Source organism: Pistacia vera, unplaced genomic scaffold (genome assembly GCF_008641045.1).
Source record: "Pistacia vera cultivar Batoury unplaced genomic scaffold, PisVer_v2 Contig106, whole genome shotgun sequence".
In the NCBI taxonomy this organism is placed as follows: Eukaryota; Viridiplantae; Streptophyta; class Magnoliopsida; order Sapindales; family Anacardiaceae; genus Pistacia; species Pistacia vera.
In genome coordinates, this window is record NW_022195093.1 from 699,721 (window position 1) to 843,899 (window position 144,179).

Here is a 144,179-nt window from a genome sequence, read left to right on the forward strand (position 1 = left end):
GGGTGAGCTTGGTGCAAGTGGTTCCGAAGAAAGGAGGTATCACAGTGATAAAGAATGAAAGCAATGAATTGATACCAACTAAGACGGCCACGGGCTGGAGAGTATGCATTGACTACTGGAAATTAAATGAAGCGACAAGGAAGGATCATTTTCCACTTCTTTTCATCGATCAGATGTTGGAGAGATTGGCAGGGCATGCTTATTACTGTTTCCTGGATGGTTATTCAGGATATAATCAGATTGCCATCGCTCCTAAGGATCAAGAGAAGATGACCTTCACATGTCCCTATGGAACCTTTGCTTACCGTAGGATGCCCTTTGGGTTATGCAATGCACTAGTCACATTTCAGAGATGCATGATGTCTATCTTTGGTGATTTGGTGGAGCGGTTTATAGAAGTCTTCATGGATGACTTCTCTGTGTTTGGTTCATTTTTTGACAATTGCTTATCTAATCTTTCACTTGTTTTGCAGTGATGTAAAGAGACGAACTTGGTGCTCAACTAGGAGAAGTGCCACTTCATGGTCCAGGAAGGAATAGTGCTTGGTCATAGAATTTCAAGGGATGGCATAGAAGTGGATCGAGCAAAAACAGAAGTGATTGAGAAGCTACCATCACCCTCAAATGTTAAAGCAGTTTGGAGTTTCTTGGGGCATACGGGATTTTATAGACGGTTTATCAAGGATTTTTCTAAGATCTCTAAACCTTTTTGCAATTTATTGATTAAAGATGTTGCTTTTGATTTTAATGATGAATGCATGCATGCCTTTCAAACTCTAAAAAAATTATTAGTGTCTGAACCTATTATTGCAGTTCCCGATTGGGGACTGCCATTTGAATTGATGTGTGATGCTAGTGATTTTGCACTAGGAGCAGTGTTAGGACAGAGGAAAAACAAAGTGTTGCATGTAATTCAGTATGCTAGCAAAACACTCATTGATGCACAATTGAATTATACCACCACTGAAAAATAATTGTTGGCTGTGGTTTTTGCTTTTGACAAATTTCTTTCATATTTGCTAGGTGCTAAGGTGATAGTCTACACGGACCATTTAGCACTCAAGCACCTATTGGCAAAGCAAGAAGCGAAACCTCGGCTGATAAGATGGATCCTATTGCTACAAGAGTTTGAGTTGGAGATACGAGATAAGAAGGGGTCAGAAAATGTGGTGGCAGATCATTTACCAAGGATTGAACGACCAATTCAGGGAAATGAAGAGGAAACCCAAATTAGAGAAACTTTCCCGGATGAGAAATTGATGAGAGTGGAGGAAGCACCGTGGTATGCAGATTTTGCAAACTACTTGTCATCGAGAGTGCTCCCAATTGGCATGACTTTCCAACAAAAGAGGAAGTTTTTCTCAGATTTGAAGTATTACTTCTAGGAAGAGCCATTTTTGTATAGACACTGTGCTGATCAGATGATACGTAGATGTGTCCCGGAAGAGGAAATGGAGAGTATTCTACGGCATTGTCACGAGAGGGAAGTGGGTGGCCATTTTGGAGGAGCTAGGATAGCAGCTAAGGTTCTTCAATCTGGGTTTTATTGGCCAACCCTTTCGTACGGTTCAGGAATGCGACCAATGTTAACGGAGTGGAAATATTTCAAAGAGAGATGAGATGCCATTGAACAATATCCTAGTAGTTGAGCTGTTTGATGTGTGGGGAATTGACTTCATGGGTCTTTTCCCAAATTCTTTTAGGAACACATACATTTTGGTAGCGGTGGGTTACGTATCGAAATGGGTAGAAGCAGTCGCATTGTCGTCCAATGATGCCAGGGTGGTGGTTAATTTTGTGAGAAATAACATTTTCTCAAGATTCGAAGTACCACGGGCAATCATCAGTGATGGAGGATCGCATTTTTGCAACAGGCAATTAGATGCACTGTTGGGAAAATATGGAGTGAAATATAGAGTTGCAACACCATACCATCCACAGACTAGCGGGCAAGTGGAGCTGTTGAACAGAGAACTTAAGGGAATTCTAGAGAAGACAGTTAATGCATCTAGGAAGGATTGGTCACGAAAATTAGATGATGCATTATGGGCCTACCGCACTGTATTTAAGACTCTGATTAGTATGTCTCCATTTAGGATGGTCTATGGGAAGGCATGTCACTTGCCGGTAGAACTCGAGCATAAGACGTAGCAGTCAAGTAGCTCAACATGGATTTACGAGCTGCTGGGGAAGAAAGGATGCTGACTTTGAATGAACTCGATGAGTTCTATCACGAAGCATATGAGAATGCTCGGATTTACAAAGAAAATACTAAAAGGTGGCATGACAAGAATATTCGGAAGAAGAACTTTGAAGTGGGTCAGAAAGTGTTGTTGTCTAATTCTAGACTTAGGCTATTTCTTGGAAAACTTAAGTCTAGATGGTCTGGACCCCTTCATAGTTACAAGAGTCTACCCATTCGAGGCGGTGGAGGTGTCACATGAAGAAAAGGGAACATTTAAGGTCAATGGACAAAGGTTGTAGCCATACATTGATGGGGTGATGAGTTGGAAGTCAATTCCCATCCAACTTGACATGCCGAAATGAGGACTCGAGAAAGTCGAGCTTCCAACTATAAACAAGCGCTTCTTGGGAGGCAACCCAAGTGTTTTCAATTGTTTTTCATTTGTTTGTTGTTTGAATTTGTTTAGTTTTCTTATTATTTAGAATGAATTTGATTTTGTGTGTTTTTGGGTGTTTCAGGTGAAATTTCGAACTAAGGCAAAAAAAGGGAAAATTTTCCAGTTTTCGCCGCAACAAAGACTTTTCTTCTCCGCGGCGAAGCACATTTTGCAAACAACAAAAGTTGAAAAGTTATTTTTTCGCCGCAGCGAAAGATGTTTCTTCGCCGTGGCATCGACCTGGGTGAAATTTCAAAGAAATGAAGAACTTCGCCGAGTCGAAAATTGTTCTTCACCACAGCGAAACTTGCTTTTTATAAATAGAAACCGCGACTCTTCATTTTTCGCAAAACACTTCAAACACATCTGAGAGCAAACTTTTTCCATCTTCGATCCAGAGCCTTTCCGGTGATTTCCCAGCACATTACCTCACTCCTTGACCTTCTCAAACACCAAAACAACTCATTTTAGCAAAGATCTCTGCGAAAAATTGAAGAATATTGTGGGTTCAAGAATTTGGGGATTTTGCGATCTAGGCTGATTTTGGCTAAATTGGTGGTGAATACTTCCTAGTTTTGGTAAGATTTAAAGTTCCCTAAGCTTTTAATTGCACAATTTCGAGTTTAGAGTTGTAGATCTGAAAATTTTTATTGTTGATTGAGTTGTGGATTTTTAGTATTATTGTGCTTTGATTTTGTTTGAGGAAGTGTAGATTGTGAATTGTGTGGTGTTGAGGAGTTTGGGTTTGAATTTTGGGAGTGTTTTGTGAAGTTTGGAAGAATCAAAGTTTGGGGGTCTAGGTGCGATTTTTGGAAGTGTGGTGTTTTTGCAAGATTAATTTTGGTTGATAGTGAGGTGCTTAGCGTTGAATTATCGATTTAGATTTACAGTTTGGGGAAAATGCCGCTCAAAGTACTGTCAAAGGGTAAAGGAAAAGGGAAAAATGTGGACAACCGATTTGTAAATTATAAGGCTCGGCAACTATATGAAGGAGCAATCAAAAGGAAGGATAAAAGGTTTATTGCCGAGCGGGGTTTGACCACTGTTTATGCTGAAGAGTGGAGTGAAGGGCGAAAGTGGAATGCATTTATGAATAAACTCGGACATGCGGCTGTAGAGCCGATAATAAGAGAGTTTTACGCCAACCTCCCTGAGTGTGATCTTGGTCATGTGTTTGTGAGGGGTACTGATGTGCCATTTGATGCGAAAGTCATCAATGATTTTTTTCACTTGCCTGCAATTGACCCTAATGAGTATCTAGAGTTTAAGAAGAAACAATTTCAGGAGGATGAGATACTTAAGGTTATAGTAAAACCGTATACCCCTTGGGAGGTTTCAAAGAAGGTAAAGAAGAGCATCAAGGGAACTAATCTGACTCCGACAACTAGGTTGTGGCAGTATTTTGTGTGTGCGCGGATGATGCCGGAAACACATTATAGTTTAGTACCTTTTGACAAGGCATTGCTGCTTTACTCCATTGCCATCAGAAAGAAGATGGATGTGGGGAAGATTATCTTCAATAGTATACAGAATGCAGCCCAACCAGGGCGAGGGAGTTTCCCTTTCCCACATCTCATCACCGAGCTGTGCATTAAACTAGGAGTACAGAAGGAGGAGGATGAACCACTTATCCATGCTGCCCCAGTTCTCGACATAGCCTACTATCAGAAGCTACTTAGGCATACTCCAAGTGAAGCACCTAGCTCCAGAACAAAAAGACAAAGAACCACAGAAGCTGCCACATCATCCAGTTCCACATCCACATTAAAGGAGATGATGCAGCATATGCTGGGTCAGATGAAACGGATGACAAAACGTCAAGATTGGCTAGCAGAGCTGATGCGTGCAAATGCAACACCGAATTTTACCTCACTAAATTCTAATGCAAAGTCGTGTAGTAGCAAAGGGCAAGTAAGGGTCTTTCCCGCAGAGGATTTGTGAACTTAATTAATTATCTACTTCTAACGGGGTTTGTCACGAATTATAAAAACTCAACAAAAACTAAAAAAAAAAACTCAAAGCAAACAATGTAAATCAAGCAACTAATAACGAAAGAGAAATCAATGAGATAAATGAGATTGAAGGTTTATTCGCCACCACTAGACACGGATTGCATATAATAAAAGCATTCTTTAACTTTCTACCCTCTTGATCACATCAGCTCAGAAAATACCAAACGTTGATAAGTCCCATCTCTCCTTACTGAGTCATTGGACTAGACACAATCATAACTCAATTCCCTATCTATTAAATAACCTAGGATACGATCTCTAGATTCAAAGTAATAAAAGCGTTAAGTTACGAGAGACCTACTGAATCAACGCTAAACTCATATGATCGGTTTAGTTATCTTGAGTGATTACCCCCCATGTATGCAGGCATACACTTTACCACTAGTTATTTAGGTTAATAAATTGGCATTAATAGATTAATCATAACGATTTAATTGGCCACTTAAACAATTAGAAAAATCTAGTTAGAACCTATTTTTAGAGAAATAATCACATAACCAAGAGGGATCAAAAGATAAAAAGATGCGGATTTTATTAAACACAAGACATGTCTAGGGTTTTGAAATCACCCTCAATCACAAAAGAATTAGTTCTTCATGAATAAATATGAGAACATCATTGTATTATTCATAACAAATAATAATAACAAAGAAGAAGAAAAACTTAGTGAAACTTGGTTGGATTATTGAAGTTGATGATGATCTCCTCCAATTCTTCTTCTCCAAGCCTTCTTTAATCTCCCTTTTGCTAGTTGGAATATCTTTTGTTCTCTTTTTTATCTAAAAGAATTCCCTAAAATAATGTTAAAAGACTTCATTTATATCCAACAGGGTTAGGGTTTGTTGTTTCCCTAATTCTAGTTAGTTTAGGACTCTTAAAACCCTATTTTCCTGTCAAAAATGGAGGAAAAGTTCCCAGCTGTCGTGACTGTGCTGTGGCACTGTGCTGCAGACAGTAGCTCTGGAAAAAGTGTGTCGCGGCACAGAGCTACTGGTCTTCTTCCCGCATCATTCCACTGTTCTTCAGAGATGGTGATTTTTGAAACCGATAACAATGAAATTTGGAAAAGTGGTAAACATATGAATATAGCCCTTGAATCCTCTTCCAACAGTCCAAGAATCGTATTAAACCAGTTCTACAACTAAGATATTCTTAAAATACCGAGGCATACCAAGCTAGAACGTAATCTAGAATCTTCTCTTTACTCAACTTCCATAACTTCTTCAATTCAACTCCGATTCTCAATCCATTTGTTTCCAGTCGTCATAAATTCTCTCGCCAACATCATCTCTCATCCAGAAATTATTTTTGAGCCTTATTTCATGAAAACACAACAAAAATACCCGCGATCCCAAAAAAGTGCGTTTATGAACAATTAAGTTAATTCATGCGAATTAATCCTAATTTCCCACAAATGATACCTTAAACCCCAAGTAAAGTATATTTTAAGCACTTATACACAGCTCCAACCGCATTCTTGCTGTCCTAGCAAGCTAAGTGATTAAATTATGTCTTCTAGCTTGAAAATTAAAATAAAATAAACAATAAATCAATCTACCCACCAACCACCTGCCTAGTTGTCACGTTGCATTAGTATGCAACAAGCCATTAAACCCACTGGTGGCCCTAGTTGGACAAGTTGTAGTCTCGTGAGGGTTTGCGCGATGATACCCACAAACATCCATACTAAACCTAACCTAGACTCGAAAATAAAAAAACAAAACAAAAAACATTAGTCTCCGGATATACATTCGTCTCAAAAATTGCATACAACACATAACATAAAGAATCCACCCAAGCCCAAAGGTAACTCAAAAATCAATTCATTTTCATTATCAACTTACACCATCAATCATTCCACAAACCCGATATCTCAAAATCCGAATGATCACATGCACAAACTTCACAAACAAAGAATTGACCTCAAAATTTTAAAAAATAATATAATGATAGAATCAAATTCCAAGGCTCACTTTTCAAACTACTCTCCCACTAATGTAGAATAATCACACTACCTCGGATCAATAGGTCTTTATAAGCTTGTTACGTTAGGCTAGGTTATGAGGTTATGAAAGAATGGAAAGGATACACAAAAATAAGAGACTCAATCCTTTTCTTTCAAAACTTTCATTCAGCACCACCATTCTTCTTTACACCCCACTTTTCACCCTTTATCAAAAATAATTTAATTGCATCATTTATACTTTGCAATGTTCTCAATAAAAATTCCTTTTTTCTTCTTTCTTTCTTCTCTATTTTTTCTTTCTTTTTTTCTTTTTTTTTTTTTTTCAAATTTTTTTTTTTTCATCAAAAAGAAAGAAAAGAAAGCTTAAAAATGCTACCCAACTCTTGATTAGAAAGCACTCCACAACCCCAACCTATTTTTTGAGCACATTTGGAATAAATTGACAATTTTTACAAGCCTCACCCTCACTCTTTAATTGCTCCACCAATTGTACTTAGATTAAGTCTCTAAAAATTAAAGGGTAGGAATGTGTTTTGGCTCAAAATAATGGTGGGTTAATGTAGGTACATGAAAGAAAATCAAGGCTAAATGTGTTTAATAATGGCTCAAAGGGGTAAACTAGTGATAATTTAAATAAAGGGTTGGCTTGAAAGGATCAAACGATCCAAAGATAACATAAATCATATCCTAAGTAATGTGCACTCTAGGATTTTGCTCAAGTAGTATTCAAAGTGAGTCTAGATTTGTTGAGATCGCAAAAATGTCATGAAAATTCATAACTAACAAACATCACTAAGCCTTAAGACTAACCACCAAATCATACCACATAGCAGGAGAGTCTCAAACTAGATGAAACTAATTATTCAAAATTACCTTAAACCTAAGCACATTTAAATCCCTAAAAATCACAATGTTATCACAATTATAATCATATCATTAACATACAAGTTAATCCGAAAAACAACAAAACAATTAATCCTAAAATGCAGCAAAACTAAAAAAAACAATAAAAAATTCACCCAAACTAAATTTAACAAAAATAAATAGGAATAGGAACTTCCCTCACCCCTAACCTAATATCTACATTGTCCCCAATGTAGCAAAAGGAAAAGAGAAGGAAAAAGAAAAGTTACTTCCCTTTTTAATATTGAAGTGTGAGGACACGTGCAAGATACGATCACCACTCTTGTTTTGTTCCATCAACTGTATCAAATTCTATCAAAACAAAGAAACTCATGGGTGCACATCATTGGCCACACACATCACTAGTCAAATATAGGAATTAGATGTAACAAAAAACAAACTAAACAACATCTAAAAAAAAAAAAAAAAAAAAAAAATGAAAAGGGAAAAGAAAATGAAAATAAGATAAAAAAAAATCAATGGGTTGCCTCCCATATAGCACTTGGTTTAACGTCCTTAGCCCGACGTCGTCACTTTCTCAACCATATTCTCCCTTGTATTTAAAGTGTTCCGGAGGAGGTCTAAGCTTCAAAGTAGGCTCCTGTACAATGAAAGGTAGAAGCTTCTCATTAGATAAGGGAAGAGAAATATAAGAAACAGCATACCTTGGACTTTTTCTTTGGAAGAAAATTAAGCAATGCGACAATCGTTTCTATTTCCTTTCCTATGTCGATGTCTTCTTTAGACTTTCCAGGTTCCTCGGCCACCCAACCATCCCATATTGCAACATCGAACGGATCTTCACTGTTAAGATCGAACATTTGCCTAAGTGATTGTTTTGCTTCTTTGGAGTCAATAGCCCTATCTCCCTCATTGTTGGGTTTTTTCGCTCCATCTTGAATCAACTCATCTTTAGTTTCGTCAGTGTTGATTGGTTTCATATGAGCTTCTTCAAGTTGCTTCCCACTTTTCACTATTACAGCATTAACATTCTCCCTAGAGTTGATCACGGGTTCTTGCGCCTCTAGTCTTCCAACGGTAGTAGCCAATTGACTAACTTGGCTCTCCAAATTCTTGATTGACATTTTTGTATCTTGTTGGAACTTGCAATTCTCTTGCTGAAATTGAAGATTGCTAGTGGCTAAGGAATTTACCAAGTCCTCCAATTTTGATGCCTTTGTGTCTTGTTGGAATTAGAGAGTGCTAATAGCTACGGAATTTACTAAGTCCTCCAAAGACGTGCATTGAGATTGTGGAGCATTTTCTGGCCTTGCTTAATATGGTTGTGAGACTCTTGGGTACGCAAAACCAAGTGGATAGGTAGGGGCAACATCTTGGTGGTTTCCCAAATAGCTAAGGTCGGGGCGATCCTGCCATCCTGGCTGATTGTAGGTGTTAGCGAATGGGTCATACCTCTGCCCTTGTTAACCTTGAAATCCTCCCACAGCAAAATCTTGAAAGGTAGGGCACATGTTGGTAGGATGACCAACGTTAGAGCAAATGTCGCATGTTTTAACTTGCCAAAATGCCAATTGTTGCACAAGTGCAGTCAAGGTGCTCAATTGCTGCTCAACATTAGTAGCCATCTCCTCGTGATCAGAATGAAAAAAATTAAAACTGAAAAAAAAAAAATAACAAAAAGTAGATAAATAATTAAGTTAATCTAATCCCCGGCAACAGCGCCAAAAATTGATGCATGCAAATACAACACCTAATTTTACCTCACTAAATTCTAATGCAAAGTCGTGTAGTAGCAAAGGGAAAGTAAGGGTCTTTTCCGCANTGATTGTTTTTCTTTCTTTGTGTTTTGTACCTGATGCTCGAGGACGAGCATGTCTTTAGTTTGGGGGTATTTGAAAATCTGAGAATTATACTATTTTATCTAGGCTTTTTGGCTGGATTTTAGATACTTCTTAGTTCATTTATGCCTAAATTGCTACTTAATTCTATACATTTTGTGTTGCAAGCCAAAATGGACATTTTGAGTAAATAATGAGCGAATTGGAGTTTCTGGACCCAGAAGTAAGCGGATCTCAGAATTTAGGAGAGTTCTGAAGCAGAGTGAAGCACTATGAAGCTTGTTCCCATGGAAGAGCATCGAAGATCAAAGATTCAAGCAAAGAAGCAAGCGGAGGGCAATTCTGTAATTTCAGAATTCTTCATGAAGGTTCACCGCGGCAAAGTCTATTCTTCGCCGCGGCGAAAGAAGTTAAGCACGAGAGTCCATTTTACCTCGTCGCCGCGACAAAGTCTGCCAATTTTAGTTTTCTCCAAAATGCACAGTTTTATTTTAGGAAAGTTTTAGGTCTTTTGGGCGAGCTATATTAAAAAAACCTTGCCATTTTGATGAAGGTTCGTCTAGTTTTCGTCTGGTTTTCATTGAGTTTTGAATAGATTTGCATTTTTGTTGAGAAAATGAGAAGATTTGAGATTCAACCTTGTGGATTCTTCAACTAAGGGAGATTTCTTTTCTTTTCTCTTTATTTCAATATCTTGAATGCTATGTTTACTGTTTTTCTTGCTATTTGTGTTGACTTAGTTATGAACTAACCCATTTTGGGTTAGGGTTTTGATGTAACTTGGATTTCTATGGGTTAATTAATTGATTAACGTTATTTTTATATTCTATTGCACAGATTGTGTGGTTATTTTGTTGTTATTGATTTTATTTGATGAATATGATGAGATTGAGAAATGAATCATGTTAGGCTTCTTGGGTAATCACCATTGTAGTAGTGAATGCTAGAGATAGATTTGATAATCAATGAAATCAATCTAGGATTCCATTAGCTTAATGAACTTGGATCTATTATTCTTCAAATTGTTGGGTGCGGAAGTTTAATAGGGAAAAGTATGAATTCATAGCCTCAGAAGGTATGTTTGACAACTTAGAGAATTCAATTTACAATCCGTGCATGTGAGTGTGAAAATAGCATAATACGTAAAATTCATCCATAGAGTCCGAATGAAGTCAAAACCCTAACCTTTTGTTAAATTGATATCACTCTTGCTTTAAATTCTTGCTCTCATTAATTAGTTTTTAATACTTAGTAAGTTTTGTTATTAGTTATTTTCTAATCTCCCATTAATCAAAACAATTTCGGTTTCTCCAACTTGAAAAACACTTAGGAAAATTAGTGCTTAACAATCAATCCTCGTGGGAAAGATACTCACTCATCACTTTATTACTTTGTGCGACTAGTGCACTTGTTATCATTGCATGTTGTAGTTACAACGCATCATGACCCACCGGAGGATTCCATACAATATGGTAATGTCAATGTCTGTGGAATATATCCTCCAACAGATGGCGGTGCATGTGATCCCTTGACTTGAGATCATTAGAGCGTCATGTGTAATTATTGATGTAATTTGACACTAGCTTAAAGTAATCCTATCTAGAGTTATCAGTACGATAGTTGTTGGTTACATCAAGAAGTACACTATGACTATAGTGGATCAACAAAGGATTCATCACTTTTGGTCATAGGAGAAATTATCTCACTGAGATATTCGGTTAGGAACCATGACTGAAAAAGCTATGGCAACAATGGAATCGAGTCGATACTCGAATCCAATTTATATGGTCGTTGACTCGACAACTGAATAGAAACATATCAAGGTACATTCATTGAAGTTGACACTACTTCTGTACTTGAAACCTTGATGAGATAAATGATGACGAAAGGATTTGAATTGCATGGTAACTATATTGTTGAAATGTAGCTACTTCATTGAATCTTTATTTGTTGGGTAATCATGATGCATTGCTAAAGGCTAATCTTGATTGGTGTACAGAGCACTAATTAGTTGATGCTTAATTATAAATCCTATCACTGCCAACATAATAAAGAGTCTACAGGTCACACACATTAAAGACAGTTTTATTGAAAATAAAAATGAAGGATAATTTCGTCTTTTAGACAAAAAGGGTATTTTGGTAATTTTGTTGTATGATTAAATTCGATGAAGGCCGTTGCCAACATTCAATATTTATATTGAAGTTAATTTAGCAAAGTTGTAATTATATTAATATTAATATAAAACATTCATATTAATATGAATTAAATATATGGAATAAATATATCTAATATAATTAAATATCCCATTATTAAATATATGGATAAATAAATATTCATAATTATTTATTAGGAATATATATTTAATTGGGAAATATCCTATTGCAAAATAGGAAGGTATATTTAACTGAAAAATATCTTATTACAAAATAGGAAGATATGTTTAACTGAGAAATGTCCTATCGCAAAGTAAGAAGGTATATTTAATTGGAAATATCCCATTTCAAAACAAGCAATAGAAATATTCCTATTCTTAATGGGAAATATTTTATTCCCCACTATATAAGAAAATGAATGGGAGAATTAAATGATAATAAGTTCATTATTTTCTCCCAAGCAAAAACCCTAGCCGCCTATTAGCTTTTGAGAGAGAATTTCTTTCTCTCAATTGTGTGTTCTCTCTTCTTGCACCCAAGGATTCTAGCAAACTTCCTTGCATGTGGATTAGCCTCCCTGCCTTAGTGTGGACTTCTCAAAGCGATTCCATGTTGAACTGACTAGCGAAAAGTAAATCAAATAAACCTGAAAGAGCCTCCAAACGCAGGTAATAACAACAAACCTTGTATCGGTTGTTTTATTTTATAAACGGATTGCATATATCAATCTTGATCATGGGATTAATGGGTTAAATTGAATAATTTTTTTGTATTATATTCCGCATATTATTCAACAATAACCCTAACAATTTAACAATTGTTGTTATGTGAAGAACTATATATCGACAGAAATCAATATAATTTAACCTTGACCTTGAAGTACATGCAAGTCACTGAAGAGTATCCTATACAAATTGAGGATAACAATGATCTTGCATTCTTCATTGACACACAATTGGAAGAGCCGACGAGATACCTTTCATTGCATGTGTCATTGATTGATGCACCACTATTCTCTGTTTTTGCTAGCAACCACATGAACACTAGGCCATCAAATAAACAAAATGATCCAATACTAAATCAAGCAAGGGTTAATCCAAGGAATGATGTGGTTGGGGTTGTAGAGCATGTGGTACCCAGTTATACACAACATCTTCATTCAGAAGTAAACAAGAGTGCATAAAAGTTTGAAAACGTCCCAGAAATGGATGATTTGAATACAAGGATAAAACATATGGAGAATGATCAATGTGTTAGAACGATGAAGTTGATACAAACTATCCCTATCATAGAGGAAGAGCCAACATACATTCATGTTTTGACTTCCGATCCACCGACACATCGACCATAAAATATTGACACGAGAGTTAAGACTAGACCTGGGCATTTGGGACGAGTCCCAAAAAACCGGCCTAAAAAACCGGTCCTACGAGGCCTAGTCCCAAACCGGGACCAGGCCCATGGAGGAGGGACCAGTCCCTAGATCGAGCCCTCCTCCAAGAGGCCCGGGCCCAAACCCCTTTGCATTTTTCAAAAAAATCCTCTAAAAAATATCCAAAAACCTCCTATAATTTTGAAATTGACAAAAATATTGAGGGTTAAATTGATATTTTACAAAATTGACTAATCTCCGAGGGTGCAAATAAATTTTCCAAGCCCCTAAAAATTAGATAAACCCCCCTACATAATTTTATTTAACGCCTAAATATAAAAAAAAAAAAAAAAAGTTGGGGGGTGAAACAAAATTTTCCAGGCCCATGGGACCGGTCCTATGGGCCTAGGGACATGTCCAAGCCCTGAAATTTCTCATGGGCCTGAGACCGACTAGTCCCAAACGGGCCTAGACCCAGACCCAGTTGGGACCGGTCCTTGTCCAGGTCTAGTTAAGACCATTCGTCATGGGCCTATATAATGGTAACATACTAGTGGTGTCTATTTTAGGATCATCTGAAGTTGCTTTAGATGTGTCTAACAATGAAGATTGTGATATTTGGGTAGGGCTTGTTTTCAATATAAAGCCAGAGACAAAAGATAGATTGGGCCGGCTAGGATTATGACAAAACTTTGAGTATCAAGTGTCTCAGTCCACCAAGGACCGATTTGAGGCCATATGAAAGGATGTTGTCAACTGCAAGTGACAAACTCAAGCAATGAGGATGATACCAACTCCATAAGAACTAATTAAGTAATTCATGCGAATTAATCTAATTTCCCACAAATGCTACCTATAAATACTAAGTATAAGTGTATTTTCAAGCACTTATCAAGAGCATACCTAGATGATGTTTGACATGCAGCACAGTGCTTCACCAAGTCAACGTTGATACTTCGAGCGTCCAATAGGCAGATGGGATTCAGAGAATGAAGATGGATGGGCTCCGACTCAGAAGAGGACGATACCAAGGCAAAGGAGGAGGCTGAAGAATGAACCTGACACCTGTTTTGTTATTTATTTTCTTTGTTTAGTTGTTTTGTATTTCATTTCAAACATTGAACTAAAAATGCTTTTTGTTTGGATGTTTCAAAATTTGTTTTAAATCCTAGTAGTTTGTAGGCGAGATTAGGATTGTAATATTTCCATATTAGTCGTAGTAAACTTTTCTAACACAGTGGACACCACAGTATTTCAATTGTTTTTATAGATTATGGTGATGAGAAAGCCAAGGACCGGGTGTGCATGCTGTTGAGCGAAACTTCAACTTCACGGATTATCAGGAAACTATCTCGTACCTTGTAGATTTTGTTTTTCTATTTCTAATTCGTGCATAATGTGACATTGGGGACAATGTCATCTTTTAGTTTGGGGTAGGAGAAATTTGAGAAATTTTTTATTTTTGTTTATTTAATTTCGGTTTGTTGTTGTTTGCCAATGATGAATTTTATAAGTCTATGATGAGAATAAAATTGTTGGGATTTATTTGTTAAAAAATGTTAGGCATTGCTTCAGTTTATGTTGGTTGACTAAATTTAGTTAAGGTTTGCTGAGTGGTTCAGCCACCATTTCATTATTTCGGCATGCTTAGATTCATTTTATGTGATAGGTAAAGTCTTGATAATGCTGGTGGACTCTAGAACCTAGTTGAGAAATGCTTGAGGCAAAATTTTAGGAATAGGCTTTATTAAGGAAGTGATTTAGGCAGTTTTTCAAAACGTTTGAGCCTTTCCAGGCCGACCATAGATTTTATCCCTAGTACCCATTTGAGCCTTATGAAATCATTTTGTCTTGATTCTTTTGTGCAACCAATAATGCCCAAACCTTTCTCCTAAACCATCTGCAACTTTTAGGAGAACTCTAAACCTAATGCAAACACAAAGAGCTTGGAGAGTTGTGAGAATAAACTAAAAGATTAGTTTGGGGGTTGTGAGAAGGGCAAGAAGAATAGAGGGGTAATTAACCTCAAATTGGTGATTATTGTTATTTAAAAAAAAAAAAAAAAAGAAGAAGAAGAAGAAAATTTCTTTAGTTCAATTCAAAATAAAAAATAAGAAATGCATAAGTTTGAGGGTTGTAAAATGGATGACATCTTGAGTGAGGTGGAGAAGAAAGTGGAAGTTGATTAAGTCTTAGTGTTTGCTTTAAGGAGGAAACCGAGTTCTCTTGTTGTTTTATCCTTCCTTTCCTTTGAAGCCCACTAACTGAGCCTAACGTTACAAGCCTATAAAAAACCTTTGATCTTTAGTGATGTCTAATCCTCATTAGTGGAGAGTAGTTCGATATAGGCTTATGGAGTCTGCCGCCATTGATATAAACTTTATATTCTACATAAAATAATCGAGGAAGTCGGAATGTGGACTGAAGTGGGGATCACCTACTCGGGGAACCAATAGAGAAAGATAGTCGATGTAACTTATAACTTCTTGGAGTGTTGAACATTTTCTAGTAATAATTTTTCAATAATTATTGAGATTTGTATAAATTCTAGGCAATTATTGTGTTGTGTTTGAGTCAAATTTGTCTTATCATTTTCAGTTTGTTGTTTTGTGTGTTTTGGTTGTTTGATTGTTTTTCTTTCTTTGTGTTTTGTACCTGATGCCGAGGACGAGCATGTCTTTAGTTGGGGGTATTTGAAAATCTGAGAATTACATTTTTATCTAGGCTTTTTGGCGGATTTAGATACTTCTAGTTCATTTATGCCTAAATTGCTACTTAATTCTATACATTTTGTGTTGCAAGCCAAAATGGACATTTGAGTAAATAATGAGCGAATTGGAGTTTCGGACCCAGAAGTAAGCGGATCTCAGAATTAGGAGATGTCTGAAGCAGAGTGAAGCACTATGAAGCTTGTTCCATGGAAGGCATCGAAGATCAAAGATTCAAGCAAAGAAGCAAGCGGAGGGCAATTCTGTAATTTCAGAATTCTCATGAAGGTTCACCGCGGCAAAGTCTATTCTTCGCCGCGGCGAAAGAAGTTAAGCACGAGAGTCCATTTACCTCGGCCGCGACAAAGTCTGCCAATTTTAGTTTCTCCCAAAGCAAGTTTATTTTAGGAAAGTTTAGGTCTTTGGGCGGCAGCTATATTAAAAAAACCTTGCCATTTTGATGAAGGTTCGTCTAGTTTTCGTCTGGTTTTCATGAGGTTTGAATAGATTTGCATTTTGTTGAGAAAATGAGAAGATTTGAGATTCAACCTTGTGGATTCTTCAACTAAGGGAGATTTCTTTTCTTTTCTCTTTATTTCAATATCTGAATGCTATGTTTACTGTTTTCTTGCTATTTGTGTGACTTAGTTATGAACTAACCCTTTTGGGTTAGGGTTTTTGATGTAACTTGGATTTCTATGGGTTAATTAATTGATTAACGTATTTTATATTCTATTGCACAGATGTGTGGTTATTTTGTTGTTATTGATTTATTTGATGAATATGATGAGATTGAGAAATGAATCATGTTAGGCTTCTTGGGAATCACCATTGTAGTAGTGAATGCTAGAGATAGATTTGATAATCAATGAAATCAATCTAGGATTCCATTAGCTTAATGAACTTGATCTATTATTCTTCAAATTGTTGGGTGCGGAAGTTTAATAGGGAAAAGTATGAATTCATAGCCTCAGAAGGTATGTTTGACAACTTAGAGAATTCAATTTACAATCCGTGCATGTGAGGTGAAAATAGCATAATCCGTAAAATTCATCCATAGAGTCCGAATGAAGTCAAAACCCTAACCTTTTGTTAAATTGATATCACTCTTGCTTTAAATCTTGCTCTCATTAATTAGTTTTTAATATTAGTAAGTTTTGTTATAGTTATTTTCTAATCTCCATTAATCAAAACAATTTCGGTTTCTCCAACTTGAAAAACACTTAGGAAAATTAGTGCTTAACAACAATCCCGTGGGAAAGATACTCACTCATCACTTTATACTTTGTGCGACTAGTGCACTTGTTATCATTGCATGTTGTAGTTACAACGCATCATGACCCACCGGAGGATTCCATACAATATGGTAATGTCAATGTCTGTGGAATATATCTCCAACAGATGGCGGTGCTGTGATCCCTTGACTTGAGATCAGTAGAGCGTCATGTGTAATTATTGATGTAATTTGACACTAGCTTAAAGTAATCCTATCTAGAGTATCAGTACGATAGTTGTTGGTTACATCAAGAAGTACACTATGACTATAGTGGATCAACAAAGGATTCATCACTTTTGGTCATAGGAGAAATTATCTCACTGAGATATTCGGTTAGGAACCATGACTGAAAAAGCTATGGCAACAATGGAATCGAGTCGATACTCGAATCAATTTATATGGTCGTTGAATCGACAACTGAATAGAAACATATCAAGGTACACCCTCAATCACAAAAGAATTAGTTCTTCATGAATAAATATGAGAACATCATTGTATTATTCATAACAAATAATAATAACAAAGAAGAAGAAAAACTTAGTGAAACTTGGTTGGATTATTGAAGTTGATGATGATCTCCTCCAATTCTTCTTCTCCAAGCCTTCTTTAATCTCCCTTTTTCCTTAGTTCTTGAATATCTTTGTTCTCTCTTTTTTATCTCTAAAAGAATTCCCCTAAAATAATGCTAAAAGACTTCTATTTATATCCCACAAGAGTTAGGGTTTTGTTTTCCCTAATTTTAATTAGTTTATGACTTTTAAAACCCTATTTTCCTAGTCAAAAACAAAGGAAAAGTTCCCAACTGTCGTGACTGTGCTGCGACACTATGCTGTGGCACAGTAGCTATTGGAAAAAGTGTGCCGCGGCACAGTAGCTATTGGTCTTCTTCCCGCATCATTCCACTATTCTTCAGAGATTGTGATTTTTGAACTCGATAACGATTAAATTTGGAAAAGTGGTAAACATATGAAATGTAGCCCTCTAAATTCTATTTCCAAAAGTCAAAGAATCGTATTAATCTGAGTTCTACAACTCAAGATATTCTTAAAATACCAAGGCATACTCAAGCTGGAATATAATCTAGAATCTTCTCTTTACTTCAACTTTCATAACTTCTTCAATTCAACTCCGATTCTCGATCCGTTTGTTTCCAGTCATCAAAAATTCTCTCACCAACATCATCTCTCATCCGAATATTATTTTTGAGCCTTATTTCCTGAAAAAGCAACAAAAATACCCGTGATCCTGAAAAGTGCGTTTATGAAACAATTAAGTTAATTCATGCGAATTAATCCTAATTTCCCACAAATGCTACCTATAAACTACTAAGTATAAGTGTATTTTCAAGCACTTATCAAGAGCATACCTAGATGATGTTTGACATGCAGCACAGTTGCTTCACCAAGCTCAACGTTGATACTTCGAGCGTCCAATAGGCAGACTGGGATTCAGAAGAATGGATGGGCTCCGACTCAGAAGAGGACGATACCAAGGCAAAGGAGGAGGCTGAAGAATGAACCTGAACACCTGTTTTTGTATTTTATTTTCTTTGTTTTAGTTGTTTTTGTATTTCATTTCAAACATTGAACTAAATTGCTTTTTGTTTTGGATGTTTCAAAATTTGTTTTAATTTCCTAGTAGTTGTATAGGCGAGATTAGGATTGTAATATTTCCATATTAGTCAGTAAACTTTTCTAACACAGTGGACACCACAGTATTTCAATTGTTTTTATAGATTATGGTGATGAGAAAGCCAAGGACCGGGTGTGCATGCTGTTGAGCGAAACTTCAACTTCACGGATTAATCAGGGAACTATCTCGTACCTTTGTAGATTTTGTTTTTCTATTCCTAATTCGTGCATAATGTGACATTGGGGACAATGTCATCTTTAGTTTGGGGGTAGGAGAAATTTGAGAAATTTTTTATTTTTGTTTATTTAATTTCGTGTTTTGTTGTGTTTGCCAATGATGAATTTTATAAGTCTATGATGAGAATAAAATTGTTGGGATTTTATTGTTAAAAAATGTTAGGCATTGCTTCAAGTTTATGTTGGTTGACTAAATTTAGCTTAAGGTTTGCTGAGTGGTTCAGCCACCATTTTCATTATTTCGGCATGCTTAGATTCATTTTATGTGATTAGGTAAAGTCTTGATAATGCTGGTGGACTCTAGAACCTAGTTGAGAAATGCTTGAGGCAAAATTTTAGGAATAGGCTTTATTAAGGAAGTGATTTAGGCAGTTTTTCAAAACGTTTGAGCCTTTCCAGNTGCAAGCCAAAATGGACATTTTGAGTAAATAATGAGCGAATTGGAGTTTCTGGACCCAGAAGTAAGCGGATCTCAGAATTTAGGAGAGTTCTGAAGCAGAGTGAAGCACTATGAAGCTTGTTCCCATGGAAGAGCATCGAAGATCAAAGATTCAAGCAAAGAAGCAAGCGGAGGGCAATTCTGTAATTTCAGAATTCTTCATGAAGGTTCACCGCGGCAAAGTCTATTCTTCGCCGCGGCGAAAGAAGTTAAGCACGAGAGTCCATTTTACCTCGTCGCCGCGACAAAGTCTGCCAATTTTAGTTTTCTCCAAAATGCACAGTTTTATTTTAGGAAAGTTTTAGGTCTTTTGGGCGAGCTATATTAAAAAAACCTTGCCATTTTGATGAAGGTTCGTCTAGTTTTCGTCTGGTTTTCATTGAGTTTTGAATAGATTTGCATTTTTGTTGAGAAAATGAGAAGATTTGAGATTCAACCTTGTGGATTCTTCAACTAAGGGAGATTTCTTTTCTTTTCTCTTTATTTCAATATCTTGAATGCTATGTTTACTGTTTTTCTTGCTATTTGTGTTGACTTAGTTATGAACTAACCCATTTTGGGTTAGGGTTTTGATGTAACTTGGATTTCTATGGGTTAATTAATTGATTAACGTTATTTTTATATTCTATTGCACAGATTGTGTGGTTATTTTGTTGTTATTGATTTTATTTGATGAATATGATGAGATTGAGAAATGAATCATGTTAGGCTTCTTGGGTAATCACCATTGTAGTAGTGAATGCTAGAGATAGATTTGATAATCAATGAAATCAATCTAGGATTCCATTAGCTTAATGAACTTGGATCTATTATTCTTCAAATTGTTGGGTGCGGAAGTTTAATAGGGAAAAGTATGAATTCATAGCCTCAGAAGGTATGTTTGACAACTTAGAGAATTCAATTTACAATCCGTGCATGTGAGTGTGAAAATAGCATAATACGTAAAATTCATCCATAGAGTCCGAATGAAGTCAAAACCCTAACCTTTTGTTAAATTGATATCACTCTTGCTTTAAATTCTTGCTCTCATTAATTAGTTTTTAATACTTAGTAAGTTTTGTTATTAGTTATTTTCTAATCTCCCATTAATCAAAACAATTTCGGTTTCTCCAACTTGAAAAACACTTAGGAAAATTAGTGCTTAACAATCAATCCTCGTGGGAAAGATACTCACTCATCACTTTATTACTTTGTGCGACTAGTGCACTTGTTATCATTGCATGTTGTAGTTACAACGCATCATGACCCACCGGAGGATTCCATACAATATGGTAATGTCAATGTCTGTGGAATATATCCTCCAACAGATGGCGGTGCATGTGATCCCTTGACTTGAGATCATTAGAGCGTCATGTGTAATTATTGATGTAATTTGACACTAGCTTAAAGTAATCCTATCTAGAGTTATCAGTACGATAGTTGTTGGTTACATCAAGAAGTACACTATGACTATAGTGGATCAACAAAGGATTCATCACTTTTGGTCATAGGAGAAATTATCTCACTGAGATATTCGGTTAGGAACCATGACTGAAAAAGCTATGGCAACAATGGAATCGAGTCGATACTCGAATCCAATTTATATGGTCGTTGACTCGACAACTGAATAGAAACATATCAAGGTACATTCATTGAAGTTGACACTACTTCTGTACTTGAAACCTTGATGAGATAAATGATGACGAAAGGATTTGAATTGCATGGTAACTATATTGTTGAAATGTAGCTACTTCATTGAATCTTTATTTGTTGGGTAATCATGATGCATTGCTAAAGGCTAATCTTGATTGGTGTACAGAGCACTAATTAGTTGATGCTTAATTATAAATCCTATCACTGCCAACATAATAAAGAGTCTACAGGTCACACACATTAAAGACAGTTTTATTGAAAATAAAAATGAAGGATAATTTCGTCTTTTAGACAAAAAGGGTATTTTGGTAATTTTGTTGTATGATTAAATTCGATGAAGGCCGTTGCCAACATTCAATATTTATATTGAAGTTAATTTAGCAAAGTTGTAATTATATTAATATTAATATAAAACATTCATATTAATATGAATTAAATATATGGAATAAATATATCTAATATAATTAAATATCCCATTATTAAATATATGGATAAATAAATATTCATAATTATTTATTAGGAATATATATTTAATTGGGAAATATCCTATTGCAAAATAGGAAGGTATATTTAACTGAAAAATATCTTATTACAAAATAGGAAGATATGTTTAACTGAGAAATGTCCTATCGCAAAGTAAGAAGGTATATTTAATTGGAAATATCCCATTTCAAAACAAGCAATAGAAATATTCCTATTCTTAATGGGAAATATTTTATTCCCCACTATATAAGAAAATGAATGGGAGAATTAAATGATAATAAGTTCATTATTTTCTCCCAAGCAAAAACCCTAGCCGCCTATTAGCTTTTGAGAGAGAATTTCTTTCTCTCAATTGTGTGTTCTCTCTTCTTGCACCCAAGGATTCTAGCAAACTTCCTTGCATGTGGATTAGCCTCCCTGCCTTAGTGTGGACTTCTCAAAGCGATTCCATGTTGAACTGACTAGCGAAAAGTAAATCAAATAAACCTGAAAGAGCCTCCAAACGCAGGTAATAACAACAAACCTTGTATCGGTTGTTTTATTTTATAAACGGATTGCATATATCAATCTTGATCATGGGATTAATGGGTTAAATTGAATAATTTTTTTGTATTATATTCCGCATATTATTCAACAATAACCCTAACAATTTAACAATTGTTGTTATGTGAAGAACTATATATCGACAGAAATCAATATAATTTAACCTTGACCTTGAAGTACATGCAAGTCACTGAAGAGTATCCTATACAAATTGAGGATAACAATGATCTTGCATTCTTCATTGACACACAATTGGAAGAGCCGACGAGATACCTTTCATTGCATGTGTCATTGATTGATGCACCACTATTCTCTGTTTTTGCTAGCAACCACATGAACACTAGGCCATCAAATAAACAAAATGATCCAATACTAAATCAAGCAAGGGTTAATCCAAGGAATGATGTGGTTGGGGTTGTAGAGCATGTGGTACCTAGTTATACACAACATCTTCATTCAGAAGTAAACAAGAGTGCATAAAAGTTTGAAAACGTCCCAGAAATGGATGATTTGAATACAAGGATAAAACATATGGAGAATGATCAATGTGTTAGAACGATGAAGTTGATACAAACTATCCCTATCATAGAGGAAGAGCCAACATACATTCATGTTTTGACTTCCGATCCACCGACACATCGACCATAAAATATTGACACGAGAGTTAAGACTAGACCTGGGCATTTGGGACGAGTCCCAAAAAACCGGCCTAAAAAACCGGTCCTACGAGGCCTAGTCCCAAACCGGGACCAGGCCCATGGAGGAGGGACCAGTCCCTAGATCGAGCCCTCCTCCAAGAGGCCCGGGCCCAAACCCCTTTGCATTTTTCAAAAAAATCCTCTAAAAAATATCCAAAAACCTCCTATAATTTTGAAATTGACAAAAATATTGAGGGTTAAATTGATATTTTACAAAATTGACTAATCTCCGAGGGTGCAAATAAATTTTCCAAGCCCCTAAAAATTAGATAAACCCCCCTACATAATTTTATTTAACGCCTAAATATAAAAAAAAAAAAAAAAAGTTGGGGGGTGAAACAAAATTTTCCAGGCCCATGGGACCGGTCCTATGGGCCTAGGGACATGTCCAAGCCCTGAAATTTCTCATGGGCCTGAGACCGACTAGTCCCAAACGGGCCTAGACCCAGACCCAGTTGGGACCGGTCCTTGTCCAGGTCTAGTTAAGACCATTCGTCATGGGCCTCTATAATGGTAACATACTAGTGGTGTCTATTTTAGGATCATCTGAAGTTGCTTTAGATGTGTCTAACAATGAAGATTGTGATATTTGGGTAGGGCTTGTTTTCAATATAAAGCCAGAGACAAAAGATAGATTGGGCCGGCTAGGATTATGACAAAACTTTGAGTATCAAGTGTCTCAGTCCACCAAGGACCGATTTGAGGCCATATGAAAGGATGTTGTCAACTGCAAGTGACAAACTCAAGCAATGAGGATGATACCAACTCCATATTTTTAAGTAAAAAATTTGTCTCTATTCATACTTTTGCTAGCGACCAACTACTCCCTAGTAAAAAATTTGTCTCTATTCATACTTTTGCTAGCGACCAACTACTCCCTAACAATAGTAATGCTTCTATTAGAGTTGGAGCACTACATTCACTACGTAAGTTCTAACGGGTTGATCGGAACTCTGGTTCAAGGCCTCTTCAAGATGATGTTTGTGAGGAATTGAAGATAAGTATATCGTATAATAAAGCATAGAGAGCTAAAGAGTATGCCCTCAATCTTTTAGAGGAACAAATGAATTCTCTTTCGCCAAGCTACCATCATATTGTCCCATGCTCGAGTACAATAAACCTACGATGGTAAAAAATGTGGTGGTTGTAAGGTTTTAAATAGATTAAAGTGTGGAATATAACAAAAACAAAAAAAAATTCTAAAACCCAAAAACCTGGATCATAGATTGATGTATACAGTCAATAAACTCAGAGATTAATTTAAAGTTGATTAAACCTATACCTGATTTTGGAGGCTCCTTCGGATTCGTTTTGAAGACTTTTCGCAATTCAATTCAAGGAAGAATCGCTCCAGTTAAGTCCACAAAAAAGCAAGATTAAAATAATCACAATTAAAAAGTTACTAGACTTGTTTAATTGCAATGGGGATAGAAAAAACTTTGAGAGGAAAAAATTTCTCTCTCAAAAAGCTTATGGGCAGCTAGGGTTTGTATGAGTGAACTAATTTTTAGTTCTAAGCTCTCCTTTATATAGTAAAGGAGAATCCTATTCGTAACTTGGAATAGGATTAATCTTATTCCTATTTGGAATAACGGATAAATATAATTAATTTTATTTATTTCCTTTTCGTGTATATATAAATATATATTCCACATTAAATCTTAATGTCTTAAATTAATATTAACATTCTTTATAATTTTGCTAAAACTATTTCAATATAAATATTCAATGTAGGCAACAACCTCAATGAATTCAATCGCTTAGCAAAATTACCAAAATACCAATTTCATCTAAAAGACAAAATTACTCTTCTTTTATTATTCTCCTTCATCTGCCTTTAGTGTGTGTGACCTGTAGGTTCTTTATTATGTTGGCAGTGATCGAAATTGTAACTTAGTATCAACTAATTAGCTCTCCGTACACCAACCAAAATTGGCCTCTAGCAAAGCATCATGGTTACCCAACAAATAAAGATTCTGCAAAATCACTATCTGTCAATAGTATGATTACTATGCAATTCAAATCCCTTTATCATCATTCATCTCATCAAGGCTTGAAGTGCAGAAGTAGTGTAAACTTCAATCAAATTTCCTTGATACGATTGCATTCGGTTATTGAATCAATGACAAAATAAAATTGGATTTGAGTAACTCATTTCCAATGTAGTCACAGATTTGCAATCGTTGCTATTAACCAAATAGCTCAATGAGATAATTTATCTTGTACCAAGGAGTGATGAATTTTTTATTGATCCACCATAGCTAAGTGTACTTCTCAATGCAACCACTACCGTACTGATAGCCCTAAATAGGACTATGTTAGGCTAGTGTCAAATTACACCAATATTTACATACGACGCTTTGGTGATCTCAAGTCTAAGGATGACATGCACCATTATCCGTTAGAGGATATATTTTATAAACACTGGGCTTACCATCGATATAGAATCCTCTAGTGGATTAGTCTAGTGGACTTATAAACAACAGACACTCATACATTGCACCAGGTTGTCACCTAACAACCTTAACATGTGAGAACTGTCACTACCTTTCGGTAGGGTCGTTTAACACTATAATAGTCTTACCGTATTATCTATGTCTTTGGTCATATTAATACTGAGGCTACAGACATTTCTAGAATAGCCACCATATGTGATCATAGGTTCCTCACAATCAAAATTTGAAATACTTGATTCCTTTGTCATGGTTCAACTATTCTAATGATATATATCATTGCATAAAAAAATAAGATGGTATATAAATTGATGCCTTTATTGATATTCAATATAATATTACAAGAGTCTACTATTATTAGCTCTAGTGCACTTACCCTAACAATCTCCCACTTGTACTATAGTCAATCATTCATGTATTTAATATTAAATGATTCTAAGTGCTTATTATGCTTTTGTTGTGACAAAGCTTTCATCAGTAGTTCTACTACATTGTCATTAGTAGGTATTTTGCAAATTTGCACATTACCTCTGAATAATTTCTCTGATTAGATGGTATCTTTTGAGTATATGTTTGCATCGCTGGTGAGATCGTGGTTTCTTAGCCTGAGCTATGGCACCATTGTTGTCACAATAAAGTTCTACTGTATCAACAATGCTTAGAACCACTTAAAGTTTTAAAATGAACTTCTTGATCCAAATCACCTCTTTAGCTGCATCTGATAATGCTATATACTCAACTTCTGTTTTAGAATCAGCCACAATGTTTTAATATCTTATCAAATAATTTATATGATTCAAAAATAATAATATAATATTAAAATGTTTTAGTTAATATTTTGAATATGTAATTTTATTTGATTAGGTTATTCTTAATTTGATTTTATTATCTAAAATTAGAAACGTTTATATGGAGTAATAACACATTTCTTTATTTTTTTTATAAAAATAATTATTTAAAATTTTAAAACACCCATAAAAAATTTATAGGTTAATGATTAAAGTATTTCTCATTCAAATTTATTATAATTAATAAAATTATATAAATATTTCAAGATAATTACTATTAAATTAAGATACCATTACAAAATAAAATTTTAATTTTAACTTATAATGTAGATATTTAATAATTTAAAAATAAATGTCAAATTATATTTATATTTGTAATTAAATTTTTTGATATAAATGTTCTTATCTAGTCTCATACTTCTCCAAACATAATACAACACTATTATAATCCAATCAAATCCTATCCTAAAAGTCCAATCCAGTCGCATCTTACCTCCCAAAGACCAAAATAAAGAAATGAGACAAAACCTACAGATCATGTAGAAAACAAATACTATCAAGAAAGTTGAACCTTAAATAAGTAAATTATACATTACAGCTCCATTCTGCTACAGATCAAAGCGAATTGTGTTATTACAGATTTACATCTAAATATCAGGAGACAATAAATCCAAATTAGGCTCTCGGCTTGACTATATGACACCATATCTGCTATAAAAGAAATTACTACTTGTCTAATACTAGAAAAAGGTGTAAAAAGTTCTATATTTAAAGTATAGATCTCTGACTCAGGTAATGAATCATAGAGACAGAGCATGACATCTGCCGTAGGATGTAAATTAAGAAAATGAAATGGAAGAAAATTAGCTAGAGATTTCCGACAATCTTCAAATTTCCAGCGACTGGATGTCAAACTTCACACGGACTCAAACAAATGGCAGAACAAACTTCCATCCTTGTAAAACTCAATGTTCTTTAAGTCTCTTCCGAGCAATCACAACAAAGAAACACGACTTCATGTAGATATTGGCGTGGCACTCACTTTACAAACCTCGACATTGAACCCACAATCCATTAACAGAAGTAGCCACGCTCTCTGCTGTTCGGAGAGTCGATCCCTGGGGCCTTTAACTTCAACAAGCTTGGCTTCACCTCTGTATTCCCCATGGAAACGCCATAGCAACAAATCAGGCATTCCACTTGACCAACTCCGGTAATCTTCAGCGAGATGTCGGCACAATGAGGCCAAACAAGAGCCACCAATGCAGGTAACTGCTGCCCGAAGCTCGGAGAGGGAATGTCGGTCCCAGTTAACTCCTCTGCAAGCTGTTCCCACATGTGATTCCCATGATGTGATGAGGATCTCCTCAGCCATACCATCGTGAACTTTTTGTAGCTGAGATTCTATAAGGTTCTTTCTTACCAGATAAAAGCTATCAGTATCCAAATCCAAGGGAGCAGTCTGCAACAATGGAATTTTTCCTTTTCTCAATCTCAATTGGCAGTTATTTGAAAAATGACAAAGGTGTTTAGAATCTGAGAAAACTCAATACTGAAACTGAGAGGAATTTAACCGTAATAACCAATATTCATAAGCAAGTTTGAAATTTGAATCTTCATAAAAAGACATGTAAGGCAGTAAAAACAGCCAGCAGTCTCACGGCAGGTGTTAGTAAGGGAGGCAGCAATGAGTGTGGAGTTGGCAAAAGTGAATGCGATGATTTTAGGGTTTCTTCTATTAGGTAAGAGAGAAGTTTCATGAAGGCAAGCACATGAAACTTCAAATAATCTCCCAATGATGACGCTGACATGCAACTCCCATGTATATAGAACTAATTGGCAGGTCCAGGGTAAGTTTTCTAACTTGTAAAAGGCAAATCATGGGATAAGGATTACAAATCAAACAAATTATCCTTTCCCATGTTTTCTCCCATGCACCAAACACAAAAAAAAGAAAAGTAAAGTTATCTTCCTTGTTCACTTAATCGCTTGATACCTCTTATTAATACATCTTTAATAGTTTCTTACCCAAAAACAGAAAGAATTAAAAACTATGGTAACTTCGCGCTGAAACATCACTGTGTAAGCAAGTAACATAACATGTATCTTTGTTTTTGTGTTTTTATGTCTGTGTGTTGAGATATGAGAACTGAAAAGCTTATGTAGATACCTGAAACTTGGTGCGAAAAACATCAGGTACATCAAAAAACAAAATATCCCACATGAGAAGCCCAAATATAGTCAACCAAATTCCACTCTCTGTATGAACACCCTGCCATCCACCGCCTTCCCCAGCATAATGTTGCAAAGCAAGCTGCTCCACTCCACATTGTTCCCCATCTTCTCCATAAAACCTGCTTTTCGTACCCAATTCACAATTTAGCGGTCTCCCTTGAATATGGACCTAATTAAATTTCCAAAAAAGAAGACAAAATTATAAAACAGTATTAACTCAGCTACAACTTAATTGCAAATTATTTATCAATAACAATATTTTGCATCAAAGTTTAAGAAGCACCTCACTGTCAAAATCTCTAAGAAACATATTAATCACTTACCTCCGGGATCTTCCTTTCAATGGATTCTGAAAAGCTAGGGGTTTTCCACCGCCTTGGTGGTTTTCCCAAGCGAAGAACCCTCCTTTGTAGGGCCATTCTTGAACCAGCACGGACCCATGGATCCAGTAACCCATCTTCAGCAACTGACAGACTCTCATTGGGACAGCCCAGATGCTCCAAATCAACTGACAACCTCAGTGTCCAATATCCTCTTCTCCCATCACAAGTGAAATGATGAAGCGAACGTTTCAGTAAATTTACAGCATCATGATACCTGAAACAGAGAAATGGGATACTTTTGGTAGTCACAGATGTCAGCTAATTGTATAAAATACAACAAACAACTTTTCCCTAACATACTAAGCATGTGACTTATCCTCCAACAGCTAATTCATGTAAATACAGGGTTCTTTTCTGAGAAGTAGCAGAGGTGTCAAGCATGTTGAAGAGGACTGTAAAATTTACAAATTGATTGCACGCAATCTAAAGGATCCAACTATCATGAAATTACCACTATGTTCAATTATTTCCATACAAATCAATCAGGTCATTGATGGCAAAGCACATCATCTTTAATAACACCAATACATTACATAAAAATTACATAAAAATAAATAAAAAAACATAATTGAGGAAAAAAAATAATACAAGGTTTATTCCTGATTAATGTTAGAAAGTACTTTTAGGAAGTTCATGCAAAACCGAAACATCATCAAGTGAAAATGAGAGAGAGAGGAAGAAAATCCTTTCCAACAGGGTGGAAATGAGACGAAACTTGGAAGTAGAATTTGGAGAATGGATGTTTTAACAAGAAAACTTAAAAGAACAGTAAAGAACAGTGATCTATCACAGGAAAGCAAGGCAAAAAGATCTTCTGAATGATCTAAGGGGGATATTCATAGTGTTTAGCTGGTGACATCTCCATCAACAGGAGGCATAAGACAAGCTAACCAATTTGAGAGGAAGTAGTCAATCAAAGGAATCCATTCCAAGTGTGTAGACTTCAGCTATGAATTGAAAAAGGCAATGAAGAACACTGTGCATGGGCACCCTATGACAGCTAGAATTTCCTAAGAATGACCAAGGATTGAGAGTCCAGCTAAGAATGACCAAGGATTGAGAGTCCAGCTCACATACATTAATGATATTCCCAGTTAGAGGCAAATAAACCAAAAACTTTTTCAACTGTCCTAACTACAATATGAACACAGGTCCCCTACCATGAATCCAGTGACTAAGAACAGAGATTATTATCATCTAAAATACCATCTCATGTGATATCCATTAAGTTTAACCAACATAAAGAAAAATGATTATACTCATGTAGAATCTATATCTACATTCAGGTGCTAAATATAAAGTAAAGAATATTAGGAAAAATATTCATACTAGTTAATATGAAAACATGAGCAATTAATCATGATGATCATGAGCCAGCTTCTTGATTAATTAGGCCAAGACCATGTACAAAGTAGACAACCAAAGGAGCATGTAGGAAGTGAGTGATGGAGGACACATAGGAGTAAATGCAATGAATATTTACCCTATATTTTCATATTTTATGGTAATCATGTCCAAGTTATTTTAGAATTTATTTCCTTATTCTACTAGATTAGCATTATCTTTTCATTATTCTATTAGGATTAGAGTATATTTTGATTAGGATTTGATTTCTTAAGCCTATAAAATAAAGACTTATTTCATTATTGTTGACGTACTTGGTTTATGAATAAAATTGATTATTAGTTCTATCCCTATTGATTATCTCTCTCTCTCAATTCTTTTAGTTTTCTCCCCTTTCTTGTTGTTCTCCGTAATCTGTCCTCTATACTCTCTAATCCCTATTTCTCCTTCTAGTTCTCTATCAGTGAGTTTATCCAAGAGAACAGAAAATGACTTAGAAGAAGTAAACAAACATTACTATATTGTCCTTAACTTTAAAGAGATTCCTATATGTGGGTAACTACATACACCCAATATAAGGAGTGTGCAATTACATAAGTAGTACAAATTAGTCTTTCAATACATAAAAATTGTGTATATGCTGAAATACCAGAGCCAGCATTACTTGAGGACAATAGTTTACTAGGAAAAGATTCATGAAGGCTATGAAGCAGACCAATAAAAATGGGGAAGTACAGCAATAAGCAATGATTATGATAAGAGAAGATACAAAGACAAAGGGGTAGATATATGCTATAATCAGTACTTGTAAAGTACCATACCGACGCTCACGTTCAAGAAAGGAAATTCCTAACAAGATCACTTTCGAGTACACCCATGATGCTGAAAAGCAAGAATGAAATGTACTTGCTAATTCAGAAGTTGGAGATTGAATTGCTTCTGAATAAGTGCCAGACATACAGGAGTCAGCTATCATAAGGCATCTTAACACCAATTCAACATTGTTTTTGTCAAGAGATTGATCCATTATTTGCGCTAGTTCAATGGCCTGCAATGCATAATCAATTATCTCGTCAAAAGAAACACAGTGTCAACAATATCTCAATATTTCCCACTTACAAATAAATTATAACCTCTTCATAAGCAAGAAGATCACTTAGACTTGAGAAAATCTGTTCAGAGATTATGCAGTTGTAAGTTGGATATTTGACTATCCCCAAATCAACTAGCAGAAAAGCTGACAGATCCTGCTCTCCATTGAGGAAAAAAAGCCTCTGCACAAGCAACAGAGTTCATGGAGAACATTTAGATGTAAATCATACCAACAAATTTGCATAAATACTCTAGTGTACAGAAAATGTGGAAGCCATAAAAGCACCTCGGCACGCCAGATAAGGGATTCAGCTTTTGAAGATATTCTAATGCAGATGCCTGTTCTATCAAGAATCATGTTTGGTAGGAGTGGGCTGCAATATTAGAAACAAAGGAAAAGATAATTTACAAAATACTCAATCTCTGTATACCTTCATCATCTTTTTTTTTTTTTTTTATTATTATTATTATTTTTTTGAAAGGAAATATAAATTGATGTATTAGATATAAAACGACGTACAAGAGTGGACTAGATGTCCATTATACAGACAGAAGCTCAATGAAAAGGGGACAAAAATCAATAAAAAACCTTACAAAACGACAGATCAATCTGCTATGGTAAATCATTCATACCATAAACCATCTTCATAGGAACGAAGAAGAAATGCAATAAGATCCTGCTTTCTTGAACCACGAATGCAATTCTGAAGCCTCAATACAAGCAAATTGCATAGACTCATCAGCAGACTAATGAAGAAATACAGAACAACACAACTATCATATAGCCATTACACCAAGAAGTTTACTACTAAAAAGTATTTTAGTTATGTTGAGAATCACTCTTGAAACCTATCAAAAAAGGTGATGGAACATTAGGTACATGGGATGCTTTTATTCCTTATCTATTCAACGAGGTGGGAGGTCAGGGAAAAAAAATGGAGGTTGTAAATGACATGTACTAACTCTACCAAAATACTCACTTTGGCAGCACCTGGACTATTGAGGTCTTCAATGGAAATTACCAACTGAAAAACAGAGTTTAAAATTTCATTTGCCTCTTCCCCTCAAGTTGGCATAATAATTGCCGAACGCCTTGGTTCGGAAAAGAAGCAAAAACCTCCAGTATTGTTTCACAACAAAACCTTCCTTGTCAGAGTGGGCAAGAAAACTACCAAACCGATAGAGACTGGTCACTTTATTTTGCTTTTTAATCTAGATGAACTATATGCTTTTTTAGTTATAACTATTCATTAGTTATGGGCTTTAGCTGAAAGACAGGATAGAACCCATGCATGGCAATTCACAGCCTTGATCTACCTCACTACATCCACCCCCTGCATTATTTAAAATATTACATAATATACAAAAACTCAGTTTCTCCCATTGATCATCATAGTTTATCATTATATACATATTTCTACCCTTGATCATTATGTTTTATCATTTCTGTTTTTATCTTCCCTTATGAATACAGATGTGAAGATTACAAAAAGTAAAAGAATTAACATTTCTGGAAATAAAATCACTTACTAATAACAGCAAAACCAAACCTTTTTAAGCACAGACAAAATTTCACGCAGCTCAGAGATAGTGAGCAAATTGCAAATCTCCTTCATGTCATCATGTAGTTCATTTTTGTCTTCAAAGCAGCATATATAGCCATTAGCTGCAATTTGACAACAAATACAAGTTTTCTTTAGAGAACCCATTACCTTTGAATTTGAAAATATAACTAATAGTACTCAATTACCACAGAGCTCCTTAACTGCTTCTTGAGAATCCAACACTTCACGATAAGAAATACTTGCCAATCGGAACCATGGCCCTAAAAGAGAAGTCACCCAAGAAAAGCCTAAGATTACACTCAGCTTATCTTGGCAAATACATATCCGTACACTGTATTACTATAGCATCAGAATGTAAAACAAAACAATAAACTATCCAAGTATCAATGAAATGCCATGTGCACTATCCCAAATTTTAATAAAGTTACCGGTAAGTCCTCAATTTGCAATCTGCAAAGATTATTACAGATCTGAAACGAAAAATATGACAAGTATCACTTTAGCATACATTTGTTTGAAAATCTTAGCAGCAAATTTGCTGTCATCTAAGATGTAAATGACACAAAATAGTATTTGTTAAATAAGCTAATTAGCAAAATTCTAAATGGAAGGTCATGAATAATGGCAGGCTACACTAGGAAGCAATCTTGTGCAATACTTAATTGTATCAAAATATTAACTTTAGTTGTTATGTCAGAAAATATTTTTACTTTTAAGAATTAGGGTATTCATGTCTTATTAAATAATACTTATTTTTCTAACTAGATTTGTGTTATTTTCTTATACGAGTAAGACTAGGGTTAGGACTTGGCCTACACAAAGTGTCTTATTGGTTTCTCCCCCTTTCTCTTTGTTTCTCATGTTCTCCTCTTATTTTCTCATCAACTCTCCTTCCTTTCTTCCTAGCTTTGATTTTGTGTAGAATCAGTCCTACATCAGTACTATGTTTTGCAAAAACCATAGCATAAGTACAAATCAACAGAGTGAACAACGTCCCAAAAACTTTTAATTATTTGGCTGTTGTTACTGGTTTCTGTGACTTAACATAAAACTGAACCAGTCTATGAGCTTAGGCAATTTCTATCTCCAGATTACAGAAATAAATTTAGGCAACACATAAGTTTGTGGAAGAGTAACATAATATATAAGATAAATGAGCAGATGAGTAAAGCTAACACCAAAGTACAGTAAAAACGTAATCTCGTAGTGAAAAGACCTTTCCGTGTATAAAGCCGAATGAAAAGCCTCTGACTATCCACAGACAGTGTGGAGAATGATTCTGACAATAAAAAATGGAGATAAATATCACAATCCAACTGAAAATATATGCCGACAGAAGAAAGAATGAAAGCTAGTGCTGGATCAATACCCATGAAAACTCTCTCATTATCGGTGAAAAGGTGAGAATTACTTCTTAGTACTTCTTGTATTAACAGATTGAAGTTATGCTGATACTTTATTGTACTCGTTGGATATTTCTTTGCAGATTCAACCACATGTAGAACCCTTTTCCACAGACATTTGGAAAATTCAATATCATCATCTATTTCACAATCTGATATAATCTTGTGACATGTAATCTTAATTGGAACAACATCAAGAGAATGTTTGGGTGCTGAAGTCACATAACCCTGCAATCATAGTGTATTTCACTGCTAAGTAAAGAATGATAATTTTCCCAGCTCCAATACACAATTCAAACTGCAATTATTTGGCATCAGAATATCCAAAAAACTACAGTCAAAGGATTGAAGCAGATACAATTGAAAGTAAAATACAGGTACAATCAAACATATAAGGTCAAGAAGGTCGCCTGTAGTTCTCAAATGTAACAGGAGCCAGTTTAACTAACCACTAAAGACATTGATGACAATTTTCCTTAAACAACGAAGTACCTAACTATTTAACACTATTCAATTAACAGTTTTAAAATACCTAATTTTGTTTTACAAGTATTTATTTACACTAGATTAGTGCTGCAAATTAGCTTACATATTTGGTGCAGAATTCGCAGCAAAGTTAGAAAAATATAATAAACTTGCAAAGGAATTTATGTAACTGTCATTTAGAACTAAAATCACATGTGTGATTGCATGCAGACATATTCTGGAAATGATCTACAAAAATGGTAAGCTTAGTCATGTGTCTGTGTACTTAACAGTTAAAACAGTAGTTCATGAAGATCACCAAAACATCCAAATACAAAGTCTATCAGTTCCATCTAAACATTAGGCTTTTATAAGTTTCAAGTATATTCTGGTTATTGCAACTAAGCATTCTTTTGTACAAATAGGTTTAGAACTTGTAGAAAATAAGATAATTGTACAGTAAAATCATGCAACAGTTTATTCGTATGTCATTGAAAATTTTTGCATAGTGCTTATATCTTTTGAAGACTGAGTGCAAATACTAGACTTTTGTCTGATTTGATTTTTTCAGAAGTAATGATTTGAGGAGTATATGTAGGCTCTATTTCTCTTTAATAGTCCTTGAAAACAGGAATAAAAACCCAGCAAGGTTAAACAAGGAATCCTCTTTACTTTTCCACAACATTTCCGCCCAATAGATTAAATCACACTTGGCTAGAATGGAAGTTAACTGCACAAATGACAAAGAAACCTGTCTCTTCTGTTACCGCAGAAATATTTTCCTCATTTTTACAAAAGACATGCTTACATACAAATTAGAATAAACAGAAAAACAAAATTCTTACAAAGTTAGCTAATATGAGTCTTTCCTACTCAGGAGTTGTATCACCTCAAAACTCAGGCAGGACTTCTCAATTAGAGGAGACAAATATTGAGATAACTCTCGAGGAAGATAACCAAGAACTTTACAGCATCCAGAACCTGCAGAAAGAACCTGCCCCGAAAGGAAAAGCAGTACCTTTAGAATGAATATATACATATTTAAGAAACAAATTCATATGCACAGACAAATAAATATGAACCTTGATAGCATAGGGATCCTTAAGATTATGGGGTTCTCTTAAGAGAGAGATGCTATTTCCAAGATTTATCCCCTTTTCATCACTAAACCTACGGCCTACAATAAAAGTTTGGAGAGTAGCCCCACATATGTCATCAATAGTCAAGTCTATGTGATGTTTGAGGGCTTCAGTATCTGGTGAAGGCATCTTATCCTGGCAGTCGATTTCGTTAATTTGGTTATCACTAGAACCAGCCTTGCAAGTAAGCTCCAAACATTCAAATCTTAGTGGAGATCCTGCGTGGATATTATCATCTTCTTCAACCGNATCCTAACATTCCTAATTCAAATTTCTTATTCACATTTGTGAATTCTTTTTTTAAGAACATAAACAGAGTAACAATAAAGGATGCCACCTTATCATCTCTTGACTTGTTGGATTCATGTTTTGTATGGTTGTGTTATGATGTGTTAATTGATGATATTTTAGAAGCCCCTCCCTTTTGCATTCTTCTGGTTCATATTTATCTTTTGTTGACCTGCTTGGGTAGTATATTTGTCTTTCTTTCTCGTTTCTATCATTTAGTTCCCCAATGTGAAGTTTTTCATTGACTAGTTTGTAGTTTGATCTAGTGAAGGAAATGATTAGTTTAGTTTCTACTTTACAGAATGTATATGTAGCCGAGTTGGATTATTGAGAAAAAAGTTTTTGCATCAGGTCATTTGCTGGCTTAGGTGTTTGGAGGTTTTTTATCTATCAGAAAACAGATTTCTTGAACTTGTTCCATTTGGCTAGGCAAGTTCATTTTTGTTCCTGCCAGAAGTTGAACTTGCTTTGTTTTGTTGATAGCACCTGTTTGTTGGTTAACAAAATGATCTTTACCTCGTAACCTTATCCAAAATGGAAAAAGGAGACAAAATATCCCTCTTCTTTATTTTCTGGAAGGCCCCTGTTATTTTTCTTATGGACAGTTTTACAGCATCTCACTTCTGATTTGGTAAAAATTGAGGATGTTTAGAATGTTAATAAGCTGACTTGTTATATCTTAGGGGCTCGTTACATCATTGTGATGAGCGACATAAAGAAAGCTATCTTACTAGATTGAAGTGTGTTGCTTCGGTCATACATTTCACCATCTCATTATCTTATTTTTTTTTATTCTAGGATGATGGAATATTAGTGATTCCCGCAGTTGCAGATCATCCATTAAAGCTTAATACAAAGAAAGGGTATTCTACTGAGTTTCATAGTAGAGCATGCGTGCTATCAAGTATTGCAAGTATGTCTGGTTGTTGTCAGGTGAACTCTTCATCACTATGCTGCAACTTTCATTAGTATAATTTCTATGCCCTTGTCTTATTGTCTATGTTCTGGTTGTATTTAATTTGACCCTGCTATTACCAGGTTGCCATTCCATTAGGAAAGCATGATCAGCATCCAATCTCTATTTCATTTATCTCGTACCATGGAGCTGATAAATTTCTTCTGGATACGGTCTTGGATATGTACGATTCCCTTCAAGAGCAAGCCAACATTGCATCTAATTCAGTGCCTTTGCCAGACACGAATGGTAACATGGATGCTTCTGAGTTCTTGAAAGAAAAGGTAGGTTCATCTCATTATGTTACTGTAAACACTAATGCTTCATTGATAGAAAACGTTTTGGTGTACATGTCCTTTATATTAACAATGTGTACCATTGTCCAATTTTCATGTGCTACTACTATTTTCCATCATATCATGCATCAGTTCACGAGTTTGCCCCTTTTTCATTGTTAGTTGGAGCATTTACTTTCGTATTACCTTTGAGTGGCCTCCTTTGCAAATGATAAGTTTATTTATTATCAAAGTTTTTATTGTTTAATGAGTTCAATTTCACGTATAATTGAATGTTCTTCAGTAAAGTTTTACTTGTTAAGTAGAATGGTATCCTATTTCATTACTTCGAAAACTATCCTCTTTAATTTATCATCTGCCTAGATGGATATAAATTTTAATTGGTTGTCCACTTCTGTCTCTCTCATTCTCTTTGAATTGTTCTTCAACCATTCTCGTGTAAGGCTCTGCACTAAATTGCATGCTCTGGTCCTTTGAGCTTCCACTTCCCAGCCTCTTGCATTGTTATTTTAAGTTATGAATTATTACATATCTTCACATTGTGCTTCATCCACTAATGTACTCATCCAGAAATTCATAGATGTTGAGATATGATACTTATTACATATTATGAGGCATGAATTGTAGATCTTCCAAATATTAATGCTTGCCATGTTAGAAGAGGTTGAACTTGTTAGAAAGCTAACTTAAATAATTGAAACACTACTACCATGGAAAATATTATTTCTATTGCTACAGATTCTCAATTACAAACATCAAATGTTTGCTTTTGCAAACATGTTGTGGATTTGCTTGTTCTTAATAAGGCTTTGGATCCTTGTGAATGCCACATGTTCTTTGGAATTGATAATACTTCGTAAGTGTGATAAAGTTGGCTTGGGTAGAACTCACTCCCAAAAGCTAGCTCAAGGGAGAAGGGAGCCCAATCACTTATACACATCATAACAGCCCACTATTGGGGCGATATGGGACAAATTCAACTTCTAGCACCCTCCCTCATGCTCGGCGTGCAAGACCGGGGTTCCAAACCCATCATTGCCCCAACCAAAGAGGGGAGAGAAACAAATGTGGCTCTAATACTATGATAAAGTGGGCTTGGGTAGAACTCACTCTCAAAAACTAGCTCAAGGGAGGAGGGAGCTCAATCACTTATATACACCATAACAGCCCACTATTGGGGCGATGTGGGACAAATTCAATTTCTAACAAAGTGATAGACAACTTTTATTTACTTGTTAAATAGACACAGCTCAAGTGTCATTTAGCTGATTGTTGTTATGCTAGTTCTACTTCTGTTTCCATTTATTGAATCATTATACAACTTTGAGGGTCTTTCTCTCTCTTTTTACATGTTAATGGGGCATGGATATTCTCAATGCGTAGTTTTGGAACAAATATGAAAAAATATCCCCTTATGCAAAATGTTCATGAAAATGTCCCTAACTTGATTGTCTGATTTGATGTAAGGCGTAACAACTTTTCCTGCCATTTGCTATAATAACCTCAGGAAATGTGTCGATCTACTTTCATGTGTTTAGTGTGTTCAAGGAACACTGGATTACTAACTATACCAATTGTTGTTTGGGTGTCATTGTACGTAACAGAAGGCATTTTTAACGTCAATTCTCAACTCCATTAATATATTATACAGTCACTTTAGTTTATAGGTAGTGTGAGCCATGAACACACAGTATGCTTCTTAAGTTGATGCACCATTTTGTTTGTTACTCCCCCAAGTCACCAAGTTGCCACCAGGAAATGTACAGTAGCCACTCATAGAGGCTTTGTAAGCTTTGGAATCTACCCAATCAGCATCACAATAACACACAATATGACCAAATTTCTAATGAATTCCTGCTCCAAATGTTTGTTTGAGATATCTCAGAATTCTGCATTCAGCCCTGCAAGTTTGCTTATGATTTTGCATATATTGACTAATGCTCTAACTGTATAAGAGATATCCAGTCTAGTTTCAGTCAAATAAGTAAGCTTTCCCTTGAGACTTCTATTGCTCTTCTTGTCATCATATTTGCGACTTATTCATCATCTTGATTCAAATATGGGTCCATTGGTATCTCAGCAGGTTTGCAACCCAATATCCTTGATTCAGACAATACATCTTGAACATATTTTGTTTGAAATAAGACTAGTTCCATTTTTTCTCAATTGAGATAAGACAATAGATTTGCATCACTGCTATACAATGTTGTCATGGGCATTCTTTCATAGTGGATTGCAACAGCTAAATGATGCTTATTGTCACGACTAGACTTTGCAATAAACTGGAGATCAGCTTTCTCATGGCCCTGTTGATTTTATACATTGAAAGAAAATTGCTTTGAAATTTGGCACAGACTCAATAATGAGTGATTTTTGGGATGTGAAAGAGTGTCAAGCTGGTTTGATATATGACTTGGTTCAAATAGCTATGATATAGATACTATTAGTTTTTTGCTCTATTCTTCTTGACATATTAGTATATATTTTATTTAACTAACAGTTGTATTCATGGGAACCTTCACGAATGCTTATCATCTGTCTTTCTGGACTTTAGATCAGGCTATAGAAAAGGTGCTGCTTATTAGACATCAGCTTATAGTTAGTTTTTGTCCAATCATTTGGTTATTATTCTTTTGATTTTTTGTCTATTCTATCAAAAATATACTCATTCATGTAAGATGAATGGAAATGCCTCATTATATTCGTTTTTGGTCATTGTTCTTACTGATTGCTGAGAAATTTGGTACAGGGAAATGCCGCATTCAAGGGAAGGCAGTGGAATAAGGCTGTGAGTTACTACAGTGAAGCTATTAAAATCAATGGGACAAATGCAACTTACTATTGCAACCGGGCGGCAGCTTACTTAGAACTAGGATGGTATGATAATTTTCTAAAATGTTGAAATTATTTTCATAGATCTATTGCAATTTTTCAACTACAGGGACCTGCTCTGCCAAATGACAGTATGATCATCTTCCCTTTTGTTTCTTCTTTTTTTATACAGCTTTCAACAAGCAGAAGAAGACTGCAGCAAGGCAATATCACTTGATAAGAAGGTGAGAGGACATGTCTGTAATGTTAATTGCGCTAGATAAACACTGGTAAATTATTTCTGCATCCTTTAATTCCATATCCTGTTGCTGTTTGTTAATGATACAACAGGTCAGTTCCTAGTTGTTCAATATATCTGACTTCTACTTTGTTTCTTCTTGTTCTTTCCTTGTGGTGATTATTTATTGACTAAGGTGGGGAAATGGAATTTGTTCTGCATTGTGTTATTTGTCATTATGTTTACAACCATTCTATTGTTTTTGTTGTTGTGTTGCAGCTTAACTTAATTTTATTTTTATTGTGGATAGAGTGTTTCTAGGTTTCTTAGGAATTAAATATGGATTAAGAACACACTATGCTTTTCTGTATGTGTTTCTCTTCCTTTCCCTCCACACACGTGTGTGAGTACAAGTTCTATTATTTATAAAGAAAGGACTTTGGTAGTATGGCAATTATGTGGCATTTAGACGGGAAATTTGGAGCCAAAATAGTACTTGTGGGATTTTAATGCCAAATTGTGTGAATCTCTGATGCTGCATAGGTAGGAGAAACAAGAGCGAAGAAAGGAAGAAAGAGGATGAAGATGAGAAAAGAAAGGGGATATAAATTGACGATTGGGTTTGTGGCCCGCACATCTAATTCCCTGCAATGATTAATCGATTTGTCAAAATCAAGTTTTTCAAAAAACCATGTTTGCCCCCCTCTAACTCATCAAACAATTCCTCATAGTCTGGAATAGGAAATTTATCCGGGATGTCCCTTTATTATAACTGCCCGGGTTCACACAGAATGCCACCCTCCATCCTCTTTTTCACCAATAAACACACTGAAAACGGACTGATGCTTGGTTTTATAATTCCCGAAGCCAACATCTCCTTGACAAAACGCGATTCTCATTTTTCTGGTAATAAGGGTACCGTAGTTCTTCTGAGGTTTGGTGGTTGTGTCCCGGGATTAGCTGAATGGCGTGGTCTCTGGACCTGCGTGGGTAACCGGAGAGTGGTTCGAAGACTTGGCTAACTTGCCCAAGACTTGCAGCAGTCTGTCATCGCTACTCCCGCTTTGCAGACTGAGTCTTAGCTGCCCAAATTCGATCAAACACCCTGCCCTTCGCTTTGTAGTGTCTTAATTCATTGCCTTGAGGGAAACCAATGTCTTGGTAGAGAGGATCCCTAGATTGATAGACTGTTTTGTGTCCCATTGTAAACTTCATAATTTTTTTCCGGCAATACGTAATGGTTTCGCCCAAGGTCTCAAGCCAGCACATACCCAGTACCACGTCTGCCTGCTCATATCGAACGGGAAAAAATTCTGGATATATTCACCCCTTGTAACTCCAGCACACTCCCTACACTCCCCTTCACATCTCCACCTGTATCTATCACCAACTCCGACTCCGAAGGATTGAGTCCTCACCACTGGTATTCCCATGTTCAACCACTTTTGAGCTAATAAAATTGGGTGGGAAGCCCCACTATCAATCAACACAATCCATTCCTTACCTTGGATTCTTCCTTTGAGTTTCATTGTCTTCGGGCCTTGAATCCCCACCACTGAACTCAGCGAAAGCTCTACATTCTCCTGTGGTTTCTCGTTTTCAGTTTCGATAATCTCCTCCCCACACTTGGATCTGGGTCTTTTTCTTTTCTTTTTCATCAATCGAGGATTTGAAATTGTTCTCCCCACATTTGTGCCCAATCGAGTATTTCCCATCACACTTAACATATTCCTTCTCTCGCTTCTTCTGGATCTCGCATCTGTCATCCGAAGAAAAGGTAAGTCTCGTCGTGAAAACCCGTGTCGTTCGAATGGCCTGGAGCTCGTTGTCGTTGTTTCGCGTGGGTAAGAGTTCGCGCTCGACCCTTGCATGGAAGATTCCAGTGGCCGTTGAGTACATGGGAGAAAGTATTTGGGTTAGCTTTTAGGGATTCTGTCGAAACTGTCGAATTGGAAATTTTGGGCTAATATTGAACTGGGTCGGTTATGGTTATCAAAATGGGTTTAACTCCTGGATCCATATGAAAAACCCAGGCCCATGTGTCGTGAAACCCGTTTACCCCCACTTGGGCCTCTTCTAAGGCTTGGTTTTTTTCTTCATTTCTTTGGGCCAGTTCAATATACTGAATTAAAGAGTTTGGTTGGGCCAACCTAACCTCAGCTCTAATTTCTGTTTTTTAGCCCATTTATAAACGCAGCTTGTAGGATCTCTCTTTCTCTCCTACCACAGAGCTGCTACTGCTTCAAATTGACGACGGAAATCTACCACTGACCCAGTTTGCTTCATCGCCATTAGGGATTCATAGGGGTTGAGTTCTTGGGATCCTTTGAATCTCTGAAGTAGTGAATTTCAACATAGCCCATGAGCTTGCTGGTGTTTGGATTCTGTCCACTGGAACCAATTGATACTTCTCCTCCCCATGCAGCAGTAGCTGCCGTCACTTTCCTTCTTCCGAAGTTGCCATTGATGTTGATACGGCTCTACTTCTAAAGATCCACCATAAGGGTCTTCCGAAAGATTGGCATCTCCAACTTTCTCCCTCCTATTTCACTGCGGTTTTGGTTACTACTCCCTGACCCCTGGCTCCGTTTATATTTTCTCGTTTGTGAGATTGATTATTTTTTGTTGAACGCCCCTCTGTTCTACTCGACTCTTCTTCATTCTTTCGTCGTACCCATGATTGTAACTCCACCAAACACTCCCGGATGGTACCCATTTCAACTCCCAACTGGTAACCTCTTTCTCAACATTATCAAGTCTGAATCCATTCTTGTCAAGACCATTACCCAGATCCGGCTCTGATAACACTTGATAGAACCTGAGCTGCAATTCAAGCAAACTACCAACAACAATCTGCACTCACAAGTCAAATTCACCAAAATAGTAAAGGATCCTGTGTTTAACCTCAACAAAACATTGGCCAGACACTACTTAGATTCCAACACTCCTATCCTCAGTATTTAGTAAGCAACAACTCAGAAAAGTAATGCAAAATAACATCTGAAAAAGAAAATCAAAAGACTGACTTCGAGGGTCAGTCCCTCCCAATACTAACTTCGAGGGTCAGCAGCCTCCCTTTTCTTTACTTAATAATTCTCGCCCTTTTTCTATTTCACTCCTCCCTCCTTTTATTCTCTCCTGTCACCCTTTACTCTAACTGAATTCTCACAACCTAAGCTTCCATCCAAGCCTGGCCATGCTGTCCCAACCTCACGTGTTTCTGTCCTTTTAACTGAACGCAAAACGAAAGTGGTCGTGAGTCTGTGCCAACCGGGTCACTGTAATAGGTTGGCCAGGGGTGGTGCCGCGTCCGCGGTCCTAGCCCCACGCGTTCCTTGGCACTATCGGATTGTTGCTCTCAGGCGGCCAAGGGTGATTATGGGGTTCCCCAGATCCGGGGTTGACAACCACTTCATTGGGGGTGGGGGGGGGTGGGATGGGGGGGGAAGCCGGAATCGTGAAGGGGGTATGGGTTGGGGGAGGTGGGGGGCAATCCTAACTTCCAACCTTGCAAATATTTGGCCATGTTCCTCTACTTCCTATCCCCACGCTTCCTGTGGTACACTATCTTTATTGGTTGCTCATCATTACCCTCCCCAAGGAGAATCACCTTGTCCTCAAGGTGAAAGGAAGGAAATTGTTGCTGAATAATGTCTGCATCTTCCCACGTGTTTTCATAGGAAGGCAGCCCCTTCCACTGAATCAGTACCTCCCACTGGCCATTCAGCAGTTTCCTTTTTTTGAGAACTGCTTCAGGTTCCAATTGTAAAGTTAGATCCTCATTAAGATCTGCCGGTAGAGGTTGGCTATTGGGAATCGGAAACGTTGCTTTCTTCAGTTGTGAAACATGGAAAACGTTGTGGATACGGGCTGAAGAAGGAAGGGCCAGCTTGTATGCCACTGCTCCAATCTTGTCCGTGATGACAAAGGGACCGTAGAACCGTGGGCTCAACTTCTCGTTGTAGCGACGGGCTAAGGAATGTAATCGATATGGTTGTAACTTCAAATATACCGATTCACCTGTCTCAAATGTTACCTCTTGGCGACGGCGATCGACATACATTTTCATGCGGTTTTGAGTCTTTAAAAGATTGTCCTTTAACTCAATAATATGGTTTCGATGCCGAAGTTGTAGGTCAACCTCTTTAATTGGAGAAGTATGGTCTGTATAGCGTAGCACTGCCGGAGGGTCGCAGCCATAAAGAGCTTTAAAAGGACACATTCCTGTAGAAGTATGGTAAGTAGTGTTGAACCAGAATTCTGCCCATGGCACCCATTTTGGCCACTGCTGTGGACAACCATTGATGAAGCACCGAAGGTATGTCTCTAAGCAACGGTTGACCACTTCTGTTTGACCATCCGTCTGCGGATGGTAGGTTGAACTCATGTGCAACTGGGTCCCGGACTGTTTAAATAATTCAGCCCAAAAATTGCTCATGAAAATTCGATCTCTATCGGATACAATAGTGCGTGGAAACCCATGCAACCTGACCACTTTATTGATAAATAAGTCTGCTACCATCTTGGCGGTATACGGGTGTTTAAGAGTGAGAAAATGGCTGTATTTGGTGAAACGATTGACCACGACCAGAATAGTATCGACTCCGTGGGCCTTGGGCAGCCCCATAATGAAATCCATAGAAATATCCTCCCACACCTGGTTAGGGATAGGTAAGGGTTGCAGCAAACCGGTGGGGCTTAAAGCCTCGTATTTATTCTGTTGACAAATGCCGCAAGCAGCTACAAATGCCTTGATATCCTTCTTCATGCCTTGCCAAAACACTACATTCGAGATTCGTTTGTATGTTCGAAAAAATCCAGAATGGCCCCCAATCGGTGAAGTGTGAAATTCTTGTAATATTTGGTGGATATGAGGCCCGGACTTAGGTAAAACCAACCTGTTATGGAACAGCAAATGGCGTCCCACCAACCTGAAATGAGGATGACTGTTTGGGTTAATCAGGAGCTGTTGGATGATCTTTCGTAGCTTGGCATCTTGCTGGATTGCATCCTCGAAACTGTCTAGCCCAGAAAAACAACCCATAGAGATGGCATGATGCTCGACTGTATCTGGCATCCTGGAAAGTGCATCTGCTGCTCTATTTTGTGGTCCTGGTTTATACTGAATGAGGAAATCCAATCCTAACAGTTTGCTAACCCACTTTTGCTGACTTTCACCTAATAATTTCTGGTCCGTTGGGAAATGGAGGCTCCGCTGGTCTGTTCGGATAACAAAACGTCGGCCCAGGAGGTAATGTCGCCATTTTTGCACCGCTAAAACCACAGCCATTAATTCCCGCTCATAAGCGGATTTCAGTTTGGAGTTGAGAGACAAACTTAACTGAGAAATGCAATAGGCCTCCCCTCTTGCATCAACACTGCCCCTGACCCGCTTCTTGAAGCATCGGTCTCGATAATAAACTCTTGAGTGAAGTTGGGCATCCGTAAGACAGGAACACTGGTCATGATTCTTTTTAAGTCTTCAAAGGCTTGTGGAGCTGTTGGATTCCACCCAAAAGAATCCTTTTTCAACAGGGCAGTGAGTGGAAGAGCAACTTTACCATAATCGCGAACAAAACGGCGGTAGTAACCTATCAGCCCGAGAAATCCCCTAAGTTCCCGGATGTCCTTTGGTGTCGGCCGTTTAGTGATGCTGTCTATTTTACTGGGATCAACGGCTACACCTTCAGCTGATACAATATGTCCCAGATATTCCAACTGTAGTTGCCTGAACTGACACTTTTTCTGATTGACCACCAACTGGTTCTCCTATAACACCTGCAAAATAATACTCAAATGTTGCGCATGTTCATCCATCTCCTTACTATAAATCAATATTTCGTCGAAGAACACTAACAAGAACTTTCACAAATACGGTCTGAATACATCATTCATGATAGCTTGAAAGGTTGCAGGTGCATTGGTAAGGCCGAAAGGCATGACGAGAAATTCATAGTGCCCTTCGTGTGTCGGAAAGGCAGTCTTTGGTTTGTTTTTTGGCCGCACTCTAATCTGATGATAATCGGATTTCAAATCAAGTTTTGAAAAAACTGTTGCCCCTTCTAACTCATCAAACAATTCATCAATAGCTGGAATAGGAAATTTATCCGGGATTGTCACTTTATTAACTGCCCGGTAGTCGACACAGAATTGCCACCCTCCATCCTTCTTTTTCACCAATAAAACAGGGCTGAAAAACGGACTGATGCTTGGTTTTATAATTCCCGAAGCCAACATCTCCTTGACAAAACGCTCGATCTCATTTTTCTGGTAATAAGGGTACCGGTAGGTTCTGAGGTTTGGTGGTTGTGTCCCGGGGATTAGCTGAATGGCGTGGTCTCTGGACCTGACGGGTGGTAACCCGGAGAGTGGTTCGAAGACTTGGCTAAACTTGCCCAAGACTTGCAGCAGTCTGTCATCGATACTCCCCGCATTTGCAGACTGAGTCTGTAGCTGCCCAAATTCGATCAAACAACCCTGCCCTTCGCTTTGTAGTGTCTTAATCATTGCCTTGAGGGAAACCAATGTCTTGGTAAGAGAGGGATCCCTAGATTGATAGACTGTTTTGTGTCCCATTGTAAACTTCATAATTTGTTTCCGGCAATACGTAATGGTTTCGCCCAAGGTCTCAAGCCAAGCAATACCCAGTACCACGTCTGCGCTGCTCATATCGAACGGGAAAAAATTCTGGATAATATTCACCCCTTGTAACTCCATGCACACGTCCCTACATTCCCCTTCACATCTCACACTGTATCTATCACCAACTCCGACTCCGAAGGATTGAGTCCTCACCACTGGTATTCCCAACTGTTCAACCACTTTTGAGCTAATAAAATTGTGGGAAGCCCCACTATCAATCAACACAATCCATTCCTTACCTTGGATTCTTCCTTTGAGTTTCATTGTCTTCGGGCCTTGAATCCCCACCACTGAACTCAGCGAAAGCTCTACATTCTCCTGTGGTTTCTCTGTTTCAGTTTCGATAATCTCCTCCCCCACACTTGGATCTGGGTCTTCTTCTTCTTTTTCATCAATCAGGAGGATTTGAAATTGTTTCTCCCCACATTTGTGCCCAATCGAGTACTTCCCATCACACTTAAAACATATTTCCTTCTCTCGCTTCATCTGGATCTCGGCATCTGTCATCCGAAGAAAAGGTAAGTCTCGTCGTGGAAACCCGTGTCGTTCGAATGGCCTGGAGCTCGTTGTCGTTGGTTCGCGTGGGTAAGAGTTCGCCGTCGACCCTTGCATGGAAGATTCCAGTGGCCGTTGAGTAACATGGGAGAAAGTATTTGGGTTAGCTTTTAGGGATTCTGTCGAAACTGTCGAATTGGGAAATTTTGGGCTAATATTGAACTGGGTCGGGTTATGGTTATCAAAATGGGTTATACTCCTGGATCCATATGAAAACCCAGGCCCACTTGTGCGTGAAACCCGGTTTACCCCCACTTGGGCCTCTTCTAAGGCTTGGTTTTTTTCTTCAATTCTTTGGGCCAGTTCAATAATCTGAATTAAAGAGTTTGGTTGGGCCAACCTAACCTCAGCTCTAATTTCTGTTTTTAGTCCATTTATAAACGCAGCTTGTAGGATCTCTTCTTTCTCTCCTACCAACAGAGCTGCTACTGCTTCAAATTGACGACGGAAATCTACCACTGACCCAGTTTGCTTCATCGCCATTAGGGATTCATAGGGGTTGAGTTCTTGGGATCCATTGAATCTCTGAAGTAGTGCTAATTTCAACATAGCCCATGAGCTTGCTGGTGTTTTGGATTCTGTCCACTGGAACCAATTGATAGCTTCTCCCTCCATGCAGACAGTAGCTGCCGTCAGCTTTCCTTCTTCCGAGATGCCATTGATGTTGAAGTACCGCTCTACTCTAAAGATCCACCCATAAGGGTCTTCGTCGGAGAAGATTGGCATCTCCAACTTTCTCCCTCCTATTTCACTGCGGTTTTGGTTACTACTCCCTGACCCACTGGCTCCGTTTATATTTTCGTCGTTGTGAGATTGAATATTTTTTGTTGAACGTCCCTCTGTTCTACTCGACTCTTCTTCATTCTTTCGTCGTACCCATGATTGTAACTCCACCAAACACTCCCGGATGGTACCCATTTCAACTCCCAACTTGGTAACCTCTTTCTCAACATTATCAAGTCTAGAATCCATTCTTGTCAAGACCATTACCCAGATCTCAAGGCTCTGATAACACTTGATAGGACCTGAGCTGCAATTCAAGCAAACTACCAACAAACAATCTGCACTCACAAGTCAAATTCACCAAAATAGTAATAGGATCCTGTGTATTAACCTCAAAAAAAACAGTATGGCCAGACACTACTTAGATTCCAACACTCCTATCCTCAGTTTAGTAAGCAAACAACTCAGAAAAAGTAAGCAAAATACAATCTGAAAAAGAAATCAAAAGACTGACTTCGAGGGTCAGTCACTCCCAAATACTAACTTCGAGGGTCAGCACTCCTTTTCAATATTTTAATTTCTCTGCCTTTTTCTTATTTCACTCCTCCTCCTTTTATTCTCTCCGTCACCCTTTACTCTAACTGATTCACACCTTCCACCATACCTGCCATCTGTCCCAACCAATATTCCTTTAAAACAAACAAACAAAATCCTAACTTCCAACCTTGCAAATATTTGGCCCGGTTCCTTACTTCTATCCCCACGCTTCCTGTGGTACACATCTTTATTGGTTGCTCATCATTCTGCAATGTGTATTGTTGTCATTATGTTTACAACCATTATTGTTTTTGTTGGTGTTGAAGCTTAACTTAATGTTTATTTTTATTGTGGATAGAGTGTTCTAGGTTTCTTAGAATTAAATAGGTTAAGAACACACTATGCTTTTCTGTGGATGTTTTCTCTTCCTTTCCCTCCACACACGTGTGTGAGTACAAGTCTATGATTTATAAAGAAGGCTTTGGCAGTATGGAATTATGTGGCATTAGACGGAAATTTGGAGCCAAAATAGTATGTGGCTTTAATGCCAAATTGGTGAATCTCTGATGGCTGCATAGGTAGGAGAAACAAGAGAGAAGAAAGGAAGAAAGAGGGTGAGATGAGAAAAAAAAGGGATATAAATTGACGATTTATTATGTGGAGAATTGCAGAGAGAGTTGAGAGGAAAGACATTTTGATGTGAAGAAGGGAGATAGAGCGAAAACAATCAGGTATATTTCTAAAAGCCATATCAAATATAAAAGTCAACAAACACATATTCTAAGTAAAACCTAATCAACACACTTAAGTATCCTAGTACAACTTAAATGAGAAATTCTAAGAGTATACTACACATACATCATTTTCATACAACATTTCTCATACAACATTATGTGGAAGTTAGATTGGCTAATTTAAAGTTAAATTAAACTTTCACCCAATCATATCTTGCCACATAATGTTGTATGAGAATGATGTATGTGTAGTATTATTCAATTCTAAATTAGTACTGAAACAAATAACTCCTACATAAATTTAAGTTATATTGGGCATCAATCTCAATAAAGCTCTATCTGCATCTTAAGGTTATTTGTTTCTTTGGCTAGATGATTTGAGCCTGAAGAGAAGTGGTAAAAGGAGGACGAAGGACACATTTTTCTTGCTATGATTTCATGAGCAGAACTTCTTGCAGGCATTTGAGTGTTTATAATACATCTCATACCATCACCTTTTCTGCTCCAACAAAAGCTGCATTTACGACATTAGCCTTGTAAATTTAGTGTTTATCCATAATTTTAACTTTTACCCGAAATCTGTCCGCTCAATGTTAAAGAAATATTAAAGGGAAAATATATCTTTACCGAGATCAGTTATATGGTCATATTTAATATTTAACTTATGTAGCTGCCCAATGTTGTTTTAGCTCTTTATTGAATAAAAAGTTAATATACACGTAATGCTTGTGGATTTTAATGCATTCACGCTTTATGGACATGGGCTAAATGGTATTTTGAAATTATGGATTTCGTTTGTTTTAATCTTTGTATCTGATATGTGCTGCATAGAATGAATCTGGACTCAAGTTTATATTGATGGTTATCAGTGAACAACTATTTGTTACTTTCTAGATTTTGGGACAGAGCGAATGTGAAATATGTGTGCATTTGCACTGAAATGTTGTAGATATTGATTAATATGAACCTAAAATTTCTGTTACATTTGGCAGATGTGAGGATATTGAGACGTGGAAGGCAAGGAGGAACTTCTCCACTATAAAGAGGCTTCTCAAGGTGAGAAAGCTTCTACTTGTTATAATACAATATTTGTTCTCTAATATTGTTGAGAACTATTGTTTTTTTTAGCATATCTCAATGTTTGTTGCAAAAGTTATACTGTGTCGATAGCTGAGAATCTTGTTTTGCTTTAATCTTAAATATAAAACAAACTACAGGGGAAGGGCATGTGGGATCACTGTATGGCCTCTATATGCTCAAGTTTAATAAGGGTCGGTAAATGACAAAAATGAGCAAGTGAATGGAGTGTTTTTTAACTAGTTTAGTGTATCTTAGTCTTGGCAATCCCTGTGGATTTATAGAGCTTGAGCTCTCAAGTACCGAGCTATTTTAGGAGTGTGGACCGCCAGTGTGTGGGCTGGCTGTTGGAGATTTGGTCTGTTTGTGGGCTTTCATAATGGGTATGGAGCTTTGCTTGGTTCTTACTCCTAGGTAAGTGTTCAAGTGGCATAGTTTAAACTGTCTTATATGACAGGATGAGGAGACTTCTGCCGGTGGCTTAGTATGCATAAAATAACCCCAATCACAGGAAAATTTGTCAAATTTTTGTCCTTTGTTAACCTGTAGACCAAATGTTCCATGGATGGGCTTTCTATTCCAATTGAAGTCCACTATTTATAACTATGGTTTTGGGTCTTTTTGTTGGGTATATTAATGACATGGTGCTTCTACTTTTACCTCAATGGAGGTCCTCTAAGTTATGGAAACTTGAATTTGATGTAAATCTTATGAGTCATCTATTAATCCTGCTCTTAAATTATTAAATTCTAATTTTTAATTCTAAATATTGGATTTTACTTTTTTCCTCGTTGCCAGAGTTATCAAAATAAAACATTGCGCCTCTTGTATTTTTCTTTCATTTTATTGGTCACAAATTCCTTTGCAAGGTTAGTTGATAGTTGAAGTGTGTGGTTGCTCCCACAAGGTGGGGTCCGAATCCGTCTTGTCACCTACAGACCAAAGCTATCATTCTTACTTCGCAAATATTATGGGGTTTGGTGGGGCTCTACTTGGAAAAGGATTTCAGGATTATCTAAAGATATAGGCAACTAAGGTTACTTTTCTGCTTGCCTTTGCTTTTTTTCTTTTCAAGCCTTTATATGAATATGGGGTTCTCTTGAGATTTCTGAAGTGCTACATCTTTACAAGTTCAATCCATTTGCTCAAGACAATGACATATTAGGGTTTGATTCAATGGCACTAAGAAGCCTGACGATCCTGCTAGCGAAAGTTTGACTGAGAAGCAAAGTGGTATAAGGAAATTAATCCAAGACATTCATTAACGATGTAATGCAGTGCCAAGTATGTTGTGTTTATCTCTGAGATTACAGGGCCCCTTAGGTTTATATAAATAGAATATATTGATTATTAAAGCCATGCCTGTATGCCCGGATTTCTCAAGTGCATCCATCTGGGCACAATTTTCCACACACCCAAATGCCACACATACGCAGCAATCGAATACAAGCACTGTTTGTCATCACTACATCAAGTCATAATTTTTTTCTTAATATTTGCAGATTTCAAGCATGCTCTTGTTCTTGAACCACAGAATAAGTGGCTAATCTTGCTGAGAAAAGGCTAAGAAAGCTGGTAAGTTGATACTTCGCTTCTCTTCTCTCTCTTTCAATACATTTTGGATTGGGAGGATGAAATGAATCATTCAATATAGTTTTCATATAACCTGCTCGGTTAAAGAATTCAAAGAATAAAAGAGGTGAAGGATGTGGTGTCTGTACCAAATTTTTTAATGTGAAATAAATGCTGTATATAGACCTTCTATAAAAAAGGAAAAAGGCAAAAAAAATTGTATTGTTGTAACTTGTAAGCTTGTAACTGATAAACTCCTAGAATATTTCGTTTGACGATATTAATGAAGTGGCATCAATTCCTGTGGTCCTTTGTGAATGTACCAATGTTTTTCTCCAATTTTATTTTATTTTAAAGAGAAAAAGCAAAAGCTGCTTATGATGATTACCTCACTCTAATATTGTTCCTCTTTTAACGTTTCATTTGGATGGCTTATTTCCCATACCAACCGTTAAAAAGATAATACTGTATTTATGATATTAATTCAGTTTGAAGAAAATCTTATCGATATAATGTTTGTTAAATGACATAATTACTATTATTAAGTTTGTACACAATTTTTTATAGAAAGTAACGTGTAAGAATATGATTGAATGCATGTTTTAAAATGGTTTGGCCCAGTCGATTTAATAGTTCAATCGGGAACCGGTCACAAAGTCGGGCTCAGCCAACCTTAAAACCAAGGGCCTTAGTTCACCCAGTATGACCTATGGTTGGACCGGGCTATTGTAGAAAACCATCGTCAAACCAATTTGTGGGGAAAGTGAGTGAATCAAAATTCATTTTCAAGGTGACTTTCAGTTGGTGTTTGGCGAGCAAACATGAATTAGGGTTTTGAAGGTTGATGACGATGAGTCGGGAGGTGGTTTCCAATTAAGTTTAGTTGTTTGAATCATTGGAATTGGCCATGAAAGGGTGAAATCCTAGCTTTTGATTGCCAGCGATTGGTGGGTGGAGTGACTTGGGAACTTTGGGGGTTTTGTAGGGGAGTAATCATGAGTTGACTTGCAAAAAGGGACCTGTACCTGCGGGGCTGGTACTCAGGTAATTTTGCGGGTATAGGTACACATAATAAATCCGTGTAGAAAGTTACTTCGTTATTTTTTCGGCTGGGCCAAGTGTACTCGTAAAACAATAGGCCTCCTCTCCCTTTCAACTCGACATCACTCGCTATCCAACCAAACAAACAAATAAACATATATTTTTATTCTCTTTTCTTGAATTCAATTCAAAGTTTGGAATGGCAATTTCAGTTTCGGCTTTCAATAATTCATTTCTTGAACACTAAAACTTTTTCTAGAAACCTCTCCAAACTCTCATCGCTATCTTCTCTATAGTTCCTTGTACAATTATATCAGATTATGTAATAACTCTTTCTAGCTAATAGACTTTGGAGAATATAATATGAAGTTACTAAATATATCATAAAAATTATATAGCATATAAGTAAAAGATTGTGGACCCAAAAATTTTCTTTACTTTTATATACTAAATTCTTTACAACAACAAAAGTATTTCGTACATAAACTCAAAATATAGTGGATAGTAGTGCCATTTCCCTCCGCTTCTCAATGTTCCATTTGATCGCTTATCACACATTTTCTACAAAAACATTGAAAACAATGTGGTGAACACTAGTTGCTCAGTAAGTAAATCCGCTATGTCACCCTTTTATCTCTGTTGCTCACATTCTGAATTTCTTTCCTTATATCACACTTTTCTATTCTTCTCGATTCTCTCTTTGTTCTTTCTCTATTTCTAATTCTCTCTGTTCTTTCTCTTTTCTAATTTCTCACTTCTCACTACTCATGATAGTATGCATGGTATCATGCATAGGTATGATGCAAATGCACAATGCATAGGATGTGCATTTTTCTTTCTGCTTTTCTATTTCTTATTCTGTTCTTCTTCTTTCTATTCTTTTCTACTTTTCTCTTCCTTTTTTTTTTTTTCTTTTTTTTTTCTTTTCTTATTCTCTTCTCTTCTTTCTTATTCTTCTCTTTCTTTCTTTCTTATTCTTTGCCGATCGGACTTGGTTGAGGTATGGATTCGAAACCCTGGCCGTGTGAGTGAGTACAGTCCTCATCTACATGCACTTCTTACGGACTGTACAAATTCTTCTTCTTATTAGGCCGCTCATTAAAGGCGGCGTGCATGTAGGTATATTCTTCTAGGTACAGTCTTTATCCACATGCACTCTTACGAACTGTACAAATTCTTCTTCTTATTCTTAGGCCGCTCACTGAAGGCGGCGTGCATGTGGGAATATCCTTCTTCTTGTCACTCATGGGTTCCCCATCGCAATAACCTTCTTTTCTCTTATCTTTCTTTTAGAAATTAATGTTCAATTTCTTTTCTTTTCTTTAGTAATTTTCTTTCTTTCTTTGTTCTTTAATATTCTTATATGAGTGTATGTATGTAGATGGACTTTTCTTATTGTTCTTTCTCAATTCAAATGTTAAACGCAAGAATGCAATATGGCATGTAAACATGTCATTTTCTATTTTCTCTACCATCTACAAGCTTATATCAAAATAATAAATCAACATACTCATACATGTACTTCTCTATGAAATTTCATCAAACACTTTGTATGCACAAATAAAGCACTAAGGTGTTTACATTTCCATAACAATCTCTAACCACCAAAATTTTGAAGCAATGCTCCCTAAAAACAACTTCAAACCTGGCCAGGAAAATACACTCCATAACTCTACTCAAATTCTTTCTTAACTCATCCAAACTTCCATCAATTTCTATACACACATTCATCACTCCTCATGGTGGTATTCTAACCATGGATCATCATCAATTCTCAACACTCAAGCATATAAATACATATAAGAAAATTCTATACTCAAGTATTGCTCAAATCATGACTAAGAGTTTAATTTACTTACCTTGAACTTGGGTAGTTTCACACTAGAATCTCTTTCTTTGGTAGATTTCCTCTTCTTTTTAAACTCTAAGCATATAAACTATAAGAATTCAATACTTTAAAAAAATTAATCTCACATCTTATTGCAAGAATTATTACCTTTGGATGCTTAGGATTGAATATCTACCAAAATCCAACCAAAAAGAAATTGAGAGAATTTGGAGATGAAAGTGGCGTGTGAGGGGTAGAGAATGGTAGGGTTTTCATTCTTGAACCCTTAATATCTCATTTATTACTTATACTTTCCCATTCTGCCCTTGCACTTTCTATGAAATTTCATCTTTGCCCTTTAATCAATTACAAAAATACCCTCATCTCCATTGCATTCTACTACTTTTCACTCCTCACATTTTTAACTAATTATGGGTAAAATGACCATTTTGCCCTTAAGGAAGTTTTCTAGAATTTTCTCAAAAATGCCAACAAGTTCTTTGCCCTGGTGAAGCTTTTTCTTCGCCCTGGCGAAACATTCCAAAGTGTACGTTGCCGCGGCGAACTTCTTTCCTTGCCGCGGCGAAGCTTGCAACTCTAAGAACATGATTTGGGCAGTGTGTACAATGCTGCGGGAGCAAAACTCCTTTGCCATGGCGAAGATTGCAAAGTCTAATTTCTCAATCTTTCACCTTAAAATAAGCAAAACTAAGGGCATTAAAGCATAAATAAATTACGTACCTCAATGTGGGCGTTACAGATTCAAATTATTAACAGCAGTCGAATTTCATCTCCCTCCCGGCCTCGTCCTCCAATACTTATTTGATTTGTGTTTTGTTCAACATTTATTATAATAACTATTATTATTATTATAATTGGGTTTTGCGATTTGTCTAAAGAAGGGGGGTTCATCTGAGGAAGAAGGAAGAGAAAGATTGTTGGGATTCTAAAGAAAGAAGATCTGTGAGAGAAACAAGATTTGTGAGCAAAGGAAGAGAAAGGTTGTTGGGGTTGTTGAACTTTCTCTCTCTTACTAGTTTTTACTTTGTGGGTTGTTTTTGTAGGCAGCATAATTTCAAGCTTTAACAAAGAAAGGTGGTGGGCTAAGCTTAGCCTCCTGTGGGAAATGAGAGGTGGTGGATTCATCACAAATCACAATCACCTCTTTAAAAATAAAAAAAGAAAAAAATATTTGGGAAAAACGAGGGACTCACAAGTCGACCTGTACCCGCACATGCGGGTACAGGTGATACCTTTCCTTACCTGTTTAAAACATTTACTCGTCGACCCGTACCCGTTTGACTTGTTACCAGTGGTTACCTGGCCCGTACCCACCTGTTTGCCAAGTCTACTAGTGAGTCTAAAGGTGATGGTGGTTGGAGTTTTCGTCGCTCGAAATGGTCAAAAAGGGGCAAATGAAACTTGATTGACATAGTTGTTGCGACCAGCGATCGACAAGTGATGAGAGGGATAAAGGGTATGGTTTTGAAGAGGAGAGGGTGGGGATTCCAGTAATGGTGACGAGGGTGATTTTGGGTGAGAAAACTGTCAGAAAAAGAAAAGGCCAATGTCAATGTGTGCTAATGTGCGTCAATACAAAAATTTTGAAAACCCATTCNAAAAAGCCTAGATAAATCACTATAATCCTAGGATTATCAGCTACCCAACAAATTTGGATTCAGCGTATTTACTACTTATCAACAGTATGGTTACCATGCAATCAAATCATTTCATCATTTATTATCCCATCAAGGTTTGAAGCATAGAAGTAATGTCGTCGACTTCAAATATAAACCACCTTGACATATTTAGATTTGGTTATCGGACCAATCGACCAATCGAGCTTTAACTCGATTCCACTGTGGCCATAGATTCCAAGGTCGTTGTCCTTTATTGGAATCTCACCGAGATAATATCTCCTGTACACAGAAGTGATGAATCATTTGTCGATCCACCATAGTCGTGATGTACTTCTCGATGTAGCCAATCACTCACATACTGATAATGCTCTCAGGATTACATTTGGTAAGTGTCAAACTACACCAATAGGTACACACGGCGCTCCAGTGATCTCAAATCTAAGGACCACATGCATCATCATCTGTTAGAGGATGTATTCCATGGACATTGGTGGTACCATCTATATGGAATCCTCTAATGGGCCAGTCTGCTGAACTCATGAATAACAAGCACCCATGCGTCGCACTACATTGTCACCAAACAATCTTGACATGTGAGATCAATCACTACCTTCCGGCAGGATCGTTCAACGCTATGATAATCTTACCATATTACCTGTGCCCTAGTTCAGGATAATACTACGGTTACGGACGTTTATAGAATGGCTACCATAAATGATCATAGGGATCTCATATTCAAGACTTATCACTATTTGATTCCTTCATCACGGTTCAACCACTCTAAAGGAATATATTAATACATACATATGAAATATGCTTTACATAATATAATCAATGGCTTTCAAATATTGAATATTCATGATCCATAGAGTCAACATACAACAATATGATTGGCTCAAGGGCACCTACACTAATAGATACTACATATCAACCTACACTAATAGATACTACATATCATCCCGTGCATTGGTAAAATTGCACTTCTCTATGTGTGACTCTAGTATGTTTTTAACCTTCGTTGATCGAAAAGCCAAAACTACTAGTTAAGTCTAACCTGACATCATTAAGGAAAAACTCCAATGCAACTTAGCTTTCATTGATAGACGCATACCCTTCGTTGATCGAAAAGGTTATGATGATCTATGGTTTGACTAAGCCCATGATGTTGGAAGGCATTAATCATAGACTTATATCCTTTATAAGGGTTTTTTGCTCTTTTGGTCTCATCATTTTATTATCTTTATTAACATGGTATATCCATAACATTCAACCTTTGCATGCCAACTAAAGCAATAAAGATAAACATGTTGGTGCATTGCCTTAACTAAACCAAATTCCCCAAGCCTTGGAGAATTTGTATGTCAACCTAGTGATTAAATAACAAGAGAACTTTCAATTTAAAAACTCGCCTTCTTCAATCCAATGCTTCTTCTCCTCATTACATTAAATTAAAAAATAAATTCTAATTTAACTTTACATCAATAAAGAGAAACCTCGATTTATATTCGAGGGGAGTAAGATGAGAGAGAGAAATACAAGAGATTAAAAGAAAGGCAAGGCATGCATACCTTATTTAAATTGAAATTACAATCCTCAAATTTAACTAGGTCTAAAGGAAAATGCAACCAACACCATGCAATTTCATCTCAAGAATATGCATATAACAATCAATCAAAAACAACAATTTTTACTCACTTGGTAAATTACAATTACCCGTTGATGTTATACCTTGTTGTGTCCAACAAGTTGTAAACCTTTTAGTTTAGTCCCTTGTTGTTGGGCCTCCCCAAATTGGGCCTCCAGAATGATTATAATATGCAACAACAATTATAGTAAATTATGGACCAACATCTATGCGCAAAAATGCCTAAAACAGCCCAAAATGAAGCCCACCTACACCAATGTGTAAGTTGCTCGAAATAGTAGTTTTATGTGCATCGACACATATGGCAATAGCGTTAAAGACTTGTTAAACGTGCATCAATATGTTAACAATCTACTGGTGCAAACCGTGAGTCAATTGACTCACTATTGAATATGTTATGACCTATTTATGAACCTACAGCAAATTAATGTGCACCAATGTTGACTGATTGTAAATAGACTGAAACCCCTTGCTATAGTAGTCTGAAAATTAATGTAAGCCCATTGAAATGATCCTCACACATGTAGGAACATGTAAGACTTTGAATCGCTAAAAAATAAGCACCATGGTGTAAATGAGAGCGATTTCCTCGAAGGAAAATCACAGGCTACCTAAAACAGGANTAAGATTCTTATATCTCACTTCCACAGTGGGCAACTGTACTCCCACTCTAAAAAGCATGACCAATAACAAGTCAGTTTAATTAATGAGATATGGAAATTTGAATAGTAAAAATATATTCACTGACAAACACTAGCTACTTCTTGTATTATCAGTGAAGTTAAAATGGCAGTGTGCATGCATGCATTTTAGAAAGGAAGGTAATTACTTGTCAATTCTCTTTCGAATTCTGTGCAACAATCGGAGGTTATCATTTTCAATATGTTTGATGAGCTTGTCAATGAACATATGGCGCTCCTGGGGTCCAAGTTTGGTAATATTAACAACACGTTTCCCGGTAGCATCTTCCTCTTTTTCATCAAACAAAGCCGTGTTAATCCGTTCAAAAGTTGGTAATCTCTGAAGAGCAGCCCATTGCATCTCATTTTCACCACCCTCGTCCTCCTCCTCGTCATCATCAGGAGCATAGTTAACATCAGTAATACTACGAAAACTTGAAGTGTAACTTCTAAATGAGGACCTTAAGCTTCTTCCAATTTCCGCTAACTCAATTCTGAGAGACTCTATTTCATCAGGACCTGCCAGCTGAGCCATTATTATTGTTGCATAAACTGAAGGGCTAAAGAGAGAAGAAAGAACAAGTGTAAGTATGAGTCACTGCATAGGTATGAAAATGAAGGAAGATATATATAATAATGGAAGTGGGTGAGGTAATCCATGGCGTCATTCAAGTGATGGCATGTAAATTGCTGTCAAAATGGTTGTTTACACGCATTATATTTCAACTGGGAATGAAATATTATTCTTCTGCTATTACGTTACATGTTTGATTTCTTTCACATTGTATCGTCAGCTCACAGAAGAAACGGAGGAATATCATTTATTTAAACGCCAGAGTTGTTGAGCTGAAGTAAGAATTATCTTGACTTGACTGTTAAACAAAGTATGAATATTTTAGTAGGGTGAAGTTGTGGTGGACTTTGCCGCATCCTATGATAACAATAAAATAATAAAGATCACCATAATCCCAGCAATGAAATATGAAAACTTTAAGGAAACTGAACAATTTTAGGCCATAACATTCATTGATTGAGTTGGTCTCATCGCCCATGACAGGTATAAATAATGCTGATGTATGATACTTTGCTGGAAGTGCATCAAATTTCCACTTTGCAGTTTGAATGTTTTTGGCGCCAATTGAATTCTGTTTCTGCAGTTGGTCTGACGTGTGTGAGCTGCAGTTTTTGTTGCGTTTTAGTTGATTTGTTTAGGTGTGATTAAGACCTGTAAATGATGTATTTTGAGCATTTTTTGTTAATTGTTAAGAGTTTAAATTCAAATATGAAAAATCTCTGCTGTAGTTGTTGTAACAGTGGATGGTTTAGTTGTATTGTTGTATAAATCATCAGTTTTAATGAAGAGATAAAAACTTTTCCATACACTCCTCAGTTTTTTCCTTTCTTTTCTTTGAATTCTCCGGCCATAAAATTTTACGTTTCATATAAGAAATTAGGTTTTAAGAATAGGGGTAAACTTTCGGTTGCCATTCCATTCACCCCATCGCCTCCTCCTTCTACGTCTACTTCATCTCGGCCATCTCGGCCATCTCTATCACCTACCACTTCTCCAATACAACTGCATTACTCCTTTCTCGGTTGAGCTTTTTTCTTGTGTCGTCTCGTCGCCCTCTTCTGTTTCTGTTTTGGCAATACTCATCAATTCATCACCTACTGTTACTACTTACTACAACTAAGGTTGCTTCCTCTGGCTCTGATGGCTACCATGTCATGCATCATATGATCTCAACTTTCAAACTTTCTCACTTTCTTTCTCTTCTTTGAATCTCGCCCATCTGGTTTGATTTTTGGGTTTTGCAAGTTGATTAAGTGATTTGGCGTCGCTATTTTTTTTTCCGCTTCTTTTTGTAATTTTGTGAACAGTACAAGATAATCGAAACCAAAACTGAAACCAACGATTCCAATTCCGGTTCTTATGATTAAGGAACTGCAGAGTACTAGTTCCAGGAGGAGGTGCTGGCATTCTGAGAGGAGGTGCTGATATAGACCAGGGATACAATGCAGAGGTTGCAAGCAATTTGGGCACATAAAAAAGGTTTGCAAGAACAAGGGAAGCCAGCCAACACAACAAGCTCAAGTTGGAGAAGATCAACAACAATGTCAGGAAGCTGAACAGCTCTTTGTGGCCTCCTGTTACACAACACAGATCAGCAATGAAGCTTGGCTGATTGATAGTGGTTGCACCAACCACATGGCTGCAGACCTACAAAAATTTATCAATTTGGACAGCTCATATAGTTCCAAAGTTAAAATTGGAAATTGTGACTTTGTGGAGGTCAAAGGCATAGGAGATGTGGTTGTCCAAACATTATCAGGTACTAAAATTATCCCTCATGTCTTCTATGTACCTGAAATTAGTCAAAATTTGTTAAGTATTGGGCAAATGTTAGAGAAGGGTTATTCTCTACATTTTCAAAACCAAGCTTGTATCATATTAGATGCCGATGGAAATGAACTAATATGTGTGAAAATGTTGGGAAAAAGCTTCCCAGTTGAGTGGAAAAATCCTGGTAACTTAGCCTTGTCATCTAGGTTGGAAGAATCTAAAATTTGGCACAAAAGGCTTGGTCGTTTTCATTATAATGGTCTCAAAGAGCTTAGGAGCAAAAATATGGTTTTGGACCTGCCTAAGATTGAAGAGAAGAAAAGTCTTTGCAGTGCTTGCCAACTTGCTAAGCTCAGCAGGCCACCCTTTCCCAAGGATGAGGTCTGGAGAGCAACTGAAAAACTCCAACTGATTCATACTGATCTTTGTGGCCCTATGCAAGCTGAATCCATGAGTGGGAGTAGATGCTTTGTCCTATTCATTGATGACCTCACACGGATGACTTGGGTGTATTTCCTAAAGCAAAAGAATGAGGTTGCTGCAGTATTTAAAAATTTCAAGCTGCAGGTGGAGAATCAAATAGGGCTGAGAATTAAGACTATAAGGAGTGATAATGGGACATAATACACATCAAAGGAGTTTGATTCCATTTGCAAAGATGCAAGTATCAAGCACCAATTCACTACTCCATATACTCCACAACAAAATGGAGTTAGTGAAAGGAAGAATAGGACACTCATGGATATGGCTAGGTGTATGATTATAGAGGAAAGATTGCCAAGAATGTTTTGGGTTGAAGCTGTCAACACAGGGGTAAACATTTTTAATAGACTCCCAACCAAGGCTGTCAAGAATTAGAATCCATTTGAAGCTTGGAGTGGAGTCAAACCGACAGTGAGTAGTCTTAAAGTGTTTAGGAGCATTTGCTATGTAATGGTTCCAGCAAACAAAAGAGGCAAATTAGATGAAAAATCAGAAGCTGGAATTTTTATAGGGTACAGTAGTCAGTCCAAAGGCTATAGAGTCTACATTCCTGAATCCAAATGAATTGTGATTACAAGGGATGTAAAGGTTGATGAGAGAGCAATCTAGAATTGGGAGTATAAAAAGATTGATGCCGACTGCAAACTACATCAGCCAACCGAGAGTCTGATTGAAGAGGCTGAAACTAAAAAGGATGAAGAGCCTTCGATTAGAAGGATCAGAACCTTGGCTGATGTCTATGCAAGAAGTAATATGGTTGTGCTTGAACCAAGGAATTATACTGAAGCTATTGAGTCAGAAGCTTGGAGGAATGCAATGCAAGAGGAGATGTCAATGATAGAGAAAAACAGCACCTGGAAGCTTGTTGATAGACCTGGAAACAGGAAAGTAATCCAAGTGAAGTGGATTTGCAAGAAAAAACTTAATCCTAATAGTATAGTCCATAAACACAAAGCAAGGCTGGTGGTTAAGGGGTTCGCACAACAGCATGAGGTAGATTTTTCTGACACTTTTGCTCCAGTGGCCAGGCATGACACCCATTAATGCTGTAAGAATACCAGGCCTGAATGCACCAGTAATCTCCGAAAGAAGCTGGACCTTTTTCTCCTCAAAACCTCGCTTTTTCATTTCCTAAGATAAAATAGCAGCATAAGCCTTAAATATTCAGAATACTTAAAATTCGAAAGTAAAAATAGATTTAGCATGATTACCTGCGGGGCATCCACATAGTACTGCATATCCTGAAAAGTTAAAGTTACAGGCTCTAAAGGTAGAACCATCCTTCCTGCAACATTCAATGACAGATTTAGAAAACACAAGAGGCATAAATTATTATAAAATAATTTTAAAATAGTCATTAACCTCTAGAATTATTATAAAATTAAAATTCGCTCACCCCTTTTAGGTCTTGCAACAGTTTTAAGAGGAGCATTACTGGATTTTCTATATTTGTCTAAACCACTACTATCATCTTCTTCTTCTTCCAGTTCAGAGTACTTTTCATTAGAAATGATGCCACGGGATTTTCCTGGAGCTGAACATGTACCAATGTATCAGTAAGCACATGTAATGTACAAATTCTAATAAAAGAAGGCCATGAAGCAGTGGAAGATGCACTTACGCTTCAAAAATGTCAAAGCCAAGGTAAAAATAAGATTGAAAAGCACCGTGAATCCAATTAAAGCACCAACGGAGATCCAGTAAAAATAACTATTGATATTCAATCCACGGCTCTCCAGTGTTTGCTGTCCTAAAGTTGTGTTTCCTGACATTATCTGTGAATCAACCAAACAACTGCCACGTAATGAATAATTTATCCTTTTCATATGTTAATTCTATTCCTGCAAGTGAATTGGTTTGAATTGTCAAATACTTTTCCCAACGAGGAGCAAGAAATTCGTTCACTGTCATGCCTATCTCCCCATATGTCAAAGGACAAACCCAGAATCCCCATTCTAGCCAAGAAGGCATAGATGCTGAAACTCAAAAAGTAAATACTTAGTTCAATTCTCAGACGAAAACTCATAGAAAATAATAATAGGAAACCAATCTTACATCTTGGAATAACAAATCCTCCAAATAATAATAGCAATAATGTACACACAATGCTAACAGTCAAACTAGCAACCATAGTTCGGCAGATCAAGGCAATAGAACGAAACATCAATATTGATGTTAGGTGCACAAGGAACAGTAGAATGAACTGGCGGAAAAACCTAATAAACACAACGAAAACAGAAAAAAAAAAATTAGGTCATAAGGGCAGTCCAAACAAGTGCTTCCATCAGGAAGATCATATATGTGCTCAGCAAGAGACAAATTTCTAGTCCTTGCAGAACCTAAGGAAAGAGCAGTAGCAAATAGACACCATGCAAAGCATCTTGTGGCCTAGATTGTGAATTTAGAAATCTTAGAACATCAATAATTATTCTCCTTCAGAGTCATTTCATTTTGCCATCTTTGATCAAAGCATCTTAGATTACTAGAATAGATGGTTACTGTCATCAAACCTGGAACTATTGTGTTAGCCACATCCCACATAGGAGAGAGAGGAATTGGAACCAAATATATGGAACAGCTACATATGTTTTGACATTGCTCCATTTGCATTTTCCACTAAAGGAAAAAAAAATTATATCTTAGACTCACCTTCCAACTTCACGACTGTAACCAATAACATAGTAAGTGAGGGCAGTCTGTTGAAGATGATGATAACTTGCTGGAAATGCAACATTGCTCAGCTGAGGTTTCAAACAACCTTTTTGGCGCCAAGTGTTTTGTTTTGGTTAGGATGCAGTAGTTGATGCTGCAGAATTTGGCATAGTGTAGTGATATTTTGTGACATGTTTAGTTGAGATTAAGACATGTTTTGGTGTAAGATTTTATTTAAATTCAAATGTGCTACATCTCATCCACTGCAGTAGGTAGTTTAGGTAAGAAAAAGTGGACTGTTTTGTATAAATGTAATCCACGTTCAATGAATGAAAATGAGCACACATTTCCCATTCTAAGTCGCCTCTTTCCATTGCAATACACTCTTACTTATCACTCTCCAGCTTAACAATTTGAACCAACAATTGGTATCAGAGCCATAGTTGATCTTAAGGGCATGATGCATTTACCTCTTTCCATCCAATTTCTCAGCCTTTGTTACTGTGAAACCATTTGTTAAACTCCATATAGCCCGATTCAATGGCATAATACACAGCTTCTTTTACTCCTCTAATCTTCAACGGTGAGCAATACCACATGTGGGCTGTCAAAATAAAAACTTTTCTAAGGGGACAAGGTTTATGGCAGTATGTTGAAGAGAATAAACACCCATCTGCATTGGGGCCAAACCCCATGATGAATCAGATCAAGCTTCATGAGGAGGAAGCTACTAAGGCTCCTAGAGCCTTGTCACATATTCATGCAGCTGTAACTGAACTTGTGTTTACAGGAATCATGGCCTATGAGACAGCCAAGGAAGCATGGGATAAACCCAAAGAGGAGTTTGGTGGTAGTGATACAACAAGAAATATGCATGTGTTGAACTTAAGGAGGGAATTTGAAATGTTGAAGATGCAAGAGTCAAAATCAGTAAAGGAGTATGTAGATAGGTTAATGAATGTAGTGAATAAAATCAGGTTGTTGGGTGAGGAAATGACAGATAAGAGAATTATGGAGAAAGTCTTAGTTAGTCTACCTGAGAGGTTTGAGTCCAAGATTTCTTCACTTGAGGACTCCAAGGATTTGTCTCAAATCACACTCACTGAACTGGTGCATGCTTTGCAAGCTCAAGAGCAAAGGAGATTGTTGAGACAAGAGGATTCAAGTAAGGGTGCAATGGTGGCAGGCTTTAAAGGCAGACCTGGTCAAGGAGGAAGTAAAAGGCTTGCTGGAGAAAAGAAAGGGAAAGAGAAAATAGCCAACCAGTGGAGCAAACCAAGTGGAATGAAAGAGTTTCCACTGTGTTCTCACTGCAAGAAGAAGGGCCACTCTAAAAAAAGGTGTTGGTTCAGATCAAATATCCAATGTAGAGCATGTAAGCAATATGGCCACATTGAAAAAGTGTGCAAGAACAAGCCAAACCAGCCACCACAGCAAGCACAAATTGTTGAGGATCAGCAGCCAAATTCAGAATCTCAGTAGTTATTCGTGACTTCATGTTGTGCAGCTCAAGCTTACAATGATGCATGGCTGATAGACAGTGGCTGCACCAACCACATGATAGCAAACTTGCAGGATTTTGTCAACTTGGACAAGGCATACCATTCCAAAGTTAAAGTTGGAAATGGGGAGTTTGTGGATGTCAGAGCGTAAGGAGATGTTGCTGTGCAAACTAGGTCAGGTATTAAACTAATTCCCAATGTTTTGTATGAACCTGATATAAGCCACAATTTACTTAGTGTAGGACAAATGTTAGAAATGAATTATGTCCTACATTTTCAGGATCAGTCTGCACAATCCTGGACAGTGAAGGCAGTGAACTAATGAGGGTTAGAATGATGGGAAAAAGCTTCCCTATTAGGCTGAAAAAACCAGAACCTAAAGCCTATAGTACTGCTGATGTAAATGAGTCTGAATTATGGCCCAAAAGATTAGGCAATTTCAACTATCATGGTCTTAGGGAAATTCAGACTAAAGAACTAGTCCACAATCTACCAGAAATCGTAGAGACTAAGGCTGTATTTGCTACTTGTCAGCTTGGCAAGATGAGTAGACAACCATTCCCTGAAAACAAAGCCTGGAGAGCTGCTGAGAAGCTCTAGCTTATCCACACAGATGTGTGTGGACCCATGCAGACACCATCACTAAATGGGAGCAAATATTTTGTTTTGTTCATTGATGATTGGTCCAAGATATGTTGGGTTTATTTTTTGAAACAAAAAATTGAAGTTGCAGTTGTGTTTGAAAGATTCAAGCTGCAAGTTTGAGAACCAAACTGGACTTAGTATCAAAACTATAAGAAGTGACAATAAGAGTGAGTACACTTCAAGTGAGTTTGAAACAATCTACAGGCTGGCTGGAATTGTGCATCAATTTAGCAGTCCCTATACTCCGCAGCAAAATGGAGTCAATGAGAGGAAGAATAGGACTACTATGGAAATGGCTAGGTGTATGGTTGCTGAGAAGAAGTTGCCCAATTCCTTTTGGGTAGAGGCAGTAAACACAGGGGTCTATTTGCTTAATAGACTTCCTACCAAGGCCTTAGTTAATCAAACACCCTATGAGGCTTGGTATGGAGTGAAGCCTACGGTTGGAAATCTAAGAATTTTTGGAAGTGTATGCTGTGCACTCATTCCAGCAGTCAAGAGAAGCAAACTGGATAACAAAGCCATGATAGGAATCTTTATTGGCTATAGTGAGCAGTCCAAGGCTTATAGAGTCCATGTTCCAACAACTAAGAAAATTCACATCACTAGAGATGTGAAAGTAGATGAAAGTAGGGTCTGGAACTGGGAGAAAAATGAGGTTGAAAAAGACTCAAGGGGGCAGTTGACAGACACAACAGTAGGCAAACATGATGATCAAGAAGAGACAGATTCTGATGATGATTTTCCAGTTCGAGTTACTAGGCCTCTGGCAGAGGTTTATAAGAGGTGTAATGCAGCCTTACTTGAACCTGCAAACTACAAGGAGGCTACTAAGTCAGTTATTTGGAGGAATGCAACGGAGGAAGAGTTAAACATGGTTGAAAGGAATGGCACCTGGGAATTGGTAGACAGACTTGCAACCAGGAGGGTAATCCAAGTCAAATGGATTTACAAAAGGAAGCTAAAACCTGATGGATCAGTCTATAGACAGAAAGCAAGGTTGGTTGTTAAGGGGTTTGCTCAACAATTTGGAGTAGACTTCTTGGATACATTTGCACCTATGGCCAGGCATGACACAATTAGGCTTCTTCTTGCCTTAGCAACCTAGTTTGAGTGGAGAATCTATCAGTTAGATGTCAAGTCTGCTTTCCTAAATGGTTGGCTCAATGAAGAAATTTATGTAGAGCAATCGGAGGGATATAAAGTGGAAGGGCAGGAGAACAAAGTTTATTTGTTGAGGAAGGCAATATATGGCCTAAAATAGGCTCCTAGAGCCTAGTATAGTAGAATCAATGAGCATTTGGTTAGCTTGGGATATGTAAGGAGCCCAAATGAACACACCCTATATGTGAAAAAGCTGGAAGGGGAATTTACTATAGTATCATTATATGTAGATGATTTACTCATCATGGGAAACAGTCTAATTCAACTAGAGAAGTTTACGATGGCCATGCACAATGAGTTTGAAATGACTAATTTAGGAGAAATGCCCTATTTCCTTGGAATGGAGATCAACCAAAGTCAACATGGGATATTTGTTTGCCAACGGAAATATGCTAATGAAATCTTACATAAGTTTGACATGGACAAGTGCAAACCAGTGGACACTCCTCTGGTTGCAAATTTGAAGCTGAGCAAAGATGATGGGGCTCTGAAGATTGTTGAAGGATTTTATAGAAGTTTGATTGGTTGTCTATTGTATTTGACTACCATCAGACCAGACTTAATGTTTGCAACAAGTATTCTCTCCAGATTCATGAGCAACCCGAGTGAAATCCATCTTAAGGTAGCTAAGAGGGTGTTGAGGTATATTAAGGGAAGTTCAAATCTTGGTGTATAGTTTAAGAAGACTGAAAACCTTCAGCTTATTGGGTACTTTGACAGTGACTGGGTTGGATGCATTGATGATATGAGAAGTACTTCAGGCTATGTCTTCTTCTTGAATTCAGGAGCTATATGTTGGCTTTCCAAAAAGCAAGACACCATTGCTCAGTCCACAATAGAAGCAGAATACATTTCTGCTACTGCTACTGTAAACCAAGCCATATGGCTTAGGAAAATTCTGGTAGATTTGAAGCAAACTCAAAAAGGTCCAATTGTAATTTTTTGCGACAACCAATCGACTGTAGCAATGGCAAAGAATCCCATCTTACACGACAGAACCAAGCATGTCAAGATCAAGTTCCATGCTATGAGAGAGGCAGAAAGCAATGGAGAGGTGAAATTAATTCATTACAGGGGTGAAGAATAGATAGCTGATGTTATGACCAAGGCTTTACCTAAAACCAAGTTTGAGAATTTAAGACTTAGACTTGGTGTTTCCAGTAAGATTATTAAGGAGAAGTGTTGAAGATGATGATAACCTGCTGGAAATGCAACATTGTTCAGCTGAGGTTTCAAACAACCTTTTTGGCGCCAAGTGTTCTGTTTTGGTTAGTATGCAATAGTTGATGCTACAGAATTTGGCACAATGTAGTGATATTTTGTGACATGTTTAGTTGAGATTAAGACATGTTTTGGTGTAAGATTTTATTTAAATTCAAATGTACTACATCTCATCCACGGCAGTAGGTAGTTTAGGTAAGAAACAATGGACTGTTTTGTATAAATGTAATCCATGTTCAATGAATGAAAATGAGCACACATTTGCCAGTCTAAATCGTCTCTTTCCATTGCAATACACTCTCACTTATCACTCTCCAGCTTAACAATCTGAACAAACATAGTCCAAATAAAAGCTCCCAAAAATGAAAGTAGAGCCTTGAGGATACTAGTCGAGATTGCATAAGCCCAGGTAGGATAGAAGCTGCGAGTCTTGACACTATCATGCTTAGCTCTAGAAATTCATCGACAACGAGAATAAGGAGCGCATAGAATAAAGATCCCCTATAGTAATTTACATTTATAACACCAATAGCTATTTGAGTACGTAGAAACATTGTCATTGTTATTGAAGCTGTTGAAGATGATGATATCTTGCTGGAAATGATGAAGTCAATAGACGGTGGGAGCTGCAAGATTTTGGCACCATAGTTTGAAATGGTTCTGTGCGTGAAACTGCAGTTTTTTGGTCACTGTTTGAAAGACTTTTGTGATGTTCATTAGTGATGTGTTTAGGTGAATTCAGCTTTGATTAAGGAATGTATTTGAAATGTTTGTACTTGTATTAGTTGTATGTGTTTTGTTTAAATTCAAACTTGTAAAATATCCACTGTATTAGGTGATACAATGGACTGACTTTGTGTATAAATTACCCCTATTTTTTGAATGCAAAATAGAGCAAAATTTCAGTTTATATTTTCTCTCTCTACAGCTCTCTCTCACGCCTATTTTGGTCCTCTTTCATTTGTATTCTCCAGCTCTAAAAACCAACAATTGGTATCAGAGCTGTTATGATCTTTCAGGACCTAGAAAAAGAAAGACCTCTTAACAAAACTCAACACCATACGTAATCATCTTCATGGCAACAACTCCAGCTTCACTTTCTCCACCTATCTTCAATGGAGATCAATTCCATGTATGGGCTGTTAAGATGAAGACTCATTTAAAAGGTCATAGGTTAGGGCAATACGTAGAGGAGGAGAAGCAAGCTCCTTAGTTGGGAGCAAACCCCACACTGAACCAAATCAGGATTCATGAAGAGGAGATGTCTAAAGCACCAAGGGCCCTATCTTTACATACACTTGGCAGTGACAGACCAAGTCTTCACTAGGATTATGGTGTGTGAAACTCCTAAAGAGGCTTGGGATAAGCTTAAGGAGGAGTTTAGGGGCAGCAATACAACACGCAGCATGCAAGTTCTAAACCTGAGAAGAGAATTTGAGATGCTTAAGATGCAAGAGCCTGAGTCTGTTAAGGAGTATGTAGATAGGCTGATGAATGTGGTGAACAAAATTAAGCTACTTGGTGAAGAGTTTACTGACAAGAGGATAGTAGAGAAGGTTTTGGTCAGTTTACCTGAGAGATTTGAGGCAAAAATCTCTTCACTTGAAGACTCCAAAAACCTGTCCCAAATCAGCTTAACAGAACTTGTGCATGCTCTTTAAGCATAAGAGTAGAGGCGATTGCTGAGGCAGGAAGACTCAAGTGAAGGAGCCATGATAACAAGCCAAAATAGGAGATATGCTGGAGAGAATAAAGGAAAAAAGGAAGTTAACAACGAAGGAGAAAAGAATGCAGGAATGAGAACCTTTCCTCCTTGTCCTCACTGCAAGAAAAAGAACCACTCTGAAAACAGATGTTGGTTCAGGCCTGGTATCCAATGCAGGTCTTGTAAGTAGTTTGGACATGTAGAAAGGGTGTGCAAGAATAAAGGAGGGTAGCAGGAGCATCAATTCCAGGTAGTGGAGAATCAACAGTAGACTCAAGAACCTCAGCAGATGTTTATGGCTTCAAGATGTGTAGCTGATTGTGATCAAGAGGTGTGGTTAATTGACAATGGTTGCACCAACCATATGACTCCAAACCTTGGTCATTTTGTGAACTTGTATCAAAGTTATCGATCCAAAGTGAAGATAGGAAATGGAGAGCTGCTGCAGGTCAGTGGCAAGGGAAATGCTACTGTCCAAACCAAGTCAGGTACCAAGTTCATATATGATGTTTTATTTGTTCTTGAAATCAGTCAAAGCCTACTTAGTGTATGACAAATGCTTGAGAGGAATTACTCTCTGCATTTTAAAAACTCAGCATGTGTCATTATAGAATGTGATGGGAGTGAGTTAATGAGAGTTAGGATGCAAGGAAAAAACTTCTCGGTAGAGTGGGGAAAAGCTATTTTTCAAAACTAGTCAGCTAACATAGTTAACAGAAATGTCAAAGTGGACGAGTTTGCTGTTTGGAATTGGGAAAAAGTCAAGTTGAAGTCAAGCCAAGCTTCCAACAAGATAGAATGCCCAAAAGTCAGATTGAAGAAGTTAATTCAGATGAAGTTGATGAAGTTCCAGTCAGAGGTACAAAACCTATATCTGAAATTTATGAGAGGTGCAATGTGGTTGAGTTAGAACCAACAAGCTACAATGAGGCAAATGCTTGAGAGGAATTACTCTCTGCATTTTAAAAACTCAGCATGTGTCATTATAGAATGTGATGGGAGTGAGTTAATGAGAGTTAGGATGCAAGGAAAAAACTTCTCAGTAGAGTGGGGAAAAGCTATTTTTCAAAACTAGTCAGCTAACATAGTTAGCAGAAATGTCAAGGTGGACGAGTTTGCTGTTTGGAATTGGGAAAAAGTCAAGTTGAAGTCAAGCCAAGCTTCCAACAAGATAGAATGCCCAAAGGTCAGATTGAAGAAGTTAATTCAGATGAAGTTGATGAAGTTCCAGTCAGAGGTACAAAGCCTATATCTAAAATTTATGAGAGGTGCAATGTGGTTAAGTTAGAACCAACAAGCTACAATAAGGCAGTCAAATCTGATGCTTGGAGAAGCTGCAATGAAAGAGGAGATCTCTTCAATAGTGAAGAACAAGTTGCAGATATAATGACCAAAGCTTTGTCCAAAGCCAAGTTTGAAGATGTAAAGCTCAAACTTGGTGTTTCCAGCAAAGATATCAAGGAGTGTTGAAGATGATGATATCTTGCTAGAAATGATGAAGTCAACAGACGGTGGGAGTTGCAAGATTTTGGCACCACAATTTGAAATGGTGCTGTGCATGAAGCTACAGTTTTTTTGTCACTGTTTGAAAGACTTTTGTGATGTTCATTAGTGATGTGTTTAGGTGAATTCAACTTTGATTAAGGAATGTATTTGAAATGCTTGTACTTGTATTAGTTGTATGTGTTTAGTTTAAATTCAGACTTGTAAAATATCCACTGTATTAGGTGATACAGTGGACTGACTTTGTGTATAAATTACCGTTGTTTTTTGAATGCAAAAGAGAGCAAAATTTCAGTTCAGATTTTCTCTCTCTACAGCTCTCTCTCACGTCTGTTTTGATCTTCTTTCCTTAGTATTCTCCAGCTCTAAAAACCAACAGAAGCTAAGATAACTAGTTGCGCAGACAAAGAATGCAAAATTCCTTCCGGATTAGAAGGCACATATATGTGGATCTATGGATGATAATAATATGGAATAATTTTAATAAAGGATGGTACCTGTGTAGATTTGAATATGTAAGTGAAAGAATTCCTCCTCATCAAAAATAATTCCCTATTTGTGCTAGCTTTAAAAAGTTCCCAATTGGTTAACGAAAACTTCTCAAAAGACAAAGCATTCTTGTGTCTCTGAGACTTGATAAATGGCTTTTTGCAAGCTCCTCATCCAGCTTCAAACCAATATGAGATTCCTTAAACTCTTTGACAAACTATTCAATGGAAACATAACCATAAGGCTGCTCTTTGTGGTACCAACACTGGGCTTGATCTTTCCTAGAGAGAACCTGGAGTAATACAAACTAGCCAAAAGATCCATTTCATACAGTACAAATGGGACAACTATGAATCTTGTAAATCTACCTCCTGAAGGAAGTCAGTAACTCCTTTCCTCTCTGGGCACCTAAAGCCATAGTCCTCAAAGAACTTGCAAATGTAAGTGTGTAGGCCATGATACACAATCCTCCCTTCTACCATCAGAATTATGTCATCGAAGAGATCGAAAGTCTCCAGTGCTGGTTGAAGAAGTGAAATCAATGCAGTGGCATCAGTAATGTTGATGCAGTGATACTTTGCTGGAAATGCATCAAATTTCTAGTTTGCAGGTTGAATATTTTTGGCTCCAATTGAATTCTGTTTCTGCAGTTGGTCTAACGTGTATAGCTGCAGTTTTTGGTGCATTTTAGTTGACTGGCTTAGGTGTGATTAAGTCATATAAATGATGTATTTTGAGTATGTTTTGTTGGTTGTTAGAATTTAAATTCAAATATGAAAATCTTTGTTGTAGTTGTTGTAACAGTGGATGGTTTGGTTATATTGTTGTATATATTATCAGCCTAAATGAAAAAACTCAGACTTTTCCATACCCTCATCAGTTTTTCCTTTCTTTTCTTTGTATTCTCCAGCCATAACACCATCAAATGGTATCAGAGCTAGCTTGAGAAACCTAAAAAACTCTTCCCACACAGAATCAATTCTTCACCTTGTCCTCAAGAACTCCACCCTAGTTTCAACAACCTCCCTATTTTCAGACCATCTGTTTGAACTAATGGCTGCTCAATCAGCCTTGATGTCACGTCCAGTTTTCAATGGAGAACATTATCATATTTGGGCTGTGGAAATGAAGGCTTTCCTATGGGGACAGGACCTATGGCAGTATGTAGAGGAGAATAGGCAGCTAGCACCCTTGGGACCAAATCCCACTTTGAACTAGATCAGAATCCATGAAGAGGAAGCTGCCAAGGCATCGAGAGCCCTAGCTCACATCTATGCAGTTGTAACCGACCTTGTGTTCACAAGGATTATGGCTTATGAGACTCCAAAGGAGGCGTGGGACAAGTTGAGAGAGGAATACATGGAAAGGAACACAACCAGAAACATGCAGGTGCTGAATTTGAGAAGGGAGTTTGAGTTGCTGAGGATGAAAGAATCAGAGAAAGTGAAGGATTATGTTGACAGGCTGATGAATGTTGTCAACAAAATCAAGTTGTTAGGGGTAGAGTTGACAGATAGAAGAGTGGTGGAAAAGGTCTTGGTGAGCTTGCCAGAGAGGTTTGAATCCAAAATCTCTTCCCTTGAGGACTCTAAGGACATGTCTCAGATCACCTTGACTAAGCTTGTTCATGCACTCCAAGCTCAAGAACAAAGAAGGCTCTTGAGGCAAGAAGACACAAGTGAGGGAGTAATGGTAGCAAACCAAAAAGGTAAGCCTACACAAGGACAAAACAGGAGGTATGCTGGGGATAAAAAGGGGAAAGAAATGAGTAATAATCAGTGGGAGAAATCAAGTGGGGTGCAGGAGTATCCTGCATGTACCCACTACAAAAAGAAAGGGCATTTGGAGAGGAGGTGCTAGTATAGACTAAGGATACAATGCGGAGGCTACAAACAATTTGGGCACATAGAAAAGGTTTGCAAGAACAAGGGAAGCCAGCCAACACAACAAGCTCAAGTTGGAGAAGATAAGTAGCAATGTTAGGAGGCTGAACAGCTCTTTGTGGCCTCTTGTTACACAGTACAGATCAGCAATGAAGCTTGACTGATTGACAGTGGCTGCACCAACCACATGGCTGCAGACCTATAAAATTTTATCAATCTAGACAGCTCATATAGTTCCAGAGTTAAAATTGGAAATTGTGACTTTGTGGAGGTCAAAGGCATAGGAGATGTGGCTGTCTAAACATTATCAGGTACCAAAATTATCCCTCATGTCTTGTATATGCCTAAAATTAGTCAAAACTTTTTAAGTGTTGGGCAAATGTTAGAGAAGGGTTATTCTCTACATTTTCAAAACCAGGCTTATATCAATTAGATGTTGATGGAAATGAACTAATGTGTGTGAAAATAATGGGAAAAAGCTTCCTGGTTGAGTGGAAGAATCCCAGTAACTTAGCCCTGTCATCTAGGCTGGAAGAATTTGAAATTTGGCACAAAAGACTTGGCCATTTTCACTATAATGGTCTCAAAGAGCTTAGGAGCCAAAATATGGTTTTGGACCTACCTGAGATTGAAGAGAAGAAAAATCTTTGCAGTGCTTGCCAACTTGCTAAGCTAAGCAGGCCAGCCTTTCCCACGGATCAAGTCTGGAGAGCAACTAAAAAACTCCAGCTGATCCATACTGATGTTTGTGGCCCTATGCAAGCTGAATCCATGAGTGGGAGCAAGTACTTTGTGCTCTTTATTGATGACCTCACACGGATGACTTGGGTGTATTTCTTGAAGCAAAAGAATGAGGTTGCTACTATATTTAAAGGTTTCAAGCTACTGGTGGAGAATCAAACAGGGCTGAGAATTAAGACTATAAGGAGTAAGAATGGGACAGAATACACATCAAAAAAGTTTGATTCTATTTGCAAAGATGCAGGGATCAAGTACCAATTCACTACTCCATATACTCCACAACAAAATGGAGTTAGTGAAAGGAAGAATAGGACACTCATGGAGATGGCTAGGTGTATGATTATAGAGAAAAGATTGTCAAGAATGTTTTGGGCTCAAGCTGTCAACACTAGGGTCTATATCCTCAATAGACTCCCAACCAAGTTGAAGCCTGGAATGGAGTCAAACCGACAGTAAGTAGCCTTAAAGTGTTTGGGAGCATTTGCTATGTAATGGTTCCAACAAACAAAAGAAGCAAGTTAGATGAAAAATCAAAAGTTGGAATTTTTATAGGGTACAGCAGTTAGACCAAAGGCTATAAAGTCTTCATTCCTGAATCTAAAAGGATTGTGATCACAAGGGATGTAAGGGTTGATGAGAGAGCAATCTGGAATAGGGAGAATAAGAAGATTGATGTAGACTGCAAACTACAGCAGCCAACCAAGAGTTTGATTGAAGAAGCTGAAACTAAAGAGGATGAAGAACCTTCGATTAAAGGGACCAGAACCTTGGCTGATGTCTATGAAAGAAGTAATATGGTTGTGCTTGAACCAAAAAGTTATGCTAAAGCTGTTGAGTCAAAAGCTTGGAGGAATGCAATGCAGGAGGAGATGTCAATGATAGAGAAAAACAGCACTTGGAAGCTTGTTCACAGGCCTGGAAACAGGAAAGTAATCCAAGTGAAGTGGATCTACAAGAAAAAACTAAATCCTAATGATACAGTTTACAAACACAAAGCAAGGCTGGTGGTTAAAGGGTTTGTACAGCAGCATGGGGTGGATTTTTCTGACACATTTGCTCCGGTGGCCAGGCATGACACTATCAGGTTACTCCTTGCTATGGCAGCTCAATTTGGCTGGAAAATTTTTTAGCTTGATGTTAAATTGACATTCCTAAATGGCTGGTTGAGTGAGGAATTCTTTGTGGAGCAACCTGAAGGTTATCAAGTCAAGGGTGAAGAAAATAAAATGTACCTGCTGAAAAAGGCTTTATATGGCCTGAAGCAGGCACCTAGAGCCTGGTACAGCCATATAAATGACTATCTAAGCAGCCTAGGATATGTTAGAAGTCCTAATGAGCATACACTTTATGTTAAGGAGACTAAAGGTGACTTGATTGTCGTCTCCTTGTGTGGATGATCTACTGATCACAGGGAGCAATGTAGATCAATTGAGTCAGTTTAAGAAGTCCATGAAAAAGTGAATTTGAGATGACAGATTTGGGCGAAATGACATAGGGTCCGTTTGTTTTATTATTTTGGATAGGATTTTGAGAATAATATTAGATGGTTGAATAGGGGAGTATCACAAGGTAAAATTTAAAAATTTATAAAAAAACCCGCTAGGTTTGCTAATTTAACTAAACACCCCAATATATAAAAATTTTGTAAAATGACAAAAACACTCCCACCACCCGCAGTGCCAGATTCCGGCCACCACCGCCTGAATCTGGCCGAAAAATTGCGTTACACAACAGAATGGTCAGATCTGGCAGGTAGGGCATTGATATGGCCTTTTTTGGCCAGATCCACCACGGATCTGGCCGGAAAAGGCCAGATTTGCAGCCAGATCTGGCCGTCGATGGCTGCAAAAGTCCATCTTTGGTCGTCGCTGACGGCCAGATCAATGAATTACCGGCCATTTCCGGTGGTGGTGTAGACCGTTGTGACAGATTCCTGCTACCACTAGTGATGGTTGCCGGAATCTGGCAAGTATTAGTGGGTAGGGGTGTTTTTGTTAATTTTTAAACTTTTTTCTGGGGGTATTTATGAACTTAATAAACTTAAGGGGTCTAAAAGTAATTAAAAAATAGACTAATATTTCTCAAATAATGTGCCAAACAATATTTGGGGAATAGGATTGGGAATATGGGTAGAAATAATAAGCCAAACGAAGCCATACTTTCTTGGTATGGAAATATTTCAGTCCAATAATGGAATTTTTGTGTGCCAAGAGAGGTATGCAAATGAAGTCCTTAGAAAGTTTGGCATGGAAAGTTGCAAACCTGTAGACACTCCATTGGTTTCCAATTTGAAGCTAAGTAAGGATGATGGTGCAATGAGAATGAATAAGGGGTTGTTTAGAAGCCTAATTGGATGTTTGCTGTACTTAACAGCCACACGACCAAACATCATGTTTGCTGCCAGTTACCTTTCCAGGTTCATGAGTAGTCCAAGTGAGTTGCATTATAGGGCAGCCAAGAGAGTGTTAAGATATGTGAAAGGGAGCTCCAGGCTGGCATTTGGTTCAAAAGGTCTGAAAATCTGAAGTTGATGGGCTATACCGACAATGACTGAGGAGGATCTTTTGATGACATGAAAAGCACCTCAGGTTATGTATTCTACATAAACTCTGGTGCAATTAGTTGGCTATCCAAGAAACAAGAAACTGTGACTCAGTCTACAGCAGAGGTAGAGTATATATTTGCTGCAGCAATTGTGAACCAAGCCATTTGGCTTAGGAAAATTCTAACAGATTTGAAGCAAAACTAGGGAAGTTCAACTCCAATTCTATGTGACAACCAGTCTGCTGTTACCATGGCCAAAAATCCAGTTCTTCATGGAAGGACCAAGCATATCAAGATAAAATTTCATGTTGTGAGGGAAACTGAGTATAATGGTGAAGTTACCTTAATTCACTGCAGGGATGAGAATCAAACTGCTGACATTATGACCAAAGCATTGCCTAAAGCCAAGTTTGAAGATCTTAGGCTCAAACTTGGTGTTTCCAGCAAAGGTATCAAGGAGGAGTGTTGATGCAGTGATACTTTGCTGGAAATGCATCAAATTTCCAGTTTGCAGGTTGAATATTTTTGGCTCCAATTGAATTCTGTTTCTGCAGTTGGTCTGACGTGTATAGCTGCAGTTTTTTGTGCATTTTAGTTGACTGGCTTAGGTGTAATTAAGTCATGTAAATGATGCATTTTGAGTATGTTTTGTTGGTTGTTAGAATTTAAATTCAAATATGAAAATCTTTGTTGTAGTTGTTGTAACAGTGGATGGTTTGGTTATATTGTTGCATGTATTACCAGCCTAAATGAAAAACTCAGAATTTTCCATACTCTCATCAGTTTTTCCTTTCTTTTCTTTGTATTATCCGGCCATAACACCATCAAGTAATATGCACCAAATGTTTTAGGAAGGAGACTATTTGAAAAGTGGTGGAACTGTCTAAGCCATTTGATATTTCATCCATGAAAAGAGCTCTTGTTGGCCCCACAGTCAACTCTCCTACGTAACAGCACCAGAAGATAAATCTAAGAATAACATTGATCGTCTTTTTCAAGTAAAAAGCTAAATCATCATATATCTATAATATAGTCATTGGCATATGAATACTACCTGTACTTGTAGTCAACCTTTTCTTTTGACCTCCAGAGATACCTCTTCTCATGGCATCTCCAACAGATGTCAAGTCCCAGAATCTTAAAGAAAAAGCACAGAAAATATTACCATGCAAATGTGCATGTCTCAGTAAGTTATAAAGAAGAAGCAGGATTATACTTGCTGAAATTACCTTTAAAATGTAGTCTGTTTGCAGGGTACTTTCAAGTCTTTCGGCTGATATTGCCTGTAATAACAATATCAGTTTCAGTTACCAACAGGATCCAGAGCAGTGAATGGAAGGTTCTAATGTACAGAAGAAAAAAATAGAAAAAGAAAAAACCTGCAATATTACTATCTGTTGTTAGTACAATTGTCTAACAGAGTCATGACCTCAAATATGGCTAATTACTATATAAGAATGATCCAATTGAAGAAAATCCGAGTTGCACAAAAAATTTGAATGTATATATTTACTTCTTAACCAGCATTTAGTTTTAAATCATTCTGTATGAGAATATAGATTGACAATAAGGCATTGCAACGAAGAAAACAAACTTACTTGATTTTCTGAAATCTAAATCAATTCATTTCACTTGGTAACTAGTATCAATTATAAGCAAGATTCTTAGTACATAGTCTTCACATTATACTCATAAATACAAAACTTAGAGATTTTTACACGGCATAACTATATTGTGTCCAACATTTAAGAAATCAAGCGAAGATACTAAGTAAAACATCCAAAAATGCTATACGCGTACCTTCATGAAAGCATCTACATCAAGATCAGGTACAATCCCTGCCTCTTTCTCTCTTTTACTGACTTCCATCATTATCTCTTTCATGTACAGAAAAAATTACTAGATTAATATCAGTTTGATAAGCTTAATATGACAAGAAAATTACATCAAAATCATCATTTGAGCACCCAATGATGCTTAACAGCTCGGTGTCCAGTACCCTGACAACGTGCAGAAAAATCAATTTTTTCCCTCACCGTCAGCTCTGGAATATGCAGATAATGTTGGCTTATATAAGCTGATGTTTTCTGAGGAACAAACTCTACTAGTCTGTAACCATTGTAGGACACTTCCCCTGAAAACTGTGCATGAAAGATGAGGATATAAATAAATAAACGTAAGAGAACTGAATCCAAGACAGAAGAAAAAACAAAGAAGATTAATGTATATTTTGGAGAGAATGACTTAGTTTGCCAGAAAGCGCTGACAATAATGTGGTTTTCCCACATCCTGGAGGACCAAGCAATAATGTCATCCTGCAATGAAAACAAGCCAAAGTTCTCAAACATATTCCCAAAATTGTTTCCAGTCCTTGTGCACAAGAACAAAGATAAAATAAATTAAACTCCCCTCCAAAAGCCTAACAAGTAAAGTCCAATCCCTTCCTCAACACCGTGCCACAATTAATCCTAAAAAATATTAAAAAATTATAATAAAAAATACACATTTGAGAAATTGAGTTTTGAAATATGCTATCCTACAAACCACCTGGTGAAGAAAAAGAAGAAGAAGAAGAAGAAGAAGAAAGATCAAGGAAATCTTGCTATTCATCGCGTGAAGCGCGTAACAGGCAGCTTTCAGGGAAGGTGTAAAACTCAACATTTGGTTTTAAAGATTGGAAGGTGAGAAGACTAAAACCTCATTGGTGGCTATATATATGTATTGGTTAATTAAAAATCAAGGAATTTCAAGAGTTTACCTTCCAGGCTTAATGATGCCGCTGATATCTTCTAAGATTCTCAGCTTTGCTTCTTGTTTTGAACCCTACAGATTAGTAATCCCCTGTCACAAACACAAAGGTCAAGCAAATTACCAACAACGACCACTGCCCAAAAAAATAAAAACAAAAAGACATATTGCTTTCAGGGAACCCACAAGATCAATCCATTTTAAGGACTGTGAAGCACATTTTAGAAATGCTCCTCTGCTGCTAAATCAATGGTGTGAAAGAAAAGTTAGTGAATACACAGATACATACATGAAGCATGCTCTCGGTGGCGTTCCAAAGAGTGGGGAGAGGCTTGCTATGAACGACCTCACACTCTGCCTCAACAATAAGATTCTTATATCTCACTTCCACAGTGGGCAACTGTACTCCCACTCTAAAAAGCATAACCAATAACAAATCAGTTTAATTAATGAGATATGGAAATTTGAATAGTAAAAATATATTGACAGACAAACACCAGCTATTTCATGTATTATCAGTGAAGTTAAAATGGCAGAATGCTATGCATTTTAGAAAGGAAGGTAATTACTTGTCAATTCTCTCTTTCGAATTCTGTGCAACAATCGGAGGTTATCATTGTCAATATGTTTGATGAGCTTGTCAATGAACATAGGACGCTCCTGGGGTCCAAGTTTGGTAATATTAACAACACGTTTCCCGGTGGCATCTGCCTCTTTTTCATCAAACAAAGCCTTGTTAATCCGTTCAAAATTTGGTAATCTCTGAAGAGCAGCCCATTGCATCTCATTTTCACCACCCTCCTCCTCATCCTCCTCACCATCATCTGGAGCATAGTTCACATCAGTAATACTACGAAAACTTGAAGTGAAACTTCTAAACGATAACCTTAAGCTTCTTCCAATCTACGCTAACTCAATCCTGAGAGACTCTATTTCATCAGGACCTGCCAGCTGAGCCATTACTATTGTTGCATAAACTGAAGGGCTAAAGAGAGAAGAAGAACAAATTGTAAGTTTGAGTCACTGCTTGGGTATGAAATGATGGAAGATATGTATAATAATGAAAGTGGGTAAGCTGATCCATGGCGGCGTATGGTTGTTTACTCGCATTATATTTCAACTGGAAATGAAATATTATTCTTCTGTTATTACGTTACATCATGTTTGATCCCTTTTACATTGCTTCGTCAGCTTATCGAAGAAACGGAGGAATATCATCCATTTAAACGCCAGCGTTTCAAGGTTCATTCAGTTGAGCTGAAGTAAGAATTACTTTGCCACTTCCTGAATATTTTAGTGGGGTGAAGATGGGGTGGACTTTTCCACTCCCTATGATGACAATAAAATAATAAAGATCACGTTATCCCAGCAATGCATTATGAACACTTTTAAGGAAACTGAACAATTTTGGGCCATAACCCATTCATTGATTGAGTTGGCCTCATCACCCATGACGGCCATAAATAAAAGAAAAAAATGATTTGAGTAGCATAAGCCATAAGATATTTTACTAAATTTTCTGATTATTTTATGAGTCACAATATACAAAACAAAGGGGCCTGATTGCACCATCAGATGATTTCTCAGCAAAGATAAGAGTAAGACCTTTCAGCTTAGCACTTTAGCAGTGCGCAACTGTGTAATACCAATTCAGGTTTGTTCTGTTGCAACCAACAATTTCTCTCTTGGGATTTCAATAGTATTCTTTTCCCGGTTTCCCGCTTTTGAGATTTGTCAAACTCAAACAGCTGCTAATAGCAAACCAATTCAGGCATAAGCTTTTAGCATAATTTTAGATTTTCTTAGGAGGAAGGCAAGCCAAATAAGAATATGAATCAGAACACAATGAATTGTATATACTTCGTACATAAGGTCCTCGTAGTAGAAAGAAAGAAGGCAGGAAATGTGATGCTGACACTATTTGGAATATCACATTACAGAAAGAAAAGTAACAAAAAAAAAAAAGAAAAATATCTTCAAGTCTACAGAAACGCAATCATCAATTCTATTGCTACATCAAATCTGTACACAATTAAGATAGCCAAATAGTTGTCAGTGGAACAATGGAGATATCCAATGGACTGTTACAGCAGTGTTGCACCAAACATGAGGATAGAGGAGTAATTGCAGTCTTTTCTTAAATAAAAAGCTTTAATTGCTTGCTCAATCAGTAATTTCGCTGATATAGCCTAGTCTGTCACACATGAAACTTGGACAATCATAACACTTCTAGTTGCCTCAGGTTCTCAATCAGAAATCAACGCACACTTCATTTCAGTAGCTTAATCGTTTTTAGGAGCCTCAGCAAGCATCCTCAGTCTCTCCTGTTCTAGATCATATACCTTGTCATTCATACCTACCTTTGCATATGCCTCCATCATGATATCAAATGTTCTAGAATCTGGTTGAGTTTGCTTCTCTTTCATCCGCTTAAAAACTCTCTCCATCTCCATCAAATCCTCAGCCTTTGCACAAGCGGATATGACTGCATTACAAAATGATGTATTCTCAGGTATCTCAAACTTTGCAGCCAACCTAACACTGCTAATAACCTTGTGGAATAGACCTGCATTAGCATATCCATTAATTAGACAACAAAATGTCTTGGTATCTGTTCTCATACCCTCAGCACGCATCTGTTCAAATGTGTATTCCATGTGTTTTGCATCCCCTACATCTGCAAAAGCCTCAATCACATTGTTATAAGTTGAGGTTGTCCATGGAAATTGAAGCTTGCGCATGTATTCCATCACAGATGACATTTTATCATACATCCGTTTCTTCCCATAAGCACCAATCAATATGTTAAAGGTCCTTGTTTCTGGCTCAATACCAAAATTACGAAACTTTTCATACCAACGTTCCATCATATCAACCTGACCCTTGTTAGCAAATACACTAATAACAGTATTCATTGTCCAAACATCAGGCTTGCATGTTGTGCTCTCTAACATCCCTGACAACACTATCTCCATTTGATCGAACTTCCCTGCCTTACCATATCCACTTAACACAATGTTTTGGGTGACTGTGTTTGGAGTTATCCCTCTTTCATTCATTTCTTCATATAAAGTCTCAACTAATTCAAAAAGCAAAACATCAACACAAGCCTTAATTAAAGTACTATAGGTAAAAATATCCGGCTGACATTTAGGAAGGGTTTTCATTTGGTTAAGAACAGAGAAAGCCTCATCAATGAGATTGTTTCGACAATAAGCCGCAAGTAAGGCAGTGTAAAGTTCAGATGTGGGTTCAATTCCTTCTTCTACCATTTCATCAAAAAGCTGATGAGCACGCTGGGGTTGCCCAGATCTTCCAAGAAGAACAAGGAGTTTCATATAAGTGCCCTCTTTTGGCTCATAAAAGGGTTGTTCTTTTAGCATCTCAAACACCTAAAAGCATCCAACTTGGCCATCATTATATACAACAAGCAATTATAATAACAATGCTCAGTTGCTGATTTTTCAATACTACTATACACAATAAGCAATTATAACATTACAGAGTTGTTGATTTTTTTAATACGTTATTATAAAGCTACCTTAAGCAAAAATTTAAGGGCCTACAGGGTGATAAATCCAATTTATGAGTGTTATATTTGGAAGCTTTATTACTGAAAAAATGAGATGCCCAGAAAGCAAATATTAAGGAATATACACAAACACCACAAAAAAAAAAAAGCATTCAACTTCGTCATAATTATTATACAATATACACAACAAGCAACAACAATACCCAGCTGTTAGATTTTTGAACTCTACTACTATAAATCCATAATTCTAATTTCAAAGCATCATATATTGCAGCATTATTATTCACAATATGAAGAATTAAAAAAAAAACCCAAAAAGCAAAGATTACAGAAATAACCTCAAGGGCTTGGAACCACCGCTTCTTGAGAATATGATCAGATAAGGTTTCAGTGACAGTGTTGACCCAGGCCTTAGCTTTGGCCTTGCGGTCAAGTTTCTTTTTAACATTTTTTATGGGTGTTTTCTTTGAGCGATAACCAGGTATTGAAGTCTCAGAAACGCCAGGGTACTCTCCTTCTTTCCAGAGCCTCTTTTTAGGAGAAGAATCAGTTTTGGCGGTTTGTGCAAGGGATGCACACTGAATAACGAACTTAAAGTTCGAAACTTGAGACTTTTTTTTGGTGAACTTGGTCTTGTCTTGAGTGTGAGAAAGAGGAGAGGAAAGAAGTGAAGAAGAGAATGAGAGAGATATCGATGCCATGCCCATCTCCACCAAACAATAACTCTCAAGGACTGAGAAAAACTGAATGAACCCTTGCTCAAGTGATGGGGTTTTGCTATAACACTGGCTTAGTGACTTGGTAAGGTTACTGTAAGAATACTTTATTATACATCATGTTTGTTATATCATATATGAAAAAGCAGGATTCAGGAAGTAATTTTTGAGCTTATTATAAATTTTATTTTGTCTGTAAATCTTTAGTTCTTTACTATATGATACCACTGCCTGTCACAACAGTGGTAATAATTTTTTTATTTTTTTTTTTCCTTGAGTTTTAGTTGGTTTCAATTACACAGAATTTATCCGTTTTGAATAAAGTTTGGATGGAAAAAAGATCTATTGAAATAATAAAAATCTTCATGGTCCCTATACAGCAATTAAGTTTACCCAGAGCAGCAACACAATCCCATGTGTCCTTATGATCCAGACACATTTATTTCATTTCAAGACTCAAGTTGACTTTTTGGAGTTTGGTAATTTTGTTCAAAGTAATGGTCTAGGTCCTCTAGGAGATGATGATTGATGAGTTCCAACTTCTTCTTAACATCATTGGATTCTTCAAACTAAATCTAACAACACAGTCAAGTAGCAACTGCAGCAATGTGGCATCTCAATCACTCTTATGCCTTTGCTTCAAAAACACCCTCAAACTCACAAGAACTATTACTGTTATGTTCATTTGCTGCAATGTCTAATAAATTGTATAGACAACACAAACATGTAGCTGAACTTTTCCATGTATAAAAATTAAAATCAACTATCATTGACACATATACAACATTATTTTTCACCTGAGATCTAAATCCATACAAATCAGCAGGACTTCTACATTCTTCTTTATGTAAAAAGGGCAGAAAATGTGGGGAAGAAAAAAAGTCCTGGCTCATGTCTCGGTGAACCAATTAGTATAAATTACCTTAGCTAAACCACTTACTTAGAGCAGTTCCCGCCTAGTGTCTCTAGGAACTAATTATTATAACTAACTTAGCTAGAGCCATACTTGAGCATTTCCCATCTGAAGGGCCGGAACACATAAAGAACTTCGGGTGAGCTTTTGAAGAGCAGTGCCACGCAGACACAGACAGCTGCAATGGCCACCATTGAAAGCATTGCAGGCCTGTATACCAATGATGTTCTGGGATTTCCATAAGCAAGCTTCTGTTCACAGAATTTGCAATGTTGCAGCTTCACTTTTGTTTCGATCTTTTCAGTCTGGAAGCTAACAACCCCAGACAATTTAAGCCCATCTGATGGTTTCTGCTTGGTCATGCAGTCCAAATGGTCACCAGGCATATCTAGGACGACATGCCCACTTTCCGCAGATTTCTTGTTGATTTTTCTTTGGACTAGATTAATATAGGAGTACTGGCCTCTCATGCATGCATAATCATTTGGTGTCATACCTGTACTGTCACGGGAACTCTTCCAAGCCTCTATTCCCACCTGAACATGACAACTCGTATGAGCACCATCAAAGAAGCACAAGATATACACAAGTATCAGAAGAAATCATGTATAACAACAGGATGCAATAACAAACAATATCGGCATAAACATGAGGTCATCTATTGCTTTAAGAATTAATGACTTACATAGACTTCCACCTAAATCAAATCAGAACTGGGTATAAAATTTCAAGCAAATTCTTTATTGTAATAAACTAAAAAGGTATATACTTTTATGCAATAGTGCTTCACGAACAAAAATACAGAGAGAGAGAGAGAGCAAGAAACTTTAACATGATTAGAAGTTAGCAGTCTACTTCTCTGAGTTATCCAAGAATTTCATGTTTTGGTTTAAGTTATCCAGGAACAAAGGTCATAAGTAATTTGGAATTTGCATATGCCAGAAGAACAAACAAATCATACATGAGGGTCACTTTTGTAATCTTTGGTCATTCACAAGTCAAAGAGTCAAACTTCAGTAACTGGGCTTAATATACAACAAGTAAATAAGGGGATGAGAAGATACCAGTCCAGGATCATCAGTTAAGGCATCCAACAAATTCTCGGCACCATCCCTACAAGCTGCTAAATGAAGTGGAGTCAATCCAGCTGGCCCAGCAACATCAGGTTTAAATATGAAACTGATGTAGCCTCCATCCAATTGTTGCTTCTCCTGAGATCCTGGTCTATCTAATACTTTACCTGGAGCATAACTTAATAATAGTTCCACCATCGGCCTGCAATTTCTTTGCACAGCTTTGTGAAGTAGACCCATACCTAATAATGCAAGCTCAATGGAATTATGCTCTCCTCTGTCAACATTTCCATCAAACAGAATGCCCAAGAGTTTCTTCACTACGGCACACCAATCATGTTCCATTGAGAATTCCATAAGCCACCTGAACCGTTTGAAAGGGAAGAGATCTGAGTTGGGATCCACATCACCCAGCCTAAACTTCAGACGAGTTCTATGAAGAAGCCAACCCATTTCATGTAAAAAGTCCAGCGCTTGATTCTTGACTTCAATATTCTCAGCCTTCTTCTGAGAGTCATCCTCAATCTCAACAGCCTCAATTGCACCCTCAAGCATACAAATCTCAGAACACATTTCTTGCTCTGCGACTAAGAATGGAAAGCTGCTGCTGCTCAGACCATGGTCTTCAACCTGATATGACAAAGACCAAAACCTCAAAATAATATAAAATACACATGAATGAAAGAGAGCAATAGGAAATAATTATTTCTTGTACCAAACTCTTGCAGCCTCTTCTATAGCCTCGGTCAATTTTCTTTTCAAAAGTTGAAAATGAAACTAACAAAATATTTTATAAAGAAACAGTCAATGTTTTCTTTTTAAAAAGATAAGAAAGCATGAGATGAACAAGGAGTGCATATCTAATCTCAAATGAGCTACCAACAGCAGGAACTCAATAATCGTCTAGAATTTCTAAAATGACCTGAAGTTTAGGACTTGAAGACGGAGGATGAAGGGAAAAAATAGGAGAGGGATCTGGGATATTTCACAGGATTCTTATAGCTATAATAAGTAATCTACTGGATCGGAATCAATTTCTAGTTTGACGATCCGAAAGTAGCATCTATCAACTACAGGGGATCAAAAGTCATAACCAAAAAAACAGATTACTAGGGTAATAGTTAAACACTCCTATTCAACTTAACTCAGGACAGCACCACAAAAAATTCATAACAGGACTATACCAAGTTTACTTCATATAATACCAAGCAATACAACATGATAAAAGCAACAAAGGATATCCAAACCTCAATGAATCCTCTCCCAGAAACATCTGGTAAAGAGCATTGGAAGGTCAGGTATTGGAGCTCATCATGTTCATTAGTACTGGCACCATCCATTAAATCATTGCAAGTTCCCTGTACCAGATACTTTCCTTCTAGAGCACAGAGTAATCTGACATCAAAAAATAGTAAGATTTTATCAATCTTGCAGTAAATCTAACAAAAAAATTATATTAGATCAATAAAAAGAGAAACTAAAATGTGAGAATTGAGACTATTTCTTTCTAATCTACTGTCTACTATGGAAGAGTATAAAGTAAAGATGCATGCAAGGAAGACAAAATTACCTTGTTGTGGTCCGGAAAAGATTGAAACCTTTAACTGTAAATTTAGCTCTCTCAGACACAGACACTGCAATTGGCTTGATACTTGAGATCCTGCAATTTTTATGGCTTTTTAGAGGTAAGGGGGTGTCTAAAACAACCTGGCCTGCATCACAGACATAAGATGTCACAATGTTTTCTTCTATTTGCACTGCCACTACAGAACTCAGAAATTCACTGGCCACAACATGAAAAGGGGGTTCTGAGAAGTCTCTTTCATTCTAACAACAACACTACACATACACAAACATACACGTTCACACAATGAGAGAGACAGAGAGAGAGAGAGAGAGAGAGAGAACCATTATATATAAATGCCACAGAGTGTTGCACCCTAGCATACAACCATCCTGTTTTCCAGAATGACTCATCAGAACCATCAAGAAGCTTCCTTAAACTGGAGCCCAAATGTGTCGTATCGACATGCGTTGTTTCACTATTGCTTCTAATCATCAACCTACCTAAATGGGGATCAAGAGCTAAATTCACCCACAAAAAATAAAAAAATAAAAAAATAAAGAAACGTCTTGGAAACAACTTAGGAATATACCTCCTCCCATGCGGGTTTACCCAGACGAAGGTATATTGTTAGTATAATACAGCCAGGTCTTATATAGCTTTCAATGTCTGTAGGACTGTGGGATAACCAATCAAGGATCTGGGAATTGAAATTTTTTTATCAAATTTTTCATCCACTAAGGGAACTACAAAATCAAGTTTTGCAACCAAACAGGATCCAGAAAATACCTGTCTTCGCATCTCAATAGGGAAATCATTAGGGTCCTTCCCAAAGAGCTTAAAAACAATCCGGTCAGTTCGACTCTGAAAATTGGTAAGAGATATTGTCAAGAGAAACAATCATTCAAAGAAATGTAGCAATGACATACTTGTACTAAAGCATGCTTTATCATTACTGGCTCATTCAGAGTACAAGACCAAATCAATGTTCTCTCTATAGAAGAAGAACATCAATGTTGACACCCCTATACGAGAAAGCCAGAGAAATTTGAGCTCTAAGCTTACTGTCTCAGTTATACCTGAGCCTCTCCACTAGAGGTAGATGGTGACTGGCTAGAAGTTGAATCAGAATTTGCAGTTGTATGGGGTGGACTTGACTTGTTAGAGTCTGGCTGCACCCATATAGGGCAATAAAGAGAACCAGTTCCACGATTTATAGGAGCATGAGACTTCTCTAGATTCTCTCCATTTTCTTGAGAATCATCATAAACATAGTTCAAATCAAAATTATTAATCTTGCTCCTCCCATATGTAGCCTCTGGTTCATTTGCTTTAGTTGACAGGCTGCCTCTTGAAGGAAACATTGCTGTGGACTGGAAACCTGACGGTGCTTGTACACTTCCAACTTGAGCATCATTGCTAAATATTCTATTCTGCACCAAATTAGAAGCAGGTACAGCTCCACATTGGATCATGGATCTCGTGGAGTCTGAGAATCCAACACAATTATCTATCTTACAGGATGAAGTAGAAGGTCTAGCAGGTTCAGGAACAGTTGAAACCACATCCAGAACCTTACCAACATTCCCCAAAGACATCCCAGCATTTGGCATACTTTGAGATCCTTGCAGCAACCCAGATACATTCCCTACATTATTTGTACCAACTAGACTAGCCAGGTTCCTCAACAGATGAGAAAGCAGATCCTGATCCTTTGTTTGATCAGAGTTATTTGCTGCAATTTAATATAGAAAAATCTACAGAGTCAATGTGTGCTAAGAGTGACACCTAAAAGGAGATTAAGACAGGAACACATAACACAAATACTTTAGTTACAATTACTATAAGATGAATGACACTTACTAAGATGAATCAGCATTCAACATTTCTAGATTATGTAATATAGATATCTCCATTAATTGAGGGAAGGAATTGTGCCAAAAAAATGACAACCAGGCAACAGAAAGGTAAGCTGATCAAAGATAACCATTATTGATAGAAGAAGAACCACAAATGAGCCATCCACACCAAGGGTCAAATAGTCCAGGCCATTCATAACACTAGGTCATCTTCCATGCGTGCCTTAAACAAAGGGAAGATGCTACCTAGACAGGAGACAACAATATGCTGTGACTCTGAAATTTTATCCTTCAACTGTCTATCACTTGGCCAAGTGTTCACTTCAACTGAATTACATTCCTTAAACATCAAAGAACTTATATAACTAAGTTGACACTTGAAAATCTTGTATAACCCAAACTAGCATTTTGCCATCCTAAGTTCTACTACTGTGGTGACAGGAGTCGAAGGTGGAGTTTAGATTATTTAAAGAAACGCGACAAAAGAAGACATCATTATGCAATGAAAACATTAATTTCATGTCAAGTTCTATATAGTACTTCAACTTTCAAAGAATCACAATTTCAGTCAAATTCCAATCAGAAAGATGGCACCACTGTTTTGAACTCGGAAATAAAGTAAGAGATGCGAAAGACAAACATAAAGACTAAGCATCAAACCGCCCAATTTTCATTAGTGCAGCTTAAAATTCAAACAATTTTGCAATTTTCATGGCAAGAAGAGCATGTGAACTGGTCAATACACGCACCTAACATCCATGACTAAAGCCCAGCCTTGTACATGAAGAAATGTATAATGATTTAACATCATACATTACTGTGATGTCATTTCTTATAAGGTTAAGCTTCCAGGATTATTGGTTATTTAACATCATTAGAGCAGAATTGTACGATTGCAATGATATTAGACTATCAGCTGATTATTCTATCAAATATACTACACAACCCTATTTACACCATTATATTAGTAAAGCAGAAAAGTAGACAGATTTCAGCAAATCAAATACTTACAGTGCATATTTGAAAGAATCCTCAGTAGACTTATCAATAGATAACTACTACCCCTTTCATCGATCAGGGAGCCTCCATTGACTACATTATCAGGATGAGTTTTCCTTCTTCGTTTGTTATGGCCAGCCAAACGCCGCCGACAACTTCTCTTACCTTCATCAAACTCTTGAAGTGCATGGAACCTGCCCATAAGTATAACCAAGTTGCATCTATCTGGAATAAAAATAAAACATTTTTCTACAACATACAACTATGCCTAAGGCAGGATTTACTCAAATCCAAACAAAATTTTGTTAGGAATCAACACAACTAGTTTTTTGAATCTAAAATTATAACTAGTGAAATGTATCCATTAAAATTATTGACAACATTTATAAACTCTTTCCTTTATTAATTTATTTTTTCAAGAGAAGATAGTCATACAGGCAATCCAACACACCTGCTACATTGCTGGCAGAACCTCTGCATAACATTCCCCACAAGCGCTTGAGTGGCCTTTGAATGAACATCACAAACCTTATGTCGCCGGTGGTAATCCTTGGCACTGCTAAGATCAGCCTTACAATCCTCCACCTGACAAACAGCACGATTTAAAGTAGTCCCAACAATCTTCGTTTTCTTCCCACTCTTCACCTCCCCATCCATTATAGGGTAAACTTGCCCACCAAGCTTTAAATTAAGTGACCCAGTCCCATTATTATTCAACTCTTCATCTTCAACAACCACAGCCCTCCTCCTCTTCTCCAATTCTCTGTTCGCTTTCTCGTTCAGAACATTGTTATCCTCTGAACATGATGACGAACTATTTGACAACCCAACATTTGCCGGTACTTCAGGTCCAACAGGTAATAACTGCCTACTTCTACAATCTGATGGTACAGGATTCAATGGACTAGCAGTAAACAGATCTCCGTCCCATTTCCAATCGTTCAAATCCCATTCCAAGCTCTTTTTACCAACCGCTTTTACACCCGACACCACCGGACCATAGAAATGGACCTTTCCTCCAAATTTAGTCTCCATCAACTCAAATTCCACAAAACCCAGATAATTGAAACAACCAGAACCCAATGCAACCAACAACAGTACAGTAAACGAACAAGAACCAAATAACAAACAAAGATCAAACCTTTTTACAAACTAGCAAACTCAAATACAAAGAAACATCAGAGCCCAATCAAAGTCCTAAATACCACCTTATCTATGTCCCCAATAGTCCAAAAACAACACACGAACACATCCATGGATCCAAACAAGAGCTGCCCACATGCCCAAAACAACACAATTACCCACTAATCAACTAATCACGTAAAAACCAACAACAAATTTACCACTAATCCCATCACTTGAACAAAGCTTCAAAATTTTCATCACCACGAAGCTAAAGACAACAATTTTATACTGGAAAACTTATAAACCATAGAACTTTATGCAAAATCACCAACAAACACAAAAAGAAAGAAAGAAAGAAACTTAACCAGAGACTAGTGAGCCTGTCAGATGCTGGAGCTTTGAACCTGAGAGAACCGTAAAGATGACCGGACAGAACAGAGAGAAGTGAGGAAATTTAGGAAAAAGTTAGGAAAGAGAAGAGTTAATTTGATATAAATGCGGTTTGAGTGGGGAGAGAGGGTAGTACACTTTTCGTTTATTTTATTGACGCAACCTTTAGGAATCTAAGCCCCACACCCCGTGTCTCTCGCTCTCATACTGTGAATGCTAAAATGGTGGTGGCCTACACCACGCGTGCACCCTGTATTGGCTAGAATCCTTAACAGTTTGTCTGTTTCTTTGGGTAAAAATGTTTTACTATGTCAATCTCCATCTGCACAGAATAAATCACCTCACTGACTGACACACATTTACGTTGAATTGGGTAAAGTTACAGAGACTTTGTGTCTTAGTTTTACCCTTGTGTGGGTTGTTTCAAATATCGATGTCACCACTGCTACTTTCCCTGTTGGGGTTGGTGATTGCCTGAACCTTGATGCTTATTGGTGACATGTGATTGGTGGGGTGAAAAAATTGGGTAAATACCAAAAAAAATTCCTTCCCGGAGGGTTTTAATAGTTTTTAAAAGTATTGGGTTTCTTTGTGACGAATATGGACAAGTTGATTGAAACAATTCAGTTAAACCAAGTCTGAGTGGACCAATAGCTAATGACGGTTCTTAATTGTTTGATTAGGAGGCGGCTTGGCTAAACCTTTTAGAATTCTAGGTACTAAACTCTTGTGGGACAAGTTTTCTCTTGATTGCATTCAATCTCGTACGAGCATTATATTTATTATGGGAAGAAGATTTTACAAAAGCCAGACTAACACACAGTGTGAAAATCAAGGAGATCAGATTATGGATCTGATTCTTCAATTTTGACCAAAACTAGAGGCCACATTTCAAAGAGATTTATCCTTACAAAACTTATTAACTCAACCATCAAGCTGTCACCAAATCTTGTTCCTTGGAATCGAATAAAATCATCATTTGAAAGAAGATAATATCAAATGGGTTGCTGTAACATGTATATATTGAGTTACTGCAACAACTGATAATCACCCTTTTGGTGCAAAAATGGACAAAACCTGTTGCTTATTTCATAATTTTGCTTAATGAAATTGCACTGTAATACTTTGAGGGGTAGTCATTCGTGTGACCAGTAAAGAGAAGCATTAGCAACAAACTGTAGACGGTGACAAGAGAGAGTCCAAAATGAGTCAAATTTTTACCCATGTCCAGCCAAATCCACTGCAGGCGGTCAGACCCACCAGCTTTTACATCTCATTTTCTCGTTGCATTTAGCTGGAGCAAATTAACAGGCAAGAGGGGGAACAACTACAGTACCCAATGTGAACGAGAGAGATCTTTAATCTAAAGGATGTACGAGACCTGTAACGATCCCGAAGATAACGTTACATCCATCTGAACCATTGAATGAAGATCCAATTAGAAGAGGTAACGTTACTCTGGTACTGTATAGCGTGGAAAGGAGGATAAGAACATATCCTTTATTACTAGGCGTGTAGATGCCAAGAAACTGAGCCATGTCCAACTTCTGGACCCTACTCATTACGTATGGGATACAAATAACTCACTGGGTCATGAATCATGAATGATTTTAAGCTTCCAAGGCTATCATATCACAATTTTATGTTGCTTTCACCGAAAAACAAAAAGCCAGAAATAATTTAAGGAATCAATAAAACCAGAAGATGTTCATGTAAAACCAGGGATTAAGATAACCTAAGCAAACTTGTAAGTCACACATACAAATGAAACATATATATGCATTTATGTGGCACGACACGATTGGTCGCCGAATTTGGAGAGTTCAAAGGGAGAAGAAAACCAGCAGCGGCCCTAACCATATAAGTTATTTTGATGCGGTCCCGGACCGAATTGTTGGCAAGTCATGTGAGTGGTATGGAGGATGGAGCTTGATGGAGAATATGGACCAAGTGAATTAAGAATAATACCCCTCTCCTCTCAACTTATAAAGTTTCTGTCTTTGTTTCCCCTTCTTGTTCATGGTCCATTTATCCTATCTCTCAACACTGGTCTCCACTACTACTGCACATGGTGGAGATCATACAGTCAACTAAAAGCCCCAGACAATGACTTAACAGTGAAGTTTCTGCACAAAATCTTAATGCCCTTCTCCTAACTTTTCATTAATGTCCACAAGGAAGCAACCATGCAATGCATTACCATTAATTATATATTGGATTCTTATTAGCTATGAGCTTCATCAGTATTTCACCTAACAGTTTCTTAATACAGTATCATAAAATAATACAATAATGTTATATTAAAGGCTCCAGGAGTTAATTAACTTGGATTTTTCAACTGTCATCAACCACTCAATATTGTCTTGTCTCTCAGATTGAGCTGAGGGGTCTTCATGTTTCCTTTGTGGGCTCAAATGGCATATGAATTAATTCCCTTTGTCTATATTCTACACGGGAGAACTTTGCATGATTAAAAAAATAAAAAATACTTCTTATGTGCAACATTCATCTAAGTATATTCACTATCATATTATTAATTAGTTTTAGAGATAATCAATATACCCATTCGTAGGTAGCCCAGATAATTAGGACAAAATATAGATAAACGTATAATCTCAAATTCAATTCTCCATCTAAACATCCACGATTTAAGTAAAAAGAAATGAAATAATTGAGTTTAAAAAGTAGCATCTAAGTCCCTGTATTGTTAAGTACATCATCATATATTGGTCCCATAGAAAAAGAAATTAAGTGAATTGAACTTCACTTGGGATTTGGAGATATTTTATTTGATGAGATATTTTGAAAGCAAATAGTGTCATATTATTGACAAAATTTGACAGTAATGAGGAAGAAAGAGATACCTCTTTCTCTTTCTCTCTGTCTTCAAAGTTGAAACCAATTTTGTTTTTTTTTTTTTTATCATCATTCGCTTCTCCCTCTCTATATGAAAAAGCAAATGTGAATGTGAACTCATGGTTTATAAAAGCAAATTAATGGAGGCAAAAAAAAGAAGCTTTCTTACATGATAAGACTATCTTTATACCAAAAACTTTTCGTGCAACACATGTACATCCATCCAATGGATGTATACCACAAGGCATTTGACATTTAGCGAAGAATTTTTTGTGATAAACATAATTTCATTACTAAATGTCATTAATAACAACAAAATTAGGTCTTGTTTATATATGACTTGAGTACATCACAAAGTTGATATGGGTTCAAATCAAACAAGACTATAAAGCATACAACTTTATGCGAATCCACCGATACAAGAAAAATTTTGTCAAATTTGGCTTAAGTATGTATCGTTTTCCCATTCATGGAGTCAATATTTATATATAATGTACCTATCTTATTAAGGACTTTAGTTTAGTGATCATATGTTTAGGAATAATAGGGACCATGTTAGTGTAGGTGCATTATTTGTTGTGTGTTATAATAATTGATATATGATATTTTATTGAACTTTATTTTGTCTTACAAACTTTTACAATCTAAAGGAGGAAGATTCCTGATTTTGGGGGGGTGGAGGGTTGGCTACTTGCCCTATTGACTTTAAAGTTTTGAAAATATCAGCACTTTGGACCTCAAGTTATAGAAGATGTTATAGGCTTTATCTATAGGTAGACTTGCACAAAATATTATAGATTAGAAGAACCCATTAATAAAACATCTATGACCAATTCTTCAATCAGAAGAACAAACGCTTTTGCCTCATTCAACATAAAATATGAGATGCATCATTTGCCTAACCTTCTACTCTTCTAAGAGTCTTTCTCTCCGAAACTGGTAACATGTCACAAGATGGTAACGTTACGTTTCTTTTAATAGTTTTTGAATCGTAGTTCAACTAACCTTTAGACCATAATCTAAAAATTAATTGGAATGATATTAAATTTGATGTTTGCTAAGATGCCATGGGTCAGAGATAACATTACGTCCAGAGGAGTACTAGTTGAGGATGGGTCATGGCTCATCCTCAAATTTTTTAAAAAAATTTTAATATGTACAATTTCTGAAGTTTTGCCCACCTTAACAGAAAAATTAATAGATAAAAATATTAATATATAATTAGTTTTTATCCTAACAAAAATTTCTGAATCCATCTCTGATGACGTCCCTTTCTGGTTAATAGATATAGTCTTGTAATCAACTCTTGGACCGCATGACTTGAGAATGGCTAACGGATCTCTCTTTTTGTAGTTTCTTCATTATTGCGTGTAATAGTAGGCAAAGACCCAAGTAAATATTTGAGTCAGTCAAGCCATTAACATTAGCTTCTGAGGGTCCACCCCCACCTCATTATCAGAAGAGGAAAAACCCAATGCAATGAGACCGTGTTGAAAAGGCCTTTGATTTTTTAGCCAATTTCAGCAGATTATTGTTCAGTTGTGGACCTTGTGGGCTCTAACACCCTTTCAGCTTCTCCAGTCCATTCCCGTGAATCAATAGCAAGCTTAACAGGACCATTTGATGTGAATAAAAAACCCGCACATAAATAATTTTAGCCTCTCCATTCGGCTCAACTTCAAGCTTATAAAAGTAAAGCTTTCTGTGAAACCTCTGTTGTGACTGTAAAAAGACTGAGATCCATCAGCCTGATTCATTCTTGCAAATGTGTATGTCAAAGGGTTTAGACGTAACATATGGGAGCCGAAAGAATGGACAAAGACAAACACACCAGCCCATTTCCACTTGCCTAACAAATTAATATCGTGTCCTTACAAAGACAAAAAATAATTGACAACAGAGAGGACAGTCTTACAATGTTTGTTGCTTGTGATAATAGGCAATATGCAGAGCATAAAATGAAAAAGGGTAATCACTCCAACAACAAATCCAAGTGGGAAAAAATTCTCTGCCAGCTAAATCCAGCTGAATGAGACACTATTTGTGATTAATGTTGAGCAGGTAATGCCACTAAACTAAACTCACTCATCACTCACCTTTTATTAAGTCGATGCAATAATATATATATATATATATATATACACTTCCTGTATTTCAAAATCAAAAACTGTATATCAAATATCTGAGAATATAAAAATTGTTGATTGAGAAGTCAACAACGTAAAAAAGAGGAGACCAAAGACAATTCTATAACCACTTATAAAAGGAAGGGTCGATATTTCCGGGTTGTCTAATACAAAAGTCAAGCAATCGGAGGACAGAGACACACCAACTGCCTTGATATTTTCTAAGTTCCCAAATTTGCATGGAATCTTGTTATCTTGCGCTCCTTTTCTCTGCTTCTTCTCATTTTGGCGCAACTTAGCCGGCTTTAAAACCTCTCTCACTTATTGTCATCCATCGTCATTTACCATATTATACTTTTTCTTTGGCAGTGTGAATGAAACTTATTTAGAGCAAGAAAAATAAGAAGCTTGAGTTGACGCAGTCAGATTTTTAGTGTAACAACTCTTGCAATACCTAGTAAAGGTATGAATTTTCACTTCTCTTCTTGTTTTGATCATCTTTTTAAGAAGTGGGTATCTTTTGTTTTGTGGTTTTGATTATGGGTTGTATTTTGTTGTTTGTATGAGTTGATTATATTGATTGCTGACAAAGTTCTGAATGAGATTAAACTTGGCTCTTGTTTATAATGAAAATTGGGAAAGTTTAGTTATCATGTGTTGAATTGATATTGGATTCGTTTACTGGTATGAATTTTTGTTGATTATGGAAATATTTATCACAATATGTGGTGGAGTGTTGAGTTATATTGCTTTGCAATCCAAATGAAATCTGAACCACCATGTCACATATGAATCCAACAAACGTTTCTGAATTGGATGATTCAGGCATCGTGATCTTGATTTCTAGAGAATGACATGGTTTACTAATCTATGAGGCTTAACATTATGCCTTATGAACTCAAGTACCAAAATTGGTTTCTTTTTGACAATTCTCTTTGTTATTTTGGGATCTTGTTGGAGTGTTTGGAACTTAATTAGAGGATTGAACGAATAATTCTCTTAGTTGATAGCGCATTCTTGAATTCTATGTTGCTGTTGTTTGGAGTAATTATGTGTCAAGGAAACATTTCTCCATCTATGCCAGCTAAAAACAAAGTTTGACTTCGCAGGGCTTACTTCATTGGAGGGGAAGAATTATGAACTGCTTCGGATGTTGTGGAGAAGATGATATTCATAAAGTTTCTGAAAATGGACCATTTGTACCAAATAACTCAGCAAGTAAAATGAAGGGCACATTCTGGTTTCTTATATATCACCTTGTTGTTCCATCTAATATGGCTTTTGTTTCATTATTATGAACCTAATCAGCTGCTTTGCATTTAGGCAATAACGGAGGTTATTACATGAAAGAAGCTGCCCCAAAGGAAACACAGGCAGTAAAGGTTCAACCTATAGCTGTCCCAGCCATTTCAATTGATGAACTCAAGGAAAAAACAGATAATTTTAGTGCAGACTCATTAATTGGTGAGGGCTCATATGGAAGAGTGTATTTTGGTGTTCTGAGAAGTGGGCAATCTGCAGCCATCAAGAAATTAGATTCCAGTAAGCAACCAGACGTGGAATTTCTAGCACAGGTTTGGCTTATTATTGTGTATTATCTTCAGTTCTTTGTTATGTTGCTATAAATATTTTTTCGGATTTAATAGTTCACACATGCTTTTACAGGTTTCCATGGTATCAAGACTTAAACAAGAAAATGTTGTTGAGCTCGTTGGTTATTGCACTGATGGCCCGCTACGTGTCCTTGTCTATGAGCATGCTTCTAAAGGATCTCTTCATGACATTCTTCATGGTAAGTGGTCTCATATTATTTCTATGTTTTCAACTCTTAGCCACCACACCAATAAAGATCATTTTGTGGATTGACATTTTAAATCATGTAAGGTGTTTCTAGCTGAGGGGTGATCATTTATATTTGAGAATTCTGGTTTCTTTGCATATCATAATTGGTTTAAGTATAAAGTTTGGTAATTGATGGTTGTGGAAGTCTAGTGCTTTCAAACAAATTTGAGAGATGAATAGAAGATGATATTCAATTTTCGAAACCAAAAAGTTACTCTCATTCTTTCTCTGCTAATTATTATGCCATTAAAGTCTTCTTCAATATTGCCCTGACAATGATTTCATCTCTCGTATCACAGTTTAAGGACATGCTTGGTTCTCCTTTCCAATGTTGTTTTCTATTTCCGCAACCTGTTTTTCTTTTTATTGACTAGAAAAGTTGTTCTCAACACACTCGTTTACAAGAACAGTAACATGATGTTTTCAGAGACCGTTTTGAATGATCATAAAAAAATTGCTTTTAAAATTTCCTATGAAATAAAAAATCTCAATTTACGTATATAATATTTTTCGATTGATGAATATAGGAAAGAAAGGAGTAAAAAGAGCAGAGCCAGGTCCTGTTTTGTCATGGGTGCAAAGAGTTAAAATTGCTGTTGGGGCAGCAAGAGGACTTGAATATCTACATGAAAAGGCAGAGCCTCGTATCATCCATCGCAATATCAAATCGAGCAATGTATTACTTTTTGAAGAGGATGTTGCTAAGATTTCTGATTTCGATTTGTCAAATCAAGCACCTGATATGACAGCACGTATGAATTCCACGCGTGTTCTTGGGAACTTTGGTTATCATGCTCCAGAGTAAGCTCTTTTTAAACTCTTCAAAATATGTGCTTTTCTGCTTTCTGCATCTTTGTATGATAAAAATGACTGCAAATTTATATTATGTGTTAATGTTCTAATCACAAATTAGATACATAAAAGGCAAGATGAGGTAAATGCGTGGATTGATCAAAGAACTTGTAAGATTGATTAATAAGAAACAATTTACCTACAGATGAATAGTAGAAAGAAATAATTTTAATGTGTACTATTTAGCATTCACAAACAACAAGTCTAGGCTAGCACCCTAAATATGGGAATGTGATGCAATTTATGTATGGTAATTGCTATATATAGTATATACCACAATCAATCAACAACAAGATTATTTAGTGAACTACTGTGTACACTTGAAACCTTGGTTTGGAAAATTATGTCTTATTTTTTTTTCTGAAGCACCTATAAACATTCCCTGCCTTAATATTTGATTTTGGATTGCAGATACGCTATGACAGGACAGATGAGTGCAAAGAGTGATGTTTATAGCTTTGGTGTTATCCTGCTGGAACTCTTAACTGGGCGGAAACCTGTTGATCATACTCTGCCGCGTGGACAGCAAAGCCTTGTGACATGGGTATGAACTTCATCTTTGTTCTTTTCTACCAGTAACTTGTTTTGTAACATACATATTTTTTCTATTTTGTTATTCTCTATACTGATAGATAGCAAATTCTTGTATGTGTAATCTTCATTCAAGCTGAATTTTATGCAATTCTGGATTGTTTTAGGCCACTCCAAAACTCAGTGAAGATAAGGTGAAGCAATGCGTTGACGCTAAGTTAAATGGAGAATACCCTTCTAAGGCAGTTGCAAAGGTACCGAAGATGGTAACTTCAACTGAAAATAATACACCAAATTAGCATTACTGTATATTTATTTCTTTGCCAACTTTAGTTTATGATTATAACTGCATATAACTTACATATTGCATGCTTAATTTTCCATAGATACTTGTCAAGTATTTGAACGGTATGGTGGCGGTGGCACTTTATAGCAGGAACTAGTTCTACATTTTGGTGATTACTTATTTGTGGCAGATATTTGCATTTAGTCTTTCTAATCTGTTCTTTGCTTGTACATGCCCAAACAGATGGCTGCAGTTGCTGCTTTGTGTGTGCAATATGAAGCTGATTTTCGGCCAAATATGAGTATAGTTGTCAAAGCTCTCCAGCCTCTGCTCAACACTCGTTCCGGTCCTCCCCACTGAAATCACACTTGTGAATCAACCCCAAAACTATTTTGATTCATTGAGATTTGTTATGTAAATGGGTGCTATACATAATAGCTGATGTAATTTTGATGTCTTTGCTCAAGAGTTTTTAAGTTTACTGGATTTTCTGTATTTAACATTGAATTTTACCACAAATTCAATTATGCAAGAAATCCCCCGAGTTCTGTTAATTTCTGCATTTCTTACTTAGAATTTTGCGTTAGTTCAAGCGTCAAAGCATTTGCATTCCTTGATAACAATTGAAGTAAACTTGCAAAATTCCTCAGATGACAAAGGGTAAAACTGAGATCAGACTTGGATGTCTTCTGATGTATATATGTATAGTTTAAAGAGTACAAGGAACCTACTTAATGTTGCCTCGGAAGGCACATACAAAATATGATGAGCTTTGCTTGAAAGTTGAAACCACCAGGCACCAACTAAACAACAATCAAGGGGCAATAGAGATAAACAAAGTACTCAAATGTTCTGCTACTCAAAATAAATTTGAATTTTTAGTTTTCTTTACCTATTCTGCCAATAGGGGCAATCATTAACAATCACTCTCTAGGAAAAAAGACCTACAACCCAAAAGACACTATATTTTTCAAAATTTAATATATAAAATAATAATTAAGAAAAAGCCCCACAAAAGACCTGTACAATGTAAACACTAACAATGGCGACGGTGTCCTATAGTAGTGCCACTTTGAGATACAAACTAATCCTCCCTCAGGGATATGTAAACCATATGGGCTATTTGAGATCCCCAATCCTTTCCCTGCCCTTAATCTCAACTGTGCGGCTGGCTGTCTGGAGACTTCGGAAATTCAAAAGAATGTAAGATATATCCTTGTGCTTATACTTGAACTCTATAAATGACTTTGTCAAAGCCTAAGCCCGCTGGTTCCTTCCGGTATTTAACCTTGCTTCTGGATTTTCATTCCTGTCAGTGTCAGAACCCTCCCGCTGAGACTCGGCCTCTGCAGCCCCAGCTTGATTCTTTCGGCGTCTTCGATCCTAAGTATTATATATCAAGATAAATTCCCCTCTTAAGAATGTTCCACTCAGAGATGAATAAACGTCAAATATTGCATAGCTTATGGTCAAGTAATTGGTGATGGTGTTCAGTCACCATCTATTTTTGTTAAAAAATAAAAACTACTTTCCATGTGTCTTTAATTAATTATTCTAGTGAAGTTGGGTATTGTTTTCTAAAGAAGAAAATGAACAGATTCAAACCTCTCGTGGAACAGGGTATTCCTCTGATTCAAGCATCCGAACCACTTGACTCATCTTCGGTCTTTTGTCAGAATCTGGATCAACACATCTCAAAGCAGTCAAAAGAGCCCGTTTAAGGGCACTTGTTGATGGTCTAGTCTCAAGCTTTGGGTCTACCACATCTTCTGAGCGCCTGAGCTGAACCATCATCTTGAGCCACTCAACCATATTAACCTACAAAAGCCACCAAAGGTATCATGTCAAGGCCACGGAGACTGCTATGACATTCCATATTATGACATGAAGTCTGATTGATGACAAAGTTAACTTAATAGTCTGAAAGAAAGCTGCATAATGATGGTCTACACAATTTCATGTCATTGTAATTATAGACTTTAAATATGAGCAGACATGTACCCATAACGACGTCCCACAGCAAGTGTAGCATATATATTATGAAAAATTTCAACATTCATTTGAAAAAAGAGAAGTTCGTAGCGTACCTCAGGCTGCGGGCGACCATAATCCACTGGATACCTTCCAGTAATTGATTCTAAGAGCACAACACCAAAACTGTAAACATCACTCTTCTCATTTAGAAGGCCAGAATTGGCATATTCCGGAGCAACATAACTGAAAAATTATTCAAGAAGCAAAGGGAAAACAAAAGGATTATTTCCAAACCAAGGACATTTAATTTCTTTAAAAATATAATCAATCAAGTTTAGGTAAAGAGGCAATAATAAACGAAATAGTGCACTATTAGAGTTGTAGGAAACCAAGTGTACAGACGGAATAATAAAAACCTCACCCAAAGGTTCCCATAACTCTAGTTGTAATATGACTTTTTCCAGCACCCAATAGTTTGGCTAGACCAAAATCAGATATCTTAGCATCAAAGTTGTCATCAATCAATATGTTGCTTGATTTTATGTCTCTATGCACCACCTTTGGCTCAATGGCTTCATGGAGATAAGCCAGCCTGCAACATGAAACCATGTGAGACACACAAGAAATATTCATAATGTGGATAAAACTATGATGGAGTAATGGCAAAAATGTACACGAGTGGGACTTACGCCTTAGCAGTACCAAGAAGAATTTTCATGCGAGCCTCCCAAGTCAGATATCCACGATCATGCATATCTCCACGAAGCCACTGCTCTAAATTACCATTGTTGACATACTCATATACCAATAACCTGAAATTTTTATGCACAAATTAGACAGGCATATCAACAAAAGGCCAGGACAAATTCTCACCCTTTCTTTCTTAAACCATATTAACAGAAACTAATGATGTCACTGTCAACATTGCGCCATTCCATCCCTTACCTACTGTAGACAAAGAAACTGAAGGGAAGGAAAACTACTTTAAGTTCCCCAGTGAATGAGAGAACATAAAAGGATGAAGTACCTGTGTGTTCCTTCGATACAGTACCCCAGAAGTCGAACTAAGTTTTTATGCCGCACATGCCCAATAGCCTCAACTTCCACTCTAAAATCCATATCAGCTTGTCCTCTACAAGCAAACCAATTTAATAACCAACAAAAATCCGCAAGCAATAAATAGTCTAATGGAATAAAGAAAAGATTAAATATTGAATAGGCACTGAAATAAGCTCATATGTAACTTACGGATTGTTGAGGAGCTTCTTCACTGCAACAGGAGTCCCATTAATCAGATTACCACGATAAACAACTCCGTATCCCCCATCACCAATAATATTATCCTTGGAAAACCGGTTGGTTGCAAATTGTAGATCTCTCAAGGTGAACCAATGACCCCAGCCCAGTTGTGAAAATTCAGGCAGGCCAGACAGGGGTGAGGGGGCAGTCAAAGGATGTGAAGATGGCCTGTAGGCAGACACCTGTCCAGTGCCTCCTTCTTCAGCCGGCTGAGACCCTGCCACATTTTTCTCTAAATTATTAAAGGAGCCTGACTGGACACTTTCATCACCATTTTCTTCCTGTGGGATCAATACCTTCTCAGATTCCCTATCATTGAATTTATCTTTGAGAGTGGGTAAACCACCATTGTTTGATGAAACTTGATCGACTCTTATCTCTTTTATTTCCTCTGAAACAACAGGAAATTGTCTCACAGGAAGCATGTCATTAGCCTTTCTGGATTTCTTTCGAAAAGTAAGCCATAGCGATACCCCAAGGATGACCACAAAGGCCACCACCAGAACAATCACAATTAGTACCCACAACTCCAAACCAAAATAAGTCTTTGATAGAGTTTTGTTAAGATCAGATGCCATCTCTCAAAATGCCAATTTCCCTGCAATAAAGAAAGCAAAACCTAAGCAGCAGCCATGATGTGAAACCACGTTGTATGGCTAAGTTATGTGAAATAAAAGGATTCCAGCTTTGGATTTGGTATTCTAAACTTATGCGGTTTAAGCCTGTACTCTCTTCTAAAGGTTTCTGTTAAGGGGCAACAACACAAACCTAGATTTTACATTGAATATGAATGCCCAACAAGTTTCACACAAAACCCACAACCAGAACTGGATAACATGACATACTATTTTATTTAAACCATGCAAGAATCAGCAAAAAAGGAAAAGGGCAGGGCGAAACGAAGGGCTTTATTACAGGTGCCAAAACAAGTATGGAGACAGAACAAAACACAATAACAATAAGAAAAAGCAAACCTAGAATCACAGCTAACTTCCAAAAAAAAAACAAACAAAGGGAAGATGCTAAAGAAAGCACAGACTTCGCCATTAATCAACTCCACCGACTACCAAACTTTTATTAAATAATAATAATTAAAAGAATATCATATTCAAAAGAAAAAGCATGTCATATTTCTAATACCAATACAACCGACACATACATTTCCCCATCATTTTGACATGATCAAGCAAACAACCAATAAAGATCAAAACTTTCACTGTTAATGACCCCAATAAAACTCAAAAACAAATCTAACAAACACAAAACAAAAGCCAAACCTGATTGGTCGTGTCACTTCCTTCAACAAAGTTGCCTCTTTTTCCTCCAAAAATGAACCAAAATCAAACCCTAGCAATGTTTACAAGAGAAAAAACAAAACCCCATTTGAAAAAAAACCCCATTCACACACACCCAGATCACACACATTGTCAAAGACTCCATTTTGAAGTGGTTTTTGAAGGCTTTCCATTGTGGGAATTTTGATTTAATTTATTCCATTCACAAATGGGTAAGAAGATATGGAGTTGTCGTCAGTGTTAGGTAATGAATGAGCAAGCAAAATGCTTCACAAATTATATATACATCGGTGAAACACAAGCATTAGAAACTTTGCTGTTCCTCTCTTGAGTTTGAAAGTGACAAATAATCAGAAACTTAACAGTATTTAAATTAAATTTTTATTTTTTTATCAACTTTTTCAGTCAACATTAATTTATAATCACTAATAATATTATAATATAAAAGATTATGATTACAAGAGGGGACAGAGTAAACCAGCGTGATTGGTGAAAAAGATTAAAAAGTCAAAATGAACAGACTGGACACCTAATTACCCTTTTTATTGTTTTAGACTTTTAGTCCTTAACCCAAAATTATGTCCTCATTATCAATATCTGCAAAATTTCTTCATTAAGTCTTGTTGATTTTCAATTTCTTGTTAATACAAATTTGTTTGTATGGTTAGAAGGTCATATTACTGATTAGTCAAAGAAACAGATTGCTCACCACACATCATAACACGTTTTTCTTACGTCGAAACAGAGTTTTGAAAAATTCTATAGAATGGAAATATACGTATGCCTTATTTTGTGGGAGGATGATGGAATGGGGATGCGGATGTGGTTGCAATTTTGTGGGGTTCAATGAAGATGGCAGAAGAAGAAGAATCATCTAAAGGAGTCCCCACAAACCATACATACAGAGTTTGCAGGGCTGTTCTGCAATTATATCAGATTTTTCAACAGCGCCCTTTTTCTTTTTTTTAATACACAAGGAATGAGTAAAAGGAATTGATTCATGGTTGGTATGAATGAATAATGAAATAGGTAACATTTAATAAAAGGAATGAAAGTGAAACCAACCACACCCACTTCAAAGTTTTGGATTGATTTATAAATAGACATGCTTGTAAATAGATATTAATAAACGTGTTTTCGGTAAAGAATGCTTATGTTAATCGAGCTCTTACCCCGTGTTACTATCATTCTATCCTGGAAATTTAACCAACTACAGTAACTATGGTTAATACCCTAGTTTCTTAAACCCCGAAGCAATGGGACTGTACTGTGTAGTCTATATTCAATTACTGTATTTGTAAGTGGTAATGTAAACCTACCTCTAGGTAGTTTGACTGTTCGTTTGAGATTTTGGAGTGTATTATTGAAGAGATTCTGAGTTCGAATTTCTACACTACTAATAAAAGGTAATCAATAGAGATTTATCTGATCGTTAACTTTAAAACCCTAAATGATTAGTTAAGGTATATCAAAAAAAAAAAAAAAAAAAAGTATGTACAGTACAGGTTGCTTCACATTTGAAGCTCCTGAATTAGTGAGAAGCTGCATTGTAGATGCAGATACCTCCACCATGAATTCTCATTATTATTATTATTATTATGAAATCATTTCTATGTTATGTATATAAAATATAAGCTTCATTGATTATGTCTAAGAAACATGATGGCCTGGGCATCACCTTTCATGAGGTGATTTATAGTTGCCTTAAAACAAGGGTAATTGCTTTGTACCCACTTCTTTTATCTGGAAAATTTATACAAGTCCCCACCATAAAGCAATTTCTACTAAAGTAGAGATTCAACATCTAAGTACATGATTTAGTTAATAACTTCAAATTCACAACACTACTTCATATCATTTGGTTAATCTTTATTTATATGAACAAGTCAATAACTACACCGTAATAAATAATAATCATATCATTTGGTTAATCTTTATTTATATGAACAAGTCAATAGCTACATCCTAATAAAGGCTTGAATTTCTCTAATTTTCTTACTTAAATTAGTATTACAATTTGAATGAAGAGAGTGTTCAAATACATATATACACCATAACAACCCACCAACATCTTGGCGATGATAAATAACTATAAATAGGACTCACATTTTTTTTTTTTTAATAATCGGGGTGTCTAGGTCAATTTATACGTACCTCAACTAATCTCTAAGGCTCATTGAACAGTCTACAAGCCAAATGTTTCAAGTAAACAACAAATGTAGTAGATAACCTTAAGGTGGTTTGAACCCAAAAAGTCAATGAATGGAGCAAACCTTCTTGACCACTAGGCACTAGGCCAACTCTTAAGGATTCGAAATCACATTCAAAAGCTAACTTAGGAGAGAAAAGAGTCCAACCACACATGCACACACATGCACACACGCGCGCGCGCACACACACACACACACACACACATATATATGTGTGTGTAAAACCTCTCTATAGTCATAATGTTGGGATCAAAATAATTTATTACGATAAAGAGGTTATAACTTAATGGAGGTGTAGTTATAAAAAAAAAAAAAAAAAAAAAAACTATTTTGATTTCTTATTTTATAATTCATGTTTTAGTAGTATGTATTAGGACTTCAATTAATTGTTTTAGTAGTATTATGATTTCTTATTTACTTTTAATATTACTTGTTTCTTATTTTATAATTTATGTTTTGGTAGAATTAGGATTTCAATTCATATTTTAGTAGTATTAAGATTTCAATTCATTAGTTTGGTAGTATTAGGATTTCCTATTTACTTTTAATATTACTTGATTTCCTGTTTTAAAAATTCATGTTTTGGTAGTACTAGGATTTCAATTCATGTTTTAGTATTAGTAGGATTTCAATTCATTGTTTCAGTAGTAGTATTAGGATTTCTTATTTACTTATGCTAGTAGAATTATGATTAGCCTGCTATAAATAGGGTTGTTATGTTTCAACTTATTCAATCAAGTTTTCAATAAAATCTTCCACCAATTCATGTGATACCTTTCTTCTTCCTCTAGCAAATCAATCATGTCACCCAAAGTTAATACACAAACTCAATTGATCGAAAGTATTCGTTTTTAGTTGTGCAAAATGAAAGAATCAAACCCTATTTGGAAGCAAAAAAATCTTGTGAAGTGGTTAGAAGATACTTGTGGTCTTAAGGTATCACAAGCAGCAATATCTAAGACACTCAAATGATCAGTTGACCTCCTTCAAGAGGAAGGATTGTTGAACCCAGACACAAAACATTCAAAGATGGTAAAGTACCCAGCAATGGAGTATGGCCTCTATGAATGGTTTGTATGCCATCAAGAGCATGCCAATATGAATGGTGAATTGTTAAAAGAGAAGGGAAATATTTTTCTAAGGAAACTCTATCCCAAAGCTACCTCGTTTGAATTTTCAAATGGATGGTTGAAAAAGTTCAAGCAACGACATGCAATTCATTCCTCGTTTTGGGGAAAGTTGTTCAGTGAATATGGAGAAAATTGAATCTAGTTTGCCATCAATAAGAGAGGAATTAGGCAAATGGGCTTGGAAGGACATTTATAATATGGATGAAACTAGCTTATTTTATTGAATGTAAGTCGATAACTATCTTGCAACAAAGCAGTTGGAGGGCCGAAAGCAAAACAAAGAAAGGATTACAATTGTTGTTTGTTGCAATGGCTATGGCTCTGACAAACTTCCACTTTGGGTCATCGATAAGTTTCTTAATCCAAGATGCTTTAATAATTTTAATCGTGATAATCTCAATTGCAAGTATCAAGCGAATTCAAATGCATGGATGACATCTTTGTTTTTTATGGAATTGCGCAAGTGATTTGATAGCCGTTTGGATAGCAATGTCTTGCTTGTATTGGATAATTGTACCGCACATGGAAAAAAGGAGAATCTCCCTCCACTTCATCATCCAATTGTTCTGTTCCTACCACCGACTAGCACTTCCAAAATCCAGCCATGTGATGCAGGCATTATTAGAAATTTCAAAGATTATTATCAACAGTGCTTTAATCGCTTACTTTTGAAATGGATAAAAGATCATATATTGGAACCAGAAAAGATAAGTATCCTTGATGGAATTGTAAATGCAGTTGCTATATGGTCAATTGAAGTGAAACCACAAACAATTATCAATTCTTTTAAGCACTACAAAATTAGGGCCTCCGATGTCAATGAATTGCAAATTACAAATGAACTGAATGAGGAGAATAGAAGAGTCATTGTAGAATTGAGTGATCAGATTCGACAACTTCACTACACTAATCGAATAGATATTAATGTTTTCCTCGATCATCCAAATGAGCAATAAGTCATATATGCTCTAATTGAATAAGAAATCATTGCTGCAATTAGACAATAAGAGAAAAGAAATAATTCTGAGGATGATAGTACAGAAATGCAAAAAGTTTCATGCCCTGAAGCTCTAAACATGCTTGAGAAACTAGAAATATTTTGGCTTTAACATGAAGGTGTCCATGCTAGCGAGTTATTACATACCCGCAAGTTAGAAGATTTGGTAACAACTCTAAAGCATGAATCATTGTCCTAAACAACTTTAGATAAATATGTTATTTCATTATAAACCTTTAATGTAACATAGCATATATATTTGTTACAATATATAAATAATTATTACTATGTGGAGGCAACTTTCCTTAAGACGGGAATTAAAAAAATTATAACTTATTACAATGTGGAGTTTATTCTTATTTATAAGTATCCCAAATTGGGAATAAAATTTTTTATGACTATGTAGAGTTTATTTCTATATAGAGTATCACTATAGAGAAGTTTTACTATATATATATATATAAGTGAATCCATTATTAAATTTTAATAATTGCCATCCTTTATCAAAATTGAAATATAATTAACTACAGAGATTTTATACTAATTTTAGCACCATATCATAAATCTTGATGGGTTGTTTTAAAATAAATNTCTCTGTGTAATGTTTTGTTTGGAATTAATCAATTGAGTTAGTAGTGGTTGAGGATGAAGATTGATTAATTAATTAATTTGGTGGTTGAGACATTTGCATCCATTTATTTAATAATAATGAACATCTCAGTACAAGTTTAAAGACAAATCACATCTCCAACTTCCATTTATAATTGTTCTTCTTCAAATTAATTACTTACCTAATCCCTTGTTTAGTTAGTGGGGTTATGCTTAATTAATCCATCTTTAATTATTATTATTATAAGTATGTGGGGTTTATGATTAATCAACTAAATGTGGTTCATTTGATCTCAATTCATGTTGTGAATTAAATTATTTAACATCAAATGGTCCAAACCCTAATTCTCAATCTACATTTCTTGGAAATATCCTATGTATACTGCTTGCCAAATACTACATCTTCATCTTAACCAACCAAATCCCAAAAATAGAATGCTATTAAATTATATGGACCTTCATTTAAAAAACCCTTTCGTTCTTAATACCCTTTATTCCTTTTTTTTATTTTTTATCTTTTCTTTTCTTTTTTTTTGAAAAAAAATTAAAGAGTTAACATTTGGTTCATTTCACCATTTTTACTCCTAAGGCAAATTTCTAGATAATAAAATTATAAGTTAAAAAAAAAATAAAACAAAAAAAAAATCTTTATAAATAATCCCAAAACATAATACAATTAAACAACATAAATAAATATATACAATAAAACCTCTTTATAGTGATACTCTATATAGGAATAAATTCTACATAGTCATAAAAAATTCTAGTCTCAGTTTGGGATAATTATAAATAAGAATAAACTTCACATTGTAATAAATTATAATTTTTCTAATTCCCGTCTTAAGAAAAGTTGCCTCTACATAGTAGTAATTATCTGTACATTACAAATAAATATATGTTATGTTACATTAAATGTTTAAGATTAAATAAAATATTTATCTAAAATTATTTGGGACAATGATTTATGCTTTAAAGTTGTTTTCACATTTTTTACCTTACAAGTACGTAATACATCGCTAGACTTGGCACCTTCTTGTTGAAGCAAAAATATTTTTGGCTTCTCAATCATGTTTAGAGTTTTATAGCAAGAAACTTTTTGTATTTCCGTACTATCATCCTTAGGATTATGTCATTTCTCTTCTTGTCTAATACAGTAATAATTTCTTCTTTGGTTAAAGTATATACGATTTGTTGTTCATTTGGATGATTAAGGAAGACATTAATATCCATTTGATTAGTATAGTGAAGATGTCGAATCTAATCCCTCAATTTTGCCATGACTCTTTTATTCTCCTCATCCACTTCATTTATAACTTGCAATTCATCAACACTGGGGTCCTAATTTTGCAGTGCTTAAAACCATTGGTAGTTTGTGACTTCACATCAATTGACCATGCATCAACTGTATTTACAGTTCTATCAATGACATTTATTCGTTTCAAAAGTAGGCAATTGAAGCACTGAATTGAAATTATAATACTACTAAAATATAAATTGAAATCCTAATACTATACTACTAAAATATGAATTATAAAATAAGATTTTAAAACAAAATTTTTTTTAACTATATACCTCTATTAAGTTGTAACCTCTTCATAGTAATAAAATTAGTTAGCCTCACCATTATGACTATAGAGAGATGTCACTGTAGATTAAAATAGTTACCAATTATTTGAAGAAAAAAATAACATAAATTTACATGTGACTGCAAGCAATCTCATATTTCAAATCCTATCTTTATTATTAAATCTTCAAACAAAAATAAAAAATAAAAAAATTGGAGTTTATAAAATAATAATTGGGTGTTAAAAATATTTGTAAATAATGGAAAATTAAATTAAATTTTAATAATTTAAAATAAAAATAAATTTATTGTTACAAAATTTATTAAAAAAGTGAGGTGACGATAAACCATACATAAGAGCCCATCAAAGTTGGACATTCAGAGATCAACTGAAGTTGGGCGGGCCAGTCCTGACTTCTAAATAAGCCTCCAGTCTCTTTTAAGCACACCCACTCAATTCTTTCCCTGCTTCCCTACAAACAAAAACAGACCTTATAAAAATACGTTTGGTGGAACTGAGTGGAAACGTTTTCGAAAACAATTTTCACATACAATTCTAAAAATTAATGTAAGATTAGAAACGATTAAAAAATTTTATGTTACTATAAAATGGACAGATTCAAGTCTTCCCATGAACACCAATATGGTAAAAAAATATTATTTTCCAGGAATGTCTAATTTCAAACTGGGATTTTAATTATAAAAAAAAAATTGAATAAAGAAATATTATTTTTAATAATCTTCCTATCAATGAGACACTAAGGACGTGTTTGGTTATGGATAATGAAAGATTATTGAAATAATATTATCTCACTGATTATCATATTTGATTGTTAAATAATATAAAATTTTGATAATTTTTTAAAATTAATAATAATTATTGATAATATAGAAGGTGAGGTGATTACTTCTATGTTTTAATAATAATTATTGATAACGTGGAAGGTAGTATTACTCTATTTTCTTAAATAATTGGAATGAGTATAAGTGACCCTCCGGCTGGAAAGACAAAATCTTTGGTCCTCAAACCACTGAGGCAGCATTAATGAGAGAAAGTGTGTAAAGCTGGAGCCCATCAGAAGGCAGTGTCCGGTCCAATTAGAGAAACCCACGTATGTTTTCCTTCGACAAGAAACAGTGTATCTTGTCTTCAAGGTGGAAATCTCAATCCTTAAAAGTCAAAAGGCAAAGCTCTCTTGGGGCAGAAAGTTTCAGCAATGGAAGCATTGACACAAATTGCATGTGAAGGTAACTCTGAAGTCGCCGGAGGATGAATACGGTCTTAATTTACAAGAAACCTAGCCACAAGAAAAGTAGTTATCAAAATCAATCATATATAGATCCAAAAAATTAGGTTCAAAGAAAGATTAAATTGAGAGAGTTACCAAGGCCAACCATTGAGGAGTTATTGTTATATTTTAAATTTTATTGTTACTTTGAATAAATCATCTTTTATATTTAGTATTCTTGTTACATGACCTTGATGTATTGATGTAATTAGGTTGTCAAATCAAGAGAAAGTATGGAATTAAATATATGTTGGTGATTTTAGTTTGTCAAAATTCAAGAGAAAAGTTGGAATTAAGTATGTGGTGGTGATTTTAGTTTGTCAAAATTCAAGAGAAAAGTTGAAAAAAATATGTATAGCCCATGATCGCTTAAGCGATATATAAGCGACTAGATATATCACTTAAACAACAAAGAGTTTTTCATAAAGGATCGCTTAAGCGAGAAAATAAATCCTTTAAGCGATCGTGCATCTGGACAGATATTTGTACTATCATGGACTTGATCGCTTAAGCGACTAAAGGGAAAAACCAAGAATCGCTTAAGCAATAACATAAATCGCTTAAGCAATCGTGTATCTAGGCAGATATTAATTCTACCTCAGACTTAATCACTTGAGCGATCCAGAATCGTTTAAGCGACCAAAGGTAAAAGCGAAGAATCGCTTAAGCGAGACTGTAACTGGCAAATCTTGATTCTGCCTAGAACTTGATCACTTAAGCAACCAAGGATAAAAGCAAAGAATCGCTTAAGCGAGACCATAAATCGCTTAAACGATCGTGCATCTGGACAGATCTTGATTCTGCCTCGGACTTGATCGCTTAAGCGATTTTGTATCGCTTAAGCAACCAAGGGTAAAAGCGTAAATCGTTTAAGCGATTTACTAACGATCGTGCATCTGGGCACGTATTGATTCTGCCTTGTACATAATCGCTTAAATGATCATTAATCACTTAAGCGACCAAAGGTAAAAGTGAAACATCGCTTAAGTGATCTTGATCCTCGCTTGTAAGTGATCGCTTAAGCGACTAACTCTGAACATATTGGATTGCTTAAGCGACTGACTCTGAACATACTGAATTGCTTATGAGAGACCTAGGATTGCTTAAGCGATCCACTGTACTCGGATGACCTTTTATTCTGCATTTGACAAGACTACGTGAGCGATTTATTATCGCTTAAGCGACTAGGGCTAAATAGATAGGATCTCTTAAGTGAAAATATATATCGTTTAAGAGACTAAGGCTAAATAGACGGGATTGCTTAAGCGACACCTTATATTGTTTAAGCGATTAAGGGTAATTTACTTCAATATTTCTTTTCCATGTTTATAGACTATGTTTAATATAGATGTAAAAAAACTAATCTAATTAAAATATAATTATGGTCATGGTCCACTGAACTAATCATACACCACATATGTTTAATATAAATGTAAACATGTCACATCATATATGTTTAATATAGACGTAAAAGAACTAATTTAATTTAAAGAAAATCGATTAAGTAATATAAATAATCAAATCAATTGACACAAGACAGATCATGGTCCATTAAACTAATCGTATACCACATATGTTTAATATAGACGCAATCATTCTACACTATATATATTTAATATAGACGTAAAATAACTAATTTAATTTTAAAAAAAAATCGATTAAGTGATATAAATAATCAAATCAATTGACACAAGACATATCTTGGTCCACTGAACTAATCATACACTATATATGTTTAATATAGACGCAAACATTCTACATCATATATGTTTAATATAGATATAAAATAACTAATTTAATTTTAAAAAAAAAATTGATTAAGTGATATAAATAATCAAATCAATAGGGGAAAACCTATTACAAACAAAAAAAAAAAAAAAAAAGGGAATCGCTTAAGCGATCCAGTGTTGATAAGCTTTCATCGCTTAAGCGATAGTGTTAATCGTTTAAGCGATTTTGTGAAAGACAATACAAATAATTCGAATACACTAGATCGCTTAAGAGATTTCATTTCTTACTTAAGCAATTTGGTACTGTCGCTTAAGCGATCACTTACAAGCAAATCTTAAGATCACTAAAGCGATGCTTCACTTTTACCTTTGGTCGCTTAAGCGATTTGTAATTGCTTAAACGATTAATTCTGAGGCAAAATCAAGATCTGCTCAGATGCATGATCGTTTAAGCAATCAAGTTCTAGACAAAATTAAGATTTGCCCAGGTGCATGATCGCTTAAGTGATTTATGGTATCGCTTAAACAATTTTTCGCTTTTACCTTTAGTCGCTTAGAGATTGTCATATAATCCTAATAGGTACACTTCTTGATATGCCACTACAATATCTTAAAAAATTGTGGTCGCTCATTTGAAAATTCAATCAAATGCTCAAAAGAGTTGTTGAATTAATATGGAATTAAATTAAATGAGTTAACTTGCAGGATATTGAAATTATATGACTAAATCTATATATTTTTTCCAACACAAAAATTGTGATTGTAAACAGATCTCTAGCTAATTGTACAAGCAAAGAGGAAAATTTAAACTCAGTATTCTGACCAACGTTTCTTCAAGCCTCTCGCCGACTCAGCGTCACAAGTTTTGCTTTTCCAATTGATGAGACATATGGTATATATGTTGGTTTTAATTTAGCTCTACTTAATGGTTAAAATGTTGGTAAGTTGGCAACAATGTCCCAACTCATTTTAAAATTTTGTGTTAGATTTTTGTAATCGATTTCATTGGTAATTTGTGAAAACATTTGCAATAATATAATGTTTTATGGTTGGTTAATACTTGATGGAAACAACCATAATGAGCAATAGAATAGGCAAACGTTCAAGTAATTTTCATTAGAAAACCTTTTTTCCATAGGAAGGTGGGCTTCATTGGTAACGTACAACAACTTCCAACGCAAAAACCTTTTTCCCCTCCACAAATTTCGATTGTATGTAGAGATTTGAAAACTGCCATACCCAAATTATGAAGCGGTGAGTGATTAGGTTGTATGGTATGGATGTAACAAAATAGGGTTGTCTATGTCACTTTGATGCATTAAAAATTATATCTGAATAGATATATCTCTTAAAATATGTCTTAAAACACATATATTAAAACAACCTTAAAAAATAATTTCAAATTTTGTTAGCTTAAGATGTGATAAACAATAAATTAATAGATTAAGATAGAACAGTAAATGTTTGTTATGTTTATTAATTTTTTATTTTTGTGTTGATGGAGATGTGATTTGTCTTAAACTTGTACCATTATGTTAATTATTATTAGATAAATTGAACCAACTTAGAACTCCATTTTGTGTAAATGGAGTTCTAAGTTGGTTTAATAAAATGACTATACATTAAAATTTGGTGATAAATTATTTTAAAAAAAGTTTAGATTTTATATTTATTTAAAATGGAGTTCTAAGTTGACTATACATTTTAAAATGGAGTTAATAAATAAAATTAAACCAACTTATTCTTTAGATTGGTCTGTAATTTCATGTGAACAAGAAATCAAATCACAACGACATGTCCACACAATGAATAATTTTCTGGTATACAAAAGCGGGGACATAACATTCATTTGGTTCGTTTTTTAAAATACTATTATTAGTATTCCCAAAAAAGTTAAACAGTAAAGTGTCATTATTCCCAAAATATTATTCTATATTTTTCAATTTCTTTTAAACCTCCTAAATTTGTTAATTTAACTAAACACTCCCAAATATTTTTTTTTGAAATTACAAAAATATTCCAGCCACCCTCCGACGGTGGTGGCCGGCTGTCCGTATTTAATGAGTGAGTTAGAGATGTTTTTGTTAACTTTTAATATTTTATTATAGGGTTGTTTAATAAACAAAAAAATATAAGAGATGTTTTTGTTAATTTTCAAATCTTACATTGTAATACTCGCCTAATTTAATCCTTTTCAAAATATTATTCTAAAAATCATCAAAATAATTAACCGAACGGAGTCATAATTTTCGGGGCTATTTCTGTGAATAAAATAGAAGAAGAGCCAGAATAGTCTATATACAAAACATGTCCACACAGTGGATAATTTTCTAAGAGTTTAATATAGAGAAAGACAACATGTGCATGTAATTTAGAAGTAAAAACGTTTTTTTGTCCCCGCTTAAAAGTAGAAGAGGTGACAACGATCATTCGCCATCTCTCTGCATGTCGTGTGTGATTTGATTTCTTGTCGACATTAAGCCTCCATATTTTCTTGTCGATCATTCGCCGTCCCTTATGTTAACCGCAAATTTAAAATTCACTCTGATCTCTTCAGCCACGCTTCACTCAGTTCAACGCCCTCCATTTCATCGTCATACTCCACTCTAAAAACTCCCTCTTCATCTTTCCCAAGTTTCCCAGCCAGCTGATGAAACTCTTCCAGAACAACCTTCAACCCGTCCTTGAGTTTCTCAACCATGGCGTCGAACTCTTCGTTACCCTTAAGGTGTTGAATGTAGTCAATATACTGGTAGATGTGTATGCACGTTTGTGTCTCCACGCATTCACAATGTCCAACATTATGTTTGCTTTAAAAAATAGTAAATTATTATAGTAAATTGTAGCTACCAAAGCCTGTGTCTTTCTTGTATCTTGAATCCAACTTTCAGCATCCTTTACACAAAAATTAACCTGTTTCTATTTGCTTTGCTCTCAAACTCAACTCGTTCAGGTCTTTTCTTTTGATAACCAAAACCATGGCTGAACTTTTGCTCTCTGCAACCCTTCCTTTGTTGTTTGAAAAACTGTCGTCCCCTGAGTTGTTCAATTATTTTGCAAGTGAAGAAGGGGTTCGTTCAAAGCTGAAGAAGTAGGAAGCTATTTTGGGGCCAAGATAAGCCAATCCAATAATATTGATCATCTTCCCGAAATATATAAAGAAAACAGGAACTGAAACCCCGTGAATAATTGCACCAATTGATCCCAAAGCCATTAACACACAGTCGTAAAAATCTGCAAATGTAAATAGTTTTAGCAACGAAACTCTATTCGGCTTCTTCTCTTCTTCTTTCTTTTCCTTAGTAATCTTATCATCATCCTGGTTACTTAGCGCTCTCATTTTGGCCAAAACTTGTGTTCAAACAAAACAACAAGGAGAAGAATGAACTAGAACAGAATATGAGAGAAAGAATAATGGACGGCCGTCCCTTAAGTGTGGACTGCCGTCCATACATAATGGATGAGCGTCCATTAGTTACGGACGCTCATCCAAACTTTAGGGACGCCAGTCCATAATTTATGAACAGGCGTCCAAATTTTTTATTTTATTTTTTAAAACAAATTAAGTTTGGTCGATGCGGACGCCCATCCAAAATTAAGGGACGGTGGTCTATAATGTTTTATAAATTTTTTTATCGTATTTTATTTATGGACGAACGTTCTTTAAATAGGGACGCCTGTCCCTGGTATATGGATCCCGTCCATATAATATGGACAGATATCCATATAATATGAACGGACTTCCATATGAGTGAACGACCATTCAAATTTGATGGACGACTATTTACTAAAAAAAAATTATTAAAAAAATCAGAAACGTGTTACACATAGACTAATACACAGTGCAGATGTCTGTAGCTTTATTGCTTTCACAATGCCTTCCACATGAAGCCTCTGCCAAACAAACCTACTTAGTCCACATGAAGCCTCAGGACAAGCCCTCCTCCTTCCCCACGCACGATGACTGGTATGCATCTAGTCTTCAGTCTCAATCTCAATCCCCTTCTCTCGCCCGCAAATCCACCACCTACCCCAACCTCTGCCGCTTCCTTCTCCCCCTCCAACCCCTACAACTACAGCAAGTACTTCTCCATCGAACAGTCTCTTAAAGAAACCCAAAAACTTCCTAAAACTACCAAACACACTCTCACCCGCCAAAAACAATGCTCCAAGCTCACCAAAACCAACACTTGTTTTGATGTTCCCGCCGAGTCGAGGAGTGGCATTGCTAGTGCCTTGTATGAACGGCTCTCGAATGTTGCTGGGTTAGAAGTAAAGGGTCAAAAAACCGGTTTTTGAAGAACCCGAACCCGGTTTTATTTATTCCATCTATAGTTCAGGCAGACCGGTCTGATCGCATGCTTTTGACTGCCGATGGCGTGACAAGGTACGGTGGTTATTCTTATGCAATTTTAATTGTATGTGGATCGTGGTTTACAAAGGCTTAAAAGTTAAAAGCATGGTTGAGTGCGTTAGGGCTAATCAAAATTTTAAAGAAAGAATATGGTAAATTTTCCATTAATGAAGAGTTAATTCTGATTTTTGAATATCAAAATATCATGTTTGATTGTAAGGAAAACAGTTTCAGAAGCAAACATAAAATCTTTTTGTTTTGCTATTCTTAATTTTGTTTAATTAGAATGTACCAAACTTTATGTGCTCTTTGTCACAAAAAAGTATGGCCCAATTTTCCTATATCTAACTATAAATCTTTATGAAATTAATACATTTTTCAATTTTTCTAATATGATATTATAGGATTTATTGAGATCTTGGGTTATTAAAAGTTTTTTTTTTTTTTTTTTCCCAATTTAAGAAGGTATGCAATAAGTTAATTAAACCTTCTCTAATGTTAAAATCAATCACGAATTGTATAATTAATTCCAATTTTAGTGATTGCTTCTTCTCAAATTGCACAGAGAAGTTGATAAAATTGACAATTAAGACCATCACAAGTTATTAGCATGAAATTAGAGCAATCTAAAGAATAAGTGAAGTCAAAAATAAGAGCCCATCAAAGTTGGACATTCATTTTTATCAGGGATTAGCTGAGATCAACTGAAGTTGGGCTGGCCCAGTCCAGACTTCTAAATAAACCTTAATCTCTTTTAAACATTGTCTTTATTTGTTGCATATATATATATATTTGAGTTTTCAATTTTCTGAAGCAATTCAAGCTGGTTCTCGTCACCAATTTAAAAAATAGAATATATAATATATATATAGTATATATATAATATATATATAAGTTTTTATCCCCCCTAACCATTCACTTTTTCGTCTCTCTCATCCTTCTGAAATCTTTTTCATCCTCTCTCGGCCACAAAAGTGTAGACTTGTTGTGATTTGATGCATTTTTGTGTAGGCAAATTGCATCCAATTTGGTTCAAAAACAAGCTTCAAATGGGAAGTGGAGTATATGTTTAGAAACAAGATCGCATGGAGCATGGTTTGATGGGAATTAATGGACACTTTCCAGGGCCAACCATCAGAGCTAAAGCTGGGATACAATTTCTGTTGAGGGCACTAACAAACTCCCCATTAAGGAATGTCATTCACTGGGATGGAATCACACAGGCTTCTCTCTCTCTCTCTCTCTCTCTCTCTCTCTCTCTCTTTTGTAGCTGGTCACGGACTAATCCCAAGCAGGCCCATGAGCAATTTTAGGACACAGACTAGTCCCTAAAAAAATTTGTGGGGGTTTTTACTATTTTTCAGGGGTAAAATTTATAAATTTTTCTGGCCGGGAAGTTTTTTTTTTTAAAATTTTCTTTAACCCCTATAATTTATGTTTATATCAAAAAATTATAGGAGGTTTTATATACTTATACAAAAGACTAAAACGAAAATATTTAAAAAAATATGGGCCCAAGCCGGGGACTATCCAGGCCCGGGCCTTGGAGGAGGGCCCAGTGGAGGGACCGGGCCCTTCCTTAAGCTTTGTCCCGCTTTTGGGACCAGGCCTCCTAGGACCAGTCCTCTCAAGGATCGATCCTAGGACCGGGTTTTTGGGCGGGTTTTTGGACCTAGTCCCAAATGTCCACCTCTACTTTGTATTAATATATTTGTGGATTTGCTTACAGATTGGAACACCATGGATAGATGGGATCTTTCCATCTCACAATATGGCTATGTTATCAACCCTGGAGAAACTTTTCTTTACAGGTTCAAAGTTGACAAGGTAAACTTTTTTCTGTAGATATTGATGAATAATGTTCAAACTTGTTTTTATTTTTTCAACTCTAGATTTGCCCATTTTTATTTATGGATTGGGCACAGGCAGGAACATATTTTTACCATGGACACTTTGTGATGCAAAGATCAACAAGGCTGTATGGATCTCTGATAGTAGATGTGGGAGATCGAGAAAAATGGTGTAAAGTCGTGAATAGGGCAAGGCCGATTCGAAGGTGTAAACTCGTGAATCAGGCAGGGCCGATTCGAAGGTGTAGAGTGGTGAATCGAGCAAGGCCCATTCAAAGGTGTAACTCGTGAATCGGGCAGGACTGATTCGAATGTGTAAACTCGTGAATCGGGCAAGACCGATTCGAAGATGTGAAAATTAGTGAATCGAGAAGGGTCGATCCAAAGGTGAAATCCGGGATCGAGCGGGTCGATCCGAAGGTGTCAACATCTGTGAATCGCAGGGTCGATCCGAAGGTGTAAATCCGTGGATCGAGCAAAGTCGATCTGAAAGTGTAAAAATTCGTGAATTGAGCAGGGTCGTATCCGAAGGTGTAAAAATCCATGAATCGAGCAAGGTCGATCCGAAGGTGTAAAAATTCTGTGAATCAAGCAGGGTCGATTCGAAGTGTTAAAAAATCTTTGAGTCGAGCAGGGTCGATTCGAAGGTGCAAAAAAATCTTTGAATCGAATGGGTCGATCTGAAGGTGTAAAAATTCGTGAATCGAGCAGGGTCGATCCGAAGGTGTAAAAAATTTCGTGAATTGAGCACGATCGATTCGAAGGTGAAAAAATCTGTGAATCGAGCAGGGTCGATCCGAAGGTGTAAATAATCCGTGAATCAAGCAGGTTGATCCGAGGTGTAAAAATCCGTGAATCGAGCAAGGTGATCCAAAGGTATAAACTCGTGAATCGGGCTGGGCCGATCTGAAGGTGTAAACTCGTGAATCGGGCTGGGCCGATCGAAGGTATAAATCAATAAATCGGTCTGGGCCGATAGAAGGTGTATGCCAAGTGGAGCTTGTATGGAGCTTGCAGTCGAGTCGGCGTGACCGACTTGTAGTTGAAACCTTTGAGGGCTATGTGGCCCAGTCGACGTGACCGACTTTGTAGTTGAAAACATTTGATCAAAGGCTGGAGCAATGACATGCATGACATGCATGTTTTAAGCAAAGAGCCGAATGGAGAGTCAACATGCATGATGTGCATGTGTTATGGACTAAATAAAGAGTGAGCTAAATGGAAAAATGGGTTGCATGTATTTAATAATGGGCGATAGAGAAAGATTTAATCAAATAGAGTGGTAGTTAAAGGAGATAATGACACATACCTTTCCCCTTCAAGTGTGCCACCAATGCTTGCTGGACCGAGTGGAACATTTGACAACTGGATGAGGCAACCAACTGAGTCGTGGGGATGAAACAAGCAATTTCAGAACCACCTACGTGGCTTGTGCGTAGTAGACCAAGTGGATGTCGTCTTTATTCTCTCAACATACTAGCATTTTACTCTCAGTCTGGCTCGGTTATGTCGACTGAGCTGGATGGAGAGTGAAGGCATATGAGTGGAAAGGGGCAACAAGGTCGAGTGTGGCTTATGGAATCGAATGGAGAAAAAATATGGAATGTTCTAATTTACGTGATTGATACGTGACTGTTAAAATGTTTGGTGTAAAACACCATTCAACATGTGGGGTTGAGACGAACTTTTACTGCCTGGCAAGCCAAAAGGAGCTCAATTGACTAGGTGCTTCATGGAGGAAGAGCCAAACAAGTTTCAGGTGATGCTAAATTGACTAGTGAGTGGTGACCATAAGGAAGGTGTAGTTTATCACTTAACGTCTACTCAGCCAGGCAAGGCCGAGTGGTACTATGAACCGTCTCAATTTCGGCAAGCACAAAAAGATTTGACTCATTCGGCTTCTTTGTCAAAGAGTATCAAAGCATGTGGGCATTTAATTGTGGAAGAGGTGGGAATGAAAAGCTCTTTTTTCCAAAGTTTTAACATGTGGTATTTTGAAATGGTGTGCATTGAATGGCATAAAAAGGTGTTTCAACTTTGACTTTCAAAACCATTTTCTTTCCTTCGTTTCTTTTGCTTTGAAAGAGGGCTTCTTTACTTTTCTTTGGAAAGAATAATTTGAGAGAGAATTCCTACGGCTGAGAGATTTCTTAGACGCGTTTCTCCGAGATTTCTTGGTAAAGTTCCTATTGTTTTGCTTTTTCTCTGATTCTTTTTAATTCCAAAAGGTGTTGAAGTGTTTTAGCGAGTCTTGGGGAGTTTGATAATGGGTTTCGAGGAGGCGATGGGTTTTATGAATTTTCTCTGTTTTTTCTACAAAGTTTCGTTTTCCAATATTTCATTTTCAAGAGGAATTGGTGGTTTTTGGAGAGGATTCAGAATTGTTCTTGACAAGTTTTTTTTTCGATTTTTGGTGATTTACGAAGGAAGAAAGTGCGAGCTTCTTTGGAATATAGGTTTCGGGTTTGTTGAATGCGATTTGACATTCTTTGACTGTTTTTTTTTTTTTTTTTTTTCTTTTGGCAGAGTCCGGGAACAAATGGGATGAGCAATTTTTGAAGGATCTCCAGTGCTTGGAATTGTTTGGTTTGCTGTTTGTGCTTGGGATTGGTATGTTAGAAGAAATTTCAAAAAGTGACAAGTTATGTTAGTGAAATATGGGTTGATTTGTGCGATCCTAAAGAAAAAAAAATGGACTGGCTTCGAATTTCTCTTTTTGTTTCTCTTGTGTTTGGAAAGAAGCAAAAATTGTTTCTGCAAGGGGGCTTCAAGATATGTGATACCTTCAATCGGCTTGACGGGTATCGAATATATTGCAGAGTCAAATGAAGCTACATAAGGGTTTTGGGATTTTGGCTCGAAAGTCTATTCTGGAAAGATGTTTTAAACATTCTAACACATGCCCAAGACACACAAGGATACTTAAAACATGATATACCTTCCAAATAAGCAATTAAACATGCACTGATGCACATAAAGTCCCAAAACGTGATCAATGTTTAAAGCGGTGCAAGAATAAATAATAAACATGGGAGATGCATCTTAATGCTTCAAAACATTATGCTTCATACTGAACAAATATAATACGATATGTGAATGATTCCTAGATATTTCCAATGAATTTAAAATGAAGAAAAGTAAAGTAAAAATTTCTTATCATGATTTTAGTTTCTGATTAACAATGTAAGTCATAGGGAGTTTCGTGCCTCCTCTCATGTAGCAAGTCGTTATTGGTAGATGATTGTCAGGGCCCCACAGCGAGTGTCAAACTGTAGATACAAAAAATCTACCGTCATGAAAATAGGGTGTGACCCTGTGAGTTTGAGGCCACTGACAATCCGTTAAACCTGCACACATGAAAGGGCAAGCGTGAAGCTTCCGGAAAATACCAGGGTGATGTTTGCCGTAGGCACTCTGACACTCAAGTTAGCAAGGCTAAAAGAGATTATTTGATAAGAATTAAGGAGATGAAGAATTATCAGGAGTCTTGTCGGAAGCTAGGATTACGGCGGAGGCGTCGGGTTCTTGGGAGCAAGAACTTTAGGAGCAAATAGATGGTTTTGAGTAGTGTAGATTGACTATGGGAGATTGCCCGCATAATAAGAGGGCAAACTTCTGTTTTTATAGTGAACCCAAGGAGTTGGAATCCTAGTAGGACATTGAGTCCTCTTTTTTGGGAGATAATCCCTATCAAGAAAGAAATATGATTTCTTGACCTTATCAGATTAAGTTTAATAGTTTGAGTAAGATTTGGAATCTTAGTTGAAGAGGAAATAGAATAGGATTCTGATTTCCTATTTATGGACTGTTACAAGCTAATGAGTTGAAACCCAGTTTAGCTTAACTTATAGGATAGCCCAACTAGTAGAGTGGGTAGTTCACAAGATGATTTCAAGCGTAGACCCGATCGGGATTGGGTTGAGGCCTTGGGCTGTGACATGTTTATTTTGTTATTGAGCCTCGTCAAGCCCAAGACGATTTTTGGCCCTAACACTCATCCTTCTGAAATCTTTTTCATCTCTCTCTTCGGCCACAAAATGTTTAGACTTGTTGTGATTTGATGCATTTTTTGTGTAGGCAAATTGACATCCAATTTGGTTCAAAAACAAGGCACTTCAAATGGGAAGTGGAGTATATGTTTAGAACAACAGATCGCATGGAGCATGGTTTGATGGGAATTAATGGACACTTTCCAGGGCCAACCATCAGAGCTAAAGCTGGAGATACAATTTCTGTTGAGGTCACTAACAAACTCCACACTTAAGGAATTGTCATTCACTGGGATGGAATCACACAGGCTTCTCTCTCTCTCTCTCTCTCTCTCTCTCTCTCTCTCTCTTTTGTAGCTGGTCACGGACTAATCCCAAGCAGGCCCATGAGCAATTTTAGGACACAGACTAGTCCCTAAAAAAATTTGTAGGGGGTTTTTACTATTTTTCAGGGGTAAAATTTATAAATTTTTCTGGCCGGGAAGTTTTTTTTTTGTAAAATTTTCTTTTAACCCCTATAATTTATGTTTATATCAAAAATTATAGGAGGTTTTATATACTTATACAAAAGACTAAAACGAAAATATTTAAAAAAATATGGGCCCAAGCCGGGGACTAGTCCCAGGCCCGGGCCTTGGAGGAGGGCCCAGTGGAGGGACCGGGCCCTCTTCCTTAAGCTTTGTCCCGCTTTTGGGACCAGGCCTCCTAGGACCAGTCCTCTCAAGGATCGATCCTAGGACCGGGTTTTTGGGCCGGGTTTTTGGACCTAGTCCCAAATGTCCACCTCTACTTTTGTTATATAATATATTTGTGGATTTGCTTACAGATTGGAACACCATGGATAGATGGGACTCCTTCCATCTCACAATATGGCTATGCTATCAACCCTGGAGAAACTTTTCTTTACAGGTTCAAAATTGACAAGGTAAACTTTTTTCTATAGATATTGATGAATAATGTTCAAGCTTTGTTATTTTTTCAACTCTAGATTTGCCCATTTTTATTTATGGATTGGGTAAAGGCAGGAACATATTTTTACCATGGACACTTTGGGATGCAAAGATCAACAAGGCTGTATGGATCTCTGATAGTAGATGTGGGAGATCGAGAAAAAGGCTGGATTCGTGCGCCAAGGGTATGCTTTATTTTATAAATTTTCAGTTTCTAGAAGCTTCAATTATTCAACATTGAATTTGTTGGGAGAAAGTGAGAAACCAACACAACAAGGGGTTAGGGTTAATGTAACCCTAATATAAGTGGGCTGAAAAAAACCTTCTCTCCTTATGGGCTAAATGGCCCATCCTCTACATGGAGGGAAACCATTGTGGTTTTTGGAGAGGATTCAGAATTGTTCTTGACAAGTTTTTTTTCGATTTTTGGTGATTTCGAAGGAAGAAAGTGCGAGCTTCTTGGAATATAGGTTTCGGGTTTGTTGAATGCGATTTTGACATTCTTTGCTGTTTTTTTTTTTTTTTTTTTTTCTTTTGGCAGAGTCCGGGTAAAAAATGGGATGACAATTTTTGAAGGATCTCCAGTGCTTGGAATTGTTTGGTTTGCTGTTGTGCTTGGGATTGGTATGTTAGAAAATTTCAAAAAGTGACAAGTTATGTTAGTGAAATATGGGTTGATTTGTGCGATCCTAAAGAAAAAAAAATGACTGGCTTCGAATTTCTCTTTTTGTTTCTCTGTGTTTGGAAAGAAGCAAAAATTGTTTCTGCAAGGGGGCTTCAAGATATGTGATACCTTCAATCGCTTGACGGTATCGAATATGATGGGACTCCTTCCATCTCACAATATGGCTATGTTATCAACCCTGGAGAAACTTTTCTTTACAGGTTCAAAGTTGACAAGGTAAACTTTTTTCTGTAGATATTGATGAATAATGTTCAAACTTTGTTATTTTTTCAACTCTAGATTTGCCCATTTTTATTTATGGATTGGGCACAGGCAGGAACATATTTTTACCATGGACACTTTGTGATGCAAAGATCAACAAGGCTGTATGGATCTCTGATAGTAGATGTGGGAGATCGAGAAAAATGGTGTAAAGTCGTGAATAGGGCAAGGCCGATTCGAAGGTGTAAACTCGTGAATCAGGCAGGGCCGATTCGAAGGTGTAGAGTGGTGAATCGAGCAAGGCCCATTCAAAGGTGTAACTCGTGAATCGGGCAGGACTGATTCGAATGTGTAAACTCGTGAATCGGGCAAGACCGATTCGAAGATGTGAAAATTAGTGAATCGAGAAGGGTCGATCCAAAGGTGTAAATCCGTGGATCGAGCAGGGTCGATCCGAAGGTGTCAACATCTGTGAATCGCAGGGTCGATCCGAAGGTGTAAATCCGTGGATCGAGCAAAGTCGATCTGAAAGTGTAAAAATTCGTGAATTGAGCAGGGTCGATCCGAAGGTGTAAAAATCCATGAATCGAGCAAGGTCGATCCGAAGGTGTAAAAATTCTGTGAATCAAGCAGGGTCGATTCGAAGGTGTAAAAAAATCTTTGAGTCGAGCAGGGTCGATTCGAAGGTGCAAAAAAATCTTTGAATCGAATAGGGTCGATCTGAAGGTGTAAAAAATTCGTGAATCGAGCAGGGTCGATCCGAAGGTGTAAAAAATTTCGTGAATTGAGCACGATCGATTCGAAGGTGTAAAAAATCTGTGAATCGAGCAGGGTCGATCCGAAGGTGTAAATAATCCGTGAATCAAGCAGGGTTGATCCGAAGGTGTAAATAATCCGTGAATCGAGCAAGGTCGATCCAAAGGTATAAACTCGTGAATCGGGCTGGGCCGATCTGAAGGTGTAAACTCGTGAATCGGGCTGGGCCGATCGAAGGTATAAATCAATAAATCGGTCTGGGCCGATAGAAGGTGTATGCCAAGTGGAGCTTGTATGGAGCTTGCAGTCGAGTCGGCGTGACCGACTTGTAGTTGAAACCTTTGAGGGCTATGTGGCCCAGTCGACGTGACCGACTTTGTAGTTGAAAACATTTGATCAAAGCTGGAGCAATGACATGCATGACATGCATGTTTTAAGCAAAGAGCCGAATGGAGAGTCAACATGCATGATGTGCATGTGTTATGGACTAAATAAAGAGTGAGCTAAATGGAAAAATGGGTTGCATGTATTTAAGTAATGGGCCGAATAGAGAAAGATTTAATCAAATAGAGTGGTAGTTAAAAGGAGATAATGACACATACCTTTCCCCTTCAAGTGTTGCCACCAATGCTTGCTGGACCGAGTGGAACATTTGACAACATGGATGAGGCAACCAACTGAGTCGTGTGGGATGAAACAAGCAATTTCAGAACCACCTACGTGGCTTGTGCGTAGTAGACCAAGTGGATGTCGTCTTTATTCTCTCAACATACTAGCATTTTACTCTCAGTCTGGCTCGGTTATGTCGACTGAGCTGGATGGAGAAGTGAAGGCATATGAGTGGAAAGGAGGCAACAAGGTCGAGTGTGGCTTATGGAATCGAATGGAGAAAAATATGGAATGTTCTAATTTACGTGATTGATACGTGACTGTTAAAATGTTTGGTGTAAAACACCATTCAACATGTGGGGTTGAGACGAACTTTTACTGCCTGGCCAAGCCAAAAGGAGCTCAATTGACTAGGTGCTTCATGGAGGAAGAGCCAAACAAGTTTCAGGTGATGCTAACATTGACTAGTGAGTGGTGACCATAAGGAAGGTGTAGTTTATCACTTAACGTCTACTCAGCCAGGCAAGGCCGAGTGGTACTATGAACCGTCTCAATTTCGGCAAGCACAAATAAAGATTTGACTCATTCGGCTTCTTTGTCAAAGAGTATCAAAGCATGTGGGCATTTAATTGTGGAAGAGGTGGGAATGAAAAGCTCTTTTTTCCAAAGTTTTAACATGTGGTATTTTTGAAATGGTGTGCATTGAATGGCATAAAAAGGTGTTTCAACTTTGACTTTCAAAACCATTTTCTTTCCTTCGTTTCTTTTTGCTTTGAAAGAGGGCTTCTTTACTTTTCTTTGGAAAGAATAATTTGAGAGAGAATTCCTACGGCTGAAGATTTCTTAGACGCGTTTCTCCGAGATTTCTTGGTAAAGTTCCTATTGTTTTGCTTTTTCTCTGATTCTTTTTTAATTCCAAAAGGTGTTGAAGTGTTTTAGCGAGTCTTGGGGAGTTTTGATAATGGGTTTCGAAGGAGGCGATGGGTTTTATGAATTTTCTCTGTTTTTTCTACAAAGTTTCGTTTTCCAATATTTCATTTTCAAGAGGAATTGGTGGTTTTTGGAGAGGATTCAGAATTGTTCTTGACAAGTTTTTTTTTCGATTTTTGGTGATTTACGAAGGAAGAAAGTGCGAGCTTCTTTGGAATATAGGTTTCGGGTTTGTTGAATGCGATTTTGACATTCTTTGACTGTTTTTTTTTTTTTTTTTTTTTTTGGCAGAGTCCGGGTAAAAAATGGGATGAGCAATTTTTGAAGGATCTCCAGTGCTTGGAATTGTTTGGTTTGCTGTTTGTGCTTGGGATTGGTATGTTAGAAGAAATTTCAAAAAGTGACAAGTTATGTTAGTGAAATATGGGTTGATTTGTGCGATCCTAAAGAAAAAAAAATGGACTGGCTTCGAATTTCTCTTTTTGTTTCTCTTGTGTTTGGAAAGAAGCAAAAATTGTTTCTGCAAGGGGGCTTCAAGATATGTGATACCTTCAATCGGCTTGACGGGTATCGAATATATTGCAGAGTCAAATGAAGCTACATAAGGGTTTTGGGATTTTGGCTCGAAAGTCTATTCTGGAAAGATGTTTTAAACATTCTAACACATGCCCAAGACACACAAGGATACTTAAAACATGATATACCTTCCAAATAAGCAATTAAACATGCACTGATGCACATAAAGTCCCAAAACGTGATCAATGTTTAAAGCGGTGCAAGAATAAATAATAAACATGGGAGATGCATCTTAATGCTTCAAAACATTATGCTTCATACTGAACAAATATAATACGATATGTGAATGATTCCTAGATATTTCCAATGAATTTAAAATGAAGAAAAGTAAAGTAAAAATTTCTTATCATGATTTTAGTTTCTGATTAACAATGTAAGTCATAGGGAGTTTCGTGCCTCCTCTCATGTAGCAAGTCGTTATTGGTAGATGATTGTCAGGGCCCCACAGCGAGTGTCAAACTGTAGATACAAAAAATCTACCGTCATGAAAATAGGGTGTGACCCTGTGAGTTTGAGGCCACTGACAATCCGTTAAACCTGCACACATGAAAGGGCAAGCGTGAAGCTTCCGGAAAATACCAGGGTGATGTTTGCCGTAGGCACTCTGACACTCAAGTTAGCAAGGCTAAAAGAGATTATTTGATAAGAATTAAGGAGATGAAGAATTATCAGGAGTCTTGTCGGAAGCTAGGATTACGGCGGAGGCGTCGGGTTCTTGGGAGCAAGAACTTTAAGAGCAAATAAATGGTTTTGAGTAGTGTAGATTGACTATGGGAGATTGCCCGCATAATAAGAGGGCAAACTTCTGTTTTTATAGTGAACCCAAGGAGTTGGAATCCTAGTAGGACATTGAGTCCTCTTTTTTGGGAGATATTCCCTATCAAGAAAGAAATATGATTTCTTGGCCTTATCAGATTAAGTTTAATAGTTTGAGTAAGATTTGGAATCTTAGTTGAAGAGGAAATAGAATAGGATTCTGATTTCCTATTTATGGACTGTTACAAGCTAATGAGTTGAAACCCAGTTTAGCTTAACTTATAGGATAGCCCAACTAGTAGAGTGGGTAGTTCACAAGATGATTTCAAGCGTAGACCCGATCGGGATTGGGTTGAGGCCTTGGGCTGTGACATGTTTATTTTGTTATTGAGCCTCGTCAAGCCCAAGACGATTTTTGGCCCTAACACTCATCCTTCTGAAATCTTTTTCATCTCTCTCTTTGGCCACAAAATGTTTAGACTTGTTGTGATTTGATGCATTTTTTGTGTAGGCAGATTGACATCCAATTTGGTTCAAAAACAAGGCAATTCAAATGGGAAGTGGAGTATATGTTTAGAATACCAGATCGCATGGAGCATAGTTTGATGGGAATTAATGGACAGTTTCCAGGGCCAACCATCAGAGCTAAAGCTGGAGATACAATTTCTGTTGAGGTCACTAACAAACTCCACACTGAATGAATTGTCATTCACTGGGATGGAGTCACACAGGTTTCTCTCCCTCTTTCTCTTTTGTAGCTGGTCACGGACTAGTCCCAAGCAGGCCCTTGAGCAATTTTAGGACCTAGACCAGTCCCTAAGAAATTTTGTAGGGGGTTTTTACTATTTTTCAGGGCTAAAATTTATAAATTTTTCTGGGCCGAGAAATTTTTTTTTTTGTAAAATTTTCTTTTAACCCCTATAATTTATGTTTATTTCAAAATTTATAAGGGGTTTTATGTAATTATATAAAAGACTAAAACGAAAATATTTAAAAAAATATGGGCCCAAGCCGGGGGCTAGACCTAGGCCCGGGCCTTGGAGGAGGGCCCAGTGGAGGGACCGGGCCCTTCTCCTTAAGTTTGGTCCCGTTTTGGGACCAAGCCTCCTAGAACCAATCCTCTCAAGGACCGATCCTAGGACCGGGTTTTTGGGTTTGGTTTTTGGACCCAGTCCCAAATGCCCACCTCTACTTTTGTTATATAATATATTTGTGGATTTGCTTATAGATTGGAACACCATGGATAGATGGGACTCCTTCCATCTCACAATATGGCTATGCTATCAACCCTGGAGAAACTTTTCTTTACAGGTTCAAAATTGACAAGGTAAACTTTTTTCTATAGATATTGATGAATAATGTTCAAGCTTTGTTATTTTTTCAACTCTAGATTTGCCCATTTTTATTTATGGATTGGGTAAAGGCAGGAACATATTTTTACCATGGACACTTTGGGATGCAAAGATCAACAAGGCTGTATGGATCTCTGATAGTAGATGTGGGAGATCGAGAAAAAGGCTGGATTCGTGCGCCAAGGGTATGCTTTATTTTATAAATTTTCATTTTCTAAAGAAGCTTCAATTATTCAACACTGAATTTGTTGGGAGAAAGTGAGAAACCAACACAACAAGGGGTTAGGGTTAATGTAACCCTAATATAAGTGGGCTAAAAAAACCTTCTCTCCTTATGGGCTAAATGGCCCATCCTCTACATGAAGGGAAACCCAACCCAACGGAATTGATTTTATAATATATAAAAGGGAAAATATTAGCTATTTACTTATTATTATTTTTTTTTTTGAGATGTTTGGGAAATTTTGGTTCCAGAAACTACTGATGAGTGAAGACAGATTTCGGAGAAAGCAAAGCCAGTGTCCATGGAAGCACATCAAAAACATCTCCATCTGAAGAATATTCTCAGGATTATCGAGGCCTGTAAGTAGAGAACTTGTGCAGATGGAGCTCACCGAAGTATTCAATTAGTAATTAGCTGTTCATGTGTTTTTTCATGATCAACAGGTTTAACAGTAAGGTTTCTTATACAACTTAAAGTGCAGAACTGCCGATGCACTAAAGCTATCGTTGCAAAAAGAAAAAATTAGAAGCAATGATACTAGTTATAATAGTTTATATCTGGCTATATTTTTTGACTTTTGATATATATATGCATATGCATTTTGCGCACTACGTTACAATGAAATGGCATACATATTCTCCACATATACTAGCATCAATACTTGGACATACAAGTACTTTTCCATCTTTAGTTTCTTTCGATTCAATTACCTATATTCTTACTATATGCAAAACTGATCTCTGGAAAGCAGTACCCACGAATCTAATGATTATTATGAAATACCGACTAGTTATTGATTTTGCATATGAATGTTTGTGTTAATTCTGAAAATGGATACCTGTTCTGGGGAGAGTGGAAATGATTTATTTCCAATAGTAAATGAAACATGTGGCAAGCTTGCAATGTAATCGCAGTTGATCAATGATTTCCCTCAGGGGTTTGGAATGAGCGAGACTAGCATTAGTCTTACACTATACCCTTATCATATTCTGGAAAATTAAAAGTAGGTACAGAGCAAATAAAAAGATTACCTCATTAACTTATTTGAATACTATTTCCTTTGTTTTCTGTTATTTGAATCCAGAAAACAACCATATCATGAAACACTCTCATCCACAGAAGATCCCTCACTAGTTTTATTTTGTATCACTGTCTCAATACCACACCTTCATGTATCACAATTTGGTTTTCATAGAGAGGATTGCAGATGATCCATAAACTGATTAAGAGGAAAAAGTAAGTCACCTCATGTAGTTAGATCCGTTATGTACAAATAGTCCAATATCAACACAAACAATAAGCAGATTAAGAGGAGTTTCTACAATCAAGGATGAAGGTAAATAAGAGCCCATCAAAGTTGGACATTTTTCTTAATTAGGGATCAGCAGAGATCAACTCAAGTTGGTCCGGGCCGGTCCAGACTTCTAAATAAACCTTAAATCTCTTTTAAGCACACCCACTCAACTCTTGACGTGCCCCCCTAAAATCTGCTCGGGCCAATTGTTGAAAATAATTTATAAATCTAAGAAAAATGGAGGATTAAAGACTTATTTGATATAGAATTGAGTCAAAAAAATTTCAAAAACAGTTTACGAATACAATTTTAAAAATTAATGAAAGATTAGAAAATGATTTTCTTATTTAATTTAAAAACAGTTTTTTATATATTATATCAAATAAAAAGTAATATACTGTTATGCTTGAAAAGATAGGGTTAACGCGGAATCTCGTCAGTAAGGTATGGTCAAGGCTCATAAGAGTCTTGTGCTGTCTAAGTGCGGTCACGTCACACCTGACGTAAGTGGCATGACTCTTGTCAATGTAATAGGTGAGCGCCAAACCAGCAAGCAGCTGGAGATCATCCACGTGTCAAAACTCTGTTTTAGTCGAGAAAATCTCTCAGGCATGTGAGCAATGAGACACAGAGAAAGATTTGCACGACACCTACCCACTTGCAGCTTTTGTAATTATTACTTTGGACTCTCCTACTATAAATAGAGGATTTCCCTCTTATTTTGGGGAATTAGCCAATCTTACACAAGAATAGCTCTCTCTCTCTCTCTCTCTCTCTCTCTCTCACCTAAATTGTAGTTCAGCTCGCTGAACGCGACTTGATCTCTCTTTTATTAATACAATAATATTGGATGTAGGATGTAACGCCCCGCTTGAGGTACGTAGTTAAGATTTGCTGTATTCATTGATTCGGTTTTAATTGAGTTTGTATGTTGAGTGTTTGCCTTGAAATTGGTTGAGTTTTGAGGACTCTTAAAATTGCAGTCTTCGCTGGGGCAAAGAATAGTCTTCGCCGCGGCGACGTTGGCTTGAGTAAAGCGGTGTCAGTTCTGTAACTTTTCACCGGGGCGGTGGAAGTTTCTTCTCCGCGGCGACGAGCCAGTTGAGAAGTTTCTTGAGGATTCTAGAGAATTCTTCCTTTGGGGCATAATGATCATTCTACCCCTAATTAGTAGGAATAGTGGGGAGTAAAATGTAAGAAAATTTAGTAGAGAATGTGTTGGTGGTAAGGGTGTATTTGTAAAGAATCAAATGATATAGACGAAATTTCTAAGGAAGAGCAAGGGAAAAATGGGAAATGATGGATATTATATGAGCTAAAAAGGATTAAGTGTAGAGAAAAACCTTCATTTCACCCATTTCCACCGCCTCTTCCATTCTCTATTTTCCTCTCAAATTTCCTTCAATCTTCCAAGGATTTCTATGGACTTTTTGAGTAGTTTTTAGTAGAGTTAATCTAAAGCATCCTAAAGTAAGGATTCTTGCTTTAGATGAGAGTTTTAGTATGTTTTGGTTAAAGTCTTATGTTGTTGTTGTTTAAAGTTGTGGAGAGAAATCAAGCTACCAAAGGAAAGGAAAAGTGTTAGAGAAGTTATTTCCTCACATGGTAAGTAAATCCAAACTAAATTGAGATTTAAAGAATTTATTTGAGTAGAAATTGTGTATGTATATGTATGTATTATGCTTGCTGAAAAAATTGAGATGGTATGAGTATGTATCTATGTTGATATGAATTTAATTGAGTTATGAGAAGTGTTGTGATTGCATGATGATGTGTTGAGTTTGATTGAAGTTGGAGGGAGTTTTAAGCAAACCCTATGGGAGTGTTTTGCCTTGACAGGAAACTAGAGTGTATGAGGGGGTTTTCCTCCCATTTTGGATGACTAAAGAGAAGAGTAGAGTTATAGATAAGTAGAGCTTTGGTATGCACATGAGTTGTTTGAGGAAATGCCTAAGTGAAATCTGTCCTGTCACAGCTGTGACTTTCTAAGTAAATTTTGGGCATCTTACAAATTGAACTGGGCTGAGACCAAAACATCAAAGTTGTAGCCCTGTTTTTAATCTTTAAAAGAGACCAAAACCGTAGCAATCGGATGTCTATAACGCAAGTTATGCCCTTTTTAGTGCAACCTGTGCAGAATGACTATTTTGATGCATTATTGCATTTGGCATTTCATAAGTGCCTTAGTGAGCATGAGCTGTCCATACGCATTTTTTATGCACTTAAGAAGTAGCTTGAGACATAGTAGAGAATTTGAGTTTAAGCTACCTTAAGAGTAAAGAGAAAGAGAGAATGAGCACTAGAGAACGAAGAGAAAAGAGAATAGAGTAGGTTGTGCGATGGGGAACCCGTGAGTAATGGGTAGAGTATTCCCGCATGTACGCTGCATTGAGAGAGCGGCATGAGTATGAGAGAGAAAAGTGGTGTAGCCCGTGAGAGTGCATGTAATAGCCACTACTACTCAAAAGATTATAATGAAATACATAAAAATAAAATAAAGAAATTGGGCCCAAAATTTTCTTTTATTAAACATATATACATATTCTTTTTAAACATATACATTTTTACACAAAATGTATGACATATACAAAAGTCATCAAAAACATAAGGGACAATGTAGCCACTCCTTCTCGAACGCCGACATCCATCCTACAGTGTCCTCACCTAGGTCCTGCAAAACATAGGAAAACAACGGGGTGAGCACTAAACAATGCTCAGTAAGTAAATCCTCTACTCATGCTAGCCCCGTAACTCTCCCTCTCTAATTCTTTCCTTACAACTCCTCGTTCAATTTCTCTTTGGGTACGTCTTTCCTTTTTCTCTTTCTCTTTCTCTTAGAAACTCTTTTCTCATAACTCTTTCATAAATCACGACCCCATCTCACCGGGGGCACGGCCGGGACTCACTCCCGCTCTACGTGACCTCTATTCACTCTAGCCGATAGGACTCAGTTATGCATAGATTCGGAACCCTTGGCCATGTGAGTATATAATCTCTCTCTCTCGGGTACTCGGGTATAGCCCTCATCCGCATGCACTCTCACGGGCTACACCACTTCTCTGTCTGATACTCATGCCGCGCTCTCAATGCGGCGTACATGCGGGAATACTCTACCCATTACTCACAGGTTCCCCATCGCACAACCTACTCTATTCTCTTAACTCTTAAAGAACTTATACTCACATTCTATACTAAATCTCAAGCTACTTCTCAAGTGTATAAACAAAGGTGTAGAGCTAGCTCATGCTCCCTAATGCACTAATGAAATGCCAACTACAAGATTTCCTCAAAACAGTCATTCTGCACCAGTCACACTAAAACGGCCATAACTTATGCTATACACCTCGGATTACTACGGTTCTGGTCTCGTTTCAAAGCTTAGAAACAGGGCTACAACTTCTCTGTTTTGGTCTCAGCCCAGTTCGAACCGTAAGATACTCAAAAATTACTCAGAAAGTTACGGCAGTGACAGGGCAGATTTCACTTAGGCATTTCCTCAAACATCTCATGTGCATATAAACACCCTACGAAAATTACTACTAAACTTCATTTTTCTAGCCATCCAAATTGGGGAAAAACTCCCTCAATTACTCATAATCCCTGCCAAGAAAAGCACTCCCAAAAAGGATTACACAACATCTCTCAAACTTCATCTCAAACTCCATTCTCAATACACATATCAACAACACTTCTCATATTTAATCAATCCCAACTACTAAGACTAAGCACACATCTCATCTCAATTTTCAGTAGGTATACCATGTACATACATAATTAAAATAAGTCTCTACTCAAAGCTTAGTCATAACTCAACTTGGTTGGATTTACTTACCTTGTGCAAAGATGGGTTCCTTAGCACTTTTCCTTCCCTTTGTTGGCTTGTCTCTTCTCTACAACTCAAAACAACCACAAGGGCAGCAACAACACAATAAGACCTCACTATAAATACAAGAAAACTCACATCTAAAGCATGAATTCTTACCTTAGGAAGCTTTAGATGAAATCTCTACTCAAAACCCCTCTTAAATCCCTTAGAACTCTTGGAAAATTGGGTGGAGAAATTGAGAGAATATGGGCAATTGGAAGAGGCGGTGGAATGAAATGAATAAGGGCTTTCTCTACACTTTACTCTTTTTAGTTCATATTATAAGCTTCATTTCCCATTTTGCCCTTGTCCTTTCTTGAAAATTCCATCTATATCCTTTGATTCTTTACAACTACACCCCCATACAAACACAATCTCTACTAAATTTCCTTTCATTTTACTCCCCACTTTTCCTACTAATTAGGGGTAGAATGGTCATTGTGTCCCAAAAGAAGAATTCTCTAGAAAACTCAAGAATCTTTGTTTTAGGCTCTTCGCCGCGGCGAAGCATTTTTCGTCGCCTCGGCGAAATAGGGCAGAACCTACCCGTAATGCCACTTCTCCTCCTCGCCGCGGCGAAGCTTCTTCTTCGCCCTGGCGAAGATTGGATTTCCAACTTCACCAAAACTCAACCCATTTTCAAGGCAACAATTCAACCAACTCAACATACAAACTCAATTTAAGTTGAAACAATAAACTTTTAACTAATACAACAAATCTTAAATACGTACCTCAAGTGGGATATTACAGTGCATGCGGATGAGGGCTATACCCGAGTACCCGAGGGAGAGATTATACACTCACATGGCCAAGGGTTCCGAATCCATGCATAACCGAGTCCGATCGGCTAGAATGAGTAGAAGTCACGTAGAGTGGGAGCGAGTCCCAGCCGTGCCTCCGGTAAGATGAGGCCGTGACTACTAGAGAGAGTTATTAAAAAGAGTTATGAGAAAGAGAAAGTAGAGAGAAGTATAAAGAGAGAGTAAATGAGAATTGTAAGGAAAGAATTAGAGAGAGAGAGTTACGGGGATAGATGAGTAGAAGATTTACTTACTGAGCATTAGTTGTGCTCACCCCGCTGTTTTCTATGTTTTGCAAGACCTAGGTGAGGATACAGTCGGAAGGGCGTCGGCAAGCGAAGAGATATGGCTACACTGTCCACCTTGTTTTGATGTTTTTGTACATGATACAACTTTTTGTATAAAGAATATATATGTTTAATAAAAGAAAAATTTGGGCCCAACTTTTTATACTACTTTATATTTATTTTATTATGTACATGTTTTATGAGTATTTGAGTAGAAAGCGGCTATTACATAGGATTCGCTTTTAAGCATCCGAACCATTTTAAAAACTGTTCTTCACTCTTCACTTTTTGTTTAATTCAACCCACTTTATATCACGTGTGACTTATAAGTTCTTTTAACATTTCATACGTGTGAATAGTTAGTATCAAAACCAAGCATCTAACATATACGTTACTATGTTAGTAAAATTTTAAAAAATTATTAATTTTATTTGGCTATAAAAATATTGTTTTTCTTTCTATAAAATATGAACAGATTTAAATCTTCCCATGAATATTATTTTCCAAGAATCGTGCGATTCGATGGAACTCTAATTTCAATCTCGGATTTTTTAATTATAAAATAATTGAATAATGTAATATTATCTTTAATAATCTTCTCATCAATGAGACATGAAAAATGTTTATTAAAATAAAAATGTTATCCTTACAAAGATCCATACAAAGAGAGTTACCAAATGACATCAGCAAAAATAAAAAAGACTAATACTAGCCTTACAAAGAGGCATACAAAGAACCATACAAAGAATCAAATCGAATCCTTGAAATTTATGATTGCCTCTTTCTCTTTCTCTTTTTCCTTTCTTTCAAGGGCTGGATTTGACTCTTTGTATGCCTCTTTGTAAGGCTAGTATTACTCAAGAAAAAACAAAGAAAAAACGGAAAAAAAGAGAGAGAGAGAGAGAGACATAAATCATGAAAATCAAGGGTGAAGATTGTCTTTGTATATCCCCTTTGTTTGTGTCTTTGTAAAATTAGCATGGGTCTTATTAAAACCCTTGCTTTGTAAACTACACTCAATTGCAACCGTCTAATGTGAATCACATGGTGCCATCACTCGAGTGTGCACTGACTAAAACCAACACGCACGCAACACAAAAACACAAACTCAAACATAGTTTCTGAATCTCAGTCCGAGTCCGAGTCCGAGTCCGAGTTCGACCCCATCAAAATAAAAATCCGGACTTGTTGGACTTTTAGTAATCAGTAGTAGTAAACTAGCTCGCATCGTCTCTTCTGTAGTAATCCAAAATAAAAATTTGGGATCATTTAAATTTATAAAGAAGAAATAAAAGAGAAAAGAGTAAGGGCATAAGAAATAACCAACTTAGAACTCCACTGGGGACTTTAAGATACCATCCAGTTGAAAATAGGCAAAATTTTCGGCAGTTGAAAATAGGCTAAATTTTCAACTGGATGGTATCTTAAATTTAGCCTATTTTTGCCTGTCAACTGTTGAATTTTCAACTGGATGGTATCTAGCAAAAATAGGCAAAAATTTTAACGGTCGTGGGCTCCTTTTTGTGGTGGCGTGGTTTTCATCACTGGGTTTAAAACCTCCATACAAAAGTAAAGGGAATTGATGAGTTGATGTTAACATTCCATTTCCAATCAAAATATAATATTTGGTGCTATTGGAGATCTATTACAGGTCAAAGATTAAATATTGAAAATTAACCGCCAAAGTCCAATACAAGTTAGAACTCCAATGAAAGAGGGATATGTCAGCAGTTATTGGAAAAGACCCAGTAAGTAAAATTTATGGTGAAGATAATGGGATTGACCGGACGAGTTGTTTCATACACTACTACAAATTACAAAACAACCACAATTATCCATTTCTGTGGCCGGCTATTTCTTTGATCATCATACAAAAATGGACATTATGTTTCCTTGTCTAATCAACGGTAACGCTTCCCCATTCTCCCCCAATCATGGCCTTCTTTTCTCGCAGCGGTAACCCCTTCACTTTGTTTCCACATAAGAAGTAATGGATCAGTTGTTGATTCACGGGGCCCGTATCGGCACTGCATGGTTCTGACGAAGCTTCTACGATGTTCATGGTTGTTAGTAACAAGAACAAAAATCTAAGCGGAAACAAAGTGAAGGGGTTACAGCTGCGAGAAAAGAAGGCCATGATTGGGGGAGAATGGGGAAGCGTTACCATTGATTAGATAAGAAAACATAATGTCCATTTGTATAGTGGTTAAAAGTGATAAGTCGGTAGCAAAATGAAAGAGGGATATGTCAGCAGTTATTGGAAAGGACCCAGTAAAGTAAAATTTATGGTCAAAGAGGCACTTGTTCAATTATTGAAATGGGAGATTTCTCAGGTTTTCTAATTCATTTTCGTATTGGAAATAAAATGTACACATTAACATTTGACTATACATTTTATTTCCTCACAATTATTTGACTATACAAATGTATTACTTCTTATGCGATTACTCTTTTCTCTTTATAAAATTAGGTTCTCTTTTCTCTTTTATTTCTTCTATATAAATTTAAATGATCCCAAATTTTCACTATAATAATCTAATAACCTCATTTTCCTGTCGATACTAATTGCTAATTGCTTATGGTATCGCTTAAGCGATTCTTCGCTTTTATCATTGGTCGTCAATCACTTAAGCAATCAAGTCCGAGACAGAATCAAGATCTGTCCAATTGCATGATCGCTTAAGAGATTTATTGTCTCGCTTAAGCGATCCTTTATGAAAAACCCTTTGTTGCTTAAGCGATATATGTAGTCGCTTATATATCGCTTAAGCGATTATGGGCAGTACATATTTTTTCCAACTTTTCTCCTGAATTATGAAAAATCACCAATACATATTAATTACATATTTTCTCCTAAATTTGACAACTTAATTTCATCAACACATTAAGGCCGTGTAATAAGAATATTAAATAAACTCAAACTCAAAAGAGGGGGAGAAATATTGAATTGCTTTTGTATTAATCTGAAATGTGTCAATTACATTCATTGACAACATTATGTATAACAAATAAATCTCGTATATACACCCAAAAAAAAAAGTAAGGCACACCTTTAACATCAGCACCACAACCCAAGTATTAACAGCACCACAAACCCAAGTATCAACAAATAAATCTTCATCATTCTCTTCAGCTACTTCTCCATCCTCCAAAATTATCCGGCACACCTTCAGCATCAGCACCACAACCCAAGTGTCAACAGTCTAACGCTTAACAACACCAGCTGATCCAATTCAAGAAAATCCAATTATTCAAGACAACCCAATAAGACAACATCACATAAACTACAAAATTCTAAATCCAACTTCCATACCTTTTGATGACAACATCAACAATGACTTGGATTGGGTTCTGGTCAGTCAAAAGGGATCCATATGCCCATGGAATCACTCAACAGCCCAACGCTCCCGACAGTTGCTCATTGTTTCGTCATTCAAGCCATCCATCGAGGTGTTGGTCATGTCGAACTCAATAAATTTCAGCGCATAACCCCACAATTAGCACTGCGATAGGAGGAAGACATTAACATTAGAATCAACTTATAGAGCAATTGTATTATGTAAGTTTTATAAAAAATTTACCTTGAGTCATTTGTCGTGACGGGAAGGTGCTCTAGTGGCCACTTTCCCATCAATACTTCATCACCGAAGTGCTAAAACATCCCACTGTCGCACAACAGTCGCGGGAACAATACGCACAGTGGCTCCAACTTCGTCTCCAACTGTCTTTTTCGACAAATACTTAAGATTCAGTCAAGGATCTTTAGCAAGCCTTCCTCTAGAAACGCGACGACGGTTATCAAGTGCATATCCTTGATGTTGATGATGCAGTATACTCTTTTAACCTTTGCCCAACCGTGGCCATGTTTGGACATTTCCCCCCCGTATATACTGCATGATCCTGTTATCAAACTGAAAATCATCAAGGACACTGCTTGTCTCCTCTTGCTACACCTCTACCAATGACTTTTTTCATTAAAGTGTCATATGTCGTTACTAGCATTTGGCCAAAGGCCACATCGGTGATGGCACAATCGAGATACAATATATCACCATTACTGTTTTATCATAATCTTATGAGTTCTAATACCTCATTTATGTGCTGCATCAAATAAAAACAACATGATAAGTACACAATACCTTATGGAAAACATAAACAAAAATAAGGAAAAATAAGGGAAAATAACTTACTGAGTGTTATAGGTAATGGAAAATTGAAGTACTTGGGAGAAAGAACCCACTGCAATAAAAATCAGATAGTCATACATCAACAAGTAGGTCATTTGAAGTTGAAAGTGAGAAATAATAAGTTTCAGCTTCACCGTACAGACCATCATACTGGTAAAGAAAAGCACTCAGTATGTATAAGGGTATACATGTAGCAAGAAATAAAGACTTAGAATCTCACATTTACATATAAGTTCTTAGACCACAAAAATTCCAAACCAACAGCACTAAGTGGCCAAGCAATCCTTGACCAAATTGGTTCAGGATAGATATATAACCCTTTCTTTTTCTTCAGCAAAATGTCATGCATGTTGATGACCAAATACAACAAAAGGAAACTATTGCAAAAGCCTAATACATACACATATAGAACATTGTTCTTTTCAAGATTTAAACGAGAAAATTTAAGGAATACAGAACGTTCTTAATACCAAGTTAAAGCTGAGTAGGAAGCAAGCATTACCTTGTTGTACAATATAACTCCTATGAAAGCAAGATGTAGATCAACAAGTACAAATACGTCAAAACGAGTGGCTTGTTTATCGTCATCTTGCCTGCTTTTTCTCGCACCAAAAAGGAACGATAAACGTAATGCTCTCAATAATAGGTCTCTACAGCAACTTGGATTTCATAAAAACCATCGAAACTCAGTAGACGAATTCATCTCCTCAACGATTACGAATTCACAATATCCACAAATCCTTGCAATTCACCTGCCAGATAAACACCAAAGCATCACACAACTTGACCTGATTCACATCCTCACACAACAATCAAAATGGTAGCAACCACTTATTATTATATATACTGTTTTAATGCGAATAAATGGTAGCATAGCCATATCTCAAAGAAGTTGAAGTGTTTTATGCACTTTCTATGAGATGGTTGTTTTCTTTTCAATTTGGTGTAAAACATGCTTGTCAAATCATGTATCGTATCCTGTATCGAAAACCTAATTTTTTAAATCATGTATCGCGTATCGTATCGTATCGCAGATACGTCTTTTTCAAAAAAAATTAATAAAATAATAAAATTTTTCTAAAAATTAATATCATTCCCATGATTAATTAACAAATTTTGTGGTATTATTGATTTTAAATTATGGTATTACATAATCAAAATTAAGAATTTATATAATTTCCTCTCGACTATTTATATCATTTCCAAGATCAATGTAAATATATGTAACTCCATTTGTGTTATTATTATCATGCAAAATGGCAACACATCTTCCTCTTCATTTTCTCCATGCAAAATGGGTAATTTGGGTAGATTAAGTGCAGAGTCTAAAAATAACCTACTGTTTAGAAATGCCAAAAATTGTAACAATGCTTATTCAACCTTGAAATGTAGTCTAGAGGCCTCAGCCTACTATTTCAACCTTTAAAAACTATAAATTTAAGAATATATATTAGACTAAAATATAGAAACGAAATAATTTAATTAAACACCCCAACATATAAAATGCCAAAAATACTCCCACCAT

At 36.6% G+C, this 144,179-nt stretch overlaps 8 protein-coding genes and 1 pseudogene across 12 annotated transcripts; 2 read left to right on the forward strand and 7 right to left on the reverse strand.

Moving 5' to 3' along the window:
- Positions 1-26,364: 26,364 nt before the first annotated feature.
- Positions 26,365-35,583, reverse strand: LOC116130035 (fanconi-associated nuclease 1 homolog). Its single transcript, XM_031415785.1, has 13 exons — positions 35,287-35,583; positions 35,094-35,198; positions 33,706-33,967; positions 33,553-33,615; positions 32,522-32,596; positions 32,322-32,437; positions 31,405-31,475; positions 31,058-31,145; positions 30,813-30,953; positions 30,501-30,727; positions 28,276-28,549; positions 27,888-28,121; positions 26,365-27,179 (listed from the first exon to the last, which is right to left on the reverse strand). The coding sequence occupies exons 1-13, from the start codon at positions 35,470-35,472 to the stop codon at positions 26,733-26,735; spliced, it is 2,289 nt and encodes a 762-aa protein (XP_031271645.1). The 5' UTR covers positions 35,473-35,583; the 3' UTR covers positions 26,365-26,732.
- An 850-nt stretch (positions 35,584-36,433) lies between these two features.
- On the forward strand, positions 36,434-39,977 carry LOC116129565 (outer envelope protein 64, mitochondrial-like). The gene is made up of 4 exons (XM_031415286.1): positions 36,434-36,564; positions 36,670-36,870; positions 39,632-39,759; positions 39,887-39,977. The coding sequence occupies exons 1-4, from the start codon at positions 36,547-36,549 to the stop codon at positions 39,975-39,977; spliced, it is 438 nt and encodes a 145-aa protein (XP_031271146.1). The 5' UTR covers positions 36,434-36,546.
- A 5,291-nt stretch (positions 39,978-45,268) lies between these two features.
- On the reverse strand, positions 45,269-48,100 carry LOC116129586. The gene is made up of 2 exons (XM_031415306.1): positions 45,818-48,100; positions 45,269-45,700 (listed from the first exon to the last, which is right to left on the reverse strand). The coding sequence occupies exons 1-2, from the start codon at positions 48,098-48,100 to the stop codon at positions 45,269-45,271; spliced, it is 2,715 nt and encodes a 904-aa protein (XP_031271166.1).
- Positions 48,101-58,525: 10,425 nt separating this feature from the next.
- On the reverse strand, positions 58,526-59,172 carry LOC116129595 (pleiotropic drug resistance protein 3-like). Its single transcript, XM_031415319.1, has 2 exons — positions 58,755-59,172; positions 58,526-58,595 (listed from the first exon to the last, which is right to left on the reverse strand). The coding sequence occupies exons 1-2, from the start codon at positions 59,138-59,140 to the stop codon at positions 58,526-58,528; spliced, it is 456 nt and encodes a 151-aa protein (XP_031271179.1). The 5' UTR covers positions 59,141-59,172.
- A 794-nt stretch (positions 59,173-59,966) lies between these two features.
- Positions 59,967-81,342, reverse strand: LOC116130170 (annotated as a pseudogene).
- Positions 81,343-82,060: 718 nt separating this feature from the next.
- Positions 82,061-84,629, reverse strand: LOC116129936 (pentatricopeptide repeat-containing protein At3g06430, chloroplastic-like). The gene is made up of 2 exons (XM_031415691.1): positions 84,100-84,629; positions 82,061-83,621 (listed from the first exon to the last, which is right to left on the reverse strand). The coding sequence occupies exons 1-2, from the start codon at positions 84,466-84,468 to the stop codon at positions 82,512-82,514; spliced, it is 1,479 nt and encodes a 492-aa protein (XP_031271551.1). The 5' UTR covers positions 84,469-84,629; the 3' UTR covers positions 82,061-82,511.
- Positions 84,630-85,204: 575 nt separating this feature from the next.
- LOC116129395 (squamosa promoter-binding-like protein 1) lies at positions 85,205-92,511 on the reverse strand. The gene is made up of 10 exons (XM_031415142.1): positions 91,337-92,511; positions 90,898-91,079; positions 89,107-89,762; positions 88,817-88,891; positions 88,618-88,727; positions 88,372-88,496; positions 88,034-88,175; positions 87,711-87,858; positions 86,455-87,093; positions 85,205-85,926 (listed from the first exon to the last, which is right to left on the reverse strand). Exons 1-10 carry the CDS (start codon positions 91,918-91,920, stop codon positions 85,468-85,470), a joined length of 3,120 nt encoding a protein of 1,039 aa, XP_031271002.1. The 5' UTR covers positions 91,921-92,511; the 3' UTR covers positions 85,205-85,467.
- A 4,976-nt stretch (positions 92,512-97,487) lies between these two features.
- On the forward strand, positions 97,488-101,460 carry LOC116130251 (pto-interacting protein 1-like). 2 transcript variants are annotated; one of them, XM_031415999.1, is made up of 8 exons: positions 97,488-97,845; positions 98,492-98,600; positions 98,706-98,956; positions 99,048-99,174; positions 99,752-100,025; positions 100,488-100,620; positions 100,775-100,873; positions 101,137-101,460. In XM_031415999.1, the coding sequence occupies exons 2-8, from the start codon at positions 98,519-98,521 to the stop codon at positions 101,251-101,253; spliced, it is 1,083 nt and encodes a 360-aa protein (XP_031271859.1). In that variant the 5' UTR covers positions 97,488-97,845; positions 98,492-98,518; the 3' UTR covers positions 101,254-101,460. The 2 variants fall into 2 exon arrangements, with proteins under 2 accessions (XP_031271859.1, XP_031271867.1); XM_031416007.1 differs by having other exon boundaries at positions 97,494-97,845; positions 100,775-100,861; positions 101,137-101,459.
- Positions 101,461-101,554: 94 nt separating this feature from the next.
- On the reverse strand, positions 101,555-105,752 carry LOC116130224 (probable receptor-like protein kinase At5g18500). 4 transcript variants are annotated; one of them, XM_031415974.1, is made up of 8 exons: positions 105,444-105,752; positions 104,116-104,764; positions 103,895-103,999; positions 103,557-103,679; positions 103,289-103,459; positions 102,981-103,110; positions 102,499-102,711; positions 101,555-102,276 (listed from the first exon to the last, which is right to left on the reverse strand). In XM_031415974.1, exons 2-8 carry the CDS (start codon positions 104,742-104,744, stop codon positions 102,151-102,153), a joined length of 1,497 nt encoding a protein of 498 aa, XP_031271834.1. In that variant the 5' UTR covers positions 104,745-104,764; positions 105,444-105,752; the 3' UTR covers positions 101,555-102,150. The 4 variants fall into 4 exon arrangements, with proteins under 4 accessions (XP_031271834.1, XP_031271849.1, XP_031271842.1 ...); XM_031415989.1 differs by lacking the exon at positions 105,444-105,752 and adding an exon at positions 105,141-105,202; XM_031415982.1 differs by lacking the exon at positions 105,444-105,752 and adding an exon at positions 104,935-105,126.
- Between the last annotated feature and the right edge of the window lie 38,427 nt (positions 105,753-144,179).

What these genes read in the sequence shown, in the direction of transcription:
- LOC116130035 (XM_031415785.1), bottom strand. Translation starts at nt 35,472, where the DNA reads ATGCCTTCACCAGATACTGAAGCCCTCAAACATCACATAGACTTGACT. An exon ending in AGCAGTTAAGGAGCTCTGTG is followed by an intron (nt 32,438 to 32,521) that starts GTAATTGAGTAC and finishes GTCAAATTGCAG; the next exon opens with CTAATGGCTATATATGCTGC. An exon ending in CCCTTATCTGGCGTGCCGAG is followed by an intron (nt 30,954 to 31,057) that starts GTGCTTTTATGG and finishes TTGCTTGTGCAG; the next exon opens with AGGCTTTTTTTCCTCAATGG.
- LOC116129565 (XM_031415286.1), top strand. An exon ending in CTGAGTTCTTGAAAGAAAAG is followed by an intron (nt 36,871 to 39,631) that starts GTAGGTTCATCT and finishes AATTTGGTACAG; the next exon opens with GGAAATGCCGCATTCAAGGG. An exon ending in GCTTACTTAGAACTAGGATG is followed by an intron (nt 39,760 to 39,886) that starts GTATGATAATTT and finishes TTTTTTATACAG; the next exon opens with CTTTCAACAAGCAGAAGAAG.
- LOC116129586 (XM_031415306.1), bottom strand. Translation starts at nt 48,100, where the DNA reads ATGGATTCTAGACTTGATAATGTTGAGAAAGAGGTTACCAAGTTGGGA. An exon ending in TTCAAGCTATCATGAATGAT is followed by an intron (nt 45,701 to 45,817) that starts GTATTCAGACCG and finishes CAGGTGTTATAG; the next exon opens with GAGAACCAGTTGGTGGTCAA.
- LOC116129936 (XM_031415691.1), bottom strand. Translation starts at nt 84,468, where the DNA reads ATGGGCATGGCATCGATATCTCTCTCATTCTCTTCTTCACTTCTTTCC. An exon ending in GGTGGTTCCAAGCCCTTGAG is followed by an intron (nt 83,622 to 84,099) that starts GTTATTTCTGTA and finishes GGATGCTTTTAG; the next exon opens with GTGTTTGAGATGCTAAAAGA.
- LOC116129395 (XM_031415142.1), bottom strand. Translation starts at nt 91,920, where the DNA reads ATGGAGACTAAATTTGGAGGAAAGGTCCATTTCTATGGTCCGGTGGTG. An exon ending in TTCTGCCAGCAATGTAGCAG is followed by an intron (nt 91,080 to 91,336) that starts GTGTGTTGGATT and finishes ACTTATGGGCAG; the next exon opens with GTTCCATGCACTTCAAGAGT. An exon ending in CCTCTAGTGGAGAGGCTCAG is followed by an intron (nt 88,892 to 89,106) that starts GTATAACTGAGA and finishes ACCAATTTTCAG; the next exon opens with AGTCGAACTGACCGGATTGT.
- LOC116130251 (XM_031415999.1), top strand. Translation starts at nt 98,519, where the DNA reads ATGAACTGCTTCGGATGTTGTGGAGAAGATGATATTCATAAAGTTTCT. An exon ending in TGTACCAAATAACTCAGCAA is followed by an intron (nt 98,601 to 98,705) that starts GTAAAATGAAGG and finishes CTTTGCATTTAG; the next exon opens with GCAATAACGGAGGTTATTAC. An exon ending in ACGTGGAATTTCTAGCACAG is followed by an intron (nt 98,957 to 99,047) that starts GTTTGGCTTATT and finishes ATGCTTTTACAG; the next exon opens with GTTTCCATGGTATCAAGACT.
- LOC116130224 (XM_031415974.1), bottom strand. Translation starts at nt 104,744, where the DNA reads ATGGCATCTGATCTTAACAAAACTCTATCAAAGACTTATTTTGGTTTG. An exon ending in AAGAAGCTCCTCAACAATCC is followed by an intron (nt 104,000 to 104,115) that starts GTAAGTTACATA and finishes GTTTGCTTGTAG; the next exon opens with AGGACAAGCTGATATGGATT. An exon ending in CTTCTTGGTACTGCTAAGGC is followed by an intron (nt 103,460 to 103,556) that starts GTAAGTCCCACT and finishes TTCATGTTGCAG; the next exon opens with GCTGGCTTATCTCCATGAAG.